At 38.8% G+C, this 124192-nt stretch overlaps 13 protein-coding genes across 16 annotated transcripts; 10 read left to right on the forward strand and 3 right to left on the reverse strand.

Annotated features, from left to right (window-relative positions):
* Nucleotides 1–692: 692 nt before the first annotated feature.
* LOC113532739 (protein rapunzel-like) lies at nucleotides 693–3605 on the forward strand. Its single transcript, XM_026924305.3, has 2 exons — nucleotides 693–1456; nucleotides 2587–3605. The coding sequence occupies exon 2, from the start codon at nucleotides 2610–2612 to the stop codon at nucleotides 3285–3287; it is 678 nt and encodes a 225-aa protein (XP_026780106.1). The 5' UTR covers nucleotides 693–1456; nucleotides 2587–2609; the 3' UTR covers nucleotides 3288–3605.
* Nucleotides 3606–5997: 2392 nt separating this feature from the next.
* Nucleotides 5998–9465, forward strand: LOC113532734 (uncharacterized). The gene is made up of 2 exons (XM_034297878.2): nucleotides 5998–6274; nucleotides 8115–9465. The coding sequence occupies exon 2, from the start codon at nucleotides 8164–8166 to the stop codon at nucleotides 9319–9321; it is 1158 nt and encodes a 385-aa protein (XP_034153769.2). The 5' UTR covers nucleotides 5998–6274; nucleotides 8115–8163; the 3' UTR covers nucleotides 9322–9465.
* Nucleotides 9466–22724: 13259 nt separating this feature from the next.
* On the forward strand, nucleotides 22725–25075 carry LOC113532735 (protein rapunzel-like). Its single transcript, XM_026924300.3, has 2 exons — nucleotides 22725–22883; nucleotides 23995–25075. The coding sequence occupies exon 2, from the start codon at nucleotides 24018–24020 to the stop codon at nucleotides 24699–24701; it is 684 nt and encodes a 227-aa protein (XP_026780101.2). The 5' UTR covers nucleotides 22725–22883; nucleotides 23995–24017; the 3' UTR covers nucleotides 24702–25075.
* A 1067-nt stretch (nucleotides 25076–26142) lies between these two features.
* LOC113532733 (uncharacterized) lies at nucleotides 26143–29401 on the forward strand. Its single transcript, XM_026924295.3, has 2 exons — nucleotides 26143–26404; nucleotides 28023–29401. Exon 2 carries the CDS (start codon nucleotides 28080–28082, stop codon nucleotides 29253–29255), a length of 1176 nt encoding a protein of 391 aa, XP_026780096.3. The 5' UTR covers nucleotides 26143–26404; nucleotides 28023–28079; the 3' UTR covers nucleotides 29256–29401.
* Nucleotides 29402–31009: 1608 nt separating this feature from the next.
* On the forward strand, nucleotides 31010–36971 carry LOC113532738 (protein rapunzel-like). Of its 2 annotated transcripts, none has more exons than XM_034297882.2 (4): nucleotides 31010–31479; nucleotides 32244–33238; nucleotides 34003–34471; nucleotides 35762–36971. In XM_034297882.2, exon 4 carries the CDS (start codon nucleotides 35785–35787, stop codon nucleotides 36460–36462), a length of 678 nt encoding a protein of 225 aa, XP_034153773.2. In that variant the 5' UTR covers nucleotides 31010–31479; nucleotides 32244–33238; nucleotides 34003–34471; nucleotides 35762–35784; the 3' UTR covers nucleotides 36463–36971. The 2 variants fall into 2 exon arrangements, with proteins under 2 accessions (XP_034153773.2, XP_053084021.1); XM_053228046.1 differs by having other exon boundaries at nucleotides 31014–31479; nucleotides 34003–34970.
* Nucleotides 36972–41991: 5020 nt separating this feature from the next.
* Nucleotides 41992–46614, forward strand: LOC113532585 (uncharacterized). Its single transcript, XM_026924006.3, has 2 exons — nucleotides 41992–42145; nucleotides 44688–46614. Exon 2 carries the CDS (start codon nucleotides 44745–44747, stop codon nucleotides 45918–45920), a length of 1176 nt encoding a protein of 391 aa, XP_026779807.3. The 5' UTR covers nucleotides 41992–42145; nucleotides 44688–44744; the 3' UTR covers nucleotides 45921–46614.
* Nucleotides 46615–47857: 1243 nt separating this feature from the next.
* On the reverse strand, nucleotides 47858–50510 carry si:dkey-152b24.7 (1-phosphatidylinositol phosphodiesterase-like). Of its 2 annotated transcripts, XM_026924441.3 has the most exons (3): nucleotides 50365–50510; nucleotides 49941–49996; nucleotides 47858–49585 (listed from the first exon to the last, which is right to left on the reverse strand). In XM_026924441.3, exons 2-3 carry the CDS (start codon nucleotides 49988–49990, stop codon nucleotides 48733–48735), a joined length of 903 nt encoding a protein of 300 aa, XP_026780242.1. In that variant the 5' UTR covers nucleotides 49991–49996; nucleotides 50365–50510; the 3' UTR covers nucleotides 47858–48732. The 2 variants fall into 2 exon arrangements, with proteins under 2 accessions (XP_026780242.1, XP_026780243.1); XM_026924442.3 differs by lacking the exon at nucleotides 50365–50510 and having other exon boundaries at nucleotides 49941–50210.
* Nucleotides 50511–51941: 1431 nt separating this feature from the next.
* Nucleotides 51942–62516, forward strand: ubqln4 (ubiquilin 4). The gene is made up of 11 exons (XM_026924439.3): nucleotides 51942–52125; nucleotides 54926–55077; nucleotides 55268–55428; nucleotides 56419–56681; nucleotides 57228–57386; nucleotides 57588–57801; nucleotides 58084–58223; nucleotides 58365–58448; nucleotides 59274–59389; nucleotides 59595–59769; nucleotides 61309–62516. The coding sequence occupies exons 1-11, from the start codon at nucleotides 51979–51981 to the stop codon at nucleotides 61459–61461; spliced, it is 1764 nt and encodes a 587-aa protein (XP_026780240.1). The 5' UTR covers nucleotides 51942–51978; the 3' UTR covers nucleotides 61462–62516.
* A 4605-nt stretch (nucleotides 62517–67121) lies between these two features.
* lamtor2 (late endosomal/lysosomal adaptor, MAPK and MTOR activator 2) lies at nucleotides 67122–69245 on the forward strand. Its single transcript, XM_026924622.3, has 4 exons — nucleotides 67122–67312; nucleotides 67609–67771; nucleotides 68751–68840; nucleotides 68926–69245. The coding sequence occupies exons 1-4, from the start codon at nucleotides 67245–67247 to the stop codon at nucleotides 68980–68982; spliced, it is 378 nt and encodes a 125-aa protein (XP_026780423.1). The 5' UTR covers nucleotides 67122–67244; the 3' UTR covers nucleotides 68983–69245.
* Nucleotides 69246–71325: 2080 nt separating this feature from the next.
* On the forward strand, nucleotides 71326–76038 carry rab25b (RAB25, member RAS oncogene family b). 2 transcript variants are annotated; one of them, XM_026924737.3, is made up of 6 exons: nucleotides 71326–71574; nucleotides 71648–71719; nucleotides 73097–73292; nucleotides 74828–75021; nucleotides 75135–75215; nucleotides 75344–76038. In XM_026924737.3, exons 2-6 carry the CDS (start codon nucleotides 71683–71685, stop codon nucleotides 75469–75471), a joined length of 636 nt encoding a protein of 211 aa, XP_026780538.1. In that variant the 5' UTR covers nucleotides 71326–71574; nucleotides 71648–71682; the 3' UTR covers nucleotides 75472–76038. The 2 variants fall into 2 exon arrangements, with proteins under 2 accessions (XP_026780538.1, XP_026780537.1); XM_026924736.3 differs by having other exon boundaries at nucleotides 71330–71485.
* Nucleotides 76039–77790: 1752 nt separating this feature from the next.
* rab11al (RAB11a, member RAS oncogene family, like) lies at nucleotides 77791–88387 on the forward strand. The gene is made up of 5 exons (XM_034297943.2): nucleotides 77791–78163; nucleotides 79889–80084; nucleotides 81359–81552; nucleotides 82486–82566; nucleotides 83935–88387. Exons 1-5 carry the CDS (start codon nucleotides 78124–78126, stop codon nucleotides 84072–84074), a joined length of 651 nt encoding a protein of 216 aa, XP_034153834.1. The 5' UTR covers nucleotides 77791–78123; the 3' UTR covers nucleotides 84075–88387.
* A 2160-nt stretch (nucleotides 88388–90547) lies between these two features.
* Nucleotides 90548–97526, reverse strand: mex3a (mex-3 RNA binding family member A). Its single transcript, XM_026923950.3, has 2 exons — nucleotides 96899–97526; nucleotides 90548–93696 (listed from the first exon to the last, which is right to left on the reverse strand). Exons 1-2 carry the CDS (start codon nucleotides 97509–97511, stop codon nucleotides 92624–92626), a joined length of 1686 nt encoding a protein of 561 aa, XP_026779751.2. The 5' UTR covers nucleotides 97512–97526; the 3' UTR covers nucleotides 90548–92623.
* Nucleotides 97527–118762: 21236 nt separating this feature from the next.
* On the reverse strand, nucleotides 118763–122445 carry LOC113532929 (uncharacterized). Its single transcript, XM_026924671.3, has 5 exons — nucleotides 122329–122445; nucleotides 121121–121266; nucleotides 120721–120859; nucleotides 120531–120638; nucleotides 118763–120117 (listed from the first exon to the last, which is right to left on the reverse strand). The coding sequence occupies exons 2-5, from the start codon at nucleotides 121264–121266 to the stop codon at nucleotides 119425–119427; spliced, it is 1086 nt and encodes a 361-aa protein (XP_026780472.1). The 5' UTR covers nucleotides 122329–122445; the 3' UTR covers nucleotides 118763–119424.
* Nucleotides 122446–124192: the final 1747 nt, after the last annotated feature.

Genomic DNA, 124192 nt, shown 5'->3' on the forward strand with positions numbered 1-124192 from the left:
TGCAACATCCACAGAAACTCAGCCCCAGATACATCGGTCCCTTCAGAATTTGCAAACAAATAAATGAGGTAACTTACAGACTAGACCTCCTTCGACACTGGCACATAGCCCCATCATTCCATGTCTCCTGCCTGAAATCAGTCATTCCCCCTAGCTACCAACCTCCCATCCACAACCCCACTGCCTCCCCTCGACATTAAAGGTCAGACGGCCTACCTGGTAAAGTATATCCAGAACTCTCGTCGCAAGAATGGCTGGCTGGAATATCTCAATTAATGGGAGGGCTACGGGCCTGAGGAACAATGTTGTGTACCAGCACGCGATATCCTTGACCCCAACTTATGGCATGAGTTCCACGCAAGTCATCCTGAATGGCCCTCACCCCAGAGGAAGAACCAGAAAGAACAGTGATCCCGGAGTGAGCCCTTCAGGGTGGGGTGGGGGGACAGGGGCTCTGTCACATCACAGCAATCCACAAACTCAATCTCCCAGCAAGCATTGCAGCCTACAAATATGGCCGCTTCGGACTTCACTATCCAGAACACACACACAAACTCCCCCGCTTTCAAACACAGAGCTTCTAATTGAACACACCTGAGTTCAATTAGCCTCACACACACACACACACACACACACACACACACACACACACACACACACACACACACACAAGCACCCTTTAAAAAGAGACTTTCATTCAGTCATTTTCTGCAAAGTATATGCTTGCTATATGTTCTGATGTTACCAAGCCGTAGCACGTAATTTGTCTTCTCTGGTTTGATCCTGTTTCTGTTCATAGTAACTGTGTTTATTGCCTGGCCTAGCTTATCCTGTTTGCCGATCGCCTGACTTTTTGCCTGTTTTTGAAAATGAGTTTGCTCAGAGTTTTGGATTGTTTGCCACGTTTTCATTAAACTGCTCTACCTGCACCTGCTTCTCAACCTCCATTCTGTGACAATATCTAAACCAGGGTAGATGCATTGAAAGAGTCAATCAGTGAATGAAACACTAAAAAAGAATCATTTAAAGAACAATAAAGAATCTTATTGTTCAGTATAACGTTTCCTATGTAATACGCAAGTATACCGTATGTTGCTTTTGTAGAGAGTTGCATTTTGAAAGTTGCTTTTAATTTAATAGTTTCATATAAATTACAGGGCAAACAAAAGCACAGACATGCCCATAGTGTATGACGGTATTGGCCGACGTATGATAGTGATGAACTTTAGCCATGTTGGACTTTAGCCGGGGATGGAAGCCACCAAAGCACCCCCTCCTAAAAAAAAAAAAAAAAACCCAAAAAAGAGCATTTCTCAGATATGAGTCACTCCCTTAGCCTGCATATATAACACAGTGGTAAGGATGCTATCTCCAGCCTGAGGTCGATATAGTAGCTACCTGCATCAAACACACTGCAGCACCATTAAGAAGGGACCAGGAACAAAAGTTAGAGCAGGTAAGACACTTAGCTTGGGCCCCTTTTCTTTTTTTCCTGTATACTGTATACCTCATGTAATGTTGTTTGATGTGGTTTAGAGAGTCGTTGTTTGGGGGTTGTTTTCATTTTAAGCTAACCATTTTACCCTGACATTGGGCAGTGCTTCAGTACTAGATGCAGTCTCCATATTGTGTATATCTTAGTATTTACATAAATGTATTGAAAGGGTTTGTTTTATTGTATAAAAGGGTTTATTGTATAAAAGATGGACAATTTTTTTAATGACTCATAGTAAAACGGTAGATACAAGAAGCTCAGCTAATGGTTATAGTTTGGGATTTACAGTCTGTGATTCACAGTTGAATGAAAATGTATCTTATCTGAATATGAAATTAAACAATGCTTTGTATACACTTCTGTGAACTGTCACCTTGCTTCCAGCAGATTATGTAATGCACTATTTAATTCCAGCTTATTAAAGAAAGATATATTGGTTTCCTTAATGTTGTAAGATTAGATTTTTAACTGAAAACCCCAACAGATACTATCATTTTGGCCCCAGTTTAGGTGTTATTGACTATCCAAGATCCATAATCATAGAATGCTCTATAAAAGAGTTTAGTCCCTATGTGAGTCTCTATTTAATGTTACATTACTCTCTTTAGTTGGACACCAAAATTGGACACAAACATACTACATATATGGCAATTATAATATGGTAATGAAAGTAAATGTTTATGGTAAAGCTAAGATGAATAAACTGGACAGGAATTGGCATTGTTTAAATAAGATATCTAACACGCATAGTGAATAATTGCCTATACCCTGGATAATGAACACAGTGACCTTATATTTACCTTATTCCTGCACCCTGTGATGCTTTGCGTGAATTATGGGCATGAATTTGTTATTCTGCAACATATATTAAACCAAAAAGTGCAAAAGTAAACAGTAGGAAACGACCATTAAACACAATCCAATGTCGGCTATAAGCTACTTCCTCCAGTTACCGGGAGTTGCGCCATAAAGATTTCTACAGTAGCATCCCCAGTAATATGGTGGAGGTCTTTTGTATGGCTGATAAGGGAGAAAGTAGTGGTTGTGCAGTTCGTGTTTGGTTCTTTAATCATTTTTCCTTCTTTTTTCAGAAACTAGTGACCCCTCTGCATCCATGGCAGACAAGGAGCAAATCAAAAAGACTGCAGTCATTGTGCTGGGTTGCTTGGAGAAAGTGTCCTCCTTCGCCTCCTCCTTCAACCCTCTGTTTGGCATCGTCACCTCACTGGTTGGTGTAGTGAGGAAAGGCCTGGTGGAAGATGAAGCCAACGAGCTGGACAAGGACTTCCAGCAGATTCATGATAAGTTGGAGAGCATCTCTGAGCAGAACAAGCAGCTGCTGGAACAGATCCACATTTCTGAGATCAACAAAAACTACGGTGACTTGGAAAAGAACATCGAGCACCAGTACAAGGCCTTCAAGACCATGGTGGACAGAGTCAGGAAGGACCCAGAAAACGGCGAGCGTTACAGAGAAGATTTCAAGAAAATCTATAGAAAACAACAGGGCCGCCTGAATTTGAATGTGTATTATCAAGCCATCATGGAAGAGCAGGGTCCTTTTGGGAGGCCACTACTGAGATGTTATCTAGAGCATTGCAAAAGGAACAGGAAGATCATGGAGGCTAGGTGCGCTCATCTGGTCTACCTTTTCCACATCGGCCTCATAGCACTGATGGCCTACTATGTAGTCACTGAGGATGATGAGGATGAGTTCAGGGAAGAATGGGGCCAAAAGGTCATCGACATACAGACCAAGATGCAAGAAGTCCTGGATGAGTGTAGTGAGTAGGAGTGATACCAAATTCATTGAAGGGTTGTTAAACCACAGCTGTCTTAGTTTCTACTGATTTATAATGGAGACAATGATAAACAAAATCAACGCCATTTATTTTATGAGCAATGAGAACACTATTTTTTACTCTTCCTGTATCGTTTCTATGCCTTAGCACTTAAAATTCCAATCTTTTATTCACTTTAAACAGATTATGCAACATCTTATATGACTGTATAAATCTGACTGTTGTTGACTGCTGTTGCTGTATGTTTTAAATCAACATATTTGTGTATTATGATCAGTGTGATTCATTTTGGCAGATTTTTAAATCATGGACCATACTGTTTGATTGTTTAAAAAAAAAAAAAATATTTGGCTTTTCCAAAATAAATAAATAAATAAATAAATCAGTTTTATTTTGACTATTAGCTTGCAAAAGGTGCATCATTTAATAACATTTAGCAGTTCTTGAAATATTTAAAATTATATCACTTCAGATTAAATCATATTATCAATATGGTCACTGTAAAAGTCCCAGAATATCTTTTAAGGACATGTAGCTCACTCCAAGTTGCTCAGGTATACTCACCACAGAGCAATATGCAGATTAGTGTGTTTTGCAGCAGTAGGCTAGTGACATCTGCAGACTTTACAAAGAATTACATTGGCACATTAAGCCTGGAAACACTTTTCTATAGAATCTACACACATGGCATCCCCAGGCTGTCATTATAAGAGACTTAAAAACAGTGCCTTGCATAGTTATTCTCCCACTTGAGCTTTTCCCCATTTTAGATGTTATGTTATATGTCAAATACCTACACAAAATAGCCCATAATTCTCAGCCTAATCACGGCCTCCTCCACCAAAGTTCAAAGTTTGGGATATTTTTGGGATATATTGACTGATACTTTTCAATAACCTTTTTTTTTTTTTTTTTTTGCATAGGTACAGTCGTATGCAAATGTTTGGGCACCCTGGCCATATTCTATATTTTATTGAATTTGGAACTGAAAAGAAGTAAGCACATCCACTAGCACTTTGATGAACTAAAAAAGTGTCCACGGGTGTCCAAATTCATCAAATAGGCAAGCCCAAGCTTTTACATTTTATAAAGTCAACTACTTTCACTGATAGCACATTGCTTCCAAACATGCAACACATATTATGACTTTAAAGTGTTATGACTGTAAATCACAAAATACTAATCCACACCAGTCAGTGTCCCATTATCCCAGTCTACATGATCCACTGTCACAGGCCTGTACATGTGCCTCACCTACCTCCTACCTCTACATTTGCCATCTGCTGCACCCCTCTGTTTTCCCAGAAATGTCAACAGACTCTTCTGGGTAACACTAGATAGTGGAGTTATGAGTTATTCTTCTACAACTGTATGCTATAAAGTTAAACATTAATGAATGAGCTGATTGGTCTTCAGTATGAGCGCAGAGTCATTCCAGTCCCTGTGTACACTGGGACTATAAAAATGATACCATAACACATACAGAGCGAGTACATTAATATAAACCTATGTTTTGCAGCTGCACTACTGTCACAGCTGTTGTTAGAAAATTAGTGATCTAAAAATTATTCAACATGAATCCAATATTTTACTCTTCAGCTGTTTTTTTTTTTTTTAACTCTCAATTAATGTTCTTGTCAGGATTCAATAAACCTGTGAGTGAGTGTATGACCATAAACTGATAAACAGAATTCTATATGGCAGCTTATCTGGATTGGGTATGGTTCCTCCGAATTTAGATTTAACCCACACAGAAATGCATTATGCATAATTAGACACAATAAGAATTTTCCCACATCCTTATTCTCTGGAAGATGCTAGTCATGCAATAAACACACATTTGTGTGATTGTATGGAAACAATATTTCATGAATAGCATTCTACTCATACTGGCAAATCACCTGGATCAGATGTTGTTCCTCTGAATTTATATTTAGCATATGAAAATGAAATGAAATGTATTTTACAAACTAAGATACAATAAGGTTGCACTGACATTCTTATATTCTGGGAGACAGCAATCTTTTAAAAACAATCAAGTCCCTTTGAAGTGATGGTTAAAAATACTGATACAGAAAAGCACTGAGGCTAATTCACACGCTAACGGCCATTCATTCATGTGACACCTGCCAAAGCTTGCTGTCAGATGTAGTCCGAATATACAGTGAAGGGACAAAGTCAGTATTAGCTACTTTTATATTAGTACTAATTTATTTCCTTCACTGAAATTTTTATTGAAATCAAGCTCATACAATGCCACTCTTATTTATTATCATGTTGCTTCTAACTTCTTATCTTCTCAGATGCAATACTTTGGTTGAGTTGTATGATTTTTCTTCTTAATTACAGTATGTCAGGAAATATTTAACCTTTTAGATCCAATGCTGATTAGCTTTTTATTAACAGTGTTGTACTCAACCCACGGAATACCACAGAAAACTGGGCTCCAACACATAACAAAGCTACTTGTCTAGCTTAACCTCTCTAACAATTAGTGATGGTTATTGTAACAGCTTTTCAAATGTTTGGATTTAATACAGATAAATGCCAAAGCTGTTCTATAAAATCTGTTCAACGACCAAGCAGGTCAGGCCTAATTTGAAGTACTTTTTAATATCTTAGGTTTTTTGTAACTATTTTGTAATTCTAAAATGATCATTACTGTTTTGTCAGAGACGGATCTTTTTTTTTGGGGGGGGGTTGTCTGGACAGTTGCTCCAGCTGGACACTGTCCCATACCATTTCACAGAGCAGAGTAGAAGCTATGAAAGGGGCAAAGTTTACAGGATGGTACCCATCCTTCTCTGAGGGGGTTCCTAGGAAAGCTTCCAGGATATGGAGTCCATCCAAAGTGGAAGTACCACGAGGAGTGAGGCTATAAATACACAATCGAGCCACAGAGGATGCGGCTCTTCAGTACAGCTGGGTTTCACTAGAACACCACAGAAGGCACCTCTGCACATTTCAGCAACTAACTGTAAGCCTTACTCTTCTCTCAGCTTTTGTTGAGTTGCTTCTGTTTTTGCTTCTTTGATTTTTTTTTTCTTTTTATTTGCTCAGTTATTTTAAAATATCAAAAATTCAGTGAACAATTGCATAAAAAGAGATCTTTGACCTATCTACACTGTGGATTGTAATTCTGGTTCGCTAATTTCTGGTTAGATACAATCAGTACAGTATTGAAAGGTTGCAAGATGGCCAGTTTTTGTGCTTAAGTAAATATTGACCTGCATAACACTTTGCCTGCAATGTCAGTGTAGCAGGATTAGTAACCAAGGATGTAGTTTTGAGATAGAAAAAAACAAAACAAAAGATCTGCTAATAAAATGCAGCGGTCTTGGTGCTGACAATCTGGCACTGGATTCTGTTTAGTTTAGGTTTGGAGCTTTACAAACAACATTCAAAGGAAAAACTAAACACAACCACAACCTTAATTTAAATGCATTTTTAAATAAGTTTGCCTTGAAGATACTACTTTTACCCCAGTGCTTCCAATATACATTTATTATTGAGTCACAAAATGTTTGCACCTCCTAAATTATGATTAGTTTGGCTTGATGGAGCCAGCATTCTGTTCTTCTTCTTCTTCTTCTTCTTCTTCTTATTCTATTTGCAATTTTGTACCTTTTTCACGGATTACAATTTTTGAGGTAGAACCACAAAATTTAGCAGAAACATACAGCATATATGAGGACGATGTGTTTGTGCTTTTGGGAAAGATCAGACTTGCAGGTGCCACACATTTTCCATAGGGAACACATAGGGGTGCTTTTATTTTACTAACTTGTAACTTAAATAGTAGTTTACCCTCTACTCAGGCAAGAGAGGTGAGCCTGATAGGCCAAATGGTGGCACTTTCTCAGGAACTATCAGTTCAGTTGAGCTGAAATTAGGTATTCTGCATCGTTATCCTAATTTGTAAGTGCTTGTTAATGCGAAACTGGTTGCTGAAAAAGCATGGCCACCATCGGCCAATCAGCTTTCAGATAGGCCAATTAGCTATGAGTAGGCATTTGATAGGGTTAACAGTTAATAATTGTCATGAAACTTGAATGATAGGTATCTCTGGGAGCCCATTAAAAATGATGCCTTTTCACTCACACTGGCCACTAGGGACTCTATTAAACCTTTCTCATGTATAATCAAGCATATCTTGTATAAAATAAGGTGTACAGTGAAGATTCTGTTTTTTCCTGATTCATTGGCTTATGCCACAAAAATGTACCTTTATACCCACCCATGCAAATTTCTGAAAATTTGCATAATATGCAAAACCAACTTTTACAAACATTCCTAGGACTTTTCCTTCAAAACTGTGATGCTGAATTATTCACAAGTGCCTGTCTGTCAATAATTATAAAAACATGTTTACATTTGTAAAGAATTTTGCCACTGCCTGCAAATGAATCAGAACTTACTTTAGTCAAACAGCTACAACACATGAAATATTAGATGGATTCTAATATTTCAGATACAAAACCTGAAATGCATATTCAGGATGCATATTCTATATGCATATGAAATGCATATTCTAAGGCTTGCTAAGGAAACTCCCGAGATTCCATAGCAACTATCTAGCAACAGCCTAACAGCCACCTGGAATATCATAGCAACCACCTAGCAACACTCTAGCAATCAACAAATGACTAATTACTTTCACACTAATACTGGAAATTTGTCTCAGTTTACGTCAAAGAACAGATAGATGTTGGTTTAATAAATGTGACCATTAGAGGAGGCTGCACTGATTCTGGAATTGATTTTAATACCACAGGCCTGAGAAAAGTTTTTAAATGACTTATCTTGCTATGTTACAGAAAGAACATTTGCCTCATTTTAGACAGGACCTCTTTCCTGACATCCAATATGAGCAGTGTGGCAGAATGGATTCTGGAGAATAAGGACAAGATTGAAAAGGGAGTGGAGATCCTAGGCCAAGGCTGTGAGATCCTGGCGAAGACAGTAGGCCAGTTCCATCCCGTCCTAGAGATGTTTTTTAAGATCTCAGCTGAGTTCCTTCACAACCCAGAGGGCAAACAGGCTACGTATCTTGCTCAACAGTTTGAAAGAGTCAACCAGAAGTTGGAAAAGATCCAAGCTGAGAGTGAAAAAATAAAGCTGGCGCTGCAGCGATCATTGGTGAACATCCAGAACTTTAAGTTCTACACACAGATAATCAACCAGTATGAAATGTTTAAATATATTTTCACAGCCAAACCCAAGTTTAAGGAGTTGAAGATAGACGAGTTCCTCATCTACTATGATGAATATGAGGGAGACAAGAACCTTGATTGTTTGTACAATGCCATCATTAAAGAGAACGTGCTGGGCACAATAGTGGACTCTGAGCAGCGGAGCAGGAGGGCAGTGGAGGAATCCTGTGCTTGCCTGAAGAAGGTGTTTGTGGTTGGGATCATAGCATTGATGGGCTACACTGCATTAAAGGAAGGCACTGTTGGAGAGGATATGGTGAAGAAATGGCAAGAACGCATGGAGGACGTAGAGAAGCGCATGAAGGTGGCAGTGGATGAATGTGTGAACAACTTCGCTGAGCAAGCCGAGATTGACATAGATCAGAAGCTCAAGGAGAAGCAGAGCAGTGTCGATCCTGAGTTTACTGAATTCCTACTGGATGCCCTTGTCAAGAAGTACGACTGGGTCTCGTGGTCAGTCAGGGTGTTTAAAGATGATGATGACAGCAAACTTGGGAGATTTCTGTTTGGCAAGCAGCAACATGTAAGTGGTGGAAATGTCAATTATTTTGAGCATTTGTGCAATAATAAAATAAGGGTTGTGGTGTCTTTCACTACAGACCCTAAACCACTCAATAAGAGCCAGATAAAGGATCAAATAGAGGAAGAGAAAGGTGATATGAAATCTGTGGCTGAGTCACTGTGCAAGAGTCTTCCCAACTGCCATGTGCATGCTGTCAGTCGCAAAGTGGAGGAAGCCAACAATTTCGACCCTGAGTGCTATTATTATGCGGTTCACAAAAGGGCACACATTTGTATCCACTCAGAATAATGGAATTTAGATCAAACTAAATATGCTGATGTTACATATATTTTATAGATTTTTCTGTCTTTTTCTTCTCTGGTCTAAAGCAATGCAATCATATGAAATGTGCCAAGACAAACAATTCCAGTTCCATTATTTTGCTTCTTATTCTCTGTAATCTGTAAAATCACATATGTGACTACCTTATAAGAAAATGTATGAATTTAATCAAAAATGTTTAATCAAGGGTATTATGCATACATTATATGTCTGAGCATTTTTGTTTTCTTTCGATCAAATTTAAGTAAAATGGTAGGGTGTTTCTAAACATCATCTGTACCAGGTGGTGCTGTAATGATTAACCATTTTGTCAGTTACATTAAAAAATATTCAAAACTACCTAACTGTTGTTTGCTAACCCATGCTGTCTCATTTAGATGCTTGCATGCTTTCATTCAGCCAAATTGTGCAAATAAAAAGGCCATTTAAGTATTTTGCTCTCCAGTCAATTCTTGAAATTGTACTCTGAAAATAAATTCACAAAAAACACACTTCAGATATTGAAAGAAGATTTACATTAGTATTTTGATTACATTTCACTGCAGGAGTAACTGCAATGGCTACACCTACAAAAAATTTAAGAAAAAGATGAAAACAATGGCTTCTATATGCGAGAAGGCTCTTATTATTTAGCTAAACTCATTCACTCATTCACAAATGACATCATTCCTGTATATGACATGATATTTTCCTTTTGGCTGTTGAATTCTCAGTTAGAAGGAGTTGATTAATTTTTTTATAAATGCAGCTCTGACAGTAATGATGCTTATTTAACATTTGTGGAATGAGTTTCATGTGTAAGTGCTTTGTAACCAGTGACTGGATATATGGGTGGACATCATCTTGTTCTTTCGGCTGCTCCCGTTAGGGATCCCCACAGCGGCTCATTGGTCTGCATGTTTGATTTGGCACAGGTTTTATGCCATATGCCCTTCCTGAAGCAACACTCCCCAGTTTTATCAGGGCTTGGGCCCCGGGCAGTGGCAGTGAGAGTGTGGGATCCTTAGCTGCTAGACCACCAGGGGCCATGTGGGTGGACATCATAACAGGCTAAATAAAAAAGTGAAGCCAAAATGCCTATGAGGCCCTCTAGTGGCTGGCTGCAGTACAACTAACAAACCAAAAATGCAACAGCAAATGAAATAACACAACAGCAAAACCAAAAACATAACAACATTAACTCAAAATGGAAAAGTCCTTATTGAACATCACGTGCTCGTTTCTGATTGGACACGGGGAATGACTATCAAAGTGAAAAGGAACTATTTTTAATCTTAGCTTAGCTGAAGCGGTTCAAAGATTTAAGTTCTTTTCTTCTGTTTCACATATTGAAATGTTTTGCACTTACTGTCGCAAAAGCTTTGAAGCCGTTCCAAGCTTCACTGCGGTTAAGCCAGCCGCTCTTCTTTACACCACGGTTTATCCAGCCGCACATAAAAATGTTTTGGGCGCGGCTTTTAGACACTTAGCGGTAATAGCGCCGAATTCACAAGGCGAGCGTCCGCGAGCTTCCACACAACCAAACTTAATTTAACTTTCTACAAAACGCCCATTTTAAATAAATCAGTAACAAAACAAACACACAACAATTCACAGTATTTATGAGTATAAAAGTTTACATTTAAAAAATGGACAAATTGATTAAGTTTAAAGAGACACTATAAAGAATAGATTTTAAAAAATCATTTAAGAACCTTATTATTATTATTATTATTATTATTATTATTACTTAAATCAATACACTTGATCTGTCAATTTAACTGAAGCATTAGGCTGTTTAGATGCACTGTAAAAGGGAAATTTCAAATTGGTAGACAATCAAACCCACTTAGTTCACAGAGACATTCATTATTCATTTAATAATAATAATAATAATAATAATAATAATAAAGCTTCTTAAAAGATTTTTTTTTTTATCTTTATTTGGCTTAATGTTTATAGCGTCTCTTTAAACTTGATCGATTTGTCCATTTTTTAAAATGTAAACTTTTATACTCATATATACTGTGAATTGTTGTGTGTTTGTTTTGTTACTGATTTATTTAAAATGGGCGTTTTGTAGAAAGTTAAGTTTGGTTGTGTGGAAGCTCGCGAAGGCTCGCCTTGTGAATTCGGCGCTATTACCGCTAAGTGTCTAAAAGCCGCGCCCAAAACATTTACTTGCTGGTAGATTAACTGAGGTTTCAGGAAGAGCGGTGAAGCTTGGAACGGCTTCAAAGCTTTTCCTATAGTAACCGCTTCAGCTAGGCTAAGATTAAGCTTAGTTCCTTTTCACTTTGATAGTCATTCCCCGTGTCCAATCAGAAACGAGCACGTGATGTTCAATAAGGAATTCCCTTTCCGTTTTGAGTTAATGTTGTGTTTTTGGTTTTGCTGTTGTTATTTTATTTGCTGTTGCATTTTTGGTTTGTTAAAGTGTTTTGCACTTTAGGGCCACCGTACATTCCCATGTTAATGAATAAAAAACGAGCCAGACCTACATTTGAAATTCACAATTTCTTTATCATTGCACCATACTGTGTAACTGATAGAGAATGTTGTGTGTGAAAAGCAGTTTCAGAAGCATTCAAACTAGCTATGCTAACAAACCATGGTCAAAGTCTTGATTTATTTGATTTCCCAGAAAATTCAAGAATTGAAAATAGCTACGATTTTTCATAACTCGCACCATAACAGAAAGCAAATATGAATTATGATGTGCATCAGGGAGGCTGTGTTACTTTAGAGAATGCTTTAAGTGTAAACATGATGGATTTCACCATAAGTGCTTTGAGTCTATGTTACTTTAACAACAGAAAATCTAGATCTTTTTCAAAAGGTGGTCTGAATTCCCAGATTTCCCCAGGTCTGCAAATGTCTGTAAATTCCATATTTTTTTCCCTGTGTGTGTTTACACTCGTCCACCACCAGATGGTGCTCAGAGAACTCCACTAATCTCACAACTCTGCATTTCTAGAACAGCAGTAGCCATTTTGGGAGAGAAATGCTCAGAAAATGAAGGCTGTACTCCAGTAGTGCACTCCAGCAGAGGCTGTTCCCTGACGCCTTGGAGGTCAGAGGGATGGAGACAACATGACTGCACACTTCAGGAGCAGAAATTAGACAGATTAAACACAGTGATCAGATGTTCTGTTTTTTTGTTTTGTTTTTGTTTTTGTTTTTTTTCAATTAAAAACAGAAAAAAATATGAATGAAGCTGTAAGCTCTAAAAATAAAATACTTAATAAGTTTAAAAAACACACACACACACACACACACACACACACACACACACACACAGATTTGCTACATTGGGTTTTATGTAGCCAACTCATGCATCCTTGATATGTTACTTTATTCTCAGTCACCTGGTTAGTTGGCCCTGAAGCTAGTTAGCAAGGCAGCTAATTAGCACACTAGATATTTATCTAGCTTATTAGAAAGTGGCCTGTACATAGTTACTGCACATAGAAAAAAAAAAAAAAAACAGTCCATAGAAATGGCCAAAGAAAGCTGCTGTGTCTTAAATCTTTCCTTACTCACTATATAGGGCTGTATTCAGAGTTGGCGACTTCCCAAAGTTAAGTGGATATTTACACTGGGAAATATGTGTCTCAGGTCTGTTACATAGGTACGTAAGTCAATATTCTGGGCTCCCAGTTCAGATTATGGGTGTTTACGTGTAGTTCTCCCCTCCAATGTTGCCAGATTTTTCAGTAGGGTCTAGAACACTGCCTTTAAATGCAACTTGCCTTAAAAAAAAAAAGTGATTCCCTTGATTTAAAAAGAAAAAGAAAAAATCAGGGATAGAAAATGCATAATGAAGAAGGAAATAGTATTTTCTTTCCGGTTAAAAGTAATATCAGGTAACAAAAAAGCACAAGGCAAATTAAAAATGAAAAAATAAAAAAGAATAAGAGTCTAGTATATTGCCAATATATTGCTGCATGAGGGGGAAACAGGGACTTAATGGTTAGCACTGTTGTGTCGCACCTCTGGACTTGGGGGTTTGAATCCCACCTCGCCCAGTGTGCACTGAGTTTGCATGTTCTCCCTGTGCTTCAGGGGTTTCCTCCGGGTATTTCGGTTTCCTCCCACAGTCCAAAAACATGCGTTGTAGGCTGATTGGCATTTCCAAATTGTCCAGAGTGTGTGTGATGGATTGGCACCCCAGGGTGTCCCCCGCCTGGAGCCCATGTACCCTGAGATATGCTCCCCTGTGTAGAATAAGCGGTACAGAGAATGGATGGATGGATTGCTGCTTGAATAGTCCTACACTTTTCTCTTAATACCACAGGCATGTCAGTATTGTTTGTGCAATTGTTTGTGCTGGGTTTGGTTTTTTTCTCTACTTTAGTTGGATTACTTTCAGAGTGAATCACTGGGTCTCTTAAAGCTCACATTATGGGTGTGACGATATACCTGCTTTGACCTGGTATGAAAACCTGAAATAGTTTGATTGTTTACATTAAAGTATACTGATATACATGATGTCATCACAAAAAACTGGTATGTTGTGGTGCAGTACTCCGTCCCCTCCATACACAAGTTTTAGAGTCGGCTGTTTTTTAAGAAAAAAAAATTTCTACATCGTTTCGATAACCCATTGAGAGAAAGCCTCATAGCAAGTTTGTTTTCTAGCAGTTTCCATAAGCAGGCAACGTAATAGTTGCAGTATGTAATGTTTTATGTCATTTAACATGGAAAGATACCAAGAAAACTGTGATCTTAGATGGCTTATATGTGTATTGTTTTTGTAAATTAATTCCTTTCTTATATTCTGCATGCTCATTATTTCATAATTTGCTTGTATAGTGACCTTGAGGTGCTACATGAACATATTTGCACTTTTCTCTGGCTACATGAGGACCTGGCAAGTAGAGACAAAACCTTGTGACAAACAGTCCAACAGACTGGAAAATGTTCATAAGGAAACAAATTCTTTTCCCTCCACAACATGCTCTTACACGTCCAGGTTTGTGACTGTAGACACACCCTAACACACACAGAAACAAACAGCTGTAGATATGAAGAAGGCTTTCTTCTTTTTCTGTTTTTCCTCTATATTTGTTCTCTTGGTGAGGTCATATCCTCACAGGGGTTTTCATACTGATATGCTGATGACACCCAACTCTTCTTCTCCTTTCCTCCATCAGACACTCATGTTTTTGCACAGACATAATCATTTCAAGATTAGCCTACTCCAACTTACTCCTGGCAGGTCTGCCCCCTGTGTACCTCTGCAACTAATCCAGAATGCAGTTGTACCACTTGTTTTCAACATCCCCAAATCCTCTCACACCAGCCCACTGCTGTGTTTCATCTGCTGGCTTTCTGTAGCTGCCCACATCAGATTAAAACACGGATACTTGCCTACAAAGCCAAAAAAAAGGGATCAGTGCCCACCTGATTTAAAAACCTATATCACACCCTCCTCTACACTTTGCTCTCAGGGTACAAGGAAGACATGTGTCAAGGCCCTTCTCTGAGTTACTTCCTGTCTTCAAATGAAGACTAAAAATCGACCTCTTCACAAAGCAAATTTTTCTCTTCAAATTATTCAAAAAATTTTTTTTAGTTTGCCATAAAGGTTCACAGGATATCTGGATGAGACTAGAGATACACACTGTGTATGGAGACTGGAATCCACAGACAACTAAAAAACAGGAAAAAAAATTTGAGCGAGTGCTTAGATAAGAGACTGAAATAAAAGACATGTCATTAACATAAACATGCATAACATGTCATCAACATAAACATAAACCGTCAATCCTTTGCCTGGTCAGGGTCGTGGTGCTTTAAGTCATTGTTCATATATTGAGAAATAGAACCAAAAATAAAGAAAATTTCACAGGCAGTCATATATGTATGTATGTATGTATACGTATATATATATATATATATATATATATATATATATATATATATATATATATATATATATATATATATATATATATGTAGGAGGAGGTTGTTCATATATTGAGAAATGGAACCAACTAAATTTGTTAGAAGATATTGCGGGCAGGTACAAACAAAAAAAATAACCTTGTGAGCAGGATTAAAAACCGGTTCCTCTGTCAGTGAGACGCATTATAACCCTGAACGATGAGAGGAATTCACACACTATCATGTTTTGTTGTTTTTACCTCTGAGGTTTTTTCCAGTGTATCTAGGGTCGTATTTAGTAAAATAAAATAAAAAAAATCCCTTGCAGTTGAGGCCACGCTCACTTCAGATTTAAATATTAATACAGATACAGATACGGGTGGTGGCAAGGCATTACATCCCTAGTTTGGGTTATAAATCAGGCAGGCCCAGTCTGGGCTCACACTTATAAATTTGCAACAATTTGCATGACTCAAGTATTAAAAATTCTGAAGATAAAGATTAGGGTTATGGCACATTTAGCATTCATAACTTTTCTTATAATTTTATATGTACTTGTTTAAACCAAATCCAACCATGTTGCCTCAGATATTTAAATACCTTCAGATTTCTGATAAATTTGTTTAGATTTCTTGCCTTTGTGCAGACAGATTTTCTAAGGAAATTGACTGGCAAATTCTTCTAAGCATCTGGAAACCTGCCACAGTCTAGAGACTTGTCACACTTGCTTCTGCTTTTTTTTTCGGGTAAGCCCTGACAGCCAGCATTCTTTTTTTGTTTGAAAAGTCATCTATTATGTAGTATGTTAATGTCTTTACTGACATACAAAGATTTTTCTCATCAGTGGAGGACATTTTTTGAGCATTATGCATAGGCTGGCTTTAGGTTGCAGCAGCATCTGGACTCATCAGTCGTGCTCCTTAACAAAGTCTTCAGTGTGCAGCTGTTGCTCCTGGCACAGGTCAAGAAGGGCTTGGTGTTGCATGTGGTGGAGGCTGGGGAGGATGTATTTTCTCACTGAGCAGGGAAGCAGGCTGTGTCTTGTACCTCCTCCCAGGTTTCGGCACCACTGTAAAACCAATTGAAAAACTGGTTCATTTCAGTAGAACAATCTTCCCTCAACTTGGTCACTGCAGTTCTTGATGCCAGTGATCAGATTCATATCACATCACACTCCACACATATTCTGCTGCAGCTTGGTCTGCAGTTGCAGTAGGAGTCCTTGCTCTCTTTACTTTCAGTTCTCTCTCTATCCACCTCATGTCCTCCTTGTCTCTTGCTCTGAAAGCTATTTTCTTCTTGTATAGAAGTGCCTTCAGCTCACTAGTTACCCAGCTTTTGTTGTATCAAGTCGTAAGTGTTAGTTGTGGGTGATCCAAATTAATCCACATTTGAAACCAATGTTATTTTAGGCTGACTGAATGTCAACCCATCTGATCACAATTAAGCTGCATGGGACCCAATCACAACAAATGCACAGATTTAAAAAAGATACAGATTTTCTTGTGGAATTTTGAGGGAGTGAATTAGCTGAATTAGCTAAATTAACTAGCAGACTGGACTTGACAAGACGGTATGACCATTTAAAATGTGATTAAATGTGCTGGTATAAAAATATTACTTATAGGGATGTGTTTGGTGCTGAGCACTGACTGCTAATAACTTAACCACACTGTAACAAAGCTAGGTGAATGATAATGAACCTATAAGTGTGCTAATGTACTCTCACCCCTTTTTCTGAAGATAAAGGTACCAGCCATGCACTTCAGTAAAAAATAAAAGACAATTATGTCTTTCTTCCAAACAACCAAAAGAATTGGAGGCCAATTAGTGGTCTTATTTCATTTGTTTAGTCCAGTTATTTAGGGAGGCTGGCATCACAGGGATCTGCTCCTAAAATAATAATAGTAATGAAAACACTCGCTCGCCATCTCCTGGTCAAAAATGTGGTATAGGTGAAATATGTTCAGCATACCCCATTAAATAAACAGTTTTTTTGAGTGTGTAGATACAGCATTTCTTCTAGTATAGATACATCAGACAAACCTAGCTTTATTTCATAAGTAATGTTGTTCTTGTGCGTTTTTTGTGGGCTAAGCTAGTTGTTATGAGCTAAATTTATTATGCTGTTATTCTATTATGAATTTCCTGCTTCGCTGATGCTCTGCTCTGCTGGTGTAGGAGAGGCAAGCATAGTCAGGACAAGTAGATAACAATAAAGCAATTGGCATTTCAGGTCCACAGATGAGACGTCAGTGTTGGGGTTTAGTTTTGTACCCATATGTTCTCACATATAAAGAACTGAGTTACAGATGCTTTGACATTTTTAGGATGTTGTTGAGGGTGTGTCTCCACAGGGTGTTGTGGATGTGAAGTCATGAGTTACATTTTGAGAGCTGTGCCCCTGTCATTTTTAAAATGGCTTCTATACGCCTCTGTGTGTGTGTGTGTGTGAATGAGCCACATACAGTCCACTAGTCAGCTGGAACTTGTCTTGGTGGCATATTAAGACTCTTTTCATAATAACCATTAAGTGCAAAAAAAGTAGTGTGAATCTTGTTGTAATGTTTAACATTACCTAATATTAGGATGCTGTTAGAATGCTGTTTAACAGATATGCCAGTTAGGCCCAGCCCATACATATACAGTTATATTTGAAAATGTAGATTTTACTCCTCTGGGGTAATACATAAAAATGTATTACCATATGGAATATGTGCGTCTGTGTGTGTGTGTTTTCAAGGGAAGGGAATCACTTGCACCTCCTACATCCGCTCTTTCACATTCTCCAACTTCTCAGTCCATCAAACTTCTCAGAGCAATGAGGCAGATGCAGAAGTGGTAGGTGAGGCATGTGCACAGGTGCTCCATCACCCTCCAAACTCCTTGCGAGTCAGCCTTGTAGACTTTGAGAATGGTCTTTATTAAAATATGAAAAGAATATGATACAACCTCGATTCTGCCTAGAAGATGCCATGTACTAAAAGTTAGTGACTGGGTAAAAAGGGGAGAAGCAGCTAAGATTCACACACTATTATGGGCTATTTTGTGTAGGTTCGTGACATATAATTCCAATTAAGTTCATTTCAGTTCCTGGTTGTAATGCTACACTGCAAATTATGGAAAAGCTCAAGTCGCTGAATACTTATGAAAGGCACTGTATTTAAGACTCATATTCTGACAGCCTGGGTATACCATATGGGTAGTTTGTATAGAAATGTACGCGAGTGTTTCAAGGCTAACATGCTAATGTAATTCTTTGTAAAGCCTGCAGGTGTCTCCTGAACAATTTCATTTATTTTGCCCCATTTTCTCTATAATTTGGTCTTGGCCAATTCCCACCTACCAGCCAGCATTCCCCTGCCATATGACAGCTACCAGCCAAGGAGGGTGAAGGCTATCATGTTCTTCCCCCAATGCATGTGAAGCCAACCAACTGCATCTTTGTGAACTGCTGCTCATGCTGCATCACAGGCTGGTGTAACACACTCAGAGGAAAGTGCTATCTGCCCTCTTTCGCATTTATGAACTCACAGATGCCTACAACTGCCCCAAAGAAATCCACCCCAACGACTGTAAAGTGAGGCTTGTCTGGCATTAAGTGATCAGTTGGTAGGTCTGCCACTTTTGCTTAGCTACTTTTTCTTGCACCTTGTACCTTGCACCATTGCATTCCAAGGGCCCTGTCCACAGGAAGAATGTCATGTTGTAAGTCTGAATCCTTGACTTTTTTGGCTCTCTTTTGCTGGAATGATGCAATGACAGCTTTGCTGTTGCGCTTCCATTTTGTGATTCTGAAGCCACCTTTTAACCATAAAGCCTGAAGGTTTTTAATCAGTGAAATTGCTTTCTTCTCATTAGCCACAAATTTTAAAGTCAACCATATTGAAATATCTCAACATTCAACTGTCTCAAAAGTTGAAGAGTTTCTGTTGTCTTATGCTTTGTTCAACAGGGCAAAATTTGCGCAGCTGGCAGGATGGCTTAGTGCCGTAATACTAAGACGTAACACCATCTGGTATTTTTCTAGCCTTAGCCTTAGATCTCGTTCTGGCCATCATAAGACCGTCATCAGGTTTGCATCTTTATCAGGCACCATTTCCGGGTGGTACATTGCCTCAATATAAGCCATGATTGTAACTCTTTCCTGCCTAAATCTTATCAAAACTCCAACAAGTGTGTTGGGCCCTGTACAAGTTCTACATTCAGTGATGTGTTTTGGAAGCGTGTGGCACAATCAAAAACTATTTAAAGCACCCACATTTGATGGTGATAAATGCATTAATGGATAGCATACTTTTTGGTCATGAAGCTCTTCATCTGGTACTTTTCTTTTGCAGTCATACTATGCATGAAAATCTTGTACTCATCATGAAAGCCCTGGACTGTTTCAAGGTTAAAGGCATGCTGTTCCACAACATGATGGTTATTGGGCATCACCAAGCATTCTGATGCATTAATGACCATTAAACAGATGAGCTGACATAGCCTTAATGAACTGATGATCTTCCACTGACACTTCTTTCTTGTTGACACAGTTGTGCTCCAGGAAATCATGGTTGAATTGACTTGCAGTGGCTTCATAGCCTTATTAGCAGCCCAACTTCAGCTATAATGTGTAACACCTTCAAAACTCTTCAACTAGATTGTGTCCATTCAGCCACAAGGCCATTAATTAGGCACTGATGTTGGGTGAAGAGGTCTGGGGTGCAGTCCAGTTCATCCCAAAGGTGTTCAGTGGGGTTGAGGTCAGGGCTCTGTGCAGGACACTCGAGTTCTTCCACTCCAACCTTCACACATCATGTTTTCATAGACCTTGCTTTGTGCGCAGGGGCATGGAAGAGGTTGGAACAGGGTTGGGCTAGGCCTGTTAGTTCCAGTAAGAGGAAATTGTAAAGCTACAGCATACAAAGACATTCTATATAATTGTGTGCTTCCAACGTTGTGGCAGCAGTTTGGGGAAGAACCACATGTGGGTGTGATGGTCAGGTGTAAACATACTTTTTGCTAAATAGTTTAACATGTTAAAAATAAGGAGAAATTACACCTTATCTTATAAATCCTGACCTACTTTTCTTTTCCTCTTTCTGCATTAAACCTCCAACCTCAATATCTCTGTGCTTTAGTGTAGCTATCTGGCTAGTAGCTTTCAAAAAGAAAAGGGAAATGCATGATCCCAAGTGGTTGATCCTGTTTCTTACCATATGTGATGTGATTAAACAAAGGAATGCATACATTTAAAAAAAAAAAATCAGTATAATAACTGTTATCATGTAATACTGCATACATTAAATATTTTCTGTTAGCTCATCTTCCTAGTAACATCCTATTCTAATTTCAGACCCTAAATTATTGATGTTAATCAATAGAATATGTTAAATAAGTTAATATAAATTAACAGCTCTGGATTATGGCCCTTTGGGGTCTCACTGAAATGCTGACGTGGCCCTGACAGAATTTGAGTTTAATACCTCCGCCCCTGTACTTGTTCATCTGGATCCCTCGCAGCAATTCATCATGGAAGTGGACACCTCTGATTCGGGTATGGGTGCGGTGCTCTCCCAGTGTTCAGTCCTTGACCATAAACTTCACCCATGTGCCTTCTTTTCTTGTCGCCTCTCCCCTGTTGAAAACAACTACGATGTGGGGAATCGTGAGCTGCTTGCCGTGGAGTTAGCCCTAGAAGACTGGAGGCATTGGCTTGAGGGGACTGAGCAGTCTTTTATTGTCTGGACCGATCACAAAAACCCGGCCTACATCCAGACTGCCAAGCACCTCAACTCTTGCCATGCTTGCTGGGCCCTATTCTTTGGGCGGTTTAATTTCACGATCACCTACCTTCCTGGCTCCGAGAACACTAAGCTTGAAGCCCTCTCCCACCAGTTTGCCCAGGATGAAGACACCTCGGACCCTGATACCATCATCCCTCCTGCCTGTGTGGTGGGGGCAGTCACATGGAAGATTGAGTCTGTGGTCTGGAGAGATCAACACACCCAACCCAACCCAGGGAATGGGCCCCCTGATAGCTTGTTCGTCCCCGAATCCATGTGTTCCCAGGTCCTCCAGTGGGCTTATTGTTCCCGGTTCGCCTATCACCCTGGCTCCAGTCGCAGCCTAGGCCTGGTGAAGCGGCATTTCTGGTGGCCGACAATGGACACTAATACCCGGGCCTTTGTCGCACCCTGTACCGTGTGCACCCGAAGTAAGACCTCTCACTGCCTGCCTGCTGGCCTACTACGACCCCTGCCTGTTCCCAGCCACCTCTGGTCACACATTGCCTTGGACTTTGTCACTGATCTACACCCCTCACAAGGTAACACCGTCATCCCAAACTCCCCACAGCCCGAGAAACTGCCAACCTCCTCGTCAGCCATCTGGCGGACTGGGAGGGATACGGACCGGAGGAGTGGACCTGGGTACCCCGATCCTTTATCCTGGACCCCTCTCTCTTCTGTGAATTCCCCTGGCCACATCGGGACAAGCCTGGCAGTTCACCTGGGACCTACCATTGAGAGGCGCGTACTGTCATGGTCCGGGCCGGAGCTCCTGGGTATTTCCCCATGTTTCCCTGTTTTTCCCCTTACTTGTGTTTCCAGTGTTTTCTCTCCCTCTTGTTTCTGTTTGTGTGTATGTGTGTGTGTCTGGGCGTAGCACTCCACTTTGCGCCTCACCTGATTGCTGCATTGATCATACCTGTTTCTCATCGACTCACCCGTATATAAACCCAGGTTCTTCACCCAATCATCGCCAGATCGTTCCGGCTTCCAGTGCGGTACACTTCCGGCTTTCCTCGCATTTTCTTTCATATTATTGTCTAGTGTTTTTCCCGTTGCGTTATCCTGTGCTCACTCCGTGTTCTCTCCTCATGTTCACTGCTCACCCAGCCTGTCAGTTCTCTGTCTGCTCACTTCCTGCTACGCCCAAACCCTGCCTCACCTTCCTGGTGGTTCACCGACTCTGCACTCAGCTCTCACACCGCTGACCTCGCCATACTGCCAGTTTGAATCTCGACCTTGACTGACACAAATTCCGTGCTCCATTCCCGCATACTCCCACCTCTTCGAGCTAACAATAAAACTTGCTTCTCAGGTCTGTGTTCTGTTTCTGGGTCCCCTCATTCCTGGATTTGTAACACATGTAATCAGCAAGTATACTGTGTGTTGCTTTTTATTTATTTATAATTTTTTATTCATTATTAATTTAATAGTCATCATAAATTACAGGGCAAGCAAAAGCACAGACATGCCCATAGTGTATGACAGCATTGGACGAAGTATGACAGCATTGGACTTTAGCCTTAAGCACATACTGTAATACCCACTTGCGTCTGTTAACAGCTTTACTCCTTTCACTATGCCTACTGTAGTGTGGTGGGTCAATAAACCCGCCAAGAAGTGAATACATTTCATCATTGTATTTGAGCCAAACTGCTTCAAGGCATTATTTTCAGAAGCCGGGGACAGAAGCCACCAAATTAACTCTCCTAAAAAAAAAAAAAAAAAAACTAATGAGCATTTCTCAGATATGAGTCACTCCCTTTGCCTGCCCATATAGCACAGTGGTAAGGACGGTATCTCCAGCCTGACAATGATATAGTAGTTACCTGCATGAAACACAGAGCAGCAACATTAGGAAGGGAACAGGTACAAACATTACGCCAGGTAAGATACTTAGCTTGGGTCCATTTTCTTTTTTTCCTGTTTACTGTGTGCCTCATGTAATTTTGGGCTGATGTTGTTGGCTGATGTGATTTAGAGAGCTGTTGTTTGGGTTGTTCTCATTTTAAGCTAACCAGTTTACCCTGACAATGGGCAGTGATGCAGTCTCCATACTGTATATATCTGAGTATTTACATAAATGCATTGAATGGGTTTATTTTGGCTATGGACAAATTTTTTTTATGAATGTCTGGCTCATAATAAAACAGTAGATACACAAAGCTCAGCTAATGGTTCTGGTTTGGAATTATCAGAGGCAGATTCACAGCCTGTGATTCACAGTTGAATGACAATTTGACTTATGTGACTATGAAATTAAACTATGCTTTGCATAAACTTCAAGAAACTGAAAATTTGTTTCCAGTAGAGTACATGATGCACTATTTAATTCCAGCTTATTAAAGAAAGCTGTATTGGACTCCTTAATGTTTTAAGCTTAGATTTTTAATTGAAAACCACAACAGGTAGAATATTTTGGGCCCAGGTTAGATTTTATTGGCTATCCAAGATCCATAATCATAGAATTCTCTAACAGTTTAGTCTCTATGTAATGTTACATTACTCTCCTCAGTTTTTTTTTAAATGGACAGCAATCTAATACATATACAGCAATGATAATAGGGTAATGAAAGTAAATGTTTATGGTAAAAATAAGATGAATAAACTGGACAGGAAGTGGTATTGTTTAAATAAGATATCTAACATACATAGGGAATAATTGCCCATACCCTGGATAATGAACACAATAACATTATATTCACCTTATTCCTGCACCCCATGATTCCTTGTGTTATTCTACAACATATATTAAATACTACCAAAAAAGTGCAAAAGTAAACAATAGTTATTTAATAAACCACCATGAAACTCACTCCAATGTTGGCTATTAGCTACTTCCTCCATTTACCGGGAGCTGCGCCCATAAGGATTTCTACAGTAGCATTCCTAGGAATAATGTGGATATGCCTGGAGGTCTTTTTGTGTGGCTGATAAGGCAGAAGCAGTGGTTTGCAGTTCATGTTTGGTTCTTTAATCATTTTTCCTTCGTTTTCAGAAAAGAGTGACCCCTCTGCATCCATGGCAGACAAGGAGCAAATCAAACAGACTGCAGTCATTGTGCTGGGTTGCTTGGAGAAAGTGTCCTCCTTCGCCTCCTCCTTCAACCCTCTGTTTGGCATCGTCACCTCACTGGTTGGTGTAGTGAGGAAAGGCCTGGTGGAAGATGAAGCCAACGAGCTGGACAAGGACTTCCAGCAGATTCATGACAAGTTGGAGAGCATCTCTGAGCAGAACAAGAAGCTGCTGGAACAGATCCACATTTCTGAGATCAACAAAAACTATGGTGACTTGGAAAAGAACATTGAGCACCAGTACAAGGCCTTCAAGACCATGGTGGACCGAGTCAGGAAGGACCCAGAAAACGGCGAGCATTACAGAGAAGATTTCAAGAAAATCTATAGAAAACAAAAGGGCCGCCTGAATTTGAATGTGTTTTATCAAGCCATCATGGAAGAGCAGGGTCCTTTTGGGAGGCCACTACTGAAATATTATCTAGAGCATTGCAAAAGGAACAGGAAGGTCATGGAGGCTAGGTGTGCTCATCTGGTCTACCTCTTCCGCATCGGCCTCATAGCACTGATGGCCTACTATGTAGTCACTGAGGATGATGAGGATGAGTTCAGGGAAGAATGGGGCCAAAAGGTCATCGACATACAGACCAAGATGCAAGAAGTCCTGGATGAGTGTAGCGAGAATGAGTGATGGCAAATTCACTTTAAAGTTTCTTTTGTCTTAGTTTCTACTGATTTATAATGATGACAGTGATAAACAAAATCAGTGCTATTTATACAGTATTATGAGCAACGAGAACACTATTTTTTCTCTTCCTGTATCGTTTCTATGCCTTTTTATTGGATTAGCACTTAAAACGCCAATAGTTCATTCACTTGAAACATATATGCAACATCTTATATGATTGTATAAATCTAAAAGTGTTGCTCAATATATAGTAAAGCTGTATATTTAAAACAACATATTTGTGTATTATGATCAGTGTGATTCATTTTGGCACATTTTTTAATCATGGACCATACTGTTTGATTGTTTTCACAAAAATAAATATTTGGCTTTTCCAACAACAACAAAAAATTTAGTTGGAGTTTTATTTTATTGGCTATTAGCTTGAAAAAAATGGTGCATCTTTTAATAACATTTAGCAGTTCTTGAAATATTTAAAATTATATCACATTAGATTAAATAATATTATCAATATGGTCACTGTAAAAGTCCCAGAATATCTTTTAAGGACATGTAGCTCACTCCAAGTTGTTCAGGTATACTCACCACAGAGCAATATGCAGATTAGTGTGTTTTGCAGCAGTAGGCTAGTGACATCTGCAGGCTTTACAAAGAATTACATTGGCACATTAAGCCTGGAAACACTTTTCTAATCTACACACATGGTATCCCCAGGCTGTCATCATAAGAGACTTAAAAACAGTGCCTTGCATAGTTATTCTCCCACTTGAGCTTTTCCCCATTTTAGATGTTGTTTATGTTATATGTCAAATATCTACACAAAATAGCCCATAATTCTCAGCCTAATCCCCTCTTTACCCAGACACTGACTTTTGGTGGACGGCCTCCTCCAGGCAGAGTTGAGTTCAAAGCTTGGGACTGACTGAAACATTTCTAGAACATTTTTTGTTTTTAGTTCGCATAGGTACAGTTGTGGCACAAGGTGGGGGACACCCTGGACGGGGTCCCAACCCATCGCAGGGCACAATCACACACACACACGCACACAGACACACACACACACACTAACACACCCATTTGCTCACTATGGACAATTTAGAGATGCCAATCAGCCTATAATGCATGTCTTTGGACTGCGGGAGAAAACTAGACTACCTGGAGAAAACCCCCGAAGCATGGGGGAGAACATGCAAACTTCGGGCATATGGGACGGGGGCGGGAATCGAACCCCCAACCGAAGCAAATGTGCTAACCACTAAGCCACCGTGTCCCCCTGGTCAAATTCCATTTTAAAATTTTTTTTTATTTATTTTTGAAGTGAACAGAAGTAAGCACAACCACTAGCACTAACCACTAGTGTAACTATTTTGTAATTCTAAAATGAACATTACTGTTATTGTAGAGACTTTTTGTTCTTTTTTGGGTGGGGGGCTCTCTTTTGCTCAGGACTGTTGGTGCTGTCCCAAACCATTTCACAGAGCAGAATAGAAGCCTATGAAAGGGGCAAAGTTTACATGATATTACTAATCCCTCTCGGAGGGGGTTCCTAGGCATGCTCAGAAGAGGTGGAGCCCATCCAAAGTGGGAGGGCCACGAGGAATGAGGCTATAAATACATGTCGAGCCACGGAGGCTGCAGCTCTTCAGCACAGCTGGGTTTCACTGGAACACCACAGAAGGCACCTCTGCACATTTCACCAACTAACTGTAAGAACTTTTCCCCTCTTAGCCTTTGTTGATTTCTCTTTTTTGTGCTTCTTTTCTTTTCCCTTCCTTTTATTTGCTCAGCTATTTTAAAATAACAAAAAACAAGTACAATGAACAATGGCATAAAGAGATCTTTGTACGTATCTACAGTGAGGATTGTATTTGCTAATTTCCGGTTTATAATAGATACAATAAGGAAAGGTGGGGAGATGGACGGATTTTGTGCTTAAGTAAATATTGACATGCATGACACGTTTGCAATGTCAGTGTAGCAGGATTAGTAACGAAGGATGTAGTTTTGAGGGGAAAAAAACTTGCTAATGATAAAAGGCAATGGTCTTGGTGATGACAAACTATGACACTGGATTATGTTTAGGTTTGGAGCTTTAAAAAATATTTTTAAAAAACATTCAAAGGGAAAACAGGGACAGAAAGTCCAGTTGAGCTGAAATTAGGTATTCTGCATCGTTATCCTAATTTGTAAGTGTCTGTTAATGTCGACCTGGCTGCTGAAAAAGCATGGCCACCAGATTTCAGATTGCCCAAGTAGCTATGAGCAGGCATTTGTTAGGGTTACCAGTCAATAATTGTCACAAAACCTGATTAATAGGTGCCTCTAAGAACCCACTAAAAATGATGCCTTGTCACTCACACTGGCCACTAAGCGCTCTATTAAACCTTTTTCATGTAGTCAAGCATATCTCGTGTAAAATAAGGTGTACAGTGAAAATTTTTTCATTGGCTTTATTTCATTGATTCATTGGCTAATGCCACAAAAATGCAAAACAAACTTTTCCTAGGACTTTTGCTTCAAAACTGTGGTGTCAAATTACTCATAAGTGCCTGCCCATCAATGACTATAAAAACATGTTTATATTTGTAAAGAATTTTGCCACCACCTGCGAATGAATCATAGCGAGGCAGAGCTTACTTTAGTCAAACAGCTACAACACATGAAATATTAAATGGATTCACACAAAACCTGAAAGGCATATTCAGGACTAGATTCTGAGGCTTGCTAAGGAAATACCCTAGCAAATAACAATGATACCATAGCAACTACCTAGCAACAGCCTAACAACCACCTGGAATATCACTGTAACCACCTAGCAACACCCCAGCAACCAACAAATGACTAATCTCACTAATACTGGAATTTTGCCTCAGGTTATCTCAAAGAACCGGGACTATTTATACATAGACATATAAATACAGACCTTGGATTTCTTTGCACAACACCCACACAATCAACATTCCTGTTAACGTACATGGCATATCCCACGTTCATAAATATTTATTGTATTGGTAGCTTTTTCACTGCAACTACCTCAGCTCGATGTTGCGCAGTATTGCATTGCACATACAACTGCACATATCTGCACTTTATTCCACTTACAGTTCATACTTTTGCTGCCATCTATCTTTTATATTATATATTTATACTGTATATATATATATGTATATATTTTTTACTTGTTATGTCACCGGACAGTCGTAAAAAGCATTTCATTGCACATCGTACTGTACATGGTTGTGTGTGTGACCAATAATATTTGATTCAATTTGATATCACCTGTCTGAGAAAAGTTTTTAAATGACGTATCTTGCTATGTTACAGAAAGAACATTTGCCTCCCTTAACGGATTAAGACAGGACCTCTTTCCTGACATCCAATATGAGTGGTGTGGCAGAATGGATTCTGGAGAATAAGGACAAGATTGAAAAGGGAGTGGAGATCCTAGGCCAAGGCTGTGAGATCCTGGCAAACACTGTAGGCCAGTTCCATCCCGTCCTGGAGGCAGTTTTTATGGTCTCAGCTGAGCTCCTCAGCAACCCAGAGGGCAAAGAGGCTAAGTATCTTGCTGAACAGTTTGAAAGTGTCAACCAGAAGTTGGAAAAGGTCCAGGGTGAGATTAAAAAAACAGAACTGGCGCTGCAGCGATCATCGTTGAACCTCCAGAACTTTAAGTTCTACACACAGATAATCAACCAGTATGAAATGTTTAAATATATTTTCACAGCCAAACCCAAGTTTAAGAAGTTGAAGATAGACGAGTTCCTCCTCTACTTTGAGGAATATGAGGGAGACAAGAACCTTGATTGCTTGTACGATGCCATCACTAAAGAGAACACCTCTGGACATGCAATGCTGGACACGATACTGATCACCGAGCAGCGGAGCAGGAGGGCAGTGGAGGAATTCTGTTCTTGCCTGAAGAAGGTGTTTGTGGTTGGGATCATAGCATTGATGGGCTACACTGCATTAAAGGAAGGGACTGTTGGAGAGGATATGGTGAAGAAATGGCAAGAACGCATGGAGGACGTGGAGAAGCGCATGAAGGCGGCAGTGGATGAATGTGTGAACAACTTCGCTGAGCAAGCCGAGATTGACATAGATCAGAAGCTCAAGGAGAAGCAGAGCAGTGTCGATCCTGAGTTTACTGAATTCCTACTGGATGCCCTTGTCAAGAAGTACGACTGGGTCTCGTGGTCAGTCAGGGTGTTTAAAGATGATGACAGCAAACTTGGGAGATTTCTGTTTGGCAAGCGGCACCGTGTAAATGGTGGAAATGTCAATTATTTTGAGCATTTGTGCAATAATAAAATAAGGGTTGTGGTGTCTTTCACTACAGACCCTAAACCACTCAATAAGAGCCAGATAAAGGATCAAATAGAGGAAGAGAAAGGTGATATGAAATCTGTGGCTGAGTCTCTGTGCAAGAGTCTTCCCAACTGCCATGTGCATGCTGTCAGTCGCTCTAAAAGTATGGAGGAAGCCAATAATTTCAACCCTGAGCACTTTTATTATATTTCTCACAAAATAGCACACATTTGTATCCACTCAGAATAATGGAATTTTGATCAAACTAAATATATTGATGGCAGAGTCTACACTATGTGCTCAGTTGTTATAGAGGGTCAAAGCACTAAGGCTTGTTCATACATTATATTAATCTTTATACACTGTATCTATAAATAAACCCAAAGTTTAGTAAACCTTCTCCCATCTCATGACCTATTATTTCTTACACCTAACACTGGAAGCCTGGCTGGACATATACCATTGTTTCTTTTTATATGTTTGGTACAGCAGGTTCATCCTCAGTGACACATTTAAAATGTTATTTATTTCTAGTGTAGTTATTAAGGAATAATCAATAAATAATCAGTAATCAATAATCTGTCCATCTCAGCCATTGATTACACAATTGCAACATATGATGGACTCATTTAACCACGCCCAGTCTGTTTCAAGCCCTTCTCACAAACAAAGGCATAGTGCTTTGTTTAGGTTTTCCAGATTGTAATGTGGAAGTTCAGGATGTCTCTCTGTCAGATCATAGACCAGCAGCGTTTGACTCCACATTACCGTGTTCATCCTCTAAATCACAATCCATCAGCTATTATTACCACTGTATAAACTCCGCTACTATTAGATTGTTTTCAGATGCATATTTAGCTTCTCTTATCTTCTCTCTGCAATACTGACCTCTCCTTTTCCTGCAAGAATCTGGAGGAGTTAGTTAGCATATTTAATACCACTTGTACAGATTTCCTTGACTCCACAGCTCCGCTGAGAACCAGAAAGCTAAAAGTTAAAACTCAGCTTTGGTTCACTAATGTTCAGTTCAAGCAGCAAGAGCTAATTATTTTTCAGAGTTAATCTCTAAATATTCTCATAGCCCCAAGGCCCTTTTTAGTACTATTAATACAGTTTTAAACCCGCCAGAGATTCCATACTTCGAAGAGACACTGGAAACTTGTGAGAAATTTATCAAGTTTTTTTGTTGGTATAATTAAGGCCATTGGATTCACCATTCCTTAACCAGACTATAAGCCTTCTGAATCCACTGTATGTTCCGCTTCTCTGACTCAGTTTGATTCTGTGCCACTTTTGCTGTTAACTGATATCATAACTCATATGAAGCCCACCACTTCCTCTTTGGACGCTGTTCCTTCACATCTCTTTAAAAAAGTTTGGGATGCTGTTGATCCTAGTCCTGGTTCTGACCATCATTAACTGTAGTCTCACTAGTGGATACCCAGTTGTACCTACCTCTGACACCTGGGGATATCCATTCTTCAAATACCCTCTTTGACCGCATTAAAGATGTCAAGTCATGGCTAGGAAAAACTTCCTCCAGCTAAATGAGAATAAGTCTGTTGTAGTCATTTTTGGTCCTTCTGAGAGCACTCAAATTATTGGTGACAACCTGAGGCCTTTTTCTCTAACCTATCTACCCATGCAAAAAAACCTTGGAGTCATTTTTGATTCAACCCTTAAATTCTACAAACAAATAAGCTCTGTTATAAAGGGTAGCTTTTAATACTTGAGATTTATTGCTAAATTGAAATCTCTCTTCACATTTAAGTATTTGGAGAAAGTTTTGCATGCTTTTATTACATCATGCCTCAATTATTGCAATGGGAGTTAGTCAGTCTTTGCTCTCACAACAGCAACTTGTCCAAAATGCCACCGCTAGACTTTTTACTGGTACAAAAAAAGGGACAGCATTTCACCAGTCATGTCATCTCTACCTCTATCCTTATACTTCAGGCAGGACATCTCCATCTTCTGAGAAATTACTGCTAACCGTCCCACGTTCACGATTAAAACAAAAGGGTGATCGTGCATTCTCGGGAGCTGACCCTAGACTGTGGATTTAGTGGATTGGGTTCTCTTTGTCTACTTTTAGGACTTTAGGTCATATTTATGCAGATGTATAGAAAATTCTAAAGAGTTCACAAAATTTCAAGCACCATTGTATTGTAACACTCATTTGCATCTGTTAACAGTTTTACTACTTTCACTATGCCTATTGTAGCATGGTGGGTCAATAAACCCCCTGAGAAGTGCATACATTTCATCATTGTATTTGAGCCAAACGGCTTCAAGGCATATCCCACCAAAGCACGCCCCCTAAAAAAAAAAAAAATTGAGCATTTCTCAGATATGAGTCACTCCCCTAGCCTGCCCATATAGCGCAGTGGTAAGGACGCTATCTCCAGCCTGAGGTTACACGAAACACATAGCAGCACCATTAGCAAGGGACCAGGTACAAACATTAGAGCAGGTAAGATACTTAGCTTGGGCCAATTTTCTTTTTTTCCTGTTTACTGTATGTCTGATGCAATTTTGGGCTGATGTTGTTGTTTGATCTGGTTGAGAGAGTCATTGTTTGGGTTGTTTTCATTTTAAGCTAATCAGTTTACCTTGACAATGGGCAGGGCTTCAGTACTAGATACAGTCTCTATATTGTGTATATCTGACTATTTACATAAATGTATTGCAAGGGTTTATTTTGGCTATGGACAATTTTTTTTTTGAATGTCTGGCTCATAATAAAACAGTAGATACAAGAGCTCAGCTAATGGTTCTGGTTTGGGATTAACAGAGGCAGATTTACAGCCTGTGATTCACAGCTGAATGACAATTTGTCTTATGTGAATATGAAATTAAACTATGCTTTATATACACTTCAAGAAACTGACAACTTGCTTCCAGTAGCCTATAGGATGCACTATTTAATTCCAGCTTATTAAAGAAAGCTATATTGGATTCCCTAATGTTTTAAGCTTAGATTTTTAACTGAAAACCACAGCAATTGTGGTCCCTGTTTAGATTTCATTGACTGTATTTAATGTTACATTACTCTCCTCAGTTATTTAAAAACGATTGGACAGCAACCTACTACATATACAGCAATGATAATAGTAACTGTAAATGTAACAAAGGTAAATGTTTATGGGAAAGATAAGAAGAATAAACTAGAGAGAAAGTACCATTGGTTGTGCAGTTCATGTTTGGTTCTTTAATAATTTTCCTTCTTTTTTTCAGAAACTAGTGACCCCTCTGCAACCATGGCAGACAAGGAGCAAATCAAAAAGACTGCAGCCATGGTGGGGGCTGCTTGGAATTCTGCATTATACCAGCGAATTATAAAGGAAAATGTCAGGACATCTGTCCATGAACTGAATCTCAAGAGAAAGTGGGTCATGCAGCAAGACAACAACCCTAAGCACACAAGTTGTTCTTCCAAAGAATGGATAAAGAAGAATAATGTTAATGTTTTGGAATGGCCAAGTCAGCGTCCTGAACTTAATTCAATAGAAATGTTGTGGAAGGACCTGAAGCAAGCAGTTCATGTGTGGAAACCCACCAGCATTCCAGAGTTGAAGCTGTTCTGTACTGAGGAATGGGCTAAAACTCATCCAAGCCGATGTGCAGAACTGATCGACAATTACCGGAAACGTTTAGCTGCAGTTATTGCTGCACAAGAGGGTCACACCAGATACTGAAAGCAAAGGTTCACATACTTTTGCCACTCACAGATATGTAATATTGGATCATTTTCCTCAATCAGAAAATTAAGTATAATATTTTTTGTCTCATTTGTTTAATTGGGTTTTCTTTGTCTACTTTTAGGACTTGTGTGAAAATCTGATGATGTTTTAGGTCGTATTTATGTAGGTATATAGAAAATTCTAAAGAGTTCACAAAATTTCAAGCACCATTGTATTGTAACACTCATTTGCATCTGTTAACAGTTTTACTACTTTCACTATGCCTATTGTAGCGTGGTGGGTCAATAAACCCCCTGAGAAGTGCATACATTTCATCATTGTATTTGAGCCAAACGGCTTCAAGGCATATCCCACCAAAGCACGCCCCCTAAAAAAAAAAAAAAAAAAAAATTGAGCATTTCTCAGATATGAGTCACTCCCCTAGCCTGCCCATATAGCGCAGTGGTAAGGACGCTATCTCCAGCCTGAGGTTACACGAAACACATAGCAGCACCATTAGCAAGGGACCAGGTACAAACATTAGAGCAGGTAAGATACTTAGCTTGGGCCAATTTTCTTTTTTTCCTGTTTACTGTATGTCTGATGTAATTTTGGGCTGATGTTGTTGTTTGATCTGGTTGAGAGAGTCATTGTTTGGATTGTTTTCATTTTAAGCTAACCAGTTTACCCTGACAATGGGCAGGGCTTCAGTACTAGATACAGTCTCTATATTGTGTATATCTGACTATTTACATAAATGTATTGCAAGGGTTTATTTTGGCTATGGACAATTTTTTTTTTGAATGTCTGACAAATAGTAAAACAGTAGATGCTAGAGCTCAGCTAATGGTTCTGGTTTGGGATTAACAGAGGCAGATTTACAGCCTGTGATTCACAGCTGAATGACAATTTGTCTTATGTGAATATGAAATTAAACTATGCTTTATATACACTTCAAGAAACTAACAACTTGCTTCCAGTAGCCTATAGGATGCACTATTTAATTCCAGCTTATTAAAGAAAGCTATATTGGATTCCCTAATGTTTTAAGCTTAGATTTTTAACTGAAAACCACAGCAATTGTGGTCCCTGTTTAGATTTCATTGACTGTATTTAATGTTACATTACTCTCCTCAGTTATTTAAAAACGATTGGACAGCAACCTACTACATATACAGCAATGATAATAGTAACTGTAAATGTAACAAAAGTAAATGTTTATGGGAAAGATAAGAAGAATAAACTAGAGAGAAAGTACCATTGGTTGTGCAGTTCATGTTTGGTTCTTTAATAATCTTCCTTCTTTTTTTCAGAAACTAGTGACCCCTCTGCATCCATGGCAGACAAGGAGCAAATCATAAAGACTGCAGCCATGGTGGGGGCTGCTTGGAATTCTGCATTATACCAGCGAATTATAAAGGAAAATGTCAGGACATCTGTCCATGAACTGAATCTCAAGAGAAAGTGGGTCATGCAGCAAGACAACAACCCTAAGCACACAAGTTGTTCTTCCAAAGAATGGATAAAGAAGAATAATGTTAATGTTTTGGAATGGCCAAGTCAGCGTCCTGAATTTAATTCAATAGAAATGTTGTGGAAGGACCTGAAGCAAGCAGTTCATGTGTGGAAACCCACCAGCATTCCAGAGTTGAAGCTGTTCTGTACTGAGGAATGGGCTAAAACTCATCCAAGCCGACGTGCAGAACTGATCGACAATTACCGGAAACGTTTAGCTGCAGTTATTGCTGCACAAGAGGGTCACACCAGATACTGAAAGCAAAGGTTCACATACTTTTGCCACTCACAGATATGTAATATTGGATCATTTTCCTCAATCAGAAAATGAAGTATAATATTTTTTGTCTCATTTGTTTAACTGGGTTCTCTTTGTCTACTTTTAGGACTTTAGGTCATATTTATGCAGATGTATAGAAAATTCTAAAGAGTTCACAAAATTTCAAGCACCATTGTATTGTAACACTCATTTGCATCTGTTAACAGCTTTACTCCTTTCACTATGCCTATTGTAGCGTGGTGGGTCAATAAACCCCCTGAGAAGTGCATACATTTCATCATTGTATTTGAGCCAAACGGCTTCAAGGCATATCCCACCAAAGCACGCCCCCTAAAAAAAAAAAAAAAATTGAGCATTTCTCAGATATGAGTCACTCCCCTAGCCTGCCCATATAGCGCAGTGGTAAGGACGCTATCTCCAGCCTGAGGTTACACGAAACACATAGCAGCACCATTAGCAAGGGACCAGGTACAAACATTAGAGCAGGTAAGATACTTAGCTTGGGCCAATTTTCTTTTTTTCCTGTTTACTGTATGTCTGATGCAATTTTGGGCTGATGTTGTTGTTTGATCTGGTTGAGAGAGTCATTGTTTGGGTTGTTTTCATTTTAAGCTAACCAGTTTACCCTGACAATGGGCAGGGCTTCAGTACTAGATACAGTCTCTATATTGTGTATATCTGACTATTTACATAAATGTATTGCAAGGGTTTATTTTGGCTATGGACAATTTTTTTTTTGAATGTCTGGCTCATAATAAAACAGTAGATACAAGAGCTCAGCTAATGGTTCTGGTTTGGGATTAACAGAGGCAGATTTACAGCCTGTGATTCACAGCTGAATGACAATTTGTCTTATGTGAATATGAAATTAAACTATGCTTTATATACACTTCAAGAAACTGACAACTTGCTTCCAGTAGCCTATAGGATGCACTATTTAATTCCAGCTTATTAAAGAAAGCTATATTGGATTCCCTAATGTTTTAAGCTTAGATTTTTTAACTGAAAACCACGTAGTGGCCTCTGTTTAGGTTTTATTGACTCTATTTAATGTTACATTACTCTCCTCAGTTATTTAAAAAAAAATGGACAGCAATTTAAATTAAATAACTGAGGAGAGTAATGTAACATATACATATACAGCAATGATAATAGTAACTGTAAATGTAACAAAAGTAAATGTTTATGGTAAAGATAAGAAGAATAAACTGGAGAGGAATTGCCATTGGTTGTGCAGTTCGTGTTTGGTTCTTTAATAATTTTCCTTCTTTTTTCAGAAACTAGTGACCCCTCTGCATCCATGGCAGACAAGGAGCAAATCAAAAAGACTGCAGTCATTGTGCTGGGTTGCTTGGAGAAAGTGTCCTCCTTCGCCTCCTCCTTCAACCCTCTGTTTGGCATCGTCACCTCGCTGGTTGGTGTAGTGAGGAAAGGCCTGGTTGAAGATGAAGCCAACGAGCTGGACAAGGACTTCCAGCAGATCCATGACAAGTTGGAGAGCATCTCTGAGCAGAACAAGAAGCTGCTGGAACAGATCCACATTTCTGAGATCAACAAAAACTATGGTGACTTGGAAAAGAACATTGAGCACCAGTACAAGGCCTTCAAGACCATGGTGGACAGAGTCAGGAAGGACCCAGAAAACGGCGAGCGTTACAGAGAAGATTTCAAGAAAATCTATAGAAAACAACAGGGCCGCCTGAATTTGAATGTGTATTATCAAGCCATCATGGAAGAGCAGGGTCCTTTTGGGAGGCCACTACTGAGATGTTATCTAGAGCATTGCAAAAGGAACAGGAAGATCATGGAGGCTAGGTGTGCTCATCTGGTCTACCTTTTCCACATCGGCCTCATAGCACTGATGGCCTACTATGTAGTCACTGAGGATGATGAGGATGAGTTCAGGGAAGAATGGGGCCAAAAGGCCATCGACATACAGACCAAGATGCAAGAAGTCCTGGATGAGTGTAGTGAGTAGGAGTGATACCAAATTCATTGAAGGGTTGTTAAATCACAGTTGTCTTAGTTTCAACTGATTTATAATGGAGACAATGATAAAGAAATAAATGCTATTTATATTATGAGCAATGAATAGTATTAATAGAATAGAATTAAAGTGCTACAGGTTTCCAAAGCTCAGCATACACATCCAAATGCTGCATGAGACTTGTGTGCAGGTCTTTCCGTTTCAATTGCATCTGCGGACCTTGAAACAAAAGCTGCAAATGTTCGTTTTTCATTAATGACACCTCTGTACTACGTTTCAGTGTAACAGCACCATGACAGATATTTGTAAGCATTTTCATAAATGCTTGACGAAAGACCTTTTTAGAAGTGTATAGGCTACATTTGTAAGGAAATGTATATACTCTCAGCTCTAGATGTTGTTACAGAAGCTTTAATGTGAATGTGTTCTGGCTTTTGTCAAAGTGCACAATTAGGTAATAAACAAACAGCTTTGTAATATTAATATTTTGAAATAACTGACTCATTTCACCACTGAATTGTGCTATATCTCTCACTCTTTCTACACAACCGCCAATTCAAGGTTTCAAGGTTCATTTATTTGTCATTCAACATGTTAAAAACTTGAAAGAACGAAAACTGTTTCCCAGGTTCAGCGTTAAAAAAATATAATATTAAATAGATAATAAATAACCTAAGACCAATGATAAAAACCTAAAATCATAATATATAAAACACATTATTAAAAACAAGCTGCATGTTAGGATAAAGTGGAGTAAAAGGTGCAGAGGACAGCCTATGGCACAGAGTTCATGAGCCTCACAGCCTCAGGGAAGAAGCTGAACCTCAGCCTTGTTGTCCAAGCACTGAGGCTGCGCAGCTTTCTACCTGAGGGGAGGAGGGTGAACAGTTCATGGGCTGGGTGGGTGAGGTCCATCATGAGGTTTGTTGCTCTGATTCTACATCTGCTGATATAGATGTCCTCTACAGAACGGGGGCTGCTACTGGGCATTTTTTGAGCAGATTTAACCACTCTTTGCAGCGCCTTCTTATCAGCCACAGAGCAGTTGCCGTACCAGACAGTTATACAGAATGTCAGGACGCTCTCCACCACACAACGGTAAAAGGAAGTCAGTACAGAGCACTGAGGCGGCCTGCTTCAGCCTCCTCATAAAATAAAGGCATTGGTGAGCCTTCTTAATGATGCTGGCTGTGTTCATTGCCCATGTGAAGTCACTGGACATGTGCAGGCCCAAGTATTTGGCTGTGGTCACCAGCTCCACAGCTTCCCCTCCAATGAAGAGGGGAGGAGGGGTGTAAGCTCTCCTCCTAAAGTCCACCACCATCACTTTCGTCTTCCCCACATTGATGCACAGGTTGTTTGCATCACACCAGTCAACAAGTTCTTCTACCTCCCTCCTATACATAGACTAGTCGTTGTTGGAGATCAGACCAACAACGACCGTGTCATCCACAAACTTCACAATATGATTGCCCGGGTACCTTGCTGAGCAATCATACGTGAGTAGCGTGTACAGGACGGGGCTCAGGACACACCCTTGGAGAGCCGGTGTTAAGTACGATGGTGGAGGACGAGACACCATGGATCTTCACGGACTGTGGCCTTCCTGTCAAGAAGTCCAATACCCAGTTACACATAGATGGTTTCAACCCCAACAGTAGCAGTTTGTTGGCTAGTGTCTGTGGAATGATGGAATTAAACGCAGAACTAAAGTCCAGAAAGAGCAGCCTGACTTATGAGTCCCGCCCTCTAGATGAGTGAGAGTAGAGTGGATGACAGCTGATACTGCATCGGACACAGACCGGGTCTTCCTGTATGCATACTGCTGTGGGTCCACAGTGATGTCAACTGAGTCCTTAATGTGGGCCAAAACCAGCCGCTCAAGGCACTTCATGACAATCGGGGTGAGGGCCACTGGACAATAGTCATTCATGCCTTTCATGGCAGAGTGTTTAGGCACTGGGACAATAGTGCACCTCTTGAAACAGACAGGCATCACAGCTTGGGACAGAGAGATGTTAAAAATGTCTTCCAGCACCCCAGTGAGTTCCTGAGTGCACTCTCTTAGAACCCGTCCTGGGATGTTATCTGGGCCTGCTGCTTTCCGAGGATTGATCCTCTGTAGCGTCCTCCTGACATCCACCGCAGACACACTAAAGTGTCGCTCACCTTCAGCAATCAGCATCCCTCCTTTTGTACTCTGTGATGCTCTTTATACTCTTCCACATGCTTCGGGGGTCGTTGGTGGCAAAATGACCCTGTATCCTTTGGGTATAGGTTGCCTTTCCACCAGTCTTCGGCTATCACACTGCAAAAACAGCATACTATATTACTAAGTAGTAATTAATGAGTATTGTTTTTAAACTTCTAATATGTAGTATTGTAGTATTCTCATTAGGACCTAGGGTTTATCTTGTTTTTAAATTAGATTAGATTAGATTAGATTCAACTTTATTACACATGTATAAATACAGAGTAACGAAATGCAGTTTAGCATCTAATCAGTAGTGCAAAAAATAGTAGTAAATAATGGAATGTACAATATAAACAGTATGTATAAACAGTAGTAAACAAACGGAATGTACAGTATAAACAGTATGTATAATCAGTAGTAAATAAACAGAATGTACAGTTAAGAGCAGTTATGTACAGACAAGGGCAGTGAGAGATAAGTGGAATTAAATTAAGATAGTGCAGGAATATACAGATGTAATATGTACAATATACAGGTGTGCTATACTAATGCTAATATGCAGATGTAGTATGAACTAATCTACAGATGTGCTATACTAATGTACAGATGGGCAATTGAAAGACCTGGTAAGAACAATATGTACAAGTACAGAGATGAGGTATGAACAATATATACAGATATGTATATATAGTTAGATAAAGTTATATACAGTTCAGTGGGGGACAGAGTTCAGTAGGGAGACAGCTGTAGGGAAAAAGCTGTTCCTAAATCTGCTGGTTTTGGTCTTGAGGCTCCTGTAGCGCCTCCTGGAGGGGAGGAGCTGGAAAAGACTGTGGGCAGGATGGGAGGAGTCCTTAAGAATGTTGCGTGCCCGGCGTAGACAGCGTTTCTTCTGGACCACCTCAATAGCAGGTAGTGGAGTCTTTGTGATGCGTTGGGCGGTTTTCACCACCCTCTGCAGTGCCTTCCGGTCTGCGACAGAGCAATTCCCATACCAGACTGTGATACAGTTGGTAAGGATGCTCTCAATCGCACAGCGGTAGAAGTTGCTCAGGATGTCAGCGGAGAGGCGGTTTTTCTTTACTGTCCTCAGGAAGAAGAGGCGCTGATGGGCCTTCTTGATCAGGCTGGAGGTGTTGGTTGACCAGGACAGGTTCTCTGAGATGTGGGTCCCTAGGAACTTGAAGCTGGAGACACGTTCAACAGCCATGCCATTGATGTGGATGGGATCATGTGGCACGCTCTTCTCCTTCCTGAAGTCCACAATGAGCTCCTTGGTTTTGCTAGTGTTGAGAAGCAGGTTATTGTCAGCGCACCATGCAGCTAAGTGCTCCACCTCTGCCCTGTAGTCAGACTCGTCGTTGTCACTGATGAGCCCAATCACCGTGGTGTCATCTGCAAACTTTATGATGGAGTTAGATCCATACACAGGCTTGCAGTCATGAGTAAACAGGGAGTAGAGGAACAGGCTCAGCACACAGCCCTGGGGTGCGCCAGTGTTGACTGTGATGGTGGTGGAGCAGTTGTGGCCTGACCTAACATTCTGAGGTCTGTTGGTCAGGAAGTCCATGATCCAGGTGCAGAGGGAGGGACTGATGCCAAGATCCCCAAGCTTAGTGATTAGCTTGGAGGGAATGACTGTATTGAATGCTGAGCTGAAATCAACAAACAGCATCCTTGCGTATGTGTTCTTGTTCTCCAGGTGGGAGAGCACACAATGCAGTGCTGTGGACACAGCATCCTCTGTGCTTCTATTGCTTCGATAGGCAAATTGGTGAGGGTCCAGTGTGGGGGGCAGGCAAGTCTTGAGGTGAGCCAGGACCAGTCGCTCAAAACACTTCATCACAATGGGTGTGAGTGCTACAGGGCGATAGTCATTTAGGCACGCTGGAGAGGAGTGTTTTGGCACTGGCACAATACCAACCAGACAGACTATAAGTCATTAAATTGTCTCATTAAAGAGAGAAAAAAACAATAAATATTGTTAAATGTTATTAGCAACAATAATTGTCTAACTGACACCAGATGAGATGAGGTTTATGATGTTATTTTCTCCTTCCAGCCCAAATAGAGGCTCCACATATAACCGAGTGCACTACATAGGCTGCAAGAGCCATTATTCTATACACTACAGAGTGCACTTAAATAGGGTACAAGATGCAATTTGGGATTCAGCCTCAAGTTAAAGCAACTACTGTATCCCAGTTTGCAAAGCTCCTCACCTTTGAAAAGATAGTCATATTCCTCTTCTCTACCCCAAACTATTTTAAAAATAGCATTTTCTTGCATGTGGTAATGCACAGTTACTTTGTATTTGATGAATTAAAAAAAAAAAAAAGTTCTGAGACTTTACAACTAGAAGGGTGTCCAAGTTCATCAAATGGGCAAGCCCATGCTTTTACCATATTATAAAGTCAACTACCTTCATTAATAGCACTTTGCTTTCATAACATGTATCATTTTAGTAAAGCTTTAGTAAAGCACAAAATGCTAATCTCTGTACCGTGACCACACGGGTCAGTGGCCCATTATCGCAGTCTACATGACACTGCAGCTGTACTACTGTCAAAGCTGCTGGTATAGAAATTTAATAGTCAAAAAATTAAACACCTTTAGACCAATCTGAATCCAAAATTCAACAAGAATCCCAATATTTTACTCTTTACTCAGATGTTTTTTTCTCAAATAATGCTCCTGTCATGATGCAATAAACAAGTGATTGTATGACCAAAAAAATGATTAATAGAATACTAGTTGGCAGCTTATCTTAATCATGTATGGTTCCTCAGAATTTAGATTTAACACACAAGAATAAAAATGTATTAAACATAATTAAACACACTAAAGATGTTCCCACATCCTTATTCTCTGGAAAATGACAGCTATGCAATAAACACACATTTGATAATATAGAAAAAATATTGGAGAAATATTCTTATTTTCTGGAAGACAACAATCTTATTTGTTTCTTTTCTTTTTTAGTAATGGTTAAGAACATTGATATAGAAGGCCTGAGGCTAATTCCCACGCTAATGGGAAGTCATGTGACACCTGCCCAAACTTGTCTGCTGTCAGATGTAGTCCAAATATACAAACAAATCAGTATGAGCTACTTTTACATTACTACTGATTTATTTCCTTCACGGAAATTGAAAATTTATTGAAATCAATGCCATAAAATGCATACACAATGCCATAAAATATTTCTGTTGCTCAGGACAGTTGGTGCTGTGTCGAACCATTTCACAGAGCAGAGTAGAAGCCTATGAATGAGGCCATGTTTACAGGATTTTACCCATCCCTCACAGAGTGAGCTCCTAGGCATGCTCAGAAGAGGTGGAGCTCATCCTGTGTGGGAGTGCCAGGATGTGCGAGGTTATAAATAAAAGCTATAAAGCCACAGAGGCTGCAGCTCTTCACCACAGCTGGGTTTCACTGGAACACCACAGAGGGCACATCTGCACATTTCACCGACTAACTGTAAGCCTTTTCCTCCTCTCAGATTGTGTTGATTTCTTTCTTTTTGTGTTTCTTTGCTTTTATTTGCTCAATGAGCAGTGGCATAAAATAGAGATCTTTGTACCTATCTTATCTACATTGTGGATTGTATTTGCTAATATCTGGTTAGATACAATAAGGGAAGGTTGTAAGATGGCCAGATCTTGTGCTTAAGTAAATACTGACCTGCATAACACTTTGTCTGCAATGTCAGTGTTGCAGGATTAGTAACCAAAGATGTGGTTTGGGGGTAAAAAAAAAAAAAAAAAACCTTGCTAACAAAAAAGGCAGTGGTCTTGGTGCTGACAATCTGACACTGGATTCTGTTTAGTTTAGGTTTGGAGCTTTTAAAAAACATTCAAAGGGAAAATTAAACACAGCCACAATCCTAATTTAAATGAATTTTTAAATGTTTGCCTTGAAGATGCTATTTTTTACCCCAGTGCTGCCAATATACATTTATTGTTGACTCACAAGTTGATTACAAACTCCTAAATTATTATTAGGCTGGCTTGACAGAGCCAGCATTCTGTTCTTCTTCTTATCATTATTCCATCTGCAATTTTGTACCACTTTCACGGATCACAATTTTTGATGCAGAACCACGAAATTTAGCAGAAATGTAGAACCTATATGAGAACGATGTGCTTCTGCTTTTGGGAAAGATCAGACTTACAGCTGCAACACAGCAATGCTCCAAATTTCCTTAAGTTTCCATAGGGAAGTCATAGGGGTGCTTTTAATTTTAGGTTGTGCAGATTAAACCGTTGGTGCTACAAATATGAAACTTGTAGCTTAAGTAGTAGTTTGTCCCTCTAATCAGAAAAGAGAGGTGAGCCTGGTTGGCCTAATGGTGGCGCTATAATGCACCATTTACTGTTTAACTCATCTCTTGAGAACTACGAGGCCTAGAGACAAATATTCTGTGGCTATAGTGTCGCAGAAATGAAACCTAAAACCCGGAAATTAGTTAGCATTTTAGCACTTCCGGTTCCAAAACAATAGTGTTTTTTTTTTTTTTTTGCTAAATGCCTGAAATAAGGTCTATGGTTAACACAAGCTCACGAAATGTTTACGTTTTATTCTATGATATAAAATACATCAGTAATACCCCACTCCTGATTTTTTAAAGTTTTTACGTGTCTTGAAAAAGGCGGTTGCTAAGAAGTGGCTAAATGGGACAACAGAGGTTGTCGGGGACATTAAACGTCATCACGCCGAACAGGAAAACTCATCACTACACGTACAAACAAACGGAATTTTCTCCAAAATAATGCAACATGGACACATTCCCCAAAAAAGTGGGGATTAGACTCAACCACAAAAAGAGTCCAGTGGATCCTTATCAGGGAACATGTTATTAAATAAAGATTGAAAGAGTTGTCGGAAGCTTAGTGGTGGTGACGTTGAAGTCATGCGACTGTGGTGTAGTTCGTTTATAGCCTAACTTTAGCTCTTTACGTCTGGCAATTGTATTTAGGCTTCAAAATTCATAAAACTTGTGTTCAGATTTGTGTGAAGATTATCATAATGAACAAAACGTGTAAGAATCATAAACTTTAGTTGGTAACAGAGCTTCTTTTCTGCAATAATCCAAAAACCAATGGAAAAATCCTATTAGCTTTTTGTCCAGGGAACCAGGCTGATGCTAACTTCCGGGTCAGCCTACAGAAATACGTCATCCCTGCGGCAGTCTATTTCTGGGACAATTTCAAATTACACCGTTTAGAGCCATCTACTTAGATTTTTAGCTCATTTGCATAATATGCAAAGCTTTACTTTTGTGAACTATTCCTACAGTTTTTGTCCCATCTTCACAAAATTGGTGTCAACTGGTGACCCTCAATAATTATCAAAAAAGATCTATAAACAATATAACCCCAACTTGCCATTCAATTCTAATGGGGAGGAGCCTAATTCACTCAAACAGCTGTAATTCCTGAGTATCTACAATGACTCTAACAAGATTTCTGAGGACCTGTCCGTCAAAGACTATAAAAACATGTTTATATTTGTAAAGAATTTTGCCACCACCTGCGAATGAATCATTGCGAGGCAGAGCTTACTTTAGTCAAACAGCTACAATACATGAAATATTAAATGGATTCACACAAAACCTGAAAGGCATATTCAGGACTAGATTCTGAGGCTTGCTAAGGAAATACCCTAGCAAATAACAATGATACCATAGCAACTACCTAGCAACAGCCTAACAACCACCTGGAATATCACTGTAACCACCTAGCAACACCCCAGCAACCAACAAATGACTAATCTCACTAATACTGGAATTATCTCAAAGAACCGGGACTATTTATACATAGATATATAAATACAGACCTTGGATTTCTTTGCACAACACCCACACAATCAACATTCCTGTTAACGTACATGGCATATCCCACGTTCATAAATATTTATTGTATTGGTAGCTTTTTCACTGCAGCTACCTTCTAAATTTGATTTGATTTGATATAACCTGTCTGAGAAAAGTTTTTAAATGACGTATCTTGCTATGTTACAGAAAGAACATTTGCCTCCCTTAACGGATTAAGACAGGACCTCTTTCCTGACATCCAGTATGAGTGGTTTGACAGAATGGATTCTGGAGAATAAGGACAAGATTGAAAAGGGCGTGGAGATCCTAGGCCAAGGCTGTGAGATCCTGGCAAACACTGTAGGCCAGTTCCATCCCGTCCTGGAGGCAGTTTTTATGGTCTCAGCTGAGCTCCTCAGCAACCCAGAGGGCAAAGAGGCTAAGTATCTTGCTGAACAGTTTGAAAGTGTCAACCAGAAGTTGGAAAAGGTCCAGGGTGAGATTAAAGAAACAGAGCTGGTGCTGCAGCGATCATCGTTGAACCTCCAGAACTTTAAGTTCTACACACAGATAATCAACCAGTATGAAATGTTTAAATATATTTTCACAGCCAAACCCAAGTTTAAGAAGTTGAAGATAGACGAGTTCCTCCTCTACTTTGAGGAATATGAGGAAGACAAGAACCTTGATTGCTTGTACGATGCCGTCACTAAAGAGAACACCTCTGGACATGCAATGCTGGACACGATACTGATCACTGAGCAGCGGAGCAGGAGGGCAGTGGAGGAATTCTGTGCTTGCCTGAAGAAGGTGTTTGTGGTTGGGATCATAGCATTGATGGGCTACACTGCATTAAAGGAAGGGACTGTTGGAGAGGATATGGTGAAGAAATGGCAAGAACGCATGGAGGACGTGGAGAAGCGCATGAAGGCGGCAGTGGATGAATGTGTGAACAACTTCGCTGAGCAAGCCGAGATTGACATAGATCAGAAGCTCAAGGAGAAGCAGAGCAGTGTCGACCCTGAGTTTACTGAATTCCTACTGGATGCCCTTGTCAAGAAGTACGACTGGGTCTCGTGGTCAGTCAGGGTGTTTAAAGATGATGACAGCAAACTTGGGAGATTTCTGTTTGGCAAGCGGCACCGTGTAAATGGTGGAAATGTCAATTATTTTGAGCATTTGTGCAATAATAAAATAAGAATTGTGGTATCTTTCACTGCAGACCCTAAACCACTCAACAAGAGCCAGATAAAAGATCAAATAGAGAAAGAGAAAGGTGATATGAAATCTGTGGCTGAGTCTCTGTGCAAGAGTCTTCCCAACTGCCTTGTGCATGCTGTCAGTCGCTCTAACAGAGTGGAGGAAGCCAATAATTTCAACCCCGAGCACTTTTATTATATTTCTCACAAAATAGCATACATTTGTATCCACTCAGAATAATATAATTTAGATCAAACTAAATATATTGATGGCAGAGTCTACACTATTTGCTCAATTTGGATTCTCCAGGCTCCTATTAATTAATGGATTCTACGTTTTTACAAAACGTTATGATTGTTGTTGTCTTTGTTGCTGTTGTTTTCATAGCACTTGATTATGGAAACATTACAGAAAAGCACTAAGGTTTGACAGGTACACATTAGGCTCTAAAGAAGGAAAAATGGGTTGAAAAGAAGTTTGATATTGTTTCAATGTTCATACATTATATTAACCCCTATATAAATAAATAAACCTAAGGTTTAGTAAACCTATTCCCAGCTCGTGACCTATTATTTCTGATACACCTAATGTACACACTGTTTACATTCACAGCATTTTTATCATTATATTGTTATATCTTTTTGCACTACCTGTCACATCTGACACTTACTCACAAACGAACTGGTCAGCGCTGCACTGTCTCTTACTGTGCCTATTGTCCTGTTTTAGTAATTATTGTACTGTCTTGTGCTGTTTGCACACGTGCACTTTATGTAGTCCTGTGTAGGTCTTATTGAGTTCTGTGTTGTCTCATGTACTTCTGTGTTGTTTTATGTAGCACCATGGTCCTGGAGGAACGTTCTTTTGTTTCACTGTGTACTGCACCAGCTGTATATGGTTAAAATGACAATAAAGCCAACTGACTTGACCAGAAGCCTGGCTAGACATATTCCAGGCTTTGCCACAGACTTTCCCCCTCAAAATTAGTGCAAGAACTATTTATCTAGATCTATTAGCGTATATTGTTATAAATAGGTTTTTGTGCAGTTAAAATCTTATTAGCGTTTACCATTAAATAACTGAGTATTAGTACTTAATAATTAAATAATGTATATAAAATGAATAACATGAAATTATACTATTGAAATGTTTAAGAAATGTTTCTTTTTATATTTTTGGTACAGCAGATTCATCCTCATTGACATGTTTAAAATGTTATTTATTTCTAGCGTAGTTATTAATGAATAATCAATAAGTAATCAATAATCAATAAATGAAATTTTCTCCAAATTCATCTTCAACATATTCTAATATGGTTTGAACAAAGGTTGAACAGACTAGGTAAAATTGACTACATATTAATATATTGCCTTGTGTAACATTCCATAAATCCATTTCTACAGCAATAAACACCAATGATATGGTTTTGATATTTTCCAAATTAATAGCCAATATTTTCTAGGTAAAAATGACAGTTTAAAAAAACAGTGACAGGTAAGTAGTATTTTATCATTTATTTATTCATCTTTATTATTCATTTATTCATCTTTAAAATATAAACAGAAGTAAAAAATCTCTGTATACTCAGAAGTAGGCCTTAGTATTGTTCTGTATTTCCTAGTCTGCCCTTATTCCCCTGCTTATTAAGATGCTTCATAAAAACACCATTTGATGCACATAAAATTCATCAGTGCATCATTTAACCACACTTTCATGCATCCCTTCATGCATTCATTATGTAATACTCTTCCACTTAACCTGACCTATGCTGTCCCAAACCTTTTATGCAAATTATAAACATCTGAATATGATATAAACTAACACTATGCTTATTTTGTTACAGTAGTATGCGTCATGGGATTCTGTGTGAAAGTGTGGGAGAAAAGTTGGGGTGTCTGCGGTCCAAGAGAATTTTTCTTTTTACTACTATTTTCCTTCCATTTTAGCCAAAATACTTTTTTTGCATTAAGGCAAACTTTAGGCAGAGTGATGATTATAATTTAGTAGTTTTTAGGCTAATTTAAAAAAATAATCTGTCCTACTCATTTGACTTTATTTCGAAGTGTGTTTAGTAGCCACAGAAACAGCTTTTAATGACTTGGAGTACAGTCTTCTTCCTCTTGAGGTACACGTCCATCCATCTCTTTAAACAAGTCTGAAGTTGGCTTCTTATTCACCAGTTTTTTATTTGGGAATTTAGTTTCCTATAAAAGGTCCAGTAGTTATGCTGCCACGCCTGTAGATGGTGGCATAAGCATACAAATGTCACAGAGCCACTCTGCTATGAATAAAAGGGGAAATCTGTTTATTTCTTATGCCATTGTCTCATGATTCACAAAGCATCTGACAGTCACATATGAGACCCAGTGAAACACACACTCAAAATACTCAGTAATTGAGAGTACTATTATAATAACAGTATATAAATAATCATGCATTAATCCCTGAATTAATACCTACTTAAATATAAACTAATGATGAGGTAAGGTACTAATCATTAACAGAGCTAAACATAACTACGACGTTAATCTTATGAATTCCTGCGTGAATTACGATCACCTTAATTACATGTTAGTACATGTGTGTTAGTTAATCTATTAATTAACATGTTGGGGTAAACTAAATCAAACCTGATATTTTCTCTTTATTTGTAATTCATTGTATTACTCTAAGCTTTATACATCATTGAATTATACTTGACATTTCACTGGCTACTTGTACTAGATTAATAGCTCCAGGAGAAATAACGACATACAAAAGCAACAGCAAAAGTCATTTTACTGCTATTATTTTCAGAATGCAATACAATCACATTTACAATCACAGTTAAACAGGTTGAAAAAATAACACTCCAGTAGGTGCCACAGAGGTAAGACAGGATTAACAGACTTATTTAGAAAGAGATTGATGTTATTATGTAAAATGCATGCAAGAAATGTCTTCATTAGCTATTATAGAAATAAAAGGATAATTGGATCCTGATGTAGAAATTTGCAAACCATGAAAACATTAACCATTAAGTTTGATTAGAATTTGAAGCAACCCTGCAAAGCTAGTTATTAAACTTGATGACCGTTTGTATGAGGTCAAAGCTTGGAAAGTCCATGGCTATGATCCCGAAACACGGTGTAGACCCCTCAGCAAGCAGCATTTGCAGATAATCATACAGCCAAGGGTCGATCTTTTCAGCCACCCTTTTCGGTGTTAGAAACATGCCTTCAAACGTGCCGATGCCCGTGCCACTGGAATAGGTGAGGATGAGAGAATTTCCTCCGCACTCGTTCATGGCTAGATTGAGGTGCTGAGAGATTTCTTTCTCCTTGTCATTAACATGAACGACCTTGTAGTCCCCCTTGGTGTCGGTTTCCAGCAGAGGCACGCCAAGCATAAAGCTGTCTTCTTGTACAAACACAATCTTGCCTCTTACTTCATCCAGTCGTGGTATGGTAGACTTCACCCAGACACTGCTATCGCCCTCGATGAGCTTTTCAACCAATTCTTGAACTTTACTCTTATCAAACAAATCGGGCTTGACTCGGGCGAGAACCGTCTCGCTTGGGAACTCCGACAGGAACACCTTGAGTGTGTCGAGAGCCTTGGTGAATGTCGAGTGCTCGTAAACGATCCCGTGCATGAGGTACAGCGTGTTTTCGAAAGCGTACACTCGGAGGTCCAGGTAGCGGATACCTGCCTTCAGCTGGTCCTCCAGGTTCCAGGCCTGGCACTCAGCTGCGGGTCCTCCATAAAGTGCCATGGTGTCATGCGTTCCAGGAATGGTGATATCAGACAGGAGAGTGTCACCATCCAGCTCCATCATCCAGCCGATATTGTAGGACTCGGGAAGGATGAGCTGCTCCTTATCGTTGAAAGCCGGACTGTGACTTTCCATCTTTGCAGGAAGCAGCCTGGGGGAAAATTTCAAATTTTTGGCTATGGAGGGATGTAATGTATTTGTAATTGAGCTGCGTGATCATTGTGCAAGCCTGTACTTGCCTTGGTACACCTTATCATTAAAGATAACTGCTATGTCAATACACACGCATAAAAGATTATGATAAGGCACAGTAAGGCGTTCTCTTAAAGCGTACTATGAAATGAATTAACTGAAATGAACAGAACTGAGGTGGATTCAAACTGTAGAAATGTTAAAGGTTATAAAGCACTGCTGACATAAATAGGGAAAGTAATATTATCTGCAAACAAAACAAAGCAGTTCACGTGGCACATTCTGCATGTTTTTGCATCTTATTTCATACTTACAGAATAAGTAATGACACACACAGGATTTGGTCGACATTCGTTTTCTTCATCTTTGCCTATAATTAATGGAGGAAAAGTACAAGGCATTAAAAAGTTTGATATTTTACGACAACACATTCACTTCGTAATTAGAGATATGTCTAGAATGTAGATGGGATAAAAAACAATAATTCGTATTTCAACTGCTAATGAACTAAACAAAAAGCATTAATTAATAAGATATTTTTAAGCGTTGCGATTTTAGCATTTGTGATACTGTTACAATGACTTTATGAACTTTAAACCTACGTTATCTCTGGATTAACTCCTGCCAAGTGAAGCATTTTGAAACACTATCTACAGGATGTGAATATCTTTCATCTATTTTGATGTATAGATGTAGTGGAATTCATAAACTACAGAAAATGTAAGAGAAAGTACTCACTCAATGAGGTGAACCAGTCTGGCTGAGAAAGCAAGGCGAAATGTGTTTGCTGTTAGGTTTCACAGGCTTTAAACAAAAGACATAGGGTGTGTATGCAATACATTTAGTCAGGTAATTTATCATGCTTTGATATTTGATGTTATGTGACGTGTTTTAGATTGCAGAGAGGGTAAGTCTCAATAAAAGCCATGGTTTCAGACTGGAGTTTGGATGGTGGTCTTTTGCAATCCACTACTCTGCTCTGTTCTGCTCTGTTAACAACATTTCTATAAGTTTAATGAAAATGTCATTCTACAACCCACTGCTGCCTGTCAGTTTGTCCATTTTTTTAAAAAAATTGTTTACTTTTTCTTTTCTTTTTTTTTTATGTGTGATTGTGTGATTTGGACACTTGATCTACTCCTTTCAGCTCTCACAAGATGGGAAACATAGCTAAATTAGCTAGCTTTAACTACTGTTAGCTAGGATGCAGGATTAGCCGTTTTAAATCCAGGAGAAAAGTAGAGCGGGCCAAGGCTTACTGATGCTTTTACACTCTTACAGGAACTCCCAGGAATCCCGGATTTAAGCATCCATGTCATTTACTAAAATGTTTAATGTTTGATGGTAAATGATTTGTCAAAAAAGTAGATTTTAGACTAACAACCAGCAACAACCAAAGCATTACATTAAATATTAAAAAAAAAAAAAAAAAAAAAAAGAGGGGGTTTGTGGAGTAGATGTGATGGAGCTTATGCTTGTGTCATTCCAGTTTGATATGTATTAAATGAAACTGTTTATGTACAAAGGCAGTATGGTAATGTAGCACGTAGCATTGCTGCCTGTGTAGCATGTTCCCTGAGTGTCCATGCGGGTTTCATCTGGGTTCTCAGGTTTCCTCACACCTTCTAAAAACATGCCAGTAGGTATGAGTGTGTGTATGAACGTGTGTGTGCGTGTGCCTGTGTGTGTATGGAGCTCAGTGATGGAGTGGCGTCTCATCCGGGGTGTATTCACCGCCTCAGTGTTCCTGGGTTAGGCTCCAGATCCACTGTGTTCCTAAAGTGTTTATATACAAACTATTGGTCTATTGCTTAGGCAGCATATGTTTTTGAAACAAGCGCATGCTAATTTTTAGACAAGCATCTTACGCAACTCTGCGCTAGCTTTATGTTAGCTTCATTTATCACACACCCGTCTACATCTGAGGGAAAAATAGAGGACAAAAATCTGAAATTCATGTAAATATTTCAAAGATTCTACTTTTCACTCAAGTTGTTGTCAGCAGTATAATTTGTAATGAAGCATTTTTACTAGTGTGCTCAGATTTTTAGACCCTAATGTTTGACAATAAAGAGCTGAATCTTGAATGTACTTCATATAGCCTACTCTCCCTTTTGGCTCACATCTCCAGTACAAAACTAAAGAGGCAAATAAAATAAAATCGTGGAAATTTAATTATATTAGTATTTTTATTTATTTATTTATTTATTTTCCGAAGTGGTGAACGCGGGGGCATGCGCCATGCCGCTTGGGGGCGCTGTGACATTAACACGCGTTAAACGCAACCGTCTCGCACTCCTTTTCCGATTCCTGTCGGTTTGGTGATGTAATGAAGTAAAAGAGGAGTAAAAAATGGCGGAGAACAGTGGCACAGATCCTGCCGTGGACAGGAACGCCGAGGAAAATGCTGCCACCAGCGGGACCATTATAATGGTCACTGTCAAAACACCTAAGGATAAGGAGGAAATAGCGATCTCGGAAGATGCGTCTGTTGCACAGGTAGGCTGGAGTTCACCCGGAATGGTCAGCGGTTTTTCGGCTGCTCCGCCGTGAATGGCCGCTTTAGCCGAGACGCTAGTTAGCTAGCTAGCTAGCTAGTTTACGACGACAATAAATTTAGGACGGCTTTTTATATTTATATATATATTTTTGGAAGTACAGACACAGTCATTCCTATATTCAGGCATATATTAGTCTTTTAGGATTTCATAGATCACTATTTACATCACAGCGCACAGAAAAGTTTACTATTATCACCGTAATCTTGATTTGAAAAAATAATAATAAATTTAGGATGACGCTGTGAGTTTAGCTCGAATCGTTACCGGCTATGGCGGCGGCGGCCAACGGGAAGATTCTTCGGCCAAATCCCAAATGGCTCCCTGTGAAACACGTAGGACACTAGCTAGGCTGTAGAGCGCCGTGTTTTACAGCACAAGTAGTGCACTTCCATACAGGGAGTAGGGAGCGGTTTGGGATTTAACCTTACTTACTAGCAACATATATAGGCTGACATTTTAAGGTTTGTAATAATAATTAATAAATAGATTTTTAAAGCTGTTAGTAGACATGCGATAATTTTACACATCTTTTTGTTTATGTATTTGGTCAAAGTATGTTGTGATTGTGTATCTGTAAATAGCTAACTAAGCTAAATGATTAGTTAGCATTAGCTGGCTTAGAGAAGGTTCTAGCTTTTAGGGTTCAGGCTGGTTTATTATTTTTTGTCTTGGTCGATTTTAGTTTTTAATTTATATTGTCATTGAAAGAAAGGCAGTGAGTTAGACTTGAAAATGCCTCTGCTTCGTCGATATCAGTGTTTTTCCCACCGGTAACATTTATATTAATATAATTTATGCATTTATATTGTAATGACACAAACCAGCGTCGCGTCAGAGCTCATGGACGGAGCGATATAAACCCTCACGGTGTGAGAATCGTGCAACAATATCGCGGTTTTAATAATATTGATAATAATATATCATAGTATTTCATTTTTTGGTGACAGAAATTTCTGGTATATTTTCTGCACTGTAGTTCAGGGGGATTGAGATTAGGTATACATATTTTTAAAAGCAATATACAGAGCTATATTCTCTTATATTTCCAGACTTGTTAATAAAATAAAATAGAATAAAATCCATAAAGTTAATTGTGATAGTTTATACACGTATGTTATAATTACTTGGGTTTGATTGTGAAACACTGATTGCGAGTTGAGCGCAGAAGAATGCAGTTTATGCCACGTTACACCACAGCGCTGTTGAATTCTCGAATCTGATTGGTCGGAAGGTGTTGATTAATTTTCTATAACAGCAGCTCTGACAGTAGTGCAGCTGCAAAGCACAGGTTTGTATTAATATTAATGTGCTTGTTCTGATACGATATCGTTTCTATAGTAACAGCTCGTTCACAAGGACTTGTATGTTGGATGCACCACATAATCTAAGCCTAATGTTATGGAAGGAGTCTCCAGTGTCAGCGCTTTGTAACAGTCAGAGGTAAAGCTGTACGTTTAGGACCGACGAGTTTACGAATTGTGACTTCTCTGTACCATGACAAGTTTTTGTTTTGTCTTGTTAACTTCGAGAAAGAGAGAGAGAGTGAGAGAGAAGAGATGCTGGTGAGGAAACGACTGTTTATAGCTGCTATAACCGAATTAGTAACAGGAACTTGTTTCATCAATGTTCCACAACATTAAATGCAACTATAAATGGATAAAAAAAATGATGTGTCACTCTTGGAAAAAAATAAGAGATTGTAATAGTATAAAGGAATAAAAGGCATCAGGATGTTGTTTTAGGAAAATAATAAACTACAGTGTGGTAACAGTAACTCCGCTTCATCACACCAGCCTGTTGCTGATTATTTTCCAACAACATTACGCCCCGCTGTGTTTTATTTTACACTGAGTATCAGGAATAATGGGCAAATATTGGTAAAGAAGCTAAAACAGAAATGTCAGGAAGACTGGTTTAGGTTCGTCACACTTTTTACATAGTTGTTTATTATCTGAGATTTATGATTTGATGGATATTAGCTGGAAGATTCCACAGATGTTTCTAAATGAATATTTTTAGTCGTTTGAGCAGGTGTCAAGAAACGCAAGGCTAATTCTCAGTAAATTCAGTAGCAATAAATTATGTTTTAATCCTTAAGCCAGCACAGTTTTTTTTTTTTTGTCTAAGACACAAGTAGTTAATGAAGTTGTAACATAGCCACTTGTAATTATGATAATGAAGGAACATCTTTATAAAAGAAACTGTTATTTTCATTCCCCCCCTTTAATGTCGTCCTTATGGTTAGCAAATGTTATTACTTAACTGGATGTGACTCAGCTGTTTTTTTTTTTGTGTGTGTGTGGGGGGGGGTATATTGAACTGGAATGCATTGTTTTGAAAACTAGATAAATGTTCTGAATTTGGTTGTAGATTTAAAAATGCGCTTTATTGCAGTAATGTTGAATTGTGTGGAATTTTCCTGACTTCTCAAAAATTCAGTTTCAAAATTATTCTTTTGATTAGAGTAGTAGTGCAATTCCTTTACTTTGTTTGTGGAGAGCTGTTCTTTACAGTATGGTACAAATATGAGCTCGTTCTGACCCCAATGATGAATCTTTACATTTTTGTTGCGCAAAGAATGTCATGGAAATGTCCGGACAAACTGACAAGGTACTATTGTTAAACCGTTACGTTTGTTGACTGTTTTGAGGTGTTTTCAGGTGCAGGTTAACGCTGTTAAAAAAAAAAAAAAAAAATGTATAAAATACTTCTAACATTAATTTCTTCCTCATCTATAGTTCAAAGAAGAAATCTCCAAAAGGTTCAAGGCAAAGCAGGACCAATTAGTCTTGATCTTTGCTGGTAAAATCCTGAAAGACGGCGACACACTCACTCAGCACGGCATAAAGGATGGCCTCACTGTTCACCTTGTCATCAAAACTGCACAAAAGTAAGATGACAATAATGCGCTTATTATTCTAGGACTAATTGTGAGCCTCTCCATAATGTGATGTGCAAGGCTGTGCTGCCCTTTTCTGCTCTTATACCTCTGAAGGCCTTGTGATGGATGGACGGGTGAGCAGGATGTGCACGTTCTTTGATTCACAGTAATGTAATTTATGGTTGTGATCCCTGTTCAGGGCCACAGGCGGAGGTTCCACGGCTGCTTCGTCTAGTTCTGGTGCGTCGCAGGTCAGCAGCGGCACTGCAGCCACGGCGAACACCAGTCCAGCTGGCAACCTGGGCACATCGCAGGGCAGCGGGCCATCGCCGGCTCCCTCGCAGCCATCCAACATATTCAGTGAGTGCAGGGTGGTTACTGCGTCTGCGATCGTTCAAGGGCTTACGTCTTAGAGCTGCACAGTTACTATGCAGTTCTCAGGAATATCTGCAAATTGAAAATGAAAAAGAAATCTGCCAGGGGATTTTTTTTTTTTTTTTGAAATGGTGGGTGTTCCCTGGGAATAAAAAACCAAACATTAATAGAAGTTATTACAAAGGTTAGTAAAAGTCAGTGCAGTATGTGGTGGCAATATTTTTGCACTGTTTCTTCTGTTTCCAAATAAAAACGACTAAATATGTTTAATTAGCTAGATTCTCATATGTAGATTAGATTTTATATATAAATATATAAATATATATATATATATATATATATATAATGTGTGTGTGTGTATGTTTAAATAACATTACTTTTTAAACGCATCCATTACAATGTTACAGGATCCCTGAACTATACATGTTTATTATTATTGTTATTATTATTATTATTATGCTAATTTATTATTTTGAAGCACTTTATTTTTAATATATTTTACAAAACTGAAAATAAGAGACATTCTGCATTTTAAAGGACATCTTTAAAAAGATTTCTTAAAGTGTTTTTTCACCTTCTTAAATGTTTTCACAGTGATTGTGCTCACAGTTAGTCATTTTGAGTATCAGGATTATATGGTAAGGGGGATCGTTAACATAAAAATGCGAGTGTAAATGCCACAAAATTCATTTGAAAACTTTCATGAGGTCTGAGACACATTTTAGGCAGATATGAGAGAATTATAAAGAGTAAATGCATCTCTCCAAGCCAGTGTGAACAACCAAAATCTCTTTTCAAACATCAGATCATTAAATATCGCTCAAAATATGTTTTCGGTACACAGTTTTCTCATCACTTGACTTTGCATGTATACGATACATAAACCAGCCCGGTGTAAACGGAGTCATTCCGGTAAATAGACAGTAAACCGTAGTAGACCACTCACTCGCTGTGTGTTTGTCCGCGTGTCCTCAGCTGGCTTCGGTGACCTGTCCAGTCTGGCCAACCTGGGCATGGGCTCGGCCAACTTCATGGAGCTCCAGCAGCAGATGCAGCGGCAGCTCATGTCCAACCCGGAGATGCTCTCGCAGATCATGGAGAATCCACTGGTTCAGAACATGATGTCCAACCCCGACCTGATGAGGCAGATGATCATGGCCAATCCGCAGATGCAGCAGCTGATGGAGCGAAACCCCGAGATTTCACACATGCTCAATAACCCTGAGCTGATGAGACAGGTGAGTGAAGCAGGTGTGCTTTCTTCACATGCAGTTCTTCACATGCAGATCGTAATTACGTCGCACCGTATGTAATCATTTTAACTAGAAAATAAATTAGAATCCAGGCTGTTAGATTCCTTTATAAGTTTAATTTACTTAAAATATTCAGTATTAAAAGCCCAATCCCACATTGCTGCCATAATGATAGTGTAAACCTACACGTTCACTAGTTCACGGCATAACACTATTTGAGATTTAGCTACCGAAATTTACTGACATATACAGTAAATATTCTGTTATTAGCAAATTGTGTCATGCTTTTGACCTACTAAGAGCCATTTTTGTGTGTTGGGACCAAAAGTGTTATTGGATCAATAAAGTCTAGGAAATGTGTGTTTTGATACAGTTGAGTCGAACTAAATATAGAACCTGGCATCTACATAACACTGAAACACTGATATTATTTGTCTTCAGATTCATAAATACTCTAATTGTATAATGAAGTTTTGTTTATAAACTATGGAGTTTGTGTGAGATCAAATGAATCATTGTGTCTTTATTTAGACAATGGAGTTGGCGAGGAACCCTGCCATGATGCAAGAGATGATGCGTAACCAGGACCGGGCGCTTAGCAACCTAGAGAGCATCCCCGGGGGATACAACGCTCTCCGGAGGATGTACACAGACATCCAGGAGCCCATGTTTAGCGCCGCACGCGAGCAGGTCTAGAAAACATTTTCATGCCAAAGAAGGGTTTATTTTTTTTTTTCCCCCCTTCTTTTTTTTTGGTGGTAATTTGTAAAATCAATAACAGCTAGGTTGTCTTTGGAAAATGCTTTTGCTCCATATTATTCTACAGAATAAAGATTACTCATGTCAGGTCTGTTCCCCCCACCCCACCCCCCGACCCTTCTGTTTGTACAGTTTGGAAACAATCCCTTCTCAGCCTTAGGTGGGAATACAGACACCTCGGGGGCCCAGCCCTCCAGGACAGAGAACCGAGAGCCACTGCCAAATCCATGGGGACCGCCTGAGACCAGTTCTTCTGGGACTGCCACCTCCAGCAGCTCTACCACAAGCTCCACCACCCCCACTGTCTCCAACCCCCTGGGCATCAACTCTGCCAGCTTGGGCTCCGGTACCACCTCCACTACCTCTTCCGAGTTCCTCATTTCAGTCATGTCTGAGAAATGTGATGTGAAATCTTTAAAATAAGGTTATGATATCTGATTAGAATAAATATTGAGTTTTATGTCTAGTTTTAATATGATCGTTATTGTAGGAGGTTTATTTTTTGAAGAATATCTTAACCGATTGTGCAAAATTATGCTCTCACTAACTTCCATAAGTTACCAGATTAGCATATGTGAGAAAAGTAGCCTGTTAGAATTTGATTATTGTGTTTGTGTGACTTGGGCAGGCATATTTAACAGCCCTGGTATGCAGAGCCTGATGCAGCAGATCTCAGAGAATCCTCAGCTGATGCAGAACATGCTCTCTGCTCCCTACATGCGCAGCATGATGCAGTCTCTGGCGCAGAACCCTGACATCGCCTCGCAGGTCTGACATCACCACTGGGCTTTTTAACCAAAAAAGGGAACAAAAGTAGCATCTAGAAATTCCCTGATTTTGTTCCTGTAGCTTTTTATCCAGTAAGTTGTCCCTGTTATTCCCACCTGACCTGTGCCCTGCTCTCCCAAGGTGTTGATGAACAACCCTCTTTTTGCTGGAAACCCCCAGCTGCAGGAGCAGATGAGACATCAGTTGCCAGTATTTCTACAGCAGGTAGGTCCTGCTTACGTGTATAGAGTTCACCGTATGGTGTTTTGGTATAAATATTACTAATAGTTATAATGTACTTCGAATGTGCAGTAGGAAATATATTTAAATCCAGCACTCTTTATTTTATACACTGGAAATAAAGAATAATAATAAATTAAAAACTTGCTCTGGCACAGTAGGTAAAAGCTACCGTTTGGCAAAACAATATAATTGTACAGTTTTCCATTTCTCTAAATGTAGTCAGTCAACCAAGACATGTTTGCCTTTTTTTTTTTTTTTTTTTTTTTTTTTTTTTTTTTTATATAAAGACTTGCACTTTTCCTTAAAAATCTACCTGACTTGCTGATGTGCATTAGGACCAACAACACTTTTTTTTTTTTTTTTAAGTGTCATTCTGTGAAAGATAACAGGAGGCAGAATTGTTTGAATTTACACAACACACACTCTCTCTCTCTCTCTCTCTCTCTTTCTCTTTCTCGCACACACTCTCACACACTCATACACCCCTAAGAGCCACAGCCGTGTCTCTGCCTCCCGCAGCTTGAGAGTGGAATAGTACCTGAAAACTGAGAGTGATGCGAATAAGAAAATAGTTTCACTTAGAGCTTAAATTTGTGAATATAGACTACTCCTGCTGTTTTAAAAAAATCTTTATTTAAGGATGGGATTGCTGACATTAATGATTTAAACACTTGTTAACGCCATTAACTTTGCAGTGGAACATTGTGTAAATTAGACTTTTTTCTCTAAGTAATGCTTTTAAGACACGGAGGACCAGTTGTAGTTTTTCGCCCACTTTTTTTTTTTTGTTTGTTTTTTTGTTTTTAGATGCAGAACCCTGAAGCCCTCTCTGTGATGACGAACCCTCGGGCCATGCAGGCTCTGATGCAGATACAGCAAGGCCTACAGACCCTCCAGACCGAAGCTCCTGGACTCATGCCCAGGTATGCAGAAGCTGAGCTCCATTACAGTAGTGCTCAGAAATTCCCAGAGAAAACATACTTTTTATTTGATTGATTATTAACAAATGAAACGTTGTTCTTTGGGTGTGTGAATGTAAAACCTGTGAGAGTGAGAGGAGTGATGTAAGAATGTGTACTCCAGAAGAAACAACGTGCTGTTAAACTGCGTGTCATTCCTCTCGTGCAGTCTGATTGCCGGAGGAGTTCCTGCCGGGATCCCCACAGGGGTTAACGTGACTTCTTCTGAGAGTGCTCCACCCCCAACTTCTGGACAGGGCTCCACTCCTGCTGCAGGAACCAACTCCTCCCAACAGCAGCTCATGCAACAGATGTTGCAGATGTTCGCCGGCGGAAGCGCATCGGTACGGTCGTCGTTGATTTGAACTGCTAGCTCTGACGGATTAAGTTTACAAGAACGAACCAGTGAAATAAAAGGGGTTAGGCTAAACAGGCTTTTGGAATAATTAGGAAACTGTGGGTGTGTCACAAAAGCTAGAATGTGAGTAGTTTGGCGGAATAACGGTCCTGCCAGACTGATACAGTTTCATCCAGTTGGACCAGCTGAATGTAAGCTCTGTCATAGACTAGTTTGAGTTTACAAACTAGTTGAAATTAAATGCTTTCACCAAATAACATAGTTTCAACTAAGCCTTAAGTCTAGTGCTTACCTGCTCTAATGTGCACAGTCCACCGTGTGCTGAGTAACTTCGCCAGCTGTAAATGCATTTGCTTATGTTATGAGAATGTTTGTTTGTTTGTTTATTTATTTATTTCTATGATCATCAGACAGCCACATCGCTGAAGTACAATATTTGCAAGACACATAAGTCATAAAGGCTTTTTTTTTTTTTCTTTTTTAATATCAACCAGCTTAGAGAGCTTCTTTCTCAATGAGTGCAAAATGAGAGTATTGGCAAGATCACAAATGATTTTAAATAATTTACTATTGATGTACTTTTGTTTTTGTTAAATTGCTCAGCATATTTCGACATTTTGCTGTCATTACGGCTCGTTAAAAATTTAGTTACATTTCTTGCCCAAGAGCCCAAGCAGCAAAACAAGGCAGTATAAAATAAATACTTGATAATTTAAATCGTAAGCTTTACATTTTGTTCATTTTCTCTACGGTTCAAAAAAGCAACTCTACACAGGGAAAGAGGGACACTAATTACTTGCCTGCATCATGATCACGGATGTAGTATTTCCTGTGTGTCAGATCTTGCTTCTGATTGGCTAGTGATTCTACGATCGCTTCACGCAGTACTAGTTACAATTCACTTTAAATGTCTGTGGTACAACAGAATTTCTACACATAGTTAGTAGGGCTGCACAATATATCAAAATTATCGAAATATCACGATGTGTGTATCACAAGGGCTTGCGATAATGATTTAAATACTATAAAAAGTTAAGAAAAGTCAAAGTTTTAGGATGACGGAGATAGAAGAGAATGCTTTCTTTTCCTCAATAGAACATGAAACGTACGTTGGTTGTCATTTTAGGTTTTTAAATATAAAAATACATATAAATATAATTTAAATTGATTTTACACACTTATAGCATTATCAGACCGCATATCGCGTTATATAACAAGTTATCGCATTTTTCTTCAATGTCGTGCAGCCCTAATGGTAAGTTTTAAATTAACTACTCAGCGTATGGTTTTAGGAACGTCTTTACACCCTCAGTTAGGATCAAACTGGTGCAGTTAGGATCAGCTGGTGCATAAAAAAAATAAACATTATTGTAATAAGTAGAATACTTCCTACTGCACTTTAGCACACAGAGTGCAGTTGTCTGAAGCTAATTCTTCTGATTTGCATAGTGTCCATCTGATCCTTCCATTTGCATTGTGTTGTAGGTAAATAAACATGTTTTGTTGTTACTGTTTTGTCTCACAGACCCAGACTCCAGAGGTGCGTTTCCAGCAGCAGCTGGAGCAGCTGAGCGCGATGGGCTTCATCAACAGAGAGGCCAACCTGCAGGCGCTCATCGCCACGGGGGGAGACATCAACGCCGCCATCGAAAGACTGCTCGGCTCGCAGCCATCTTAATCCCTTCAGCACCTAATCACAACCAGAGACAAGTCACAGTCACGAACACAGTCCCTCATCACCTAATATCTGACAGATAGACTGAATTCCAGTTGCTTCTTCCTTTAACGCGGTTGATCTGTGAATCTTAAGAAATTGGGGTTCTAAAATTTATTCCCTTAAAAAAAATCACAATGGAATGACATCAAGCTAACCCCTCGTTCATTTCTGACTGCGTCCATTAATAAATACATCAGGGCAATGCTGTGAACCAAGTGTAGGTTATCATTCCTTTTAATTGACACATACTCACTCGAGGCACTACTTCTTCCTGGTTTTTGCGGAGTAGAAAAGCATAATGGTGATCTCCCAAGTCAGAAGAACTCTTTGTCTTTCATGAGGATGGTCAGTTTCCTTAATTCTCTCTCTCTCTCTCTCTCTCTCTCTCTCTCTCTCTCAAATCATGCCTGACTAAACCAGTATTTATTGCAAACACCTAGAGATTACCTTTTACTCCTTTATTGACGCTCCAGGATTCACAAAGCTTCTTGTTTGACATTAATTGCAATTTAATAGAGGAAGATGAGTCCTTGTCTGAGCATTATAACAGCCTCATGCAGACGATTGCTTACTCTTCATCTGTTAGAGGGGAATTAATTTTTTTTTTTTTTTTTTTTGGAAAGATGTGAGATATCCAGTCATCTCTTAGTCTTTTTGCCTTTTAGGAGCAGTATGATTGATTGAATTGCTGGTTTAAAAAACAATTAAGCTTGTGGCTTTGGGGTAAGGTTGTAACAAGGCATCAATAAAAAATATTTCTCAGCTTACAAGCAACGCTGAAAGCAGACACCATTTGTTTTGACCATATCTTTATGCTTTGAAATAGTACTCTAGTGTGTGGAAAAAAGACCCGCATTGTGTGCTGGATACATCATCTTACAGTTGATGTAGTGAGCAAGCCTGGTAACAGCATGAACGTGATGCTTTCCTGTGCACCGATCTCAGTGCTAATCATCATGAGTCTAATGGAACTAACAGTTGAGTTTTTGATGTGAATTAAAATGTGTTCAACTTTGCTTTTTTTTTTGCTGCACATTCATAATCCACTCTTTCATCTTATTTCATTAATTACATTGCAATAATCTGAACTCATACTCGAGTTGGTATGTTTCTTTAAAAAAAACAGCAAGTTGGCACAAAATTGACAGTGATTCTATTTTAAATGCATTTTAAGGGATGTTTGGTACTTGAGGTACTTGAGGACATTTTCAGGATCTATAGATTTAATTTTGCTTTCAAAATACTAGGAAACTAACACACACACTGCCAGTTGTTACTGTGAGTAATGATGCAGTTACTCAGTGTTAAAAAGCTAATAATAATAGCTGTGATTCTTTCAGAAAATGGGTAATCTGGCTAAAATTTTATATATATACACATTACACACATTTTATATCTAATACTGAAAATATTATAGATGTGCATGGGACTGTTTTTAATCCCACTTTCGCCTACTTCTGCAAGTATTATTTTTGGAATATTGTGATATCTTCTAATGAATTTAGTACCGTGATTGCTGGGCATGATTGTAGATGAGAGGCTAAAATCTATTATCTATCAGTAGCTTGACAGTGAAACTATTAGGGCTGAGTATTGCATTATATTATATATAATAACACATACGTTTAAAGGCAAGTCGGCAGCTGCATTTGTGATTTCCTCCAAATAACACAAACACAAAAGTCGTAACTCTTTCGGGTTGAACCAAAAAACACTTACAATGTGAGCTTAGGCAAAAATGATGATCGAGTAATTAATCCATCTCATTCATGCTCATTAGTATTTCACATGCACCTTCTCAATCACTGCTGCTGATGTGTTACGGAGGTGACTGAAAAAGAGCTCAAACGACAAATAAATGTAGTGTGCGTGTCACTCTGTGGGTAATCACCTGACGCGACTGTCACTGATAGACTGCATGAATCTACAGTCTGGGCTAGAAAGAAATCAGCCCCAGCCTCGCTTCTTGCTCCTTCATACCATTCTGTCTATTTTTCGTATGACTGTTGGTGGTTTTGTTGCTCTGAATTCCACAAAAGTCTAAAAGAATCCATTTTAAAACATTTGATGAATGCAGTTATACCACAGCGTGGCTGAATTCTCAAATCAGAAGGTGTGCGTTAATTTTCTATAAAAGCAAGGCTCATGCTGTGGTTAGGTTTATATGAAAGCGCTACCTCTAATACATTATTGTTTCTATAGTAACATCTCGTTCATAGGGACTTGTACAGGAGACGCACCACATAAATCTATAACGAATAAACCTGAAGAAAAATGTGACGTTTAACAAAGAAAAACATAATTGTTGATGTGGAGCAGTTTTCTGTAAGCAGATGTTTATGTGACATTTATGGAAGGAGTCTCCAGTGTCAGTGCTTTGTCAGGAAGTTTCCCATCTTCAGGAGAGAGGAGTTTACGCTTTTCAGTTTCTCAGTCATGTGATAAGCTGCGTTTATTTTTTCTTTTTCGAGAGAGGAAAAAAGATGCTGATGAGGGAATGACTGTATAAAGCTACTAACATAAGCAACAGCAGGAAATCATTTGTCTCGCTGACGTTCCACAACATCAAATGCAACTATAATCCGTTAAAGCGCGACATATCGTTCATTAATGAATTAAATCAGTGTGATAATTTGCAAATGGTTGTGGTGTAAGCAGAATTACACATTCCGGCGTGTATTATTTTCATGTGAGAGTACAGTCCATAAAGTATTATTCATAATGTAGATGCCAAAAATTAAACCATATACTGATGTCTTTTTTTTTTTAATCTTTGAAAGGCAGGGTCTTAGCCCTGTTAGCACATTTATACTAGACGCCCCTGATTTAGTTGGTGCTATTTCCCAACATCCCAATCCCATCAAAAGAGTGATTTAAACCACACTAACCTTGACCAGGATAAAGCATTTACTGAAGATGAATGAATAAACACGGTAATCATCCAGCACGTGAGCCGTGTCCAATACACTCCCATTTTAATGAACATGGCCTTTCTTTGTCACGCAAGCTTCAATTCTGATACACACACCTCTAGTAGCTACGCATACCACAGCGGTATCTAGAGTAAGATTTCTTTGTTTGAACAACGGGACCTCACTCACTTTAAGATGGATATTTCATGGTCACCTCACTAATACAGAACGAAGGAATGACTGCATGACATCTTTGCCTAATGCATGCTGGGTATTGTAGTGACTAAACACTGTGCTACAGAATATTACACAACATGATGAACAGCAGATTAAGAGCTGATTTTATGCCAGAATCCTGCATTAAGTGATCACAGTATCAGTATCCTAGTGTTGTATTGCCTAGTTCTAGTGAAACACAATGAAGATTTTTCTGTAAACCTGTCCCGCTTAGACAGATTCAACATCAACATCAGCAGCAGCCTTGATCTAAACCCTGCATGGTTTTGTTCATTTTCTCTGAATTATGTGGAGCTGCTTTCCAGGTTTGAAACAATGTGAAATTTTAAATGAACATGAAATTTCCTAAGCTGTTGAGTTTAGTTACAGCCAGTATGAATGAAACTCAATCATTCAGATGTGTTTAGTCAACTGTGATGTCTGATTAAGCCAAGCGAAATGCTTTCACTTTAATTTGTAGGGATCCATATAACAGTTGTGTAAAACCAAAGCACAAGGTTAATACTCATTTTACTTAATTACATTGAACACATTTGAATGTGTTCATGCTCATGGTTTATGTCAATGTGGTGTTCATTTGAAAGGAGAAATGGAGAAAAACAATTGAAATGTCCACCTTTGCTTCCTCCATGGTTGCACTAGGTGGAAGAATTCACCCTGGATCGGACGCAAGTCCATCACAGAGAGCCATGAATACACACACATTTACACATAGAGGGCATAGCCAGTCCACCTCCCTGCCTGGTTTTTGGGAGATGGGAGGAAATCAGAGAACCCAGAGGAAACCCACAGTAAGATGAAGAGAACATGATGAGAAACCTGAGTTAAAGCTGTAAAAAAATTAAATGCAACAAACCAGCACTTCAAAACAAGAAAGAAATCAAAAAGAAAAAGAGTTTAGTACAGAAAAGGCCAAATATCACAACTAAACGGATTCAAAAGCCATTAAGACATGAAAAGGTTGGGCTAACAAGTTATTAGAGATTATTCTGAAAATGAAATGCAGACCTTTTAATCTTTCATATCTCAACATATTTAACTATTTGTTAATATAGTTAAAGACAACAAACAAACGTGTGTGAAGTAAGGAATAACACACAACAGCCTGTCCAAGTTATATGAAAATAATGCATGGTGGAGGGGTGTGATGCGGCAGGACGCGCAGCGGAGTGTGTTATTTTCATATAACAGCAAGGTCTGGAGTGCGTTATTCCGCTAACACCTCCCACAGAGACTGGCCAGCCATTACAATGTTTATTAATTTATGACAAGTTACACATTTTAATGGTCTATTTTATGGTTAGATTTAGCATTATGGAACATCCAAGAGACAAGATAGTTCCTCACCTACACTATAGCTGCAATAAGCAGTCATTCCCTCACCTCTCTCTCTCTCTGTCTCTCTCTCTCTCTCTCTCTCTGTCTCTCTCTCTCTCCGTCTCTCTCTCTCTCTGTCTCTCTCTCTCAAAAAAAGCAGCCTGCCATTTTACTGAGAAACCAGAAAGCGTAACTCCTCTGTCCTAAACTGTTTCCTGTGTTGGGAAACACAGTGACTGTTACAACACGCTTACGACTGAGACTCCTTCCATAAAATGTTAAATAAATGTCTCCTAACAAAAACATCACCACATCAGTGATTGTGTTTTCTTTCTTCGTCTTCTTTTTTTTATTTTTTATTTTTAAAAATCAGTTTATTTTTAGTCTTAGATTATGTGAAACATCTGTCGTTTAAGTCCCTGTATAAAAAGCTGTTTCTATAGATACGATAAGATATTACAACGAGCACATTAATATAAACATATCTTTCATGTTACAGCCGGAGCTACTTTCCGAACCGCGCTGTTCTACAGAAACGATACACACCTTCTGACCAATCAGATTTGAGAATTCAATCTCACTGCGGTATGAACATAAAACACTAAAAGTCTTCTTGCTATAAATGGCATTTCTTTGTAATTTCTTCTTTTTTTGACCTGGGTATACAAATTTTTGTGCTCAACTTTATATGTCTCAGGTTTTTCAGTTGCTGATTTTGCATTTTTAGTTCAACGAAACAAAACATACTAGTGCTGAAATCATTTATGAGTTAATGTAAGAAACTGTGACTGAATAAACAGTAGGGGTGTAACGATCGGACGATCTGGATCGATGCATCGGCTTAAAAGGTGAAGATCAGAAGACATCTATTATAAATTGAAAAAGGACCAAAAACTGGTGTGTGTAAAATATAATTCATATTTTTCAACTGATGTATAATCCTTCTCTACATCATCAGTGTTTGAAAATTAACGTAGGCAAAAGTCGGTCACATCGAATCGCATCGTAGCAGATTCAGAAGTATCCTCAAATATCGTATCACTGCCTTAAGAATCGAAATCGTATCGTATAGTATCGTATCGTGAGCAAAGCTGATGTTTACACTCCTCTAATAAACTACACCGTGCACGAGTCAATTTCTAAAACTACAGTTCCCATGATTCCCTTCGCTCTTGCGGAAGTCAGTGTCAGCTGACGTTCATGCAGCTCAGTGTTTTAACAAAAATAAATTCTGTGGCAGTTTTGTGTCTTTAGTGAATTTTCTTTGCAACACAGATAATGTTACGACCCAAAGCTTTAACTCAGGTTCTCAGCCAGGCGAACACGAACGGGGTCCAGAGCACTCTGTGAGTATTATTCCACTTCCGCTAGCTTACACGGGTACAAACCCAGCTGCTAGCTGGCTAACTAGCTAGCCAGTCGTTTAATTGAGCAGAATTCATACACTGAGGTTGTGTTTTTGTTTTGTTTTGGTCCTGTAAAGATGAATTAGTTACACTTTAGTATTCAGCACATGAGCCTGCTTGGTGTTTCTGGTAGTTTGTGTTATAAAGTAGCTAATGTACAGTAATAGTGTACAGTAGGTTTGAGCTTAGCGTGTTTTTTAAAAGCAGGACTAAAGCAGATGTTGGTGGACTTTCAGATTACTGAATAATGAAGGATCTCTGCTGGCTTATTCGGGCTACGGGGACACGGACGCTCGGGTAACAGCTGCCATCGCCAGCAACATCTGGGCTGCTTATGACAAAAACGGCCATCAGGCTTTTAACGAGGACAAACTGAAGTTTATTCTGATGGACTGCATGGTAAGAGAGAAAATGTGTAGGGTGAGAAAATGTTCCAGTGCCTAAAAAAAGTCTAGAGCTTCAGGTCATGTTCATATCAGACATCAGATGAGGAAAATATGATCTCAGTGACCAAGACTGGACAAAAACCAGGTGACAGTTTTCCATCTGATTTCTGGAGCCTCAGATTCCTGTTCCTGACCTACAGGAGTGGAACATGATGTTCTGCTGTTCTAGCCCATCCGCCTCAAGATTCAGCGTGCTCTGAGATGCTTTTCTGCTCACCACGGCTGTAAAGAGTGGTTATTTGAGTTAGTGTAGTAAGCTGGAGTCAGTGTGGCCATTCTCCTCAAACATCTCTCATCAGCACGGTGTTTCTGCACACAGAGCCTCCGCTCCCTGGATGGATTTTTTGTGTTTTTGCACCATTTTCATTTCACATGTTATAAAATGAAAATCCCAGGAGATCAGCAGTTTCTGAAATACTCAAACCACCCCTAACAACCATGCAACGGTCAAAGGCACATTCTGAGATCACGTTTTTCCCCATTCTGATGTTCGATGTGAACGTTACCTGAAGCTTAACGTTAACGTAAAGATTGGCTGATCAGATAATTGCATGAGTGTACAGGTGTTGCTAATAAAGTGGATGGTAATTTGATCTTTTTTTTTTTTTTTTTTTTTTAAACAAGTCTTGTGTAACTTTTGCATTGTGTTAATAGATTTTAACTAAACGCGTCTTCACATGATGAAAAACCTTCTAGTTGCACGCAGAGCTTTCTCTAAGCCGGGTTCTGTTCCTTCACTGTGTCTCTGTCTCTCTCGAATTTACCGTAAACCCATCATCATCATCATCATCTTCACTGACTCACACTAGTAAACAAGGCAATGCAAAACAATAAAATGTAAATCGGTGTGTTTTGCTGTATATGTTTTGCCACTGAGGATACAACTGTGCCTTCACTGTTTTAGCTTAATAGCAAAACGGTTGTGATTACAGGAAGGCAGAGTGGCTATTACCCGGGTCGCAAACTTACTGCTGTGCATGTACGCTAAGGAGACCGTGGGCTTCGGGATGCTGAAAGCCAAGGTAAGATGTGGAACGTGCGTGTTGCACGTGCTCTGTTCATTTTAAATTACATCTGTAAACATTTCAGTGTGTGTTTTATTTTTAGGCGGAGGCCCTGGTGGAGTATCTTCAGGAACCACTGACACAAGTGGCAGCATCATAGATATAGAAATCTGAAATTTGGCATTTTGGTCTTTATTTTGTCAAAACCCTATTATTCCACACTTTATTTATTTGCTTAGTTGATCCTCCTAATCTTTATAACAGACTAAAATTGTACCATTCTTATACAAGTTCTTATTAATCAGAATCCGATGTGAACTTTGTTTTTTCTCAGCAGCTTTTTGTGGTTGCGCCTAACCAATTAACTTATAAATAAGCCAATATTTGGTAAAAAAAAAATAAAATAAATGTGCTTGTTTTGTACATTGTTGTTGTACTGGTTTTCTTTCATTATCATTAACGGAGCGATCTCCTGTTAAAATAAAATGATTTTTTTCTTGAACATTAAAATAATTGCCTTATAGCTCCAACATCTAACTCTTAGCTAGAAATCACTTTGTGTCCTTTTATGTTTAAACGACTTTATTAATCGCTTTAATATTATAAAAATAAAGAAAGAAAGAATGATGTGAAATCCATGTAGTTGACTGTAGATGAAGTGGAGATATCTAATAAATCTGCTATGTTCATACAACAGGAGAAAATAAATATGTATCGTTCACATTTTACCCTTTCTTAGACCTGTTAAACTATTTTAACCTGTCCAAATGATGAAAAAAAAAGTCACATATCACAGATTCCTAACAAGGTTTCCAAACATCTTGGGGGTGAAAAAAGGTCCATCCATTCCAGATTAGGATGATGAGATAATGCACAAAATGTCCAGGAAGTTTACTATCAGTGCATTTGATGGGAGAGGAATGTACTTTGTAAAGTAATGAATCTAGGTCAAGTCAAGGCTATGCATTATTATAAAAGTGATAAAAGTAAGGTCTGTTTTTGTCAGTTACTAACAGCACTGCTCCCTGTACAATGAAAAATAAAGATGAGGAGGAAGTGAGGATCACTGACTAGATCTTATCGCACAGCAGAGTCAGACTCCATACTTATGTATTTATTTTACATTTATTTTAACCTTTCTGCAAAGGAGACTTCTTGTTGGATTTCTGATCAGATTTGAGATTTTTTCCCCCTGGGCCCTTATATTGGTCATAGCCAGTCATTAGAATCTGAACTCTGGTCATTGAGTACTTGGTTGATGGTGATTTTAATGAATTCATACTTAACCAGTCTCTAACAATGAGTCAAATCTGTATAATTTGAATATTTCTGGAACCTGCTTAAACAATCCATAGGCTAAAAAAGTTTGTTTCAGACTTTTACAGTGCGAATTTCACAATTCTGAAGGATAATTAATCATAATGGGAAAAAAATATAAAATTTCCAGGTTTACCAGTCAAATAAGGTCTCATTCCTGTGAAAAAGGAAGTAATTTTACATTTTTTTTTTTTTTTTTTGTAAGTGCTTTGTTCGTCTGTTGTGAGGTTCCTTTAATGTGGCTTTTGTATTATTTCCTTATGTGTCATCATATAAGGAACTGTTGTAATGCTGTTGTCTTGGACACGATAGTCCTGTTTTTGTGATTAACACACTCAAAACTAAGCTGTAAATAGCACTTTCTTTTTAGCACTAACATGTTGTTGTTAATACCAGTAACACTCATACGAAACATGAACACTTTTACAGCTTTATCGGGTTAATTTACGGTCAGTATGATCTTAGAACCATGGTTCTTAAAGTAGGGCCTGTGACATTTAAGCACAATTTTTATTCCACAATTTTTATTATTATTAATTTAAATTGAAATGATGGTACAATGGAGATCACTAATTCAACTACTTAGAAAGCTGTTGTAGTTATTTAGTCATTATTATTGAATTAAATGGGTTTAATGTCCAGCTCAGTAACTTAAATCTACCTGCAGTTTTTATTTATTTATTTATTTTTATTTTAAAATGCCGTTAATTTGATAGAAGATGTCTCCACTCTAGACACTGACGCACTGTTCGCGTTCTCTGGCTGGATAGTGCTGAAGTGAAAACCTTTAATAGCACCAATACATAAATATGAAGGTACATATGTGCTTGACATGCCTCATATTTGAATAATTTGATTATGTTAATAAAATATGAAAATGTTTTTTTATATTGGAAGGCATTGCTGTCCTGGCTGTAAAAAGTTCTACATGGAACTAATGAGAAATACGTGAACACAGTAACAGGTGCCATTTAGACTGTTTGGACTAAGAGAGAGGCTTCTTCCCAACTGACCTAATCAGTATTTCCACACACTATTTAATAAGGAAGTGCACACTTTTGTATATAGGCAAGCTCTTCTTGAGCTGAAGGCAATGCATTCCTTCTCTATAGAGCCAGCTCTTGGATTGGCTGTTCCTGAAAAGCGGGCGGTTCTAGTATCACCCTGCCGTGTCATTGGCTGAGCAGGTGCAGCAGTGAGGGCAGTTTCATATGACTGCACCTGTGCTCACCCTACTCGTTCAACCTGCTTTACGATTCGGTCACACCCCATCTCCAACTACCCGAGTTCTACTTATCAGCGGAAATGCCAAGCCAAACATCACGGCTACTTCCTCGTCCTCGCAGGTAAAACTTCACACCTAAACACACGGAGAGCTGGAGCGTTCCTTGTTGGTTCTTTGTTTCATTCTTGCCTCCACATCTGGCAGTGCTGAGTGAGTGCTTTGTCATCTCTGTTTTGTCTTCCTTCCTGACTCTACTGGATCCTGACTCATGCACTTTATCCAGAGTTTGAGACAGAGGAACTAATGTGAGGGCTGAGAATGGGATCAGACGAGGCCTACAACTTTGTCTTTAAAGGTGTGTCTTTTTTTTTTTTTTTTTTAAATCATTGATACAATTTTTTTCCCCTGTTAGTACAGAATGTACACAGTGTTTTGTTGGCTTAGAAACTGAAGGCTGTCTGTAGAGTGGCTGTAAGAAAAACAAGCAAAATGAGATCACTCTTCAGAAAGTTACGGGTATTAAGCAATATTGGATTCGGCTGCCAAGCAAACAGCGTCTCAATCACGTGCTCTTATGTTTGACATGAAAACATTCTCAAAATACCACTGTGAGGGATCAGTATAATTTCTTGGTCATGTTGTGCTTCACAGAAATGTGTTTAGGAATAACCTATGATCAGAACAACACTACAGCTCAAAACGAAACATAATTGCTATGTCTAATATCCTTTTTATCCTCATAATTTTATGCCTGTCTCATGATACTTGTCATCCAGTGTCCTGTCCTCTTACATGGGCTCTGTATAGGAAATGGTATGTGCTCAATGTAAGTGGCGAGATTCATTTGAGAGGAACGTTGGCTGAAGTGGCGACAAGAAAGAAATACACGTTCAGTTAACAGTTTGATATGAACGCCTACACTTTTGTGCAGTTACATGCAAGATATGCAACCGATCCTTCATGAAGCCAGAGCAAGATATTTTTGTCCAGCACAGGAGTTTTTTTTTCTTTTCACTACACACACCACATAAGCCTTGCAAAATGCTTCAAGGTCACAAATCTGATTTGCCATGGCAACTGGTGTGTTGTTTGCACACGACAGGTTACTGAATAAAGGAGAACAGAGTGTTTTTGACTTCCATCTTACTTTGTAAAGCTCAAGGTTTTGCAATAATCTGGCAAAGGAGTCGCGAATCCCTTATTTTCCAAGTCTTCTTACGTTAAAAACAAGATCACAGCTAGTTTTAATAGTTCTGGATTCCTACAATATTAGAGGAATGTGTTTGCAAGTATCTATCTTTATCTCATAATTGAGTTCAGAAGTACAAATATTCAAGTGAAACAAGGTATGTCTGGAAATTCCTCAATCTTTTAATACTGAAATTGCATAAGCTTAAGAAACACAGGCTCATTTCTATTTTTTTAAGTATTAGGATGTACATGAATCACTGACTGTTTGATGGGTGTGATGAAATTTTCAAATATCCCTGGCTTGCTTAGACATACCTGCAACATCCGAAATTGTTACAGGGAGTGTATAATAACAGGTATTTCAAATGGTTCACTCTCAAATGACACATGACATCTTCAACCCACCTTAAGATTTGACCGGGCCCAGTCTAGTCCAACCTAACCCGACTTTCTGACCACAGTTGCTAAATAGTACAGGTCTGAACCTGTAGCAGCCTCCAACATCATGGCTTTATAATCACCTCTGTGTTTATTTCCCCAGTGGTTCTCATAGGGGAATCAGGAGTAGGCAAGAGCAACTTGCTTTCACGCTTTACTAAGAACGAGTTCAACCATGACAGCAGGACCACTATTGGTGTGGAGTTCAGTACGAGGACTATGGAGCTGAACGGCCTCACTATTAAAGCCCAGATTTGGGACACAGCCGGATTGGAGCGGTATCGTGCCATCACCTCAGCGTAAGTAATCACAATTGTTGTCCAACTCTACAATGGAAGTCCATTTTAGTGTTCAGTATTCCACCAAGTGAACAGTCGGTGCTCATCAGAAGGGCAGTATCATACCCAGGAATAGTAGTTCCTCATAAAAGTCCCAAAATCTCAATACTCATGTTGTGTCAATTTACAGCCATTTTCTCAGAGATCAGTCACTGCCAATTCTCACCACATAAGCCAGTCTTCATGGTTGCACAACACCTACTAATCTGGGATGGGAAATTTTCTAATTTGGGAAAAATATTTATATGACACGTACAATTAGTGCAAACAACAGGGCAGGATGTGAAGAGATACACTGTGCAACACATTCAGTATGTAGTAGCCATAAATACACTCCACATTGTTGTGAAGAGAGGTTTAATGGCCTGATATGCCATCTCCGTTGGCAACAATGCCACTGTATCTGCTGTTTTCTCAAGATATGCATATATCGTAGTCATCTCAACTCTCACCATCTTCAGTGTTATTATGCAAAATTAGAACACATGGTCAAAAAAAAGGTATTACAGTGATGGGACCCTCTAGTAGAATTAAAGGTATGCAAGTGAGTATGTGAACAAGGACGTACATCTGCCAACAGTCATACGTCTTGTATAACCCTTGTCTTGCCAAACACCTTCTTACTCCGAGACACTTGAAGAGAAATGGTTCACTGCAGTCCTGTCCAACTTGAAATCTAATCAGAGGATGAAAGCTTACTTGGGAGACCCTGTTTCTCTTTCTTGAAAACTTGAGGCCCAATCAGATAATATTTGCCGAATATAGAGGTTCTACTTGGTTTTATTTCATGTAACAACTGAATCCAAAATTTAATTCTTTGTATAAACCAAAAAGATCAGAAGACTGAGGAAGCACCAACAAATTTAGATCCTAAGTGAAGACCCTCTCAAGAACCTCCAGTGTTTCCCAGTCTGGTCCACTGGAACTGCCAGATGGTCCATCATTCTGCTCTCTCTAAGCTCCCACCACATCTAAAACAAGCAATCAAGAAAACTAACCACCTGGTACAGGGTGCTTACAGATGCCCATGATTGGCTAGGGTTGCTCTGATTGGCAGGGAAGAGATGAATGCCATCCTCTACCCAGAGAGCAGCACAATTATTCTCTCTTATTGCACCTCTCCAGTTCCCATTTCTCATTCTCTTGATGACTTGAAACCCAATTAGAAAACATCTGCCATTATACATTATGTCCAAGCAACAACTAAATCCATCTAATCCATTTAAACCAAACCATCATATAAATGAAGATCTTTTTATTAAAAATTTCAATTTTCCAATGTTTCTCAAACTGGTCCTTGGAGAATCTCGGATGGTCCACATTATTGCGCTGTCCTAGTTGCCAACAGACGTAAAACAAGCAATCACGGACACAGAATAGCTCATGTAGGTGTGAGACAGAGCAACAGTATGACCATTCAGAGAACCACCAAGGACCAGCTTGGGAAACACTGCTCTAATCGATTTCCTGATTTTCTGCTGTTTCTTTTGCTGCAGTTATTATCGGGGTGCTGTTGGAGCGCTACTAGTTTATGACATTTCAAAGCACCTGACCTATCAGAGTGCCGAGCGCTGGCTGAAGGAACTTTACGACCATGCCGATCCCCAAATTGTGGTCATGCTGGTTGGTAACAAGTCAGACTTGGCATCGGTACGAGCTGTGTCAACCGAGGATGCAAAAAATTTTGCAGGTGCTTATCTCAGGTTTACTTTCCTGTTATACAACCTGTTTAACTTGTTATACACTTGTTATAATAGACACTCGATGAAAAGATTTTTATATCTTTTTTTTTTTAATAACCAGAAAAGAACGGATTGCTGTTCATGGAAACCTCTGCATTGGAATCAACAAATGTTGAGGCCGCTTTCAACAACGTCCTCACAGGTATTGTATACTGTCAATACTACATCTCATATTTCTGCTAGTTTTCTATCCTTGGAGTTTTGCGCTTGTAATTTTGTGGTGGCTGCTGACACTTAAATTGGGAAGCTAATTTATCAACTGTCTTGTAGAAATCCACAAGAAAGTAAGCAACAAAGAGGTGACCCGTGGCTCAGTCGGCGCCATGTCACTGTCCAATCCCAACGCCTCACCCACTGAAGCTCAGGACGAGAAGAAGCCCTGCTGTAAAAACTTATAAGAATGAAGATATGGCAAAATATAGAGGAATTGAGAGGACCACATTGTGTCTGGAGGGACACGGTGCTGTCTGTCCAATGATAAATCCAAACGAACCACTGTTTGCTGACTGATGTGGCCATACGTATTTCTTTGTGGGATGTCACTACTGTGTTACTATCAGGAGAAAGTATTCTTGTGCATGTTTTTTAGGCTGAAATTGCTTTCTTAGTTGGTTTTCCTGTCTTCTCTCACATGCACGCTAGCATTTTTAGCATTTCTTAGTGTTGTAAAAAGGATGTTATTTATGAAATAATGTCACCATGTAGCAATTGTCTTTAGTCATAATTTAGAAGTAATTTCAAATGATTGTTAGATGTAAATTTGACATATTAAAAACATTGTTACACTAAAAGTTGTCAAATAACGAATAAAACTGTGCACTACATTTCATGCCTTTCAATCTTCACCCAGTTCAATCCTTATTATAATAAGGACACACGTTTTCTTTTAATACTGATATATCAATCAAACAAGATAGAGATGGACTGTAAGCAATGATTAATAAATCGATTATATGCCTGTGAAACACTAGAGTCCTCTTTTTCTTTTTTTGAATCACATCAAAACATTCCTTATTGATTTAAAAATATTTCATGTTTTTCATTGTCCTCAAGATTTAAATTTACACCCATACTTTTACATACACAATAAGCCTGGAATGGGCGGAGATCTACAAGGAATTTATGTGCAACTTGTTTAAGCTATTTAATATGTAGCCTATTTTTGGTTGCAATTAATAATTAATTGGCGTTCAAAACAGGAACTATACTAGGATATATAATTATGCAATTATAAATTATCTAATCTGTTTTTTGTATTTGGTTTAAACACATACAAGTGTGTTTGTTTATTTTTTTTTTTATATTGGGCATGGTGATATTACCCGACTTACTATTAAGGTAAGATCATCCCATTCCAGATTTAGTCCCCACTTTGCTGTTATAATAAGCTCCACTCTTCTGGGAAGGCTTTCCACTAGATTTTGGAGCGTGGCTGTGGGGATTTGTGTTCATTCAGCTACAAGAGCATTAGTGAGTGATGCTGATTGAGGAGGCTCCAGTTCCAGTTCATCCCAAAGGTGTTCAGTGGGGTTGAGGTCAGGGCTCTATGCAGGACACTCGAGTTCTTCCACTCCAACCTTCACACACACCATGTCTTCATGGAGCTCGCTTTGTGCACAGGGGCACTGTCATGCTGGAACAGGTTTGGGCCTCTTAGATACAGTGAAGAGAAATTGTAATGCTACAGCACACAAAGACATTCTAGACAACTGTGTGCTTCCAACTTTGTGGCACCAGTTTGGGGAAGAACCACATATGGGTGTGATGGTCATGGGGTGCACATACGTTTAGCTATATAGTGTATTATGTAATAACTACTATGAATCTAATAGACAATGTATGTAGAAACAGGAGTGAGGTATTTAAATGTGGACTTGCCGGGTTAAAAATGAATATATAATAATTTTGACATGACTCATAATAATTGCACCTGGGTGATTTATACTCCAAAAGCTCTTCTCCTGATCTATTGTCCAGAGTCATCGGCATGCCCAGACTTACATTCCTCATTCTCGTAACTACAAACCTTTTCTATTACTTTCACCTCAGTGACTGAATAATTTAAAGGACGATCCTGAGTATCAGTTGGAAAAAGTGAGTTTACAGGGTTTAAGCATATTGTAAAATCAGCTTTACTGTGTGTGTGTGTGTGTGTGTGTAATTCATGCAGTAATTACATAGTCATTTCTATGGAATTAGACGTAACCTGTGTAATGCTTATTACACTGGATTAATCTGTATATGTGTTACGCAATAAGTTAGTTATTAAGCTTCAAGTTTCAAAAAAACACCAGTCTGACACTTTTGATGGATGATAAGAACATCTAACCCGGAAGTACTGGTGCTTCCTTTTACCTGAAAGAATCAGGGGCTTCCTTTTACCTGAAAGAAGGTTTCACATGATTTTGTTTTTTCAAGAATTTGATATTTCTTGATGGAGGGCGATAAGGTTTTTCTGTGTAAAGGTAGTCAGGTGCTTTTTTTTTTTCCTGAAAGGAAGTTTTTTTTTTTTTACCTCCTACGTGGCATTTCCGGTGTTATACACAGCGCTGCACCTGTGTAGTTACCTGAGAGGATGACGTGGTGCACCTGTTGAATCCAGGGCGTTCCTTCATAGGCGAACGTGGCATGATTGACAGCCGAAGGAGCCAATCAGATCCGAGTTAGTGTCAGGCGTTAATCGGGGTGGAAGCAGCTCGGAGTTTGTAAGGAAAGGAGCCGCTCAAGGCACGAGCGCAGAAACCTTGGTGACGCAGGCAAACAAGTTACTCAGCAACGCTTTGATTTGACGTTAATTAATATTATTTTTACTATATATATGTATATATATTTTTAAGCTCGCTTCTAGACACTGCAGAGTTAGTTTGTGAGCAGATCATCAGGTTTTGACATGCACTTCCTTGACTCACCCTGGCGGCTTTGACTACCTCGTATCTTCATGACAAGTTGCTTTGACGTTAGCTTAGCCAGCTAGCTACAGGTAGTATCACCTGACCATTTTACACACTATTTTTGTCAGTTAGCTGTCAGTAAGGAACCGCTCCGAAGCCATGACGGGTAGAGAAGAGGAATATGACTATCTTTTCAAAGGTGAGGAGCTTTCCAAACTTTCTCAAAGCTGACTTATCTGGCTGGGATACAGTAGTTGCTTTAACTTGAGGCTGAATCCCAAATTGCATCTTGTACCCTATTTAAGTGCACTCTGTAGTGTATAGAATAATGGCTCTTGCAGCCTATGTAGTGCACTCGGTTATATGTGGAGCCTCTATTTGGGCTGGAAGGAGAAAATAACATCATAAACCTCATCTCATCTGGTGTCAGTTACACAACTATTGTTACTAATAACATTTAACAATATTTATTGTTTTTTTTTCTCTCTTTAATGAGACAATTTAATGACTTATAGTCTGTCTGGTTGGTATTTAAAACAAGATAAAGCCTAGGTCCTAATGAGAATACTACATATTATAAGTTTAAAAACAATACTCATTAATTGCTACTTAGTAATATAGTATGCTGTTTTTGCAGTGTGATAGACAAAGACTGGTGAAATTGTTGGTTGTGTTGAAAGAGTGAGAGATATTGCACAATTCAGTGGTGAAATGAGTCAGTTATTTCAAAATATTAATATTACAAAGCTGTTTGTTTATTACCTAATTGTGCACTTTGACAAAAGCCAGACCACATTCACATTAAAGCTTCTGTAACAACATCCAGAGCTGAGAGTATATACATTTCCTTTCAAATGTAGCCTATACACTTCTTTCAAGGCTACACTTCTTTCGTCAAGCATTTATGAAAATGCCTACAAGTATCTGTCATGGTGATGTTACACTGAAACGTAATACGGAGGTGTCACTAATGAAAAACGAACATTTGCAGCTTTTGTTTCAAGGTCCTCAGATGCAGTCGAACCGGAAAGACCTGCACACAAGTCTCATGCAGCATTTGTTTCGCAGACGGATATGTTGCTGAGCATTGGAAACCTGTAGCACTTTAATTCTACTTCAGTTTTGGTTACTTTGATTGCGCTGATCTCTGGCCAGAGTAGAAGTCTCAGTGGTGTGGCACACGATGAGTAAATGTGGGATTTAGGAGAGAGTCCTGCACGGGGGTTTCAGACATGCCTTGAATTTTCTCTTTTAAATAAAGAGCCCAACCTCAGCTGCACCTCTTACTGTTCTGATTCTGAGTCAGTCAGTACTAATGAATCACTGCTTGGCCCTCCGTGTGGTGCCTTTTCCTGCCAAACAGCTTGTTGACCAAGTTTCCAAGTGCATTTTTTAGTCAAAGCAGATTGTTTCAGTCATTATTTGCATCTCTGAGTCAGTAGTAAATTTTGGGGTGTCGGATGTTTCCCTTGTAGCCTGCAGAAAATGTTTCAGCAGCCAAATTTCTTGTTACGCAATCATATAATGGTTTGTTTTAAAAAAAAAAAAAAAAAAAAAAAAAAAAAAACAACACACACGCACTCACACACACTAAAACAAATAGGAAAGTTATTTTAAAGATTTGTGGCATTTTTAAAAAGGGAATTTATGTAATCCTATGTAATCCCTCAACATGTATACGATTTTATTCATCACCTTACATTTCCTGAAATTCAGGAAACACCAAAGGCATGTTGTATATTTCATAACAGATATGTAGGTGAGCTTGAAAAGGGAGTTGCGTAGTGCCTTGGTTAAGAAAAATGAAGCTGCGTTGAAACATGCCCTCTCAGATCAGGCCTTATGAAAGCGCTTACAAACAAAGAAAGCTTCCCCAGTTCGTCTTTCCGCCTGGCTGATCTCTGACCTCTGGAATCCTCCGCAGTGGTGCTAATCGGAGACTCTGGAGTCGGGAAGAGCAATCTGCTGTCCCGCTTCACGCGCAACGAGTTCAACCTGGAGAGCAAGAGCACCATCGGTGTGGAGTTCGCCACTCGCAGCATTCATGTAGAGGGCAAGACGATCAAAGCCCAGATCTGGGACACTGCAGGCCAGGAGCGATACCGTGCCATCACCTCAGCGTGAGTGTTAAACCTTTACCCCTCTCTGCTCCTACATACACCAGTGTGTGCTGTGTTTTTGCAATCAGTTATTCATCCAGTTTGGTTACAAAATCATTTAATTGCTGTTCTGTTATTTCAGCATTTTTAGTCAAGTCTTTACTTGCCATTTTATGTCATACATCTTTTCTAGTTGAACTTTTCAAATGAAAAAGAGGCTGAAATTTAGTCATCTGCATTGTGTATTAAACACTAAACAAAAATTAGTCTCAAACAAATAAAAGAATAACAAAACCACCACATACAGTTAACTAGAAATCGACAGCTGATTGTTTAATGCACCAGAGTCGTCTATATTAACTTTACTGAAGCTCTCCGGTATCTCAAGCAGTTGAATTCTGCATTCTGATTGGTCAGAAGGTGTTGATGAATTTGTCTATAACTGCAACTTGGACAGTAGATGTGCAGGTGTATGTTAATGTGCTCATTCTGTGTATGGTATATTAACAGCTCATTCACAGGCACGTGCATGGTGGACCATCCTCATAAACAAATGAAAAAAAGAGTGTAAATGTTGAAATGGTGACATTTTCTGTGAGGAGAAATGTGTTTGTATAACATTTATGGAAGGAGTCTTCAGTGTCAGGGCTTTGTAACAATCAGGGGTAAAGCTGTAACTTTAATAAATTAAAAATTGTACTCATTGCTGTGGTATAAGAGGAATAAAACACTTCAGGATGTGCTGTTAAAGGAATGTTTTATTGCTTATTTAATTGAGCAAGCCACAATTATAACCATAAGAGACAGTGTGATGAACCGTACAGCACTAGTGACTAGGTATTTTTGGAGCAGGACTGTGATCCAAATTTAGCATTTGCACAATGGCATGATAAAGAATACCACACTAACTGGTATCATTAGCCTTCTTTCATTGTTTCCTTGAATTGTATTGAATTGGCTGTAGTTTTTTTTCCCCCCATTTCGTCATGGTAACCAGCAGTGCTAGTTTGAATACATCGTTGGCCTCATTTGTTTGTTGAGCTACACTTAGGGCTGCACTATAATGGCTAAAACGATAGTAACAATTCTTCCTGTTTTGGGCAAAATAACCTCATTATTTTAAATCAACAGAAAAGCACTGTTGTCCCTTTCTTCTACACTGTATTCATTCCACTACAATTCAGATGTTCTTTAGTCACTGAGTTTTATTTTTGCGTAAATGAAAAATACAAACACAGGCTGTGAATTAATAAAAAGACGGACTGCGATGAGCTCTGATGTGTTTGTGTTTGCAGATACTACCGCGGCGCTGTCGGTGCTCTTCTGGTGTACGACATCGCTAAGCACTTGACGTATGAAAACGCGGAGCGTTGGCTGAAGGAGCTGCAGGACCACGCCGACAGCAACATCGTCATCATGCTGGTGGGAAACAAGAGCGACCTGCGTCACCTACGAGCCGTGCCTACGGACGAGGCCAAGGCGTTCGCAGGTCAGCTCACACACTGTCTACTCAGAGTGAAGAGTCTTGTTTAAATTCTGCAGACACCTAATGCAGTAATGGTTTATGGAACCGAAGCTGATGTAAGATGTGTGGAAGTGGTTTCTTACCTCAGCCGGTGTTTTACATGGTGTGCTTCACTTGGCTGGCTCACTACGCCGGACACTGCATCACTCAAGCCTTGTTTCATAGGTTCAGCTTTCTGTGTTTGGTGTTGATTAGTTGCTTATTTATTCATATTAGTTTGTATCAGCAGGAAATTCACCATATCTGTACAGTAGTGCTGGAGAGAAGCCTATACCTGTATATAGTTATATCACTGTATTGTTATTGTTCTTTCTCATTTCTTAATGGAAAAGGAAATGGCCATGACCAGATAATAAGTGTACAAAAAAAAAAAGAAAAAAAAAAAAAGAAGAGTCAGACAACAACGCAACAGTTTCATATATTTAATATCCTAACTGAAGGTCAGTGTAAATTACTCCAGACCAATTATTTTCTAGCCATCTCTTCATCTTCATTTTGTTGGTGGTGTTAATTTGAGAGAACAACAGCTTTGTGTAAATACCTTTTGATCACAGCGGCCGCATGCTGAAAGCATAAAGGAGCATTAAAGCAGTTAAAATGGCTGTTTTCTGCGATTTGCCACATACACACGCATGCACACACACACACGCGCGCGCACACACGCACATACACACATGCCGCGATTTTATATCCATCAGCTCAACGTTTTAAGGCAGATACCTCACTTGTGCTTGTAGGTGTTCTGGATCATGATTTAAAAAGGTTTTTTTTTTTTTTTTTTAATTAAAAACAAAACAAACACACATTTCTTTTAGTATCTCAGTTTAGTCGGTGTTGCGTCCATCACCCGGTGATAACTTAATGACTTCAGTCTGCTGTGTGATTTCTGTCTTTTAGAGAAACACGGGCTTTCCTTCCTCGAAACTTCTGCTTTGGACTCCTCTAATGTAGAGCTCGCCTTTCAGACCATTCTCACAGGTAAGCCCGATCATACCAGACATCAACCATACAAGACGTAAGGGCAAGGGGGCACAGCTCCAGGTCAGGGGCAGTGGACTCCTGCGTCCACTTCCTGTCTCAGAGCTTAAGCTGCTTTCACACTTATTGTTTTTTTTAAACAGAAATAGCACTGTCCAGAGCACTTTGTGATGATATGTAAAAAAAAAAAAAAAAAAAAAAAGCAGCCCGTGATATGCCAACTGTTGTAGTATCAGCTAACTAACTAGCCTAGGTTGCTGTGTAGATTGGATGTATTAGTATCAGTAATGCCGATTGCTGTAACTCTGGGGATGAGGAGGCTGTTTGCTTTTGCTGTAGTTTTGGAGGCAGAAAATCGAGAATTTGAGCTGCATGTGTGACTCGACTGTATGCAGCCAGAGTTAAAGTGACACGTCACTTCATATACTGGTGATTGTCCCAAAAATAGACACGTTGCTCTTTTTTAGGTACAATGCAAAGTCGGAGTATTGTCAATGAAATATATTCGATTCAGCATGTCATAAATCTCATCATATTCACTCATTAACAAGGCATTTTTTTCACTAGCATGTTGTTTCTTTTTTCCTCACTTGCCCCCAGCTCATGTCCTGATTGCTAGGGTCACATGTAAGATGTGCAAGGAAAAAAATGCCACGTGTGAAAGCAGCCTTAGTTTACCAGATAATTACCAGCAGTGATAATTAGCTGATTAGTCACTCAGTCAGTTAGTCACTCAGGCTGGTTAGAGGACCTTTCTGTCCTTTAACCAAAATGTTTTTTTTTTTTTAAATAATGAAACGCATATAATTTCATGGTGGCTTAACAAATCCTGTCACCTGCTGGACTACACACATCATGATGCATTCTGGCCTTTTTTCAGAAGTATTTTTGCTAGTTAGATAGTAGCGCTATAGCAGCAGTAGTACTATTTCGTACTAGTTAGAAGATATAATAGTATTTTTACTAGTTAGATAATAGGTGGATTAAAATGAGAATGTTCTTTAGTCACTTTGAGATTTATTTTAGTTAAATGGCAGATGCAAGTACAATCAGACAAGTACAAATTCATTTTTAAAATTTTACCAGACCATGTTGGCCTTGCAGGACAGTTGTTGTTCACCCCTGATCCTGGAGTTAGATTTTAGTTCTGCCATTAGGTGGCAGCAGATTCCAAGCCACAGACTTGAACTGAACCTTTTTTCAGGTCAAATAAGCATTTGCTCTATTATAAGGTTATCTAATTTTGAAAATGTGTTTTTGTGTTTGTTTTGTGAATGGAAGCTCTTTCTTAATCTATCCACTGAAGTAATTTATTTTCCCATCTGTCATGGCGTTACAGTGTAATTTATCTGCTCATCTTTCTTTCAGCAATCTACCGCATCGTATCTCAGAGGCAAATTTCCGGACGTGGTGACACCGACTTCTCCCCCAACTCGAAAGTCGTGCCCATCACGGTGCAGCCCACACAGAGCTCGGGCAAGCAAAGCGCCTGCTGCCAGAACAACTAAGCAGCCGCCATAGCACAATGGGATTATGGGTAAAAACCGACATAAGGCTGGCCAAGGGGGGTTGCAAAGTTTGTTTGTCAAGCACATTAAGACCCCCCCTTTCCCCTTAATAACACATGCAGTAGGCTTTATCGGCTAAGCCCTAATTCAACAAGTTAAGCTTTAACATAGGGACCGAAATGAAACGAAAGAATTGTTATTTTTTTCTCCACAGACTGATTTAAAATTCTTTATATTTTTTACACTAATTAGACACAGCACTAGGAGACTATTTATGTCTATGCACGTTTTGCTGGAGTAACAACTTATATCACCAACTAGTGCTTCGAATGTGCTCAAGCCTGTGCAGATGGGAAGAGGGTGATACAGTGAAATATGTCTATTTTAACCACTACACACTGGGTCTAGTTTTTATTAAACAGTCTCCTGGAGGAAGCGTCCTTTTTTCTCAGTGGATCCTTGAAAAAAAAAAAATCGACTTCATCTCTGTCTGCTGCGTCTGCCTGTATTGTTGATTTGTAAGATGACTCAACTAGTGAAAAAACCCCTCTATTTATTTGATGCATTGAAATATCTGAGATGACACTGTTGCGATTACATCCTGATAGCCTGTGGATTTTTTTAAACACATTGTTTTATTTAGATGGTGTTTGCTGGTCTGTTTAGTCTGTTTATGATATTTAAGGGTTGATTAATTGTATTCTCTGCAGGGTGAGTAAAGCGTAAAGTGAACTAGTACAGTGTCTGTTTTTTTTTTTTTAAGCTATTGAGTAACTATGTGCAGAAAAACAGGGGAAAAAGTTTTCCTGCTCTGTTTCCTTTTGGGTGATGCGGTTTTTTGGGTTTTTTTTTTTTGGTCAAAAGGTCTTATGCTTGTTTGAATGGATCAGCTTTGCTTTAGGGGCTTTTCTAGGTGCCGTTTTATCAGTGAGTCATTTAACCTGGACTAAGACGGAGGCATGAAACAGGAAGGCAGAGGCAGGCTCATGTGGACGGATTATGTTGCAGGACTGAGCAACAGCGGCGCGCTGAGCTGCTCACTGAGGAGTTTCTGGTGTACTGGAAGGGGCTTGTCTTACTGTAAGTGAAGTCCTCATTGCCCATCCCTGTAATATACTGTATGTAACCTGAAGAAAGCCATACCCTCCGGGATCTCTGTTAATTGTGTCCCATCTCTCACTCTATTTCTCTGTTCTCCCTCCTTTTCTTTCTGGTTGGAGTCATGGTCATGGAGAAAGGGAGTTCATGGTAGGTCAGATTAAGGAAAAAAAGAGCTGTGGTGTAGGTCATTTATCTGTAGCTCTACTGCAACGTTCAGTTTTTGTCAATTAGGAAGCCTCTTTTAATTAAATTACTGGTCTGTGAAGAAGTTGATGTTTAGCAGTCATCACTGACTTTAACGCCATTCTCAATAAATGTAGATTTGAAGTGTCGAGGTGTTTCCTGCATTTTAAAATTCCTCCAGTACCAGGAGTACCTCTCACCTAATAAAAGTTGCAGCTCATGTGGCAGCAAGATTTTTCCACCCCTCAAAATGTTCCTAGAAGATTAAATACTGCATTGTTGCACCAAAAATTGGAAATGCTAAATTAAATGATTGTCTAGTAATCTGGGGAAAACACAAATCTCTCCTTGGGAGCTTCCATCTTGTTCTGGTTTCGTAACACATGTTTATAAAGAAACTCAAAAGTGAAATGGAGAAGAAAAAAAAGGGGCTTATTTTTCTAACATTAATTGCATTCATATATGAAGGGATGAAATGTAAGAAGGGAATTTATGTTGATGCACAAATCTGTATATTTGGATATAATATAAATAAATTGTGTTTGCTTTTAGCCGCTCGCCTCTTCGATCTAATGCTGGTGTTAGTTCATAGAAATTTCAACAGATTTCATCAAGATTATTAAATTGATTTTATTAGAAACATTTACAATACATGTTTGGAAAGTAACAAAATAACAGAAACTAGTATGGCATACATACATTGGTCAAATATAAAAACAAAAAAATAAAAATTAACTCACAGAGAACATGTGCTAAGAAATAAACCTGCAAAATTGTATGCCTCGTGTGGGCACCACATGAACGACCAAAGGTTTTGAAGAAAAAAAAAAAAAAGAGAAATAAACAAGGTTTTGAAGTATTGGCTAGCCAAAAACGAACCCTATGGTATGGCGAACCTTTCTCACTCACCAACAAGAACCTAAACACTTAGAGCAGGAGATGCCGGTCCAAACTAATGCACTAAGACCACTACATGAGTTTATATGAAACACTTTTTCTACTGAGTCGGAAGATTCTGAAAGCTACCAAAGACAGACTGTTGGAGCGGAGTTACCTATCCAAAGCAAGCCCAAAAGAACATGATCACCCCTTAAACCCCCGCCCCGCCCTTTTTGAGTCACTATCATACTGAAACAAATCAAACCACGCTACACAATTAGCTTTGCCATTATGAAGTCAAAACAGTTGAGATACAATTTCACCATGTAAGAGCTGAGGCTATCCTTCAACATAACAAGCCGCTGTTATATGTTTTCCTGTGAGAGTGATGAAAATCTACAAGCGAAAAAAAAAAAAAACAACCAAGTATTATTCATCAGCCCTTTAGTGTAGTGTGTACAGAAAGCCTTCACTTGTATGCAACAAAACATTTTTAGTACCGTTTTCCAGCCTGGCAATGATACAAGATACATGCAAACTACTGTGTTGTAGAATATATGATTGTGTTCTGTGTTTACTGATATCGGTGATATCGGCATAGATCTACTACATTACACTGAGATATAAAAGCGGAAACAGTGGGGCGTTTGAATATTTAATGTAATGCTCAAAACACTCAAAGCACACTATTTTTTTTTGGGAATTTTCTGGAATGCAGTAGATGTAGTAGATATATGCTCAAAAATGTGTATATGCACAATTATCCACCTGCTTCTCCATTCCACACACCTCTGTGACGCCCTTTCGCTTCACTGTATTCGAAACAGATGAAGCGTTTAAAGTAAAAGTAGAAAGAAATAATAATAAAAAAAAATTCTATACATTATTGAAACCAGAAATGAGGGAGTAAAGGATTGTGTTCAGTCAGCAGTATGGGGTTAGTTAAAGAACAGCAGGCAAACAACACGTGTGCCAAGTGTTGATGCAGTGCTAAAATGTGATTGAGGCACAAACTTGAGACTAAAATACCTCCTAATCCTAAAAAATATTTTTTTTTTATTTTTCCTGAACTTATTCCATCATTAACGCTTGAAAATCTGAAGTTAAAATATAATCCTTTAAAAGCCCCTACCACCCACCTCATTTTACACCATCAGAGGTATGAAGGATTTATCTAACTTTTTTTTATTTATAAATAAAAAATTCTATAATCTTAATTTTAGTAGAAATCAACATCATGTGTTTTTAGAAATATATTAACTTTCACTTTTTATTAATTAAAAAACAAAACGTCTCGAAGTTACTTATAAATATGTTTGCTTCATTTTAAGATATTCATAAATAACATCCAGATACTGACCTCTCCCTCTTTGTATGAAATAATAACCCATGTTAGCAAAATAGAATCTTACGAAAAATGTTATAAGACTTTCCCCCTTACTTGCTTTGTATAGGGAGAATCTAAACAGATACGGTGGAGCAACGACTTTCCCTAACCATGGCATCAAAAACGTAAAGCTTTTGTCTTTGTCTGATGGTCCAAAAGGCAAATTATACACAGATGGAGTGGTCTGTTTTTTTTTTCTTTCTTTTCTTTTTTCTTTTTACATTCACATGCACTGTCCTGTCTACATGATAAAGGCATTAGAATTGCTTTAGTGCATTTAGTGTCTTCGCTGCTGTTTTATAGATAAACGCCTGCAGTCCTGCTAACTGGATTACGTCAAAGTGATTTCTTTCTAGTTCTATTATTAAAATTCCATAGATGTCAATATGAACACTATGCAAAAAAAAAGTTAGATTGTAGTTTTATGGAAATATTGTGACTGCCATGTAATTGTGCATTAGATACTATAATAGATAGATAAAGTTCAGGGGGGAAAAAAATCTTAATACGTCATTATTTCAAACACTAGATGAAGTCATTACTAAAGCTCTCTGTATAACATGTAGCTCTATTATATCCACAGATCTGAACTGATAAAAAGGTAAATGCTCTGTAATAAATCAGCATGCATAACCAATATGGATCTAAAAGGATTATTAAACCACGTTACCACTATGTACTTACTCCAAAACTAAAGAGTTTCTTAAACGTTACCTTCACAAAATACAACGCATTGGCACTGAAACAAAAAAATCCTTCCTTCCTCTTCAGTTCCAAATGAACAGATTGACTCTGTAGCCCTGTAGTGTTTTAACACCTTTAATACAATGATTTTGATTATAGCAAGGTACGTCTCATTGTTATCAATAGCACGAAATCCAACATTATTTGGATTGTAATTCTTAATCATATTGGTCTGATTTGACATACAGGTTTTCACAGATTTATAATTTTTTCCCAATAATGTAAAACCTTGTTTGCTGCACTGCCCTGTTTTCAGAGGCTTTCTCCCTTATTTAGTGCTATATTAACATTTTCACTTTTTTTTCCTTTTTTTTTTTTGAATCTCATTTCAATTCTTTGGCTACCATAAACACTCTTAACTTAAGATTAATCCTTCTATTGGGATTATAACTAGTCCCACTATAATATAAACAAACTGTCCAACAAAAGAGATTAGAACTTTTAAAATAGTTTCATAATTGGCTTAAATACTGAAATATATTCTCACGATATGCCTATGGTAGTCACATTTGTTTTATGATATAGCTATCTCCGAATATATTTGAGTAAATACAAATATTTTTAATAGCAAATAAATGCTACTCTGTTAAAAATGTACCTGGCTCTTTGCAGTGATTTGCTGGGAAAAACGTACAGAATTGCTGAAATTCGTCCCGTCCAAAACTTACTCTGTGAACACACATTTAATTCATAAGTACTAAAATCAGCTAATGATTTATTGTGGGTCAGAGAAACGACGCAGTATAAATGCTAATAATGTCTGGAATGGTGCATTTCTAAATATTGGACAATGTGCAAGCTTTTGTTTTAAGAAAATGTTGCATTTTTTTTTTTTTCAACACCTAATAAGCAATGCCTATATGAAGTTCTGTACAACTTTGAAAGCTACTCATTGTTGTATTTGTTGTTAAAATATAGTTTGTTATTGCTAGTATGTATTCCCTCACCTGAAGAATGTGAGGAGTCAGGAATACACTTCTTTTTCTTGAAAAATATCGACACGGGCACAGTTTTCTAAAAAATTCCAAGCCACTGAATGTGATTTGCATAATTTTTCTAGCAGTTTTGGCTTTGACAAGGAAAAAAAGACACAAATCCTGCATACATACATTCCTCCAAATAGGCCATTGTTTATCCTTTACGAATACGATTCACACTGATCATGAAAGAGTTAACAAAGCATGCTTTGCACTTTGTTTTAAGAGAAGCGTAGCTACCGTTTAGAAAAAAAAAAAAAAAAACTGCGTCGACCAAATTGCATTCAGAGACTCATTTACTTGCTCATCTTCTACCAGTGCAAAGTGAAAGAACTTAGTTGAAACGGCAACAAAAACGAATAAACTGATTATAAGTTGTCTACAATGCTTTCCAGCTGTTTGGTTTCAGATATATGCTGCTCGTCTTGATATAAGGTGCTTCTCTCTTATCCAGACATAAGTGTTTTAATGTAAGTGCTTTTAATAGCTTGAATTCTTTGTATAGTAACAATTTCTTCCTTGCGAATCAGAATGCCCGTGTGTAGCACTGTAAATTAAAGTAGATTCAAATGTTTATCCTTTAAAGTTACAAAGTCTAAATGCTTTAAACAACCTAAAATTTTGTTTGTTTAATGTTTGGTGAAATGATCATACTGTAACAAGTTCCCTCCCATTAAATAAAAAAACCTATTTGAATTCCTGACAAAGTACAGACTATCAGGGATGTCTAATGTACGACTAGCGCTATTGTTTAGTGGTCATGAGCTTACCCCGACACCCGACCAGTCCCACACATGTGGCAGTGGCGCAAGAAGTCTCCAAAGGGACAAAACTGACCCATTTCAGATCAGCTGCATTTCTCAGTGCCTTCTTTTCTTTCTTTTGTACACAGCAGCCCTCTTGAAGGGCAAAAAAAAAAAAGATCCCAAAAATGGAGACTTTCCCTATCCTGCACATGCTCTAATCCCCTCAGCCAACAATCCGCTAGGTTGATATGCAGGACTTGGGTGGGTGTGTAATTTGATTCAGCTCCAGCAGCCACTAAATGGGGCGTGTCCACCCAGCTCTCCTGTCAATTTCAATTGTCTGATTTCATTTTGGACTTGGACGTCTTGCTCTCATTGGCTGCCTGTGGCCGTTGGCTTGGGGTTTGGGGGGTGATGGGGGTTTGGTTAGTCGGGGGGAGGAGGGGTGGGGGTGGGGTGGGGGGGGGAGTGTTGTGCCAGGATGGTCATGCACATGGCAAATAATAAAAAAAAAAAAAACCTCCATGGCAACTTCGATCGACTTGCACTCCCTCTCGGACACGTCAGATCTGCCGATTTCTTTTGGGGAGGGACTGAACTTTTGAGTGCAAGCGAAAGAATTAACAAGAACGATTACCATCTGCCTGCAATTTTACTTTTGGGGCCAATAAAACATCCACATTTTATTGTACACAAAGAAACAAGTTTTAGTTCAAGTGGTCTGCAACCTCCAAAAACAGAACAAATAACTGTTTGCTACATAGAAAGCCTGCCATCATGTGCACTCTCTTTCTCTCTCTCTCTCTCTGAAATAAAATCTGCACTTGGGATTTTTTCCCCCTTCATCAGGACAAAGGAGGCCCCTTTCCTCAGTGGGAATACTAAAGCTCAGAGGAGCAGGAGAGCAGAAGGAGGAGGGAGGGTGTGAGAGAGAGAGAGAGAGAGTTGGAGGGATGAAGGGAGGGGCCCCAGCTGCACCTAGTGGAGCTTTTCTGCGAGGTTGGTACGGGGGGAGTGAGGGCAGCGCGGGGTTTTGGAGCATCCGTGGCAAAACGGACTTTCCCCAAGTTGCTTGCACCTGGTCTGTGTCACATGACTAATTACCAGCACCTCATTGGGTGAGAGCGCACTCCGGGGAACGTCCCACCGCTGCGCTAAAACAATACGCCTGCTTAGCTGAGCAGTTGTGGTCATTATAGCCTAGGAAGGGGACGGTTAAGCAGCGAGTGGGATCAGGACACTCCCTAAAAAAAGAACTTGGGTCACAATATGAAACACCTGCTCATGAACGGCTTCAATAAAGGACGGAGAGGCAGCAGGGACCTCGCTAATGTGAGGACTGGGGGAGCTGCATAATTTTCCTACTATAGCTCCAAGACTCTTTCTTTTCCTTTTGTGGAGGGTCTATTCAAGCTCAGATTAGCGAGCACCTTCCCTTCACGTTTCGTTTACGTTTCATGTGTCTATGATAGAAAACTGCTCGCTGAGAAGTTAAACATGGCAATGTGAGGATATTCATTGTGGCCAATATGCTGAAGAGAAAAATGTGAATGAAATTAAAAAGGGGGAAACGCCTCTTTTGTAAGTTCAAGAACGTTTGAGCTGATTAATCAGTTTATGGCTCAATACTAGGACATCCTTTCAATTTTTAAAATACAAGAGGTGTAAAGCAAGAATGCATTTTCCCCTGTTATATCACAGATTATGAAAGTGTTCCGTTTTTGTAAAACAAAACCCAAGATCCCTCAAACACCAATTCAAAACTGTTATAAAGACAAAAACAAAACCATACTTCAGTTAGTTATTGTGTGTCAATTTGTTTTTTGTTTGCTATCGAAGTAAGTGTTTGAATGCACAATGTCCTGTGTGTGTGTGTTCCAAATCCGCATCTTCACAAAGCAGGATTAAACAAATACGTAATGGGCGTTGTTGTTTTTTTTCAGTGACAATCAAGCTATCAGTTTTAAGGTGCAATGATAGACTTAAGATTCAGTCATTATCTACTTTGCCTTTAAAAAGCATATTTGTCTATTTGCAGACAAATGTTGGGATGTAAAACTATATTCTTTCCAATCGTACAAATTAACATTAATAATAATATATATATAATAATAATGGTAATAACTTCCAAAATAAAAGAAAAAGTGTAAAACATTCACATTATTTCTTCTGTTTCTACCCACACTGCAATTCATGTGGAAAAACAGCAGCAGTAAAAAATTAAAAATAAATTAACAGCAAAAAAAAGAACATTAAGAGTTAAATTTTTCCCCATTTTAACAAAACTTTTATAAAATATATATGCATATATGTGTATATATATAAAAGAAAAAATCTGAAAATACTTCTTACTCTTTTTTTAGTAAAGCAAGCAGTGTCTTCTAAAATATCTGCTCGTTTTGATTTTTTTTCATTTTCTGAAAAAAAGCAAGACGTACATGGGGCATACTGACCAATACTGACCAAACAAATGCTAAACTAATAAAAGTAGGTAAAAATATCTAGTTAAAACCAATGCACCAAAAAACCTTTTTAAGAGAAGATCCGGATGGCCTGGGTGACGAGCGTGTGGCAGACGGGGCATTCGGGATGGTTCAGCTCGCAGATGCGGATGGCGCACTCCATGCAGAAGAGGTTGTGGCCGCAGGGCACCAGAGCGGCCGTCACTTTGCTCTCGAAGCAGGTCATGCAGTCTCGGGTCGAGGTGGGCTCGCTGTGGGCACGCCGAGCCTGGGCGTGGGCTGACCCTATGCCAGTGGATCCGGCACTGCTGGTTCCAGAAGGTTCCGGAAGACCCGGAGACAGTCTGGTCAAGGGCAAGGGCAGGCCTCCGAAGCTCTTGGAGCGCTGCTGGACATAGTAGGCTACCTGTTTGGGATAATCGGGGTCTCCCCAGCTCTGGGAACCTTCGGACCCAAAATAGGAGCACGGCTTGTCTCCGTTGGTAGGGGTCGAGAAGTCGGATTTGCTGTAAATGCCCATACCAACTCCAACGCTTCCACTTCCGGTACCTCCTAGCACGGCGTCAGAGAAATTCTGGCGGTAACTGCTAGCGAGTGGCTTGCGCTGACCACCCTGAAGCCCCCACGCGTGCTGTAGGCGGCTCTCCGGCCCACCGTTGGTGCTGTTCTCAGTGGCCAGGCAGTCGTTCTCGTTGTTATGGTCGTGGAGGGTGCCAGTGCGCGAAGCGATATGCGCCTCGATCTCCTCCCGCGCTCGCTCCGCGTTGCCCGGCGAACCAGTGATCTCGAAGACAGGGTCGCGATCGCGGCTTGGAGTCACGATGTACGTGCACGTCTGCTGTTGGATGCGCTTGATAGTGGAGCCTTTGGGGCCCACCACCAGGCCCACCACACGGTAAGGCACACGCACCTGGATCGTGGTCTGGCCTGGCAGCAGGGCGGGCGGAGAACCGTTAAATGACACGCCCAGCTTGTTCCGGGATGCACGTAGCATGGAGAAGTGCTCGGCTGCTGAGATGATCTCGCGTCTAGCTAAAGCCACGTCTTCCTTGCGACCAGTAATGAGAAAGACAGGCTCTTCACCCCGCACCGGGGTCTTGATGTAGGTGTTGGTTTTCGCCCGCAAGGCTTTGATTTTACAACCTGCAAAGTGAACGGATTAGCATGAGTGACGTTGATCGTCAATCACATGTCACCATAAAATCAACAGGTGTCCACTTTGTTAATTAGGAAGAAATAAATTTTTTATTTATTAAGGAATCAGCATCTCTCAATTAGCATAAATTAGGCCTGTAACTATACTCTTATGATTTATTATTGAGATATTTTAAATATTTAAGTATTTTACAACACAGATTTACTAATAATGTAAGGCACAAAAATTAGTCATGTTTCTTTGACATTTAAAAAAATATATATATTTTAATCTCATTTTATAGTGATTACAGTACACAAAGCACACGATACTAACAAACTGCAATACGAGAAAAAGATAACCGTCCTGTATCGCTATAATATGATGGCAATGAATTGTTCCATGTCTAGTCTAACTAGATTTCAGATATTCAGTCTTATATTAATGTTGAACTCAAAAAAAAAAAAAAACAATCACATTTTCACTACATACTGTAATAATAAGCTGTTAATTCAAGGTCTTAAAAGGTCACCTTGAAACAGCTCCACATCTGAGGAAACTTTGAGGAAATTATATTCCATGTCAAGCTGAACATTTTGGAAATCCATGTGTCCACATTTTTCCGATACATCCTGTAGCTCTGCAGTTTGTTTTATAGTTGTCTCCGCCCCCAACTGTTTCTACCAGACTTTAGTAATATTTTATTTTGTTAAATTGTCATTAGAAATATTAGATTGTGTTTGTAATGATTATTAATAAATCATTTGTATAATTTTCCTGCTGTGACAGTAAACCAAACAGGCCCTTGGAGCTCATTGCTACTGTCTGAACAGTACTCATTCTTAACTAATTAAATACATAAATAATTGGAATAAATGTTAGATTTTTGCAGGAATGGTAAGCAACACAGTGGAAAAAAGGTGGTTTCGGCAGAGACAGTGGCACAAACACTCCAGATTTATTTAAGACAGTAATATTCACCTGTATTCTCTATGAGGTGCTACTTTATCTGTTTATGACATGCTGATTATGGCAATAAGGAGGAGGTCAAGTGAGGGCACAAAGCAAGGATATGCAGCGTGCATGTCAAGTGACGCCTACTGAAATACGTGAGCTCAAATAGAAATCCATCATTCAATCCTTCTTCAAATATCACACAGTATAGTACTGTGTAAGAGAAGCTTTTTTTTTTGGTGCTTCGTGTCCAGCATATAGATCGTCTCTGTGATCTGGGATGCTTCTACAGCAAAGGCCGCTGCTGTTTTGCTGGCCGAGGGGCCTGTTGTGGATCTAGCTCGTGGCTCGCTGTGTACAGCAGTCACTAAAAAAACACAACCTGGATGGAGTGTGTAGTCAGCGACAGCATGGTGTGTGAGTACAGCCCTCCTGAGCAGACTTGGCAGGCGCTGCAGGTGAATGGAGCACGCTTACTACGACCATTCAGACTCCAAGCACTCTGCTCAGCCCTGAACAATGAATGATGGCAGAGAGGCAGTGAGTGATGTTCCTTATCTATCGATCAAGCTCAGGTAATGCTCATTTCATCTGTTTGTGCTGATCATCAATGTGTAAGTAAATCTGCATTTACAGAAAAATGTGGGGGGAAACAAAACAAAACAAAAAAGCAGAGCATTCCCACTGCTTGCGGTTTCTGAATTTTACACCCGCCCTCTTTCCAGTTGAAGCAGACAAGTCAGTGGTATAAATACAATAAACCATTGTTACCATTTCCTCCACAGTGGAAAAAAACAAGACAGACAAATCCCATCTCTAGCTGTGCTCCAGCTGAAACGCTTGCTAATAAAACACCAAATCAAAAGAAGCTCTTCCCAAAAATCCACCTAATCAGCACTTTACAGTCCAGGCAGTGCCCGGTGCTGCACTTGGACTGCCAGGCCCTGCCCCATGCCACTCCTCCTGCTCTCCATTCGAATTCAAGGGCACACTTCACATCAACCGTCAAAACCAGGATGGAAAAATGTAAGAGCTCTGACCAAATCGAAGGAGTCCACATGCACAGCAGACTTCATTTTGCATGTTGTTTTGTATTTAGAGCGTTTGTGCAAAGCCCGAGCACCTTCCGTGACCCCTGAGCGCATGTGGATAGATGGGTAGATGGATGGATTGATGGATGGGATGTTGTATCGGCTGCCTGGGCGTGACCCTCCTCCTGTGAGCAGTGACTCTCAGCTCAGTCATCTTTATCTCTCTCTATCTTTTCAGCTCTAAATAAACACTAAGCACTGAACAAAGCCATGATACCTAACCCCATGGAGCAACTGTTGTTGTTTTTTTTTTTTTCCCCAAACCCCTGGATGAGATTAAGACCCCAGACACAATAAAAAGCAGCACCAGTCCAACAGGGCTCAGTCTCCCAGCTTAAACTTGCATGTTGTTGGCCCAACAATAGCATAACGTCATGCAGTCGGATCTCCTTACTTTTAACCGCCGTTCAGACACGTTTCCATGTTTCTCCTAAGGTTGATGAATAGCCTGATTTCAGTTACACATCACCACCTTGCGACGTCGCACTGTCACTTTCGCGCCTTTTGTCTTGACAGCCGCGTCCTCCCTCTCTCTCTCTCTCTCTCTCTCTCTCTCCCTCTCTCTCTCTCTCTTCAGCAAGTTTGAAATCAACGACACTAAAGACGCAACTACACACTGCATTCACATTCATTCTCGAGACAACCTAAAAAGGACAAAAAAACCACTCATTGACCCTGTATGCAAATCAAACACACAGAGCACAAAGGCTGTGTTTTTTTTTTTTTTTTTTACCCGCCGTTTTTAAGCTACCAGTTGGTTTGTTTTTTTCTTTTCCTCCCTGGCGCTCAGACGACAAAGGAAGCGCGTCTGCACACGGACACTGATGGCGCGGAGCTGGAACAACGCGACCACGAGGTTTAACGCCCCTTGCTGGTTTTTTTTTTGTTTCCCTGCAACAAACTGGAGGCAATGTAGCACTGTGAAAATGATTTTTATACACTGTAAAATGTTGCTGAATGGCCACAGTGTGAGCTGAATAACAAAATAGGAGCACCACTCCCACTTTTTGGACATACTATAAAAACAAGAGCAGGATGTATATTTATTTATAAAATGATAAAATAAAAATAATAATAATAAAAAAAAAAACATCCTGAGAGACAACGTGTGCCTCACTGTGAGCTTGGAGCAAGTTGAAACAGTGTAAACAATCGCGGTCTTTACCTTGCCTGCCCACTATTTCCGCCACATGTTCCGAGCTGGGCACGGGCACACACTCGGTGATGTTGCAGCCGCGCGCTTTGGTCTCAGACCCGGAGCTCTCGTACAGGGCGCACAACTTGCTCTTGCCTTGTAAGATCCCGGCTTCTCCAGCACTACCTCCTCCACCTCCACCACCTCCTCCGCCGACGCTGTTGGCGTGGCCGTGGCCGTGGTGGTGGTGATTGTTGTTGTTGTTGTTGCTCCGCTCCTGAACTCCGGCGCCCTCCTCGCTTTCCCCGAGCCCGAGCAAGGAGAGCTGGCCCAGCGCAACCCGCAGCGCCCGCGACTCCTCTTCCTCCTCGTCGGGCGGCGCCAGGAGGCTCTCGGTACCAAAGCCGGAGGCGGCCAGTTCCGAGCCGTAGCCCCCATTTTTCTCCATGATCCCTGACAGCACCAGCAGGCTAGGCATGGCTAACAAAGAGTGTGAGACAAAGACGCGGAGAGCGAGACTGGAGAAGCAGCGCATCCGCCGCCCTCCTCCTCCTCCTCCTCCTTGCTCCCTCCCTTTGGCTGTTGGTCCCTCCCATAGACCCTCCCTCCTGCTCACACTGCTGTAGCTCCTAACGCTTTTCATTGTGCACAAGGCAAACAGGATACGAGCAGGGATGCCAGATTCCAACTTTCCCTCCCGACTAAGTACTGTCACGCCACAGTTTAACGCAGGACAAAACGTATAAAAGGTGAGTGCATTTCTTTAGCTGCAGAGTTCCAGCAAACTGAGCAGTCAGTTAAAATGAAGCAAGAGTTAATAGGGATAAGAGAAATCTAAAATACACCCACCAACTGCTTTATTAGAAACACCAGCACCACTGGTCATTCGTGCAATTATCCAATCAGCCATGTGGCAGCAGCACAAGTCAGAAAATAATGCAGGTACAGGTCAAGAGCTTCAGTTCTCATCAGACATCAGAACGGGGGAAAAAAAGTCATCATGGTTGCTGGGGCTGGTTCGAGTATTTCAGAAACCGCTGATCTCCTGGGATTTTCACACACAACAGTCTCTAGAGTTTACACAGTATTGTATAAGAAAAAGAAAAAAACAAAAGCATACACCAGTTCTGGTGATGGAACAGCCTTGTAGATGAGAAAGGTCAGATGAGGATAGCCAGACTGGTTTAAACCGAAGGCCACAGTATCTCAAATAACCACTCTTTACAACCGTGGTGAGCAGGAAAGCATCTCAGAATGCACGACACATTAAACCATGAGGTGGATGAGCTACAGCAGCAGAAGACCACATCAGGTTCCACTACCGTCAGCCATGACCAGGCATCTGAGGCTACGGTCCAGTTTCGGGATCCGCACGATTTTATGCATTGTGCTGCTGCCACGTGATTGGCTGATTGGCTAATTGCATTAATGAGCAGGTGCACAAGTGTTCCTATTAAAAAGAATGTATGGACTGTGCAGTATGACAGGTGGTACAGGGTTAGTGGTGAGTAGTACATAGAAGACAAGAGTAATATAAATATGTTCATCGTAGTACACTATATGTAAACAGTCAGGCGGTAAGTAAATTGTGCAGTGTATACACTACAGTACCAAGTTGCAAATAATGTGCAAGGTGTAATTAGGGTCCGGCTAGTGCAGCGTGCGGTTATTTAGTGATATGGCCTGTGGGAAGAAACTGTTAACACAGGAATATGTTACATAACAAATAACAAGCGTTTGACCATTACAGTGCAGTTAGCATAATACAAACTGCATGCTTTAATTACTCTCCTGAAATGTATTTCCTAATTAATATCATAGATTACCAGGATACCCAGGACAACAGTCTGCTTGTCTGTGAATCCTGGCTGAAGTGTGTTTATGGTCTCAAACTGTGGACTTCACCCCCAGACTAATTAACAGCCACAAATCAAATGACCACGTCTGAAATAGTTTTTAGAGGAATCGTTTCCTCTGGGATTTATTTTACACTATTGTACTTTCCATTACTTTCTATTGTACATGCTTTACTTTATTACTATTATTATTATGATTATTATTAACAACAACAACAACAATAATAATAACAATAATAATAATAATGATAATAATGATAATATTGGTCTGAAATATTGGATCAAATTGGAATAATTTCCAGTCTGATCTACTGATGTATTTTATGCCTTGAATGTGTGATATGGGACGGACGGACACCACTGCTTTATTCTGCTCAGGGTCGTAGTTGATCCGGAGCCTATCCCACGAATACTGCGTGTGATGTGGGATACACCCTGAATGGGGTGCCAGTCTGTAGCAAGGCACCACACAGATTCACATAGTCAACTGTAGCTAGAGCCAGTTTTAGTGAGTCCACCTACCAGCATGTTTTTGGGAGGTGGGAAGAAAACTGGAGAAGCTGGAGAGACCAAAAATATGTGAAAGAGTAACACGAGCTCAGGACTGACCACCTTATTATTATTATTATTAGTAGTAGTAGTATTAGTATTATTGTTATTGTTGTTGTTGGTAGTAGTAGTATTTAAAGAATTTCATTAAATAGCGTAATATATCAGTCGGAGGATTTTGGCTTGTAGTCTGCAGGATGCTCTTATAAGCTCATATTATACTAAATTAAGTAGGTAAACAACTTTGGGCACCAAACATATCTTGGTTTATTGATGGCACTTGAGAGTACAAAACAGGGATGCCCAACTCCAGTCCTGGCGAGCTGGAGTTCTGCACAGTTCACACCTGCTAAACCTGGAAAGCTGAACAACAAGCCAAATTTGCCTTGATCAGGAAAATCACCAAACTCTGCTGGACTCTGACCCACCAGCACTGGAGTTCAGCCCGACCCACGCTGCCAAATCAGCTCCTACCTGCCAGCGTGTTGGCTTTCCAGCTCAGAACAATCTGGCAACACTCGATCCTAGACCGTCTGCGCCGAACTGGGCGTGGCTCGGCGTGGCTCCGCCCCGTCTGGTTCACAGCGTCCGCTCCCTGCGGAGCTCGAGCGAGCCGCCTTCTGCGCAGACCGCCGCGTCTGTTTCTCTTCCTGACGGCATTCCGTTACCGCGCTGCGAGCCTGAGCAGCCTGAGAGGCACTACACGACTAAGCACGTGCTTTGTTAAAGACAGTAGTCCTTTCTTTTGGAGCGCTTTGAAGTGCGTGTAAGTGTGAACGGTTGCTATATTAGCTACTAAAAAAAAAAAAAAAAAAGATTGTTATGGTTATCCGTGGAGCAGTTTGCACTCATTCACTTCCAGGTGCATTTCTCACCTCCACGTTAATAACGCACAGACCACACGGAAACGGATGGAGACGCGCGTCGCGTGCACCGCGTCTCTCGGCCATTTTTATGAACCTGCGGCTTTTGATTTGAAGCGGCCACGCCTCACGCGCACCCGACACTGGAACAAATAAAGGAGCCGATATGATTTTTTTGGGGTGGTGTTGGTGTTGGTGGTGGGGATGTGGGGGGGTTGTGTGGGGGCTCCGCCCACCTTTTGCTGTCTGTCCGTGTTGCAGGGTGACCATGACTGCATCCCAAACCACATCCAGAACAGCACATCAACCCCAGCACCGTCGCCACGGCTACCTGTAGAAGTGCACACTACCGCACCAAACCTTCCAGCCTGTGTGTGCGCACTACTTCACCACGCTAATGAATAAGGGAGGCTTCATTTTGGGACGTGGCCACCGTGGCGGGTTTGATTTTAGCGCTACACACCGGGGAGATGGTCTCCAGTGAAGAAGGAGGGAGAGAGGAAAGGAAGGAAGGAGGGAGGGAAGGAGGGAGGGAGTTTGTCAGACAGACGTTGCGGAACCTGCACCGCAGAACCGACTTGTTCCTTTTTCTTTCTTTTTATTTATTTATTTATTTCTTTTTTTGAAAGAGCAAACGGAGAGCAGTTCATCTATGCTCGAACAAAGACCTAGCCCATCGTCATGACCACGCCTGGCTCCAAAGATTAATAATAATAATAATAATAATAATAATGATAAGGAGTTCTCACCACTGCTACATCTGTTTCTATCATAAGGACTTGATTATTTAGTTTTCAGTATCTTTGACATTTTTGTCAGTTTTTCTTCCTTAATATTTTCTGAGTCGTTTCTAGCAGTCACGTGATACAGTAATGACTTTATAACACAGTAATGACTTTATAATACAGTGATGACTTTAAAGTACAGTGATGACTTTATATAATAAATGAGCAATACACAGCAGTTAACATTTGCCCGGACTGATGGAATCTGATGGAAACTACATTAAATCATCATCATCATCATCATCATCATCATCATCATCATCACCATCATTAATATCACTATGGAACACTCTTAAAAAGGTTTTATCTAGCACCCTAAGGAGTTCTTCTGTTTGTACCTTTTGGGGGTTAAAAAGAATCTATGCAAAACCATACTATAAATGATTTCACTCTAATAAATGAGAACCTTCTTTTGAAAAGCTGAACTGCTATCCCTCCAAAGAACTTTTCATAACTCTTTTTTCCTAAGAGTGTACATTATTATTATTATTATTATTATTATTATTATTATTATTATTATGACCCTTATACACTATATGGCCAACAGTATGTGCACCCCTGACCATCACACCCATATGTGGTTCTTCCCCAAACTGTTGAAGCACACACTTTTAAAGAATGTCTTTGTGTGCTGCAGCATTACAGTTTCCCTTCACTGGAACTAAGAGGCCCAAACCTGTTCCATCACGACCAAACATCAGAGCCTGAACTCACTAATTGTAGCTGAGTGAGCACAAATCCCCACAGCCACTCTCCAAAATCTAGTAAAAGCCAGAAGAGTGGAGCTTATTATAACAGCAAAGAGGGAACAACTCGATATTAATGCCCATGGTTTTGGAATGGGATGTTCAGTACTCAGGTGTCCACATACTTTTGGCCATATAGTGTATCATGCTATGATTCCATCACATTATAGTAGCAAAGGTGTTGGAGCATCACTCCTGTGCCTTCCCAGCCAAATTAAATCCCTTCTAAAGGGTTCTTTAACTGAGCTTGTCCCTCTAGGGCAGGGGTTCTCAATACTGCTCCTGGAGTAACACTGTCCTGTACATCTTGCTGTTTGGTGATTAGCTGTTGAGTTGAATCAGGTGAGTGGGGAGAAGGGAAATACAGCAAAATGCACAAGGTAGGAGCACTCCAGGACCAGGACTGAGAAACAGTGCTGTAAGGGAACTCTTAAGGGTTCTGTGTAGAACCCTATAACAAAGGATTTCTTGTCACAAAAGGTAAGACTTAAAAAAAAAAAAAAAAACCCACACAGGAATCAAAGAGAAATTTTCAATGTATTGTTAATATAACATGTAGTTAATATGTAATATGTAAAGAATAAAACATGACATGGCATGCTATATTAGAAAAAGAATCAACGATGGGGTAATATGAGTTGATACCCTGAAGATGATTATGTTCCAATAACAGCGCATCCTGAAGTGTTTTATTCGACATATACGACTGCAATTTGCCAACAGTTATAATTTATTATTAATTAAAGAACAACACATCATACTTTTTTTTATCGATTTATAGTTACATTTAATGTTGTGGATTGTCTGTGAAACAAGACAGCTCCTGTTATCACTTACATTATAGCAGCTGTAAACATTAGTTCCTTCACCAGCCTCTTTTTTTTCTCCCTCTTGAATTTAATAAGACAGAAAACACAGCTTGTCAGGTTGTTGAGAAATCTCAACATTTTTATTCATTTACGTAAAGCATCTGCTATACAAGTCCATGTGAACCCGCTCTTGCTATAAAAACCTATCAGAACGAGCACATTAATGTAAACCTGTGATACGCAGCTGCACTATTGTTTGCACTGCTGTTATAGAGAATTAATCAACACCTTCTGACCAATCAGAATACAGAATTCAACAGCGCTGTGGTATACAGTAGTTTGAACTAACTTGACATACTCCTTTATAAATAAACAAGAAGTGGGGTGACTTTAGATTTAAAAAATAGAGGGGATGGAGCTATTGTGTTACACTGAAATATGCATTTAGCTCAAGAAAAAGCCTATTTAGCATATTAATTAACTCCTTTCCCCCAAATGTCATAAAATTAATTTTGGAAATGCCCTAAAACCCATTTTGAAAACCCAAGGAGATGAAAGCTAAAATTAATCTTATCTTGACAGACATCAAAAATCTGGCTACACCCAAAAAAAAAAAAAAAAAAAAAAAAAAAAAAAGAACAGTTAACCAGCCAGACAGCCAGCTGAATTTAGGCAGTGTTCATTTCCCCATTTTTGAATGTTATCGATAATGGATTTAATTAATATTACAGAATGATGTCATCCTATAGAGGATGGGAAAGAGCGATGATTCTGGTCATTTCTGCAGCCTGTAGGCTTTGCATCATCTCTTAAATTGAGTCCTGCGGGTAAAAATCCTGTGTCGAAGTCAGTAATCTGTCATCAAACAGCTACAGAACTGAAACATCACATCTGCCATGGATTTTAAACCAAACGACATGGAAGACTGCAGTAGTGCATAAAAAATTGCAGTCATGAAGATAGCAAGTTGCATAATGTACCCCCTTATAACCCAAACCCCTCCCACTTGCAGCCGTAGCCACGCCCACTCAGCCACCTTCACAGCTAGTTCCAGTCTGCAGAGCCGACGTGTGTAAAATGGTTCTTATACGGTTCACGCAGTATAAAAGATGTACGTTGTAAATACTCTCAGATTGAAGCTGACATTCTGCACCTTAACCTTGTATTTCATTTTCTATATTATACACACACACACACACACACACACACATACACACACATATATAATCATTATTATTTTATTTAATATAAGAGCTAATAAATGTAATAAGTGTTGGATGCCAGTGATCAGATGTATAAAAAGAGTGCTGATCTAAGACCAGCTATATTCCATATTCTGTAAACTGACTAACTGATTAGTAATCCGTCAATGCGTTACAGAAAGGAGCGTGGTCATGCTGGATCAGGTGCAGCATCTAAGTGACAGTCCAACTGTCCAAAAGGTCATCGGCCTTCACTAATGGTGTCCACTGGGAACTCGAGGCCCAAATCAATATCAGCTATGGATCATAGATAGTGTTTCCCCCTCTGCCCAGCCTGTGTGTGTGTGTGTGTATATGTGCGTGTGTGTGTCTCGCTCTTTTGTCCAAATCCTTCTCTCTTATTGTTTGTTTTTATGTCTGTTGGTGAGTCCAATCGCGTTTCCTAATAGGTTAGCAATAGGTTAGTGGGCTTCATGTAATATGGACTATTGTCTGCAAGATGATTACGTCACAGGTGATTAATCCTTGAAGCTCAGCCAGAGCTCAGTGTGCATATGCAGCGATGACCTAATATGACATCATCCATTAGAGAGTGTGTATGAATACAACAGCCTCGGGATGGGAAGTCATGTGACGAGGACATCCAGTCATCTGGTGGCTCACTGCTTATTATAGTAGAATTATTACCAGTATTATAGCACAAGGAACACGGTAATAAATAAAGAAATCAATGGGAAGGTTTGGTGTTTCATAATGCTTTTTAAAGGTTCAACCAAAAATTCATGAATTGATTGCTTTGTAATTTCGGAGCCATTGACTAACGAAGATGTCCTTCATCCATCAGTACAATCATTATACACCTAAAACTGTACTGTTACAGCATTTAGTGCTTTGTAGTCTCCATCAGAAACATCCTCATGCTAGTTCAGTAGGTCAGAGAATACCATCAAGCTGAAACCCTGTTAGAGAGGACAGTATTTTTTTTTCTTCTTCCAGCCATAAACACTCCTTTTCAATTCAGATCGTGATTAAATGCAGACAAGTCACTAAGAATGCACATTGTCATTAATACATTTTTTTATTTTCTGATTGTCTTTTGCAAGCTTCAGATTGGCTTCAGTTCACGGGGTGTCCTTTACACCCTGACATAATCTCAGTAACAAGAGTAAATTCGCGCAGTATGCATCAGGAATGGCTACTGACAATAAAGTATTAATGATGCAACACATTTTTATGACCCCTAGAGACTGCTGTAGTGCTTGTAAACATGAAAATGCATAAGACTGTAAATACATGCAGTGTAGTCAGTAAATAAGTGCCACTATTATGTTTCATTGCCTCGTATTCCAGCACATTGAATTTGATAAAAAGAACAGTGACTATAAAAATAAAGTGAAGGTTTTAATTAAAAACAATATGTCTGTTATTCAAACCATCAGAGGTAAACCTTAAAGTACAGCTTCAGACACTTTTCTCAAAAGTACAAAGTGTTAAAATTTACTTAAAGTTTGGAGCAAAAATACAAGAAAGAATCACTAAAAGAGAAAGAAATCACACACTGCTTTTGGTTACTGATGATAAATTAGTCCATTTTACTGAGGAATGTGAGCAAATTTCAACTAAAGCTAACTAACTTAATACTTAAATCTTATTTACAACATGATAATAAGCTTGTTTTGATAATTATTCATAATATTAATTTGCTGGATTATACAAAATGTACATAGTGATTTTTATTTTTAGACTTTTAAGCTTGAGGGAGAATTCTTGAGCATGAAGAGCTCTTTTTTTGTTTTTAACATTTTTTCTGCTTCTTTGTAAAACGTGACACTTGCGCGTACGTGTATAAACAGCCAATCACAGATAAAATGCAAAAATTTACACATAAAAAATATTCATTCCTGTGAATAATTACTTTCATTAGCGCAGATCCTTTTTAAGGAAGTTTCTTTTTTTTAGCTGAGATCCTTTTTTAAGGAATTTTCACAAACTAGTTTTCTGACAAAAAAAAAAAAAAATCACTTGATAAAGACATTTAACATGAAACATTTAAATGTGAACATTTCTATTGTGTTATAATCATTAATGTTACAGTTGCTTTATAATTATGCACAGTTATTATTTTTTATTAATATTGTGCCGTACAACACTTGGCATTATAATACTGACAGCTGTGTTATGAGTTATCAAGGAATTCATAGCACATTATGAGCTTTATGAGGTATTTTTCTAGTAAATAAAAATGCTTACAATGAATCATTACTTTAGCAAAAGAATTAGAAGCAGAACTGTAGTGATTTATGAATCTGGGATTAGCACCATTACTCTTGTAGTGTAATTTAATCAGAATGCTTTCTTTGAGGAGGTGTGTCCTATATTTCAGGGTGCCAATAATAATCAGATAATATGCATCTTGGTTGCTTCTGAAGCCAATTCAAGGAGCAAAATAATGTCAAAGTCAGTAATTTGGGTCGTCTTAAGGCTGATAAAAGGAAACAAACAAATACACCACAAGACTTGGGAGACCACAATAATAGATAAAAAAAATATTTACATTAATGAAGACAAGTTGCATAGGGCCCCTCAATAATCCAAACCCCTCCCACTTGTGACTGTAGCCACGCCCACGCCACAGGTGCCTTCCACCTTTAGGGCTAGTTGCGGTTTTTATACGTTATACATTATACATACATTATACAGTTCACTCAGTAAAAAAGATAAATTGTAAATACTCTCTTTATTATTTAATTTAATTCCAACATAGCACCTAAACATAAAAAAGCACATAAAAACAGCGCTCATTAATTAGGACTGTGCTGTATATGCCTACTGGTGTAACTCTAAATTAAGTGCAGCTTTTTTTCCACATGGACTGAGGTAGGATCACGCGCTGAGTGGAAACACTGCTCTTTCGGGAGTATGAGTCAGGTGGGTATGACCTCATTGCTTTCTCTCAGTTATTAGATCATCCTTTCTCTTTCTTCCTACTCATCAGAGATGCTTCGCAGCCTAATGATTTGTTGTTCGCAAATAAGTTGGCTCTTTGATTCGACTCCTTTTGCTCAAGGTCGAGAGCCGCCTCATATATTTTTTTTAGATGTAGGTAATGCAGTGTACTCTTGCAGTGTAATTTAATCAAAATGCTTCCATGGAAATGTCTTTTCATCATCTGAACTGTTCATTAATGTGAATGAACGTGTATTTGACTCTCAGGTATTAAGACGGGGAGGATCCGTTTGCATATTGTATAAATTGCAATGCTATTTTGTTCATTAGAAGGATTTCATGAAACAATTTCAGCCACAGTTAGGCAAAGAAGAACAATCACCAGTGATAATATAGCAATCTTTGTCTGTTTAAAGAAAAAATGTTTAGGAACCGAAAGAGTCGACTCGTACCGGTGAGCTGAGTCAAATGACCTGACTTACTGAAAAGAGCTTTAATTCCCATCACTCATGCATAGCAAGTGAAACATTGTGATGTTCTCGGCTTCCTGATTGGCATGAGGGTATGTTATAGTTGTCTCCACCCTCAATTGACTCAACCTTCTGTACCGGACAGAATAACGTTAAATTCTGAATCTCTGATGCAACTAAACTAGCACTTAGGATGCATCTCTGTGTAAGCAGATTAATTAATCAATAACATTGACTGATTGTTAGTGTAGTAGGGTATTGTTCACTGAGCAGTTTCACTAGGATCAATATACAGACAGTGCAAAAGTTTGCATGCCCTTAGGACAAAATGAAGAAGACGATGAAATTTAATTTAGTTTGTCCGGTTTCACGTTTGTTCCTTCATTATTAACAAAAATTGTGTATATTACAATTTAATGGGTTATGATTTAAATTTCATGGTGAAAACATCTAAATGATATCACTTCAATGATTTGTACCTCCATTGCAGAAGATTATAAAAATAAAAAAGTCTGTACATCCAAACTTTGCCTTTATAATTGCTTTTTTTTCAATCCTTTCATTTGTCATATTTATTCCATGATTTCCCTGATGTCTTAGTGGCAACATACACCAACATTTCATTTTAAATGTCTTAAAGTAGTTTTTATTTGTAGATGCATTGCATAATAGAATAAAAGTTTTGATTTTCCTACCCATAAACTATGGAGATACAAACTTTTGTACTCAGCTGCAGTACTTTTGTACTGAGCCTGTGTCACTGTAACCTCAGATTTCTGTTCTTGGCTGACAGTAGTAGAAACTCATGTGGTCTCCTGTTGCTTCCTGAGATGCTTTTCTCCTCAGCACGGCTGTAAAGAGTGGTTATTTGAGTTATGGTACCCTTCATGTCAGCTTGAACCAATCTGGCCATTCTCCTCTGTAGAGCTGCTGCTCGCTGGATGTTTTTTGTTTTTCACACCATTCTGTGTGAACTCAAGAGACGGTTGTATGTGAAAATCCTAGGAGATTTTCTGAGACACTCAAATCAGACTGTCTAGCACCAATAAAGTCACTGAGATCATATTTTCCCTAGTCAGATGTTTGATGTGAACATTAGCTGAATCTCTTGACTTGTATTTGCATAATTTTATGCATTGCACTGCATCCATGATTGGCTGACTGGATAATTTCATGAATAAGCAGGTGTTCCTAATGAAGTGGTCAGTGAGTCTATACAATATACAGTATATTAACAATACTGAATTTGTCACTGAAATAGGAATTTATAGTCCTGCCACTGAGTTGTGTCAAAAATATGACCCCCCTGTCCTGTATGAAAGTTACAGCATGCATTACTGTGTCTGCAAATGTAGAAGTTACAGCAATGTTTTTAATTAAGTTTTGCACCATTATAGGAATAATTAATTGATATTCATGTATTCATGTCATTAAATTACAAGAGGCTCCAAAACTGAGTCCATTACCACCACTCAGTTATCAAAAATGAATATAATTTTTGTCGTATTTCTTCAACAAGAATATTCTTTACTTATAAAACTCAAACTTTGATCTAATTCACTGAAAGTGAAGTTATCGATGACCATAATGGTTCATCAATATTACACTATTTGAGGTGTTAGTAATAAAAAAATATTCAAAAATATTAATTTAAATGAATATACAGTCATGGGAGAAAGAGATTACACCCTACTTAAATTCTATGTTTTTATTTATCAGCGCCTAAATAACAATTGTGTGGTCCTCACCAATGTCCATAAACAAACAACTAACCCCAGGTGACAAAAAAAACAAAAAACAGATTTCAATATGTAGTAATTTTTCCTCAAAATGTAAACCAACATTCAAAAAACCAGGTGGGAAAAAAATAAGTACATCCTTCCTATTTCCACAGTCATTAATAGAATAATTAGCAGCCAGGTGTTACTAAAGAAACGCACAAGGTTAATTAATCATCAACAAGTTTGACTACCTCTATGAAAGCAGAACATTTGGCAGTTTGGTGTTCTAGAGCACTCAGTAGTGTGTCTAAATCATGCCAAGAAGAAAGGACATCAGCCATGACCTCAGTGAAGCAACTATTGCTGCTCATCAATCTGGGAAGGGTTATAAGGCCATCTCCAAACAATTTGAAATTCTCCATTCTACAGTAAGAAAGACTGTTTACAATGGAGAGCCTTCAAGACAGTTGCTGATCTTCCCAGGGGTGGATGTGCCAGCAAATTCAGACCGTTTAATGCTTAGAGATATAAAGGAAACCCCAGGAGCTACATCATGTTATCTACAGGCCTCTGTAAGCACATTAAGTGTTTATGTTCATGACATTACAATCAGAAAAAGACTGAACAAGTATGGCTTTCACAGAAGGGTGGCTAGGAAAAAGTCCCTTCTCTCTAAAAAGAACATGAAGCATGACTTAGGTTTGAAAATTGCATCTGAACAAACCACAAAAGTTCTGGAACAATATTCTTTGGACTGATGAGACCAAGGAGGAGATGTTCGGTACTCATGCACAGCGCCATGTTTGACGAAAACCAAACACAGCATATAACCACAAACACCCCCTAAAAACTATCAATCATGGTGGAGAGGTGATGATTTGGGCTTGTTTTGCAGTCACAGGACCTGGGAAATGTGCAGTCAAAGAGACAATGATGAACTCCACTTTATACCAGAATATTCTTGAGACAAATGTGAGGCCATCTGTCCAGCAGCTTAAGCTGGGCCGAAAATGGGTCATGCAACAGGACAATGATCCCAAACACACCAGCAGATCGACATCTGAATGGCTAAAGAAGACAAAAATTAAGGTGTTGGAATGGCCAAGTCAAAGTCCAGACCTCAACCTCACTGAGATGCTGTGGTGGGATCACACTTTCTCTAACTTATTATTATAGAGAAACCATAAAATGTAAACTTCTTTATCCTGAAGATGTAAATACATGTTACCCAGGTGTTCCTGCTAAAAAATCCTATATACCCCTTGAGGTAAGCTACGCTAACTGATTACCTGGTTAACATTAACGCTATATAGCGTCTCCTGGAAGTTACATACAGTCAATGTTATTCAGCCACACAGAGTGTAATTTTAGTCATGGACAGTATTTTCTTAATAATTTACCAAACTGTCAGAAAAATATTAGCCTAATATTCCTGATAACTTTGTCCTGTTTCCACTGTCACTGTGCCTTTACATTATCTGTGTGAAATAATTAGCCGCTAGTTACCTCAGTCATTAGCTAGTTTATATTCTTGCTGTCTGTATTTTCCAGTGATTTGGTCCTCATCATATCTGATTCTCTACCCAATTAATATTATTATTATTTGACGTTTTGGAGAAGGCATTATGTGGGGCAAATCTACCCTTAAATCACTTGTCAGTAAATGAGAGTTGTTCTTGTAAGTCTGAAGAAAAACCTGCAAGTTAGCATTGTAAGATGTTCTGCTGTCTACATATTACAATTATTATGGTGGTGTTCCAGTTTTAATGTTTAATGTTAATGAACTTTGCGATTTTTTCCCCAGGTTTGTGTGGTTGCAGAAAGAAATGTAGTTAAGCAGATAAGAAGGCTTAGACACCTCCTGGTGGATGAAATGCGTATTGAAAGCTCTCAACCTCCTTACTCAGGTAAAACTCACTCACTCCCACTGAGGAAGCGTTTTATCCTGAAAAGGGTCAAGGTGGATCCGGAGACTATTCCGGGAACACTGGGTGTGAGGCAGGAATACACCCTGGATGGAACACACCACAGTCCATCTCAGGGCACCACACACACACACACACACACACACACACACACTCACATACTCACTCACATCACACACTCACATACTCACTCACATCTAGAAGCAATTTCTCTTCCACCTACTGGCATGTTTTGGAGGTGGAAGGAAACTGGTGGTTTTTCTCTGGTCTCTCGTCTACATTGTTCATTTTTACTCAAACGCAAGTTGTATAATTTCATGTAAGTGAGTTTTATTCCCCATTAATTCCAAAAAAGACTGTAAATCTTGTGATAATGGCTAGGAATGAAGTTGCTTAAAAAGATGTAATGCAACAATAGGTGATTAAAAAAAAATAGTAAATGTACAGTAAAAAAAAAAAAGCCAGGTCAATTTAGACCAGGAACACCAAAGATGGAAGCCTGACAACAACAACAGCAACAACAACAACAATAATAATAATAATAATAATACTACTACTAATAATAATAATAATAGTGCATGGGATCAAATTCAAATGTACACTTTATTTTCTTAAATCAGTATTTCTATAACAATATAAACTCAAAACAATATAAAACAAAAAAAAACTCTTTAAACATTAATTTTTTACAGTAATTCTAAAAATAATTCATTTAGCTCAAAAGGTGAAGAAGAAAGAAAAGAAAATCCTTTTTTAAATAAATGTTTTTACCTTGTAGAGTTTCACATCTAAGCATATGTGTATTTAAATTAAATACTGAAGTTGTAGTCTATAGATTTAAAAATAAATTAATTAATTACTGTTTTTTTTAAAAACCCACAACATATTTACAGGTAAAAATCATTACATAGCATCTGTCATATGCCACATCATCACCACTAGCATTCCACAAAACAGGTAAGTTCAGCAGTGACTCTTTCCATAAACACTAAATGTTACCACAGTTGACTGCTCAAAAATCTAATTTACCCTTTAACGTAAGCTAAGCTAACTAGTTACCTGGTTAACACTAGCACTATACTGCGTTTCCTGGAAGGTACGTACAGTCAGTGCTACCACTTAGCTGTGCAGAGTGTAATTTTAGTCGTACACAGTGTTTTCTTTTTAATTTATCAGAGACAAATGTTAAGATTCCTGATAGCTTTGTGTATCAAATAATTAGCTACTAGTTAGCTACATTGCCTCAGTCATTGACTAGTTTATGTTCCAGTGAATTCATCATGAAGGATCACGTGGGGCAAATCTACCTGTAAATCACTTGTCAGGAAATTGGAGAGTTGTTCGTGTAAGTCTGAAGAAAAACTCTTTTTTATTACGATTCATACGATTTCACTACGATTATTATGGTGGAGTTCAAATTTGATTTTTTAATCTAAATAATAATTTGGTTTATTGTTAAGTTAATTTTACTGTTTTCACACTTGTTAGCTGAGATTGTGTTCCTGCAGAAAGAAAGAAAGAAACAAAGAAAGGAAAGTGAGAATAGACACCTCCTGGTGGAAGAAATGTGCAGTTCTTGGCGTCATTACTCCGTAAAACGAGGCTTGCTTTTTTCATTTCACCTGTCTTTCAATTTCACTCGGATCTAGGTGCCTGTTCTTTTACATTCTTTACTAGAAGCTAAAATTACCCTGGGCTGGGTTTTCCAGAGCATACCCAACACTAAGTACTTTATTATCTTGCTTGTTAGTAACCTGACCCAGTTGTTATTCACTGAGTTCTTTGTTATTCGGAGTTTGCATGCAGTTCTACCTCAGATGGACAGAGGGTGCTAATTTCACACACAACAGTTCTCACAGTTACATAGAGTGAGTGTGACCCATTACTCTCGTGTTAATTAATTAGATTAATTAGATGATTCATGGCATGGTAATGCAGTGGATAGCTTGACCTTACAATGCTAGCACTTTAGGTTCGAGCGACTGTCTGTGTATAGGGTTTCTCCTTGTTTTTATTAATCATGCTAGCTGTACAAAAACAAATGACGCAAACTGCATTTAAAAACTGGGTTCATGTAAATCAGTTCACATGGAACCCAGAAGTTAATAAGTTGAGTGTAAGATATGAATTTATGTTGCAGTAAAATATTTCATTTGTGTGGAACCGATGTACACATTTGAATTAAGAAAATTCAATTCAATTTTTTTACTTAGCTTTTGTAGTCCGCTTTTGCTGTTGTTTTGGACTTGTTTATTGAATTTACTTTGGTCATATATATTCAAAGCCCTGGAATAAAACTGAACTCCACATAGTCACCTGATCTCAAACCCAACACCCTGAAGCTGTGCGGCAGTAACGCTAACCGCTGCACTACCATCACACACATCAGTTAGTCAAGTTAATTTCATACTAGTCAGCACCAATATATTCCCTTCTTTTCCACGTAGCCCTTCTCAACAAACGTCATTTTTTTGTAGCAAATTGTTGATTATGGTGATTACGTGTTATTTATAAATAGACTGCGTCTGTTTCTGCTGTTTAAGTTCATCTATTAAATTTACCTCCAGACTGTGAATCAATTGTTTGACTATTGACTGGTGCAGCTTTTCTCCAGACTTGGGCTGGGCGGAGTCAACAAACAACTACTTACTGCTCGTTTGTGGCTGAGTCGATTTGTTCATCCAGCCACAGGAGCATTAGTGAGGTCAGAGACTGATGCTGATTGAGGAGGCTCCAGTTCCAGTTCATCCCAAAGGTGTTCAGTGGGGTTGAGGTCAGGGCTCTGTGCAGGACACTCGAGTTCTTCCACTCCAACCTTCACACACCATGTCTTCATGGAGCTCGCTTTGTGCACAGGGGCATTGTCATGCTGGAACAGGTTTGGGCCTCTTAGTTCCAGTGAAGGGAAACTGTAATGCTACAGCATACAAATACATTCTATACAACTGTGTGCTTCCAACTTTGCGGTGACAGTTTGAGGAAGAACTACATATGGGTGTGACGGTCAAGTATCCTCATACCTTTAGCCATATAGTGTCCTTTTTCTGTTCATAGTTTAATGTCTGTAATGACAGTCTAAAATGAAAATTCTAAAATTAAATATTAAAAAGCCTCCATAAGGATTTAGTTCAGGCACCATGAATTATATAATTGCTTTAAAAAATATCACAAAATCTACAACTTCAGTATTTAATTTGAATACACATATCCTTAATAGTAATATAAATTAGTTTTATATTAAAAGTAATATAAAACGATATATAAAATGTATTTTCTTATTTTTGCTTTACCCTTTGGGCTAAAAGTGCTATTTTAGAATTACTGTACAATGTAAATGAGTAATGCGGTCGCATTTATTTTGTTGTAGAGCTGATTTAAGGAAATAAAATCTTAGTTTTTTAATAAGCGCTGTATTGTTTGCTTTAAGCATGCATTTGTATTTGATCCCAGCATCACATTAAAGCCTGACCTGCCTTTTCTGCTTACATATAAATTTCATTATTATTATTTTAATTATCATTACTGAATAGCCTAAGACATTACATGACAGAGATCACATGGTAAAGCTCTTTATGAGAGACAAAATGCAGCCAGCGCTCCATGTACATATGCAGCGATGACTTAATATGACATCATCTACTGGAGAGTGTGTATACATACAGTAGTATATATAATTTGCAACTTAAATAAAATTTTTGTGGCTGAAATTTTATATTGCTTTTTAAACAAGTGCTCTTCCTCATGTGATTTAGAAACAACATTCCAGTGAGGATTAGGCTTCATGTGTTTCAGTTTCATTATTTGAAATGTATTTGAACATGTTATGGCATGTGGTTGGTTAACATTATGGCATGTGTGATGGAGGTATAATGACAGTAAATTCTCTGCTAAACAATGGGCTGAAGATCTCAGAGCTTTTCTTGAGAAGTTGCACCAGGAAATTCTTGAAACGTTTCGAGTTGATCAGCAATCAGTCATCATCAGGAGGTTGTTTGTGGAAATGAAAGTGTAGATCTTCTGTGTTGTCATGTGCGTTTGGATTAGATCCCTTTAGTAGAACTCAGATCGGTTCTCTCGTAAGTTCTTCAGATGGATTGGTTTAGTAAGGAATCGAACACTCTTTGCCATGCTGTTATAGGATAATAATCAATGACAGGGTGGTGTGACGAAGTGAAGTAGCTGTTACCATCCTGAAGTCGATTATTTTTCTGTAACAGCTGATCCCCAAAGAGTTTTATTCCTCTCACACCACAGCAATTTGTCAATAATTCCATTTTTTATGTACTAAAGAATGACACGTCATACTTTTTATACTTTTAGAGTTATATTTAATGTTGTGGAATGTAAATGAAACAATTTAGTTCTTGTTCTCACTTACATTATAGCAGCTATTTTTACTTTTGCTTTTGAAGTTAATAAGACAATTAAATGCAGCTTGTCATGTTCTAGAGAAACGGCAGAGTGGAAACTCGTCTGTCCTGAAGAGAGTACTGGCAGAAAACTTTCCTTACAGAAACCTTCACCATATCGATGATTATAGTATTTTTAATCCATTTATGTGGAGCATCTGCTGTTCAAGTCCCTGTGAATGAACTGTTACTGTAAAAACGATAACGTATCAGAACGAGTGCTTTAATATAAACCTGTGATTTTTGGCTGCACTACTATCAGAGCTGCTGTTACAGAAGATTAATCAACACCTTCAATCAGAATGGAGAATTCAAAAGTCCTGTGGTATAAGGGATTTTTAAACGTTTCTTCTTGGATTTATTTTTGCTATGGACTCTTAATGGTCTAGAGTGAGCACTAAAAAGCTCTTGAATCAAAACTGCTATTGTTTGTACTGAGAGCAGAACCAGCTTATAAATTATTCAGCAGCTAAAGCAGGCAGTCATTAAACCCTTTGTTGTAAAACCATCTGGGTTAAAGCTGCTTTACTGGATTCCGTGTGGTCTGAAAAAAGACGTAAAGTCTTGTGATAGAGCATTATAGTTTTTTTTTTTTAAATTTGCTCCTATACTTTAGACATGGAAGTGCTAGAAAAGACGCAAAAACATACAAGATAGAATAAAAATGATTCATGAGTCTAGGACGAGGAAAAATACACGGTTATGTCATGAGCAGATTAAACACAACAATATTGAAGACAGTATTTTGTCAGCAAATTTATAATCATTGGTCTTTGTGTCTTTTTATATTGTCTAATACGGTTAATGTGTTTTTTTTTCTTTGATGGAACTACCATGTCGAGTAGTTTATTATTCAATGGAAAAAATGTATAGCTCCAAGGTGTTGGGTCCTTTAAAACTTTCCAAAAGTACACGTGTAGTTTTGATGGTGATTCGGCCACACGTTAAACACCGCATGCAATCACAGCTGTGATTCACATTTCAGACACAATATGGCCAAATATTTATTAATTTTTTTATTTTTACGCCATCAACAAAAACAGTTCCCAAAAAGCCACAGCTGGATAGAGCATTGTGTGTTGCCATGGCAACGCACAGACCGACTGACAGCGTGTAGTAAGTGTAGTAACGATTTCAATGTAACTTTTTGCAATGTAACAATTGCTAGAGTTTTTTGTATCGAACAAAACTTATGAACTAGTTGGTACAAATTTTTATAATCTTGCAATAGTGAGACCACATTCTCATACTTAGAACTAGATTTTCTTATCACAATAACAAATACCCACTGTGATTACTGTCTAGCTTGAGATGTTGGTGCACTATCTTCTTGCTGTGCATGGAAGCCAGTCCCTCACTCATGCCGTTGAGGATCATGGCTGTGGCATCTTTGGTTAGCAATGTAACACGTGCGTATTTTGTTAAGGTGTTAATTACAGCCGGTGTATGTAGGAGGTTATGTTTTTGTGATTGAGACTTGAAGTTTATGAGTCTGATCAACAGGAAAGCCTTCAAACCTGCGACTAAACTATTTAACTGCTCGGCTGTACAATAAATCTTTGCTTTATCAAAGATTTGGATCAATACATCTGCATATCTTGAAAATATACTTTCATAAATAATTAATGGATGAAATGATTGTGTTTTTGCAACATGATGCAGCAAATATTAATATTGGTGACATTTTCCCCTATACCTGACTTTTTAAATGTGTATGTAGACTGAACTCTATATTCTCTCCATCAACAAGCTCTGGAGGAACCTTCCACATGCCCGATTGATCTAGCTACGGCTTCCTGAACAGCTTGTTGTGTTTTGCCTGGCTGTGATTGTGCAATAGGTGTTTATCAGGTAAAACATATCAGACAGCGGTAGTGTAATAATTTAACAGCAAACAACGCACATTTGTGGTGTGAATTGCACATCACATCCACAGAGTGAAACTTTTCTATTACATTCTGATCAAATACACACAATACATACACATGGCAGTGCTTACTACTAAATTTCTGTTTCCTGCTTTAGCTATTTTTCTGTCATGAAGAGTGTTGGCATTTTTTTTGACCCCAAAAATTCATCTTGCAGAAGATACTTGCATAATATTGGCTAAATTATCTTTGGATGTATGAGAAAAACACCTACAAAATGACATGAAATTGAAATATTTTCATGGTCATATTAGCAAACCCTGCAGTGTGTGTGACTGGCTCTCCACAGTTACTGTTTTTTATCCTTGCACCATCTGTACCAACATCTCTGTTCCAATATTATCATCAACATTTCTGTCCGCAATTTTCCGCAAGTTTGTGCGATCCATTTTAGATCAAATCCACTGGAGTGTCGTCTGATCACCCGCTTCACTAGAAGAGATAGACATGAGGGAATTAGAGAGATTAGACATGACCTTTCATACAAAGCAGTTAACTTGGTCGATATCACTCATTTGCTTACATTTAAATAAAGAGCTAGAAATAGTGCAGAATCTTTAATATTACATATTCAAGATATTGAACATTTACTTTCTTTGTTCACGTTAAAAAAGGACTTAATAAAAACCCCAGCCATGTAATATTGACTATTGTCTGTGAGATGATTACACCACAGGTGCCAGAACGGAAGCAGTGCTCCGTGTGCATATGCAGCAATGACCTAATGTCGCATCATCCACTAGTGTGTGTGTGTGTGTGTGTGTGTGAATACAGAAGCCTTTTGATTTAACTTTAGTGGTCAAGTGTTTTACGCTTATTTTAAAAAAGTGCTGTTGTTTGTCGGCTATTTTTGTCTGATGACAACATTCCAGTGAGGATTTGGGGTTTACTCGTGTTTCAGTACATGAACAAGTGTTATGGAATGTGGTTGGTTAACTTAGACAGATAGATCACTTTGTTCATCCCAGAAGGAAATTCACATATTACAGCAACACAGAGAGTTAGATGTATACTAAAAGTAATTTAACATTATAAATGAAATAGAAGTGTTTTATTCCTCTTATACCCCATCAATTTGCTAACAATTACAATGTCTAATTTATTAAAGAATGACATGTCATAATTTTTAATCCATTAATGGTTATGTATACATTTAATGTTGTGAACCATCTGTAAAACAAGTCAGTTCCTGTCACCAGCCACTCCTTTTTTTTCTCTCTGTTGATATGACAAAAAAAAAAAAACAGCTTGTCATGTTACCGAGAATCCACAAAGCGTAAACTCCTGCGTCCTGAGGACGAGTGCATTAATATAACCGTTCGATTTGCAGCTGCACTACTGTCAGAGCTGCTATTACTGAACATTAATCTACATCTTCTGACCAATCAGAACAGCACTGTTGTGTACAGGATTGAAATATTTCTTTCTGGATTTATTTTCACGGTGGACTCTTTATGGACTAGAGTTCACTTATTGTGCAGCATGAACTATAATGATCAGTAAAGACAGTAGTGCAGAGCTCCTAATAGAATTATGATGAAAAGCGGCACAAATTTCAGGTTAAAAGCTACTGCTTGGCTTGAAATTCTGTCAGATAAACTTCTTTCATACAGCGAACCATTTCTACTCACTGGGGTTGCAGTTTATTTGCCCATAAACACCACTTGCACTGATATTTCAAGCTGTTTCATTGATTCCATTGCAGTTTATTTTTTCAATAACACTTCTCATAAACAGGGTTCAACTTGGCCATTGTTGTTGCGGCCATGAGGACGAGAAAAAAACCATTGACACACAGTAGCCATTGTGTAAAACTATGTATGATACAGCACAAGAAGAAGATTAACACACATTAAATATTTAGCATAGCACATTCACCACATAGACACATCATATGCTATTATGTTACATGCTATTTCTGTACAGGTATAGTTTTAGAACTGGAAAAAATATACAAGACATAAGGTGTGTTATTTATTTTGTCACATCATATGGTATGGCATGACCAAAATCACTGTTTACTTTTATTGGTTATGATATTATCATTACATAATATATCCACCACCTTGAATCTATTCTCTTAGTACACGTTCCCACTCTTTCCAGTGATTTTACAGTTTAACATATTTATGATCCAGTTATGTTTCAGAAGATGTTTATTATTCACTGTATTTTTCAAAAGTAATATTTTTCCCCACATTTACCCAACACTTACAGGTATATATTATTTTCTCGAGGAAAATAGTGGAAAAAACAAGTAAACACTTAAAAACTCTAACTCACCACCCAGCAAACTGCAAATCATCATACCATTAAGTCATTTCTATATGACTTCTTGACTTATTGTTTACTTGGTAATTTTCACCTCTTCATACTTAACAACCTGGCCATTCCTTTTGACTATTTGTTTAAACTCTAGCTCATGATGATTAACCACCATTCCATCTGTTGGTAAAGGACAAGGAAAGGGCATCGGTTGGAACATATTGGCCATTGCGTTTCCGGAAACATTAAATAAAGGTAGAGGTTGTGGAAATGGGCTATGGTGCATGTGTATAGCAGGTGTTTCAAGGTGTTTTACTTCTGGTGGGAAAGGGCTCAGGGGGCCCCATTTTCTCCTCGCCCCAAGATCAAAAGCTGGTCCCCAGGCACCCCCTTGTACACCCAAACCTGGGTTTGGTCTCCTTGCTCCTGCCTCAATTTGCCGGATCTCGCCAATCACTCCAGCCATGGTGGCTCTCTCTGCTGCATTGGCCACCACCATCCTGGACACAACACTACAGTATGGATTGTCCTTCAGAGTGTCTTTAATCTTGATGGGAGTCACACCATGGGTTGGAAGCCTGACCCTTGCGCAGAGTTCGGCAATGATTTTGCCCATGGCCCACACGTCTGAACGCTTGTCTCGAGCTTTCCATTGCCAGATCTCAGGAGCAGAGTAGGCCTCGTTGCCCATATTTGCGGCAGAGCTTAAGCCATTTTTGAAGAATTTTGCCAGACCCATGTCAATGATCACAGCGCGATGAGATCCATGCTCAATCTAATGGGATGAAAAGAAACAGGAGATAAAGAGTTCAATCATTGAGGGTTCATTATTTCTGCTGAACGGCAGGTGAAATTCTCCCAATCAGCAGCTCTGACAGTACTGCATCTGCAAATCACAGGTTTATTTTGATGCATTAGTTCAAATTGCAGTGGTATAAGTAGAATCGAATACATCAGGACGTATTGTTATAGGAAAACAATCAACTTTGGGGTGGTAACACAGAGTAACTCTGTTACTAACACCACCCTGATGATTATTTTCCAATAACAGCATGACAGAGTGCTTTATTCATTACTTATCATCCTTCTCATATTATATAGTTTATGCCAATTCTGAAAGGTTTGCGATTGTGAGACTGGTGACTCGGCTGCTTTGGTGAATTTCTTGAAGCCTACATTAACACTCACCATGATGTTGTCTGGTTTGAGATCCTGGTGGACGATGTCTTTGCTGTGCAGAAAGTTCAAGCCTTCACACATACCAGTGATGATGGTGGCCTTCACTGACGGGGTCAGCTGTAAAGAAAATTTCAGTAGCATTTTAACAGTACATGACATCATTCAATTCCTGAAGTCTACTTTCATTCCCAACACATACCTGTATTTTAGATTTCTGTATGTTAAATATGGCCGTCTCAAGATCCTCTCCAAAGATGAACTCCAGAGGAATGTGCCACTTTCCGTCTTGCAGCCATGGACTCCCGAGGAGCCTCACCACGTTTTTGTGTTGTGCCTTCCTGCAGTTTGAATGTTAATGTTGAATAAGCGATTTATAGAAACATACCAAATGCTGGGGCTTGTAATGAAAGAAGCTTTTTTTTTCCTTGTGCAATTATTTTAATAATAATCCTTATGTTTAAAGGTATACTATAAATGGCATGTAAACACTACACAATTCATAAGATCTCCTTTATTGTAAGCTATAATGGAATTTTAGCTGATGAGTTCTCTTAAATATGTAACAAAATATTAGTGTGAGGAATTAAAACTTTACGTACTCATAAACACGGAGCTCTCTGGTTAGCTGGTCCTTAGTGATCAAGTGCACAGGCACTTTCTTCATCGCGGCCCAGGTGCTGCCATACTTTTGCTTATACACTTTCCCAAAGCAGCCCTCTGCCAGGGTTTTTGTAGAAGGTTCCATCTAATGTTCATACAGATTTAGGAAAAAAAAGTTATAGAGACTTTATATTTTTATGTTTAACCGGTTTCACAATGATTTTTATGTCTCTGACACAAGGTAGCGGAGGCGTTATGTTTTCGGTTGTCTGTCTGTTCTTCCATTTTTGTTAGAACATGTGGTTGAATGTTTATATGCAAACTGGTAACAAGAAATACTAGACTTGTTGGCAGTGGAGGCATCTCTGTCAACACTGTTGGAGTCGAGTTTTCACTTGTTATGGCACAGAACAAGTGCATGTGTTCTTATAAGGTGCATGTGTTCTGCACAAATGTTCTACATAGAAATAAATTATTTATCAGAGTCTGAAAAATGTCGAGTCTATGAGCTATCAGATTTCAGAACAAAATATTTTCTTGTCTAAAATGAAAAATTTTAACATTGTATTATGTGTGGATGAAATTTGATTAAACATTTCTTGATTGGCTTTCGTTTCTACGCGTGGTGGATAGCTTTGAGAGAAAAGCTTTGATAGAAAAGTGAAGAATATTTTAACAAGTTTGTCAGTTTTGACCTTGCCCCTAAGCCCTCCTTTGCTGCCACGCTAACCAGTAGAATTACTCTGTTCAAGATTTATTTGATTGGACTATTTGGTATCTGAAAAACATTTCCAAAATGTACATATTTTGAGACTTGAACAAAAATTTTATATGAAATTGTATATAATTTGCCTCCCATGAACAAAACCTATGCAAAAAAAAAATTTCAAAAAAGTTTTCATAAAAAAACTACAAAAAGATTATATACCTTGTTATGTTTAAGGTACGGCCTAGTAATCCGTTTTATTAGCACACCTTTAAAAAAGTCTCAGTGCCTTTGCTTTCTTTCTTGAGAGTTACTCAGGACAAGTGAAGGAATAAACCCATACTCACCCATAACTAACTAACTAACTAAATAAATAACTAACTAACTAAATAAATAAATAAATGTTATTAAAACAACTCAAACTGTTAACACAACTAAGCAAAAGAAGCTGTTAAGAGGTTTATCAGAGCCGATCAGTAAGAGTAAATGTACATACTGCACCTTTTGCTCAGCGGTTGCTCAGATTTGCTCAGCAGTTATTGCTTTATGAAGAAAGCGCTGAAGACTGAAAGCCTTTCAGCTGTTCTTGTACTTGTGGGTCTGTCATTCTTACCACACCCTCATTCCCCAAACCAAAAATAAATCATACTTACTTACAGGCTGTGGTGACACATCAGGTTTTTTCAGGAAAAACATATTACCAGAACAGTAACAACAGACTCAGACAACAGACTCTATACTGATTACCTCTAACTGAGTGAGAGACAGAAAATATTTTAGTTTACATTAAATTTGGGTTTATAGTAAAATAATACTTTTAAAGGACTTGATTCCTTTGAATGACTCTCATACAAATGAATCGTTTCTTTTTTTTTTTGCCCTTAAATTTTATTTTTATTATTTTTTTCATTATGTTGCCCTTTACGTATAAAGCACAGGTTTCCTGCCCTGGTCTTGGAAAGGGGCCGAGCACATTTTAGTGTTTTTCCTGCTCTAATGCACCCACTTCATCTCAGGAAGGACTATTCATTAGCTGATTAATTGAATCCGTCGTGTTGGGAGCAGGGGAAACACTAAAATGTGTAGGAGCAGGGTTGGGAAACTGTGATGTAGAGCGTGAGGTTATCCACCAATCCTAATCGGGCATTTAAATCGGACAACACACACACACACACACACACACACACACACACACATGAAAATTTACTTAGCTAAGAAATCAGCATTAAACAATTAATGTGGATCACCGTAACCTCAATATGTTTGAAGGAACCAAATCAAGATTCCAATCACTATAGTGAGTCTTAATAACAGTAGACACACTGATTTTGCAAATGGGTACATAATTAGGAGTATTTTTAATAATAATAATAATAATGATGATAATTATTATTATTATTATTATTATTATTACTGTTTACTGTTGTTGTTGTTCTTTCTTTCTTTCTTTCTTTATGCTGCCCCAAGAATCAACAGTGCGCACTGAAATTTAATCAAATTTGACTCCTGCTTACATTTCACGTACAGCTATCTCACAGTATCTTAAGCTCTTGGCCAATGGTTTCAAAATTCAGTGTGTATGCATGTGTATTACCTTCATGGCATTAATGAACTCTTGATTTTGGGATTTAAAAAAAAATACAAAAAAGACTATGCCACTTCCAAGCACTATGGAGAGTCTCATGTTCTGATTAATGGATAAAAATCCATGACATAATTTGACACAAATGAGACAATACAAAATGTGGTCCTGATTTATGGACTTTTTCACCTGAACTGAGCATTGCAATATTCATATTGTATATGAGGTAAGAGAAATAGTGCCTACAAATTGTTATTGTCACCACAGCCACTAGGTAGCGGTGTTGTCTTCATGTTCAGACAGACAGTTTTATGACGCTGGCCAAACAATTCACGGGGTGAAATCAGGGCCAGTGTATGGCATTAAAAAAAGAATGATCATTTTTTTCAAACTTGTGCTTTTATAGTTTCAAACATTTCTTAGCCTGCAACTGTACATCACAATTTGTGTACATGTGGAAAAATTTGGATGTGTGTATTGAAACGTGTAAACTGAAGTTTGCGCATATCATTTGCAGTTGTGTAGAAATATTTTTGCAGTTCTAAAATATTTTGTGAAGTGTTAATACAATTTGTGCACAAATTATTCCCATAGTGAGATTTCACAGGAAGTATAATTTAACATGCAAAGATTAAAAAAAAGAGACCTTTTGGACCTGTTTTCTCGTAGACTTGAGTAGTCAGTGACAAGACTACTAGCTGACTATCTAACCAGAAAGTGAGTTCTGGGAAGTGCCAGTGTGTCCTCGTCAGTACGCAGGTGTGAAATCATTACAGCTCCTTT

The sequence above is a fragment of the Pangasianodon hypophthalmus genome, chromosome 22, assembly GCF_027358585.1.
Source record: "Pangasianodon hypophthalmus isolate fPanHyp1 chromosome 22, fPanHyp1.pri, whole genome shotgun sequence".
In the NCBI taxonomy this organism is placed as follows: domain Eukaryota; kingdom Metazoa; phylum Chordata; class Actinopteri; order Siluriformes; family Pangasiidae; genus Pangasianodon; species Pangasianodon hypophthalmus.

Coding starts and splice junctions, on each gene's coding strand:
- LOC113532739 (XM_026924305.3), top strand. CDS start 2,610: ATGGCAGACAAGGAGCAAATCAAAAAGACTGCAGTCATTGTGCTGGGT.
- LOC113532734 (XM_034297878.2), top strand. CDS start 8,164: ATGAGCAGTGTGGCAGAATGGATTCTGGAGAATAAGGACAAGATTGAA.
- LOC113532735 (XM_026924300.3), top strand. CDS start 24,018: ATGGCAGACAAGGAGCAAATCAAACAGACTGCAGTCATTGTGCTGGGT.
- LOC113532733 (XM_026924295.3), top strand. CDS start 28,080: ATGAGTGGTGTGGCAGAATGGATTCTGGAGAATAAGGACAAGATTGAA.
- LOC113532738 (XM_034297882.2), top strand. CDS start 35,785: ATGGCAGACAAGGAGCAAATCAAAAAGACTGCAGTCATTGTGCTGGGT.
- LOC113532585 (XM_026924006.3), top strand. CDS start 44,745: ATGAGTGGTTTGACAGAATGGATTCTGGAGAATAAGGACAAGATTGAA.
- si:dkey-152b24.7 (XM_026924441.3), bottom strand. CDS start 49,990: ATGAAGAAAACGAATGTCGACCAAATCCTGTGTGTGTCATTACTTATT. Junction 49,586..49,940: donor TGTGTGTCATTACTTATTCT/GTAAGTATGAAA, acceptor ATTTTCCCCCAG/GCTGCTTCCTGCAAAGATGG.
- ubqln4 (XM_026924439.3), top strand. CDS start 51,979: ATGGCGGAGAACAGTGGCACAGATCCTGCCGTGGACAGGAACGCCGAG. Junction 55,429..56,418: donor GCAGCCATCCAACATATTCA/GTGAGTGCAGGG, acceptor GCGTGTCCTCAG/CTGGCTTCGGTGACCTGTCC. Junction 59,390..59,594: donor GCTCCTGGACTCATGCCCAG/GTATGCAGAAGC, acceptor CCTCTCGTGCAG/TCTGATTGCCGGAGGAGTTC.
- lamtor2 (XM_026924622.3), top strand. CDS start 67,245: ATGTTACGACCCAAAGCTTTAACTCAGGTTCTCAGCCAGGCGAACACG. Junction 67,772..68,750: donor TTATTCTGATGGACTGCATG/GTAAGAGAGAAA, acceptor TTGTGATTACAG/GAAGGCAGAGTGGCTATTAC. Junction 68,841..68,925: donor TCGGGATGCTGAAAGCCAAG/GTAAGATGTGGA, acceptor TTTTATTTTTAG/GCGGAGGCCCTGGTGGAGTA.
- rab25b (XM_026924737.3), top strand. CDS start 71,683: ATGGGATCAGACGAGGCCTACAACTTTGTCTTTAAAG. Junction 71,720..73,096: donor CTACAACTTTGTCTTTAAAG/GTGTGTCTTTTT, acceptor TTATTTCCCCAG/TGGTTCTCATAGGGGAATCA. Junction 75,216..75,343: donor TTTCAACAACGTCCTCACAG/GTATTGTATACT, acceptor ACTGTCTTGTAG/AAATCCACAAGAAAGTAAGC.
- rab11al (XM_034297943.2), top strand. CDS start 78,124: ATGACGGGTAGAGAAGAGGAATATGACTATCTTTTCAAAG. Junction 81,553..82,485: donor CGAGGCCAAGGCGTTCGCAG/GTCAGCTCACAC, acceptor TCTGTCTTTTAG/AGAAACACGGGCTTTCCTTC. Junction 82,567..83,934: donor CTTTCAGACCATTCTCACAG/GTAAGCCCGATC, acceptor TCTTTCTTTCAG/CAATCTACCGCATCGTATCT.
- mex3a (XM_026923950.3), bottom strand. CDS start 97,511: ATGAAAAGCGTTAGGAGCTACAGCAGTGTGAGCAGGAGGGAGGGTCTA. Junction 93,697..96,898: donor GGAAATAGTGGGCAGGCAAG/GTAAAGACCGCG, acceptor TTCACTTTGCAG/GTTGTAAAATCAAAGCCTTG.
- LOC113532929 (XM_026924671.3), bottom strand. CDS start 121,266: ATGGAACCTTCTACAAAAACCCTGGCAGAGGGCTGCTTTGGGAAAGTG. Junction 120,860..121,120: donor AGAGAGCTCCGTGTTTATGA/GTACGTAAAGTT, acceptor TTCAAACTGCAG/GAAGGCACAACACAAAAACG. Junction 120,118..120,530: donor TCAAACCAGACAACATCATG/GTGAGTGTTAAT, acceptor TCATCCCATTAG/ATTGAGCATGGATCTCATCG.